Consider the following 141356-nt stretch of genomic DNA (forward strand, 5'->3'; position numbering starts at 1 on the left):
AGAAGCAGCCCCACATGTCAGTGTTCACACATGCTGCCATGAGTGTGCTGAGAAAGCCTATTCATCAGTCTAGTGTAGACTGACAGCACCTCCTCTCCTGCCTCCTCACTTGGAAAATGTCACTGAGCTCGCTTTGTGGGGAAAGCAGGAGCTGGGAATTTCCTAGGTCTGTGCCACTTTGTGCGGTGGAAGGGGGCCTGGCTCTTTTCTGATGATGAAAATAAGGACATGTTGCTGTCTTGGATTACCCACTTCTGGATCTTGTTACTATGGAAGAAAGGTTCTTTCTCAGCTGCAAGTGAGTAGCTCAAATGAGAAAGCCATGTCCAACAGAAGCCCACAAAGGAGGAAGGACAGGACACTTAGGACTTAATATGGAGGTGTCAAATGCGCTGTGGAAGACAGGTGATGAAATTGCTTCACATCAATTCTGGTTTCTGTTTTAAAACATTTGATTTGTTGCTATGAAAACAAATATATGGAAAGAATGCAGTTCGGTGACACAAAAGGCATTTCTTCTTCCTAACTTTAGATGCTGTTTCCCTCTACCCTTTGACAAGTCGCTGGCCAGCAGAGGAGACAGTTGTGGAAGGGCAGCAAATGCTCTTTCTGGAGAAGTGGCCTCAGCCCAAGCTCACAAGGTGTGTGGGGTGGGTCAGGTGCAATTTTAAACTAATTGATGAACTGCTGTGTGGAGTCTATTCATTAAGACACGCTCTTGGTACTGATGAAACCCTAAACTACAGGGACCAGGAGGAGGCTTAGAGACGCTGGCCAAGGGGACATCTTCATGGTTCTGTGTGACTCACCAGACTGTCTTCTGGGGACTGGGGACAGCCCAGTTTTGGTAGCAGGGAGACTCTCACTGTGACTGCCTGTCTATTTAAAGCTCATGAGGAAACCGAAAGAGGAAACAATTGTCCCATAGGATAGTCTTCTGTAATGTCACTGCTACAGACCCTTCTACATAGGACTCATTAAAGGTCTAGCTCTGAGGACCAAAATGGGGCAAGGGTGTCTGGGATGGAGGAGAAGTGCAGGAACAGTGTGGCCCCTCTAAGTCCCTCCCTTGGTAAAGAGAAGGTTTAACTTACATTGATGTATTAGGTCTATATTTTGCTGTGAGAAAAGATATACCATACAAATCAGAGACCTTTTAAAGCAGGTGGACTGTGGGTTAGACACTCCTAGGTTCCAAACTGGCCTCAGAGCACACAGCAGAGGGACAACTGCAGTCCCAGGTGAGCTCCCTAAGGGCCCTCTCCCCACCCTGAGGGAGGTGACTTCCTCATAGTCCCTGCCAGGATGGGAGCCCACCCCACCCAGGTACTCCTAGCAATGCCATCCTTTCTGAGACCAAATGTTTCTCTTTTCTCATACAAAACCCATAGACAGTCAATTGTTGTGCTTCCTCTACTGATCCCACCTCTCAGATAGGCAGGCCCACCTCACTATCAACTCTGGAGTAGGCGAGAGGGCAGAGGAGGCAGTGAGATGGGCTCGTGTGTGTGTGTGTGTGTGTGTATATGTGTATTAGTGTGTGTGTGAGAGAGAGAGACAGAGACACAGAGAGAGATAGAGACAGACAGAGAGAGAAAGAGGTAGACAGACAGACAGAGAGCTGAGAGTACTGAGCACCTATCTCAGTGTGTCTTTAGAAATTCTTGAGACTGATTCTCCCTCTGTTACTTACTGGCCAGTCTGTGTTGGAGACCAGCAGTTGGCATGGTGGGAAATAGGATGGGATGAGTGGGCCATTCTTTACTTCAGCCCAATCTTCTCTCTCCCCCTCCCTCCCTCCCTCCCTCCCTCCCTCCCTCCCTCCCTCCCTCTCCCTTCCATCCCTCCTCTCTCTCTCTCTCTCTCTCTCTCTCTCTCTCTCTCTCTCTCTCTCTCTCTCTCTCTCTCTCTCTCTCTCTCTCTCTCTCTCTCCTCTCTCTCTCTTCTTTCTCTTAACGCAGACCAGGTCTCTCTATAATGTAACTTTAGCTGTCCTAGAATTCTGTATGTAGATTCAGGCTGTAGATCAGGCTGTATCTTTGTGTGTTGGGATTAAAGGTATAATGCCACCGTGCCTGGCTTCTGCTTTTTTAAAAAGAGATTATTAATTTTATGTGTTAAGTATTGGTCTGCATGTATGTAGGTGTGCCACATGAGTGCAGTACCTCTGAAAGACAGAAGAGGGAGTCACTGGAGAAACTGACAGTTGTGAGATGCTGTGTGAGTGCTGGGAACCAAATGGGGTTGTCTGCAAGAGCAGCCAGTGCTCTGAGTCACTGAGCCATCTCTCCAGCCTGTTTTCTTTTTTTGTTTTAAATATTGTCTGTGACTGTTGAAGAGCTCTTAGTGACTGTCAGCAGCCCAGGACTTCTCAGAAGCAGTCACATTCCCCACGGGTCCCCACAGGTGTGCCTTCAGACAGTGGACCTCCTCCCAAGGTTACCCTTAAAGTCATGTTTGCTCTCCCAGCATTCCTGTTGCTCAGGAATGCAGTAGCTCAGTTGGCACAGAATCTGGGCTGGGGCCAGGGCAGCCTTCTCTCTGTGTGTTTTCAGGTGGCAGCTGGCAGGCCCTGTTTCTTGTGGGCTGTTGCTACCTGGGCCTCTCTATAGGGCACCTAACACTGGCAGGTAGCTTCCCTCCTAATAACGAGTGGGCAATAAGTTGATAGAGACCAACTCAGGGGCCTCTTTTATCACCAGACCTTAGATGTCACCTGTAGGTTGAAGTTGGAACCCTTGGGGACCCCTAAGGAGGTTGCCTCTCATCTCTCTCCTTTATTTCTATTATTTATTTGTTTGTTTGTTTGTTTATTTATTTATTTATTTATTTATTTATTTATTTATTTATTTATTTATTTGAGATAGGGTTTCTCTGGGTAGCCATGGCTGTATGGGAACTCACTCTGTCAACCAGGCTGGCCTCGAACTCAGAGATTCAGCTACTGCTGCTCCTGTTGAGATTAAAGCCATGCTCCACCACTACCTGGTGCCTTATTCTTATATACAGAAGCATGCCAAGATTTTTCATGTGGCTATTTAGATATATCTTAGTCTTGAGACTATATGTACCTATGTCTGTGTATCACACATTCTGCATACTGCATTCCATACCCCAAAATTGCTTGACTGCATCTCTCGCGATTGATATTCAGTACTTATGTCAAAGAATGCTCTAGTGAGCGTTTGCCAGTCATGTCTGTGTGGCTGAGGGAGAAAGCTCTGATGTCAATCTAGTCTCCTTCCTTTCTCCCTCTGACCTCTAACTGACTTGCACCCTGGCTCATCTCATAGCTTGTTAACAAGTACCAGCAAGGCCAAGGCAGTTGTTTCTCCTCCCCTCTCCTCTCCTCCTCTCCCCTCCCTTCTCCCTCCCCTCTCCCTCTCCTCCCCTCCGCTCTCCCTCTCCTCTCCTCCCCTCTCCCTCTCCTCACCTCCCCTCTCCCTCTCCTCCCCTCCCCTTTACTCCCCTCCCCTCCCTCCCCTCCCCTCTCCTCCCACTGATCATCTTTCTTCTATCTTATGCTTCTTGTTCTTCCCCAGGTGGCCCTGCTTGCAGCCTAAGCTCCATAACTCCCCTTACCAGCTTCAGGCAACCTGTATGAACATTCCAGGTCAGACTGGGCATCTCTCTTCCAGGTCCCACAGTGAGCTGAGCAGGGTTCCATTCAGAACTTGGAGGCTACCTCAGGACTATCTGCCATGTCTGTCTTTCTGGGCCTGGGAGATCTCCACTAGCAGGTATCAGCTGAAACTCCGAATGGAAGCCTTGTATAAACCTGGCCTTAGCTGCCATGCTCTGATACCTAGTGCAGGAATAATGGATCAACCACACCTTGACAATGAACACCATTGTTAACAGAGTTGCCTTTCAAGGCTGGAGACAAACATAGTGAACAGTCAGTTCTAAGTACTTGTGCAGTGTAATTGCATCTCTGGACTGTGGCTCTCTGACCTCCATTCCTTTTCCATGCAGCTCTGAGCACGTTAGAATTTTCTTCCTCCTTTGGTCCTCTGACATTGATTTCTGCTCAGCCCCAAGACCTGAAGGGGCCTTCATCTCCATGCTGAGTTACAGTGCCTAATGTTGGCCTTCCTCACTCCAAGGAAGTGACAAGCCATGCTCACAGTGGCTGCTGGTGGTAAGGAAAAGCATTTATCTCCCTGTAGGTAGTCTGTGCCCACTGGGGAGACACATTGGTGGCAACTTTTCTTCTACCCAAATTATAAGAATCAGCACAGTGAGGCTCAGTGGGCCAGGTATGGATGGAGTTCCATTGGAAGAGATTTGTGATTGATCCTCTGTGGTTGCATAATATTAGTTGTTAGTTTGACAGGATCTAGAGTAGCGATTCTCTTCTCAGCCTTCCTAACACTACGACCCCTTAATATAGTTCCTTGTGCTGTGGTGACTCCAAACCACAAAGTTATTTGTTGCTGCTTCAAACCTTTATGTTTTTATTGTTACAAATCAGATTGTAAATATCTGATATGTAACCCCACCCCAACCCCAAAGGGGTTGAGACCCACAAGTTGAGACCCACTGATCTAGAATCACCATAGAGCTATGCCTCAGGGTATGTCTTCAGGGGATTATCTGTTAGGTTAATTGAAATGGGAAGAGCAACCCACCTTAAATATGGACAGCAGTGTCCCCCCCGCCCCTCCGATAGATTTCCAGAGAGCATAAACAGGAGAAAGCCAGCTGAGTCTCAGTATTCATCTCTCTGTGCTCCCTGCTGCCATGATAGACTGCATCCTTTTAAACCATCTGCCATAGAAATCCTTTCTCCCATGAGTTGCTTTTGGAAGATATTTGGTCACAGACACCAGAGAAGAAATCAGCACACCCTGCCAGCTCTGGGTGCAGTACTCAGCTTCTCTAAGCTGAGGAACTATCTCTAAGAGATCTGCCCTAGGGAATGTCAGAAGGGGCTCAGTGAAGGACTGTTGGGAGCCATTAAGGCAACGCTATTGTCCTGATCTCTGAATTGGGCCTCTCCCCCCCCCAGAAGAGGGTCAAAAGCGGGCCACCGACACATGGATTCCGAGAACCATGGGAGGTTCCAGCCCTAGGTCATCACCGATGTCCTGACCACACCCTGATACCACCAAGTTCCTGCTTCCCCGTGTAGCTGCCAAAAGAAAGAATTTCTATTGCCCCCCTCCCACTGATAAATACTTCTCCTTTTGCTTGTATTGCCCTACCCCTCCCACTGATAAGTATCTGTACTTCCCCCTTTGCTTGTGCATTTAAACCTTAGACCTTTCTCAATACATTGGGGTCTTGATACAACTTCAGAACGTTTCCGTGTCGTTATTCGTACAAGACCCTCGTCTCTCTCTACCCCCCATTTGGTTATTAGGAGGAGGTCCCCTCGAGATCCTCGAATAACTGGACCTGCTGGACGGGTCAAAGGACTGAGTGTTTAATTGCTTGGAGTCTCCATTAGAGTGAGGGATCCACTCCCAAGCATCATTCCTCAAGACTTTGCTCTACCCCTTCAGAGACCACATCCCCACACACTATAGTTTTATATTACAGCTGACCTCCCAATGTCCATTTCCACAGTGGAGCCTGAACTCCTGACAAGAGCCAACATTGTAGCACGGCTATGGCCTCTGAGCACAGTGTCTGTTGAATGGACTGACTCTCTTCACTGCTGACCTCCTACCCAAGCTCCCTGCCACAGTTAACCCTCACTGTGCATCTCTTCCGTGCCAGCACCATTCCAGGCTTAACAAAAGCCATCCTAGTTAGTATCCAACTGGCCACAGTGAAGAAAGTGCTGCCCAGCCTCTCTTTACCCCCATAACCACTGATCTTTGCTAGTTATCTTGACTTCATCTGGCAGCAACTAAAATCCAAACTTGTTGGCTATATCTGTGCACCAGCAGATTATACAACTGCAAACACAGATGAGAGAGTTAGGGTGTTGTTGGTCCCTGCTTGCTCTTTCTGTCCTGCATCCCAGCCTGCACATCTGTGGGTTTGAGGTAGACTGCCCCACCCTGGCTTAAACAAACACCCTCCAAGATGGCCAGGACATCTGGGAAGACTAGGGGCGGGGCTGCGTCATCCATATGGCTATGGAGAAGAACTGGTCCCTGCAGGATAAAGGCTTTCTATGTGTAGCCTTTTGGGTGAGGAGCACCCACACTACTGCAAACACCTCCCACTTATGTTCTCTAAGGAAGCTCAATAAACTCATTGGCTTTACAGAATGAAGTTCAGCAAATCTTGTTTCCGTTTGACATGGAGACCTTACGGGGAACTGTAACATTTTGTCTCCCCAGAGGAAGGATTTTAGTACTGCATGAGTTTAGTTAGTTTCACTTCACAAAGGAAGGAGCAGAGATTTGGAAAGTTGTGTGACTTGTGGGCTCACACATAGGTCACACGTGTCCTAGTTGTGGGTGAGAAGAGCAGCTGAGGTACAAAATGTCCTTAAACTCCAAACTCCCCTATCACATGGCCACCTGCTCCCGTGGAAGCTTGCTCCAGGCCTCTTATCTGGTGCCTAAAGCCTGAGAGGTGCTGAGTGGACTTTTGGAGCCAGCCCTGGCTCTGGAACCAGAGGATCAGGTTTGGCTAGTTCGTTCTGACCAGATAAAACCTGGTCTCCCTAGAAATTGCTTGTCTTTCAGCCTGAAACTCTCCTTAAATTTTCATGTCTTTTGCTTCAGACACTTAGTTTATCTAAAATTTCCACAAAATAGGAGATCATTACCTACGGAGACAAACCCTGTATCCACCATAGGGCTACCCTCTAAGGCAGGTGCCCAGCCCACAGGGAGCTATGCCAGGTGATTTTGGTGCTGGGAAAGGCTTCTGGCCAGGGTGATGGGTCTGGACTTTGGGTCTATTCTCAGTGTCGATTGCTCAAAAAAACAATTGTCAAGAGCCTGAAGTCTTGCCAGATCTAAAGATGGAGAAACTAGCCCCAACCGGAGCAAGGCAGATTTATCAGTTCTCAACCTGAGGGTTATGACTTTTTGGAACCCCTATATCTCCAAAAATATTTATATTAGAATTCATAATAGCAGCAAAATTGCAGTGATGAAGTAGCAAGTTAAATAATAATTTTTTGGCTGGAGGTCATCACAACATGAGGAACTGTATTAAAGGGTCACAGCATTCGGAAGGTTGAGAATCATTGTTTTAAGTGGACATAGAAGGAGATGCTAAGGAGGACTCCAGTTTCTAGCATGGAGTATCCCTGAAATTCAGGACCAAGACAATGATAGGTTTCCTTCATGCCAAGCTAGTTGGAGAAAGCAATATGTAGAGTGGAAAGGGCCAGATATACAAACCTCAGCTGAGGTCAGAAGAATGGCTTGGTCACAGACTCATGGGCCTACAGATTTCTTTTCATTTTTGATTTTAATGTTTTTGCATGTGTATGCATATGCACTGTGCATGTGTATTTCCATATGTATGGGCACATGTGCATGTGTGGGCAGCTCAGGGTAGACATTGGGTGTCTCCCTACCCCACTCTCCACTGTATTTATTGAGGCCAGTTCTCCTGAACTGTAGCTTGCTGATTCCAGCTAAGCTAGCCAGGCAGCTGGCCCAGAGGATGTCCCCTCTGTCTTTCAGATGTTGGGATTACAGGTAACTGCCATACCTGCCCAGCTATTACATGGTTCTGGAGATCTACATTCCGGTCTTCATGCCTACACAGTGCATGTTTTAAGCACTAATCCATTGTCTCCCCACAGCCCTGTTTAAAAAAATAAAATAAAAGTTTTGATGTTTGAGTAATGACAGACCCAAGGGAAGCTGCAGCTGGGTCCATGCATCTGTCCTTCAGGTTCAGCCCCTGGTCCTGTCCTGCACAGCTACAGTGACATTGAAGTCAGGGATAGGGACACTGCTACCATCCACACAGCTTTGTTATTGTCATGATTGTGTGCACGAACAGGCACATGCATGCTGTGTGCATGGTATCTGATGCAGTTTCAGAGCAAGTGTAGATCTGTGTTGTCACTGTCACTGATGGCTCTTCCAATGGTTAGAAAATTGCAGAGAAAATTCTGTGGAGAGGTGACCCTATGGTCTCCTAATAATGAACCTTCCTGCCCCATCCTCGGCTCTGCACCCTTCCTTCCTGCCCCATCCTCCTCTCTGTACCCTTTGTCCTGCAGCTTTCTGCTCAGGCTCACTTCTGAGTACCCTCCCCCTGTGGTCCATCCTGTGGTAAATAACCAGCTTAGAAATCACAATGGACTAGTTTCTAAGCTGCATTTACCAGAAAAGTCTACATGTCTTGAAGGCTTTGCTGGGCCTTGTGTTAATTTTAGCTTGAATCAAAGAAAATGCACTTTCATGATTTGTCGATTACATTTAACAGCTGCAGCTGACGCTGGAGTGACCCTGAAGTCCGTGTCATGAGGTTAAAGCATAGCTCTGTACACAAGTGACACCATTGGTGGTGCTTCTGTTTTTTGGCTAAATTCTACACTTTGAGGGGTCTTTCCTTACTGAGACAGTCTCTGAGAAACCTAGTAAGTGAACTCCCACAGAAACAAGGGGGAGGGAAACACCCATTCTTTTTGTTATCAATTTTCTGCTCCACATATTTTTGGTCACTCAGTAGCATATAAATTCTTCCATCCATGAACTCTGATGTTGGAGGTCTGTAAACAGAAGCCCCAGACTCACCCAGTGGAAAAACAGTTCTGCAAACTGCAGAAGCAGCAATTGAGTAGTGCACCACTGCCATCTAGGGGTCACGTTTAGTGTTGCCACATATGATGGCTCTTGAGTATCTTGTTAGTCTGTTCCTGGGCCTACCAATGGGAACTATTCAGTCAACTTCAATGGCTCCCAGAAAAAAGAAGTCTAGTGTGGAGAAGCTGGGGTCAAGGGGACCCTGAGATGAAGCTGACAAAGCTTCCCACACTCTTTGGAAGGGGACAGAGGCAAGCAGTGGTGACAGTATCTAGGGGCTCTGGGTCAGGCAACACAGGGTTTGAGTCCTGAATCTGTCCCTTGTCAGTTACTGGACCTAGAACAAGCTACTTAGGCCTCTTCATTCATTCTATGAGACAGGGTGTACTTGGGGATGCAAACATGGCCGCAAATTTGAGATTCTTCTGCCTTAGCTCCTCTAGTGATGGGATTGGAAGGTTGAACCATCATGACCTGACCACTTAAACTTTTGGAGATTGGTGGTTTTAATACCTAGTGGGAAACAGGACTAGTGATTAGGCCAGCATGGCCATTAAAAATATGTGAACCACGAGGAACATAATAGAGCCTCCAAATGGAAGGCATATATAGTTCTTACTGACTGGTAGGTAATAAGACTAAGCAGGAGAGGTATGGGGGACAGGGAAGGCTACACAAATGAGACAAAAAGACAATGTTTCACAGGGTCAGTAGGAGTTCTCCATTCAAAGGGTAAAGGACAATCAAGAGGCAGGAACCGTGTGTAAAAAGGCATTTTAGTAAGAATGGTCCCACTGTGCTGAGTGCATTTCATTGAGTTTAGCCTGGTCTAAGCTTAAAGTGGATGAGGTGTGGCTGGAGAGAAGCTCACCCACAGCCACAGAAATGCAAAAGCACATTCTGTAAGGCTCACCAAGAATTTGTCCCTTTTGGGTGGTGCTTCCTTCAGGTGCTGAATGGCCCTGGCTTCCTGACAGGAAGTTCATCTTTAGATTTGAAAATGGACTGTGGGATTGTAATCTTAGGGGTGTGTTGGTAGTGTCCCTTAGGCTATGAAAGCTGATTAGCACCTTCACTTCCAACAAGACATCCTGTGGGTGTTCTGGGGTCCCATGGAGAAGGCTAGCTCAGGGTTTGGCCACAAGACAGCTTCTTCCTTGAATAAGTTCTTCCTTTTCTTTTTAAAGGTGAATCTAAATTTATTTCACAGGCATTGGTGTTTTGCTTGTATATATGTCTGTGTGAGGGTGCCAGATCACCTGGAACAGGAGGTACAGACAGTCTTGAGCTGATATGTGGGTGCTAGGGAATTGAACTCAGGGCCTCTGGAAGTGCCACCAGTGCTCTTAACCACCAAGTCCTAATAAGTCCTAATAAGTACTTCCTATGATAATTGTCAGATTTTGTTTTTGAGACGGGGTCTCACTATGGAACCCTGCCTGGCCTCAAACTCAGTATGTAGCTAGGAATGGCCTTGGACTCCTGATGTGATTGACAGGTCCCCAGACTGCTGGGAATGTAAGCACAGCTGGAGGCCAGAGGACAACTTATGGGAGTCGGTTCTTCCCTTTTACCACGTGTGTCTAGGAGATCAGACTTGTTCTCAGCTCTTGGATTTTTGAGCTGAGGTCTCGCTATGGAGTCCAGGTTGTCCTAGAACTCATGACTTTCCTGCCTCAGCCACCCCATTTCTGTGCTCTTATTTCTGCCCCTCACTGTACTCTCACATCTTGTGTGTCTTTGGGTTCTCCATTCTCCATTTGAGAAGACTACCAAGGCTGGAGAGATGGCTCAGTTTTTAAGAGCACTGACTGCTCTACCAAAGGTCCTGAGTTCAAATCCCAGCAACCACATAGTGGCAGGGAGGGAGAGAGAGAGGGAGAGAGGGAGGGAGAGAGAGAGAGAGAGAGAGAGAGAGAGAGAGAGAGAGAGAGAGAGAGAGAGAGAGAGAGAGAGAGAGAGAAAAGTCTTCATAACTGGACAGAAACATTCATCAATTCTCTTATTCCCCATTATTTGAATAAGTGATCCTGAACTTGCTGGATGACATTATCCTGAGGGACTGTTTCTGTCCAATATCTAAAACACCTTCTAGCCAACAGCACCTTTCTTCTTGAGGTGAGGTGGGAGCAAAGACAATGTCTGGCCAATCTCAGAGTCTCCAGTGCTCACCCAGGACAGGTGCTCAGTGGGTGCTTCCTGAACATCTTCAGACGGTCTGGGGCTAAGTCTACAGGTTCTGTGGCTTTAAGCAAGAGGGCTAATGGCCTTGTTGTGTGTGGATCCCACTGAGTGGTGAAAGGCTGGCATGGAATACTCTCTGACTAAATTCTCTGCTGTTCCATACATTCAAGTAATTTCCCCATGTCTACCACTTACCTGCTTCATCCCCACACTCACTGGAGAGTGAACCATGAGCAGGGTGCTTGGGGCAACACAGGAAACTCACAGACCTTGGTTTATTTGATCATTTTAATATGCCAGGTCAATGGAAAGGGAGGACAGAGCACACAGGCATACCTGTGTTTGCAGGAAGGAGGGCAGATGTCCACAGCCTTAGGCATGCATGTATCTCCTGTGTAATTAGACAAATGACTATATAAATACCACAGCACAGCCATACTTGGGGGTGGGGAGAATCACAGGCCACAGGGGACCATGCTTTAACAGCAGTCAGAGGCTTTAAATACAGGGGCTGAACCTTCTCACTTTATACAAAACTTATATATTGAAAGTAAGGATACCACAGTATATACATGCAAGCAGCTTTGGTCGGAGAAAATGAAGAAGGGAGGTGAAGCCATGCACAGGAAGTGCTTGCCTATCTACTGTCCATCTTCTTCATCCTCACAAAGTCACCTGGGATCATAGAATAAATCAGCTGGTCTCCTTAAGATACTGAAAAGTCCTGTCTGGTGTCCTTAAGGGCCTCCAGGCCCTCTGTGGGCAGGGAAGGAGCCCTACAGCTGAGAACACTTGAAACCTTGGAAGGAACCAGCCTGGACTGGATGGGGAGGGACATCTATTGGATCAGATAGAGGAGGGAGCTGCATTCAGCCAGACCAGGTGAATGTGTTATCCTGCCTGGACCCAGGTCCCTAGAGAGGAGGAGAATTCACGGAGAAATCCACTTTTGCAAGCAAAACTGAAGATGGCAGGTCAAGCCTGTGTTTCTCACAACTGTGTAAAAGCCCATTCCACTCAGAACTGGCTAGCACTGCTGGGATCACACTGCAGCAACCGGACAATGGATGAGTCGCTCTTGGCACCTTTGTTGAATTCTTTCAGGAACATTTTAGCTGAGGAATGGAAGAGGGAGACTTAGGATTAGCCAGTGCTCTGTTTAAAGTCTGGAACCCTCTGGAAAATGGACAATGTCCAGACTCTTCTCTCTCTCTCCCTGTCTCTCTACCTCCCTCCCTCTCTCCCTCCTTTCCTCCCTTTTGTTTTGTTTATTGAAACAGGGTTCCTCTATGTAACAGCCTGGCTGTTCTAGAACTCACTTTTTAGACCAGGTCAGCCTTGAACTCACAGAGTGCCTCCTGTCTCCTATGAGCCCCGATTAAAGACATGTGCCACCATGCCTGACCAGAGGGTATTTTCTTAACTAATGATTGATGGAGCAGAGCCCAGCCCAGTGTAGGTGGTACAACCCTGGGCTAGTGATCCTGAGTTCTATAAGAAAGCAGGCTGAGCAAGCCATGGGGAGCAAGCCAGGAAGTAGCAACCCTTTCATGGTCTCTGTATCAGCTCCTGCCTTCAGGTTGCTGCCCTGTTTGAGTCCTGCCCTCATTGCTTTTGATGATGAACTGTTATGTGGAAACTGTGAGTGAATAAACCCTTTTCTCCCCAAGTTGCTTGTGGCCATGGTGTGTCATCAGAGCAATGGAAACCCTAACTCAGACAACAGGGATGAAGCCTACAGCTCAGAGGGTCTACTGACAATGCCCATGGTTATAGAGCCCTAGGAAGGGTGCAGGATGCAGGCTAGGTGTACTGAATTCTAGTCTCCCTCCCTCAATCAGAGCTGAATCAATTGGGCTGGAAAGGGCAGGCCTGCATAGGGCAGAGGGTATATCCCAAACACCTCTGTGCCATCAACAGTTTCACAGGCTCATCTACTCCCCTCTCCCCACCCCCATCCCATCCCCCCCTAGTCCCCTCCTCCCTCCCCACCTGCTCAATCCTGCCATGTTTCCTACCATCTTTGTTTGTGTCCATCTGTCTGAAGATCTTGTCACATACACACACACGATATGACTAAGCTGTGTGGATCGTAGCAGTGTCCCTATCCCTGACTTTAATGTCACTGTAGCTGTGCAGGACAGGACCAGGGGCTGAACCTGAAGGACAGATGCATGGACCCAGCTGCAGCTTCCCTTGGGTCTGTCATTACTCAAACATCAAAACTTTTATTTTATTTTTTAAACAGGGCTGTGGGGAGACAATGGCTTAGTGCATAAAACATGCACGGTGCAGGCATGAAGACTGGAATGCAGATCTCTAGAAACATGTAATAGCTGGGCAGGTATGGCAGTTACCTGTAATCCCAGCATCTGAGAGACAGATGGGACATCCTCAGGGCCAGCTGCCTGGCTAGCTTAGCTGAAATCAGCAAGCTACAGTTCAGGAGACCTGGCCTCAAAAAATTCAGTGGAAAGTGGGGTAGGGAGACAACCAATGTCTACCTTAAGCTGCCCACACATGCACATGTGCCCATACATATGGAAACACACATGCACAGTGCATAGGCATACACATGCAAAAACATTAAAATCAGAAATGTAAAGAAATCTGTAGGCCCGGGTGTCTGTGACCAGTCCATTCTTTTGACCTCAAGCTGAGGTTTGTATATCCGGCCCTTTCCTCACTACATATCCCCCAGACTTCTCAAACTAGCTTGGCCTGAAGGAAACACATCACTGCCTTGGTCCTGAATTCCAGGGCCACTCCATGCTAGAAACTGGGTCCTCCTTAGCATCTCCTTCTACGTCCATTTAAAACAATGATTCTCAACTTTCCTAATGCTGTGACCCTTTAATTCAGTGAGGAGATGACGGCCCCTTCAGGTCTTGGGGATGAGCAGAAATCAATGCCAGAAGACCAAAGGAGGAAGAAAATTCGATCATGCTCAGGGCTGCATGGAAAAGGAATGGAGGTCAGAGAGCCACAGTCCAGAGATGCAATTACACTGCACAAGTACTTAGAACTGACTGTTCACTATGTTTGTCTCCAGCCTTGAAAGGCAACTCTGTTAACAATGGTGTTCATGTTCAAGGTGTGGTTAATCCATTATTCCTGCACTAGCTGTCAGAGCATGGAAACTAAGGCCAGGACTGTACAAGGCTTCCATTGGGAGTTTCAGCTGATACCTGCTAGTGGAGATCTCCCAGGCCCAGAAAGACAGACATGGCAGATAGTCCTGAGGTAGCCTCCAAGTTCTGAATGGAACCCTGCTCAGCTCACTGTGGGACCTGGAGGAGAGCTGCCCAGTCTGACCTGGAATGTTCATACAGGTTGCCTGAAGCTGATAAGGGGAGTTATGGAGCTTAGGCTGCAAGCAGGGCCACCTGGGGAAGAACAAGAAGCATAAGATAGAGGCAAGATGATCAGTGGCAAGGGAGGGGAGGGGAGGGGAGGGAAGGGGAAGGAGGGGGAGGGAGAAGGGAGGGGAAGAGAGACAACTGCCTGGGCGTTGCTGGTACTTGTTAAGAAGCTATGAGATGAGCCAGGGTACAGGTCAGTTAGAGGTCAGAGGGAGGAAGGAAGAAGACTAGACTGACATCAGAGCTTTCTCCCTCAGCCACACTCTGGCAAATGCTCACTAGAGCATTCTTTGTCCTAAGAACTGAACATCAGTCCTGAGAGATGCAGTCAAGCAATTTTGGGATATGGAATGCAGTATGCAGAATATGTGATACACAGGCATAGGTACATACATTCACAAGACTAAGTATATCTAAATAGGAACATGAAAAAGCTTGGCATGCTTCTGTATATAAGAATCAGGCACCAGGCAGTGGTGGAGCATGGCTTTAATCCCAACAGGAGCGGCAGTAGCTAAATCTCTGAGTTTGAGGCCAGCCTGGCTACAGAGTGAGTTCCCAAACAGCCAAGTCTATCCAGAGAAACCCTATCTCAAATTAAATAAATAAATAAATAAATAAATAAATAAATAAATAAATAAATAAATGAAACAAAGGAGAGAGATGATAAATAAATAAATAAATAAATAAACAAATAAACAAACAAATAATAGAAATAAAGGAGAGAGATGAGAGGCACCCTCCTCCCCAAGAGTTCCAACCTCAAGCTACAGGCAACTTCTAAGATCTGGTGATAAAACAGGCCCCTGAGTTGGTCTCTATCAACTTATTGCCCACTCATTATGAGGAGGGAGGCTACCTGCCAGTGTTAGGAGCCCTATATAGAGAGGCCCAGGTAGCAACAGCCCACAAGAAACAGGGCCTGCCAGCTGCCAGCTGAAAACACACACAGAGAAAGCTACCTTGGTCACAGCCCATATTCTGGGCCAGCTGAACTAATACGTTCCTGAGCGACAGGAATGCTGGGAGAGCAAACATGAGTTTAAGGGTAACCTTGGGAGGAGGTCCACTGTCTGAAGGCACACCTGTGGGGACCTGTGGGGAATGTGACTGCTTCCTGAGAAGTCCTGGGCTGCTGACAGTCACTAAAAGCTCTTCAACAGTCACAGACAACATTTAAAACAAAAAGAAAACAGGCTGGAGAGATGGCTCAGTGACTCAGAGCACTGGCTGCTCTTGCAGACAACCCCACTTGGTTCCCAGCACTCACACAGCATCTCACAACTGTCAGTTTCTCCAGTGATTCCCTCTTCTGTTTTTCAGAAGTACTGCATTCATGTCGCACACCTACATACATGGGTACCAATGCTTATACACATAAAATTAAACAACCCCTTTAAAAAAAAAAAGGAGAAGCCAGGCACGGTGGCATATACCTTTATTCCCAGCACAGAAAGATACAGCCTGATCGACAGCCTGTATCTACATAGTGAGTTCTAGGACAGCCAAAGTTACATAATAGAGAGACCTGGTCTGCTTTGAGACAGGGAGAGGGAGAGGGAGAGGGAGAGGGAGAGGGAGAGGGAGAGGGAGAGGGAGAGGGAGAGGGAGAGGGAGAGGGAGAGGGAGAGGGAGAGGGAGAGGGAGAGGGAGAGGGAGAGGGAGAGGGAGAGAGGCCAGTTTGGAACCTAGGAGAGTCTAACCCACAGTTCACCTGCTTTAAAATGTCTCTGATTTGTATGGGATATCTTTTCTTACAGCAAAATACAGACCTAATACATCAATGTAAGTTAAACCTTCTCTTTAACAAGGGAGGGACTTAGAAGGGCCACGCTGTTCCTGCACTTCTACTCCATCTCAGACCCCATTGCCCCATTTTGGTCCTCAGCACCAGACCTTTAATGAGTCCCATGTAGAAGGGTCTGTAGCAGTGACATTACAGAAGACTATCGTATGGGACAATTGTTTCCTCTTTGTGTTTCCTTATGAGCTTTAAATAGACGGCCAGTCACAGTGAGACTCTCCCTGCCACCAAGACAGTGTTGTCCCCCTGTCTCCAGAAGACAGGCTGGTGAGTCACACAGAACCATGAAGACTGTTCCCTTGTCCAGTGTCTCCATGACTCCTCCTGTCCCCTGTAGCCTAGGGTTTCATCAGTACAAAGAGTGTGTTTTAATGAGTAGACTCCCTACAGCAGTTCATTATTTGGTTTAAAATTGCACCTGACCCTCCACACACACACCTTGTGAGCTTGGGCTGAGGCCACTATTCCAGAAAGAGCATTCGCTGCCCTCCCAGGTCTGTCTCCTCTGCTGGCCATTGACTTGTCAAAGGGTAGAGGGAAACAGCATCTAAAGTTAGGAAGAAGAAATGCCTTTCGTGTCACTGAACTGCATTCTTTCCATATATTTGTTTTCATAGCAACAAACCAAATGTTTTAAAACAGAAACCAGAATTGATGTGAAGCAATTTCATCACCTGTCTTCCACAGCGCAATTGGTGCCTCCATATTAAGTCCTGAGTGTCCTTCCTTCCTCCTTTTGGGGCCTCTGTTGGACACGGTTTTATCTTTTGAGCTACTCACTTGCAGCTGAGAAAGAACCTTTCTTCCATAGTAACAACACTCAGAAGTGGGTAATCCAAGACAGCAACATGTCCTTATTGCGATCATCAGAAAAGATTCCGGACCCCTTCAACTGCACAAAGTGGCACAGACCTAGGAAATTTCCAGCTCCTGCTTTCCCCACAAAGCTAGCTCAGTGACATTTTCCAAGTGAGGAGGCAGGAGAGGAGGTGCTGTCAGTCTAGACTAAACTGATGAATAGGCTTTCTCAGCACACCCACGGCAGCATGTGTGGACACTGACATGTGGGGCTGCTTCTCGACTTTGCCCCAGAAGACACAAGCCCCACAGAGCCTCACCCAAGAGCCTGAGTACAACTAAGTATTAACTAAATCTCTTCCTTACTCACAGATACAGCTGAGTCATGGGCAGAACAGACACGCTCATGGGAATTCAGAAGGGAAAACTGTTAGCAGTGAGATGGGTTCTATCCTTCTTGAGGGAGCTGTTCACAATATTCAGGCAAGGCAACCTCTGAAGAACAAACATGGCATGCTTATGCAGCAGGCAGATACCTGGCCCTGATAGAATGAAAGAGGATGTTTTAAGTAAGAGAGGGACAGAGAAGATAATAAAGAGACCTGTAGATGGGTATGAACAGGAACACTAGCAGCAGATACATCTTCTAGCAACTGATACATCTTCCAGCAGCAGATAAATCTTCCAGCAACTGATACATCTTCCAGCTCAGATACATCTTCCAGCAACTGATACATCTTCCAGCAGTGGATACATCTTCCAGCAGCAGATACATCTTCCAGCAACTGATACATCTTCCAGCAGCAGATACATCTTCCAGCAACTGATACATCTTCCAGCAGCCAGGGATTTCAGAAAGAGGTGAGGGCAAAGAACAAGAACCTGTGCCTATGGTTCCTGAGGTACAGGCATCCTTGGGTCTTTTGAGGCTGACTCTCAGAAACCATGTGTCACCAACCCAGGTGGAGATGGAAGTTGTTGGGTAGAAATTTAGAAGTCCTCATTTGCAATAGTAGTTTCTGCCTTCTCACCATCCCTCAGCAGCCCAAGAAAGTACTTCAGGCTCCAGCTTAGCAAGGCTTAAGTAACTGCTACTAATATGAAGATGTTTATTTTTAAAGCAAAATCTCCCTTGTAGCTATTAAAATCAATCATATTTGGGCTGGCATGTAGCGAAGTTGGTCAAGGACTTGCCTAACTTTCATGACACTCTTGGTCGGGTACTCAGTGCTACATAAAACTAGGCATGGTTGCACACATCTATAGTCCCAGAACTCAGAGGTGGAGGCAGGAGGATCATAAATTTAAGGTCATCGTCATCTTCTGAACAGCAAGCATGAAGTTTGGGTCCACTTTGGGCTATATACACCCAATCCTGGAAACAAACAAACAAACAAATGACACTTGTAAAAATTCAAATAAGCCAGGCAGTAGTGGTGCACACCTTGAATCCCAGAACTTGGGAGGCAGAGGCAGGTGGAATTCTGAGTTGGAGGCCAGCCTGGTCTTCAGAGTGAGTTCCAGGATAGCCAGAGCTATACAGAGAATCCCTGTCTCAACCCCCCACTCCAAAAAATTTCTCCAGATGGTTCCAACCCCCTCAGCAGCCTCCCATTGCTTTTTAATAATCATATACCTTTCTCTCTCTCTCTCTCTCTCTCTCTCTCTCTCTCTCTCTCTCTCTCTCTCTCTCTCTCTCTCTCTCTCTCTCTCTCTCTCTCTCTCTCTCTCTTCCTGTCTTCCTTTTTGGGATATTTTTTTCACTCCATAGAATTCCCTAGGGACTCTTTATGGCTAAGCTGCATTCCACAGCACCAGTGCATGGCAGCTGAATTACCAAGTCACTATTGAAGGACATCTGGACAGCACTTATGGCCATTACACACAATCATTGTGAACATTTACAAAAAGGTGTATCTGTGAACACGAGTTTCCATGTCTCTGGGATAACTGCCTGGGAGCACGATGGTTGGACCTCACAGCAATTGTATGCTCAGCTCAATTGTTTGTTTTAAAATTTTATTCATTTACTTCTTTCATATGTGGAGTGTGTGAATGTGGAGGTAAGAAGACAAATTGAAGGAGTTACTTTTGCTACATTGATCCTGGGTTTTAGCCTTAGGTTATCAAGCACCATTACCCACTTAGCCATCTTACCAGCCTGTGTGCTGTTGGACATTGGGCTATACACAGACAGTCTGGTCTCCAGTCAAGCTGAGGTGTAACCCCGGGACCCAGTGGTGATAATTCAGCTACATGGAACGGAAGTTCTCTCATGTCTCCTGGAACTCTGGCTCCTTTCACAGTTACCGCCCCCACAGCCCCCACAAGAGAAGCATGGCTTTAGTCACATAGGCAATGCCCCAAGCTTCTGACCTTCAGGTTAAACTCCTCCCCAGTTACTTAGCAACAGTAAAGATAACAGCATACCATAAGAGGTGCTATTTGGCCCCTCCCCATTCTCTTGCTCTCTTGCTTACTTCCCTTATACTTACTCTCCACTCTCCTCTCTTCTCTCTCTCCTCTCCTCTCCTCTCCTCTCCTCTCCTCTCCTCTCCTCTCCTCTCCTCTCCTCTCCTCTCCTCTCCTCTCCTCTCCTCTCTCTCACCTCTTACTCACTCCCTCTTACTCTAGACTTTCTTCTCTCTCTTCTTTTCCCCATTCTCTCCTCTTGGCCATGGCTGGTCTCTCTCTCTTTCCACCTTTTCTAATTCTCTCTGAATTTTGATAATAAAGCTATAAAACCATAGAATGTCTCTGTTCATCTAGGCCTGCTGCGCTTACTCTGGACTGCGTGGGAACCTCTCTCCCTCAGCCCTCACTCCCATTACCCCAGTGCTACAGGGTGTAGTCCTGTGTCCCCAGGTCAGGGGCTTTCCCTTTTCCACCACCACCACCACTACCACCCCTTCGAGTGGGGTCAGTGGCTTAGATGCCCACCCGGTTCCGAGTGGAAAGCATCTGGCAGCCCTCCTGAGTCTGCCTGCCCAGAGCATAGGAGGAACTCTGGCCGGACGTGGGCTATCCTTCCTTCCCCCTCCTTCCCTTGCCCCCCTTTAGTACCCACAGTGTGCTATGTTTTGTTTCTTACAAAACAGCTGAACTGTTTTCTAGGAAGGTGAATTAGGAGACCTGAACAGATAGCGAACCTATACAGAGACATAAAAGGGGTATTCATTAGAGTGTTTTTCCAGGGTGTTGTCTAGTTAGTCCAACAATGGCTGTCTATTGGTCCAGGAATCCAATAGTTTTTCAGTTCATGAAGATGAGCATCTCGGCTGGTCTTCAGTAAACACTGGAATCCCGAAGACATAGAAAGCCAGTGAAGGAATGAGCTTGCCAGTGAAAGCAAGGGTAAGCAGGCAAAGAGCAAAGGCTTCCTTTTCCATGTTCTTCCTATAGGCTGCCATGGGAAGGCGTAGCCAGATTAAAGATAGACCTTCCCACCTCAAAGGATCTAGATTACAGGTTGGTCTTCCCACCTCAGAAACCCTGGATTATAAGTGGGACTTCCCACTTCAAAAGAAAAAAAGTTCTCATAGATGTTCCCAGCTTAAACTCAAGTCATCAGGCTTGGTGCCTAGTGCCTTTACCCAGGTAGTCATTTCAATGGCTCTGATACCTTTTTTTTTTTTAAACAGTCATTGAGGCTCTGATGAATTGGAAATGTGAGCTCCTGGAATGTGGCTTGGGAGTCAGGATGGTTTTGCAGTGACTAGTAGCATGACATGGGATCTATGGTTCAGATGGCAGGCTGAGGTTGCAGTAACACTCCCTCCCATAGATCTCACTGGGTAGATGGCTGTAGTCCCACTAAGAAGAGGAGGGTACCTCTCTCACTGTAGCCTTCTGCCTCCCTGGCTGGACTCAGGCTTCTGGTACCTTATAGCTGGCTTCTCCAGAGAGGTCCAAGGTAGCGCTGCAGGATAGGTCTGTGGACCTGAGGAGGCCTGTGGGATGGCAACACATTATCTCGCACTCCCGGTATCAGTGAGTAAAGTGATCATCAGATGCCATAGGATGCTAACTGCTGTAAATAGGATCCCTGTGTGGTGGTATCAGCTCCAGAGTCCTTGGTACTGCCCAGCGCTGTCCAAGAAATATGATAACATTCATATATAATATGAGATTTTTCTACAACCACATGGAAAGAGGAAAGAGAAATGGGGTGAACAATGTCCACAGCCGGTTAGATTTAACCCATTGTATTCCAAGCGGGCCCAATAACTGTGTATTTTAACCTAAGGTTTTACTTAGTTTGGACTAGTGGTTCTCAAACTTCTAATGCTGTGACCCTTTAATAAACTTCCTCATGTCATGGTCACCCTAACCAAAATATTAGTTTTTTGCTACTTCATAACTGTAAGTTCTGTTATCGTTACAAATCGTAATATAGATATGTGCTTTCTGATAGTTTTAGGCAACCCCTATGAAGAGTCCTGAAATCCCCAAGGAGTTGGGACCCACCCATTGAGAAGCTCTGGTTTAGACCTACTATGCTTTCTTGCCTAGTTTAGAAATTGAAAGGGGTGTGTACTGAGGGCTAGGGAATCTGCCAGCCTGCGCCCTCTAGTGTCCGTGCAGACTCAGTGCAGCTTGTGTGGCTCCAGGTGCATCTCCTATAGCTGATGGCCATTCTGCCTAGGGCTGCACTCAAGTGGAGGCTAAGGCTGTTTGAGTTTCACCTACAGCAGGATGGAGGAGGACGAGGGGGAGGACAAGGATGAGGAGGACGAGGAAAAATATTCTGCCGGTCACCATAACGAAGAGCACAGTTGAGGCTGATTTCCCCCTGCCACCTTCTGTTCCACCTGACATGGAACAGGCTCTTCACCATCCAAGTGCAGATGGTCTGATGAAGTTCAAATTCACAGAGGATGCACCCAGTCTCTCCTGAGTCCAGGACTTCCTAGAAATTTGGTACCCACGTCTCCCACCACCTTCCCTCCAGGGTCGATGTCTAGCAGTCCTTGAGGTTTGGCAGTCTGACTGATGAGATTGCTGCGTGGTGAGATGAACTGTACCATGCATGTTCCTAGCCAGCACTGAGCTGTGGTTAATGGGACATTGGAGCTCCCAAGGGCCTTTCCCAGTGACAGCACAACTGTGCTGTTAGCAAAGCTTTTTACTTGCAGTACCAAGCTCGGGTTAAATATTTCCACAGAGCTTCCCAGCTACTTGTTTGCTCTTTCCTTAATTTACAATTCAGTGTGTTAAGGACAATAAGAGCATAACAGACCCTGGGAGAAGGGGTAGGAGCTGTTAGCTCCCTCCCCCAATTCCCATTACTGTGAAATCACATGTCCTGATCTCCAAGGCTGTTGTCTGTCAGATCTAATCCCTGCTAGAATGTGAAGTGCTTTAAACAAGTGGGAGGTGGCTGTGTGATCCAGGGACCCTCATTACCCACCCCCTAAAAAGATGAAAGTAGGGCTGTCTGATCAATGAAGCCTGGGTTAGTTTCATGGCCAGGGCTGGGTAGGTATTTCTTCAGGGGAACACACAGTGACTTTTCTGTAACTGTATAAGCATTCCTTTTTTTGGTCAGGTTTTTTTTCCCCCAGACAGCTAAACATCACTAAGGCTGGCTCAGTTGCTTAATGAATGACAGAGGGGTAAGGAGCAGATCTTCAAGCCATTGGGAAGGGAATGGGAAATAAGGGAAACGAATCCTCGCCTCCAACACCTCCAAGGCTGTCTGCACTGCAGCCTCCTCCCGGCAGATATCTGCAGAGCAGGTACAAGGAGTTTGGCATTTTAGTAGCATCTGTTAGATGATAAATCACAGACACAGCAGTGATGTGTGTTCAGTGAGGTGAGTGGATGCTGCGTGCATGAGCTGGAAACCAAGGGTCTGTGGCAAGGCTGTGGGGAGCAGGGCTGTTGATCATGAAGAGGAGCCACAAGCACAGGGCTGGCTATGGTGGCAATGCAGCTGTTTCCACATGGCCCTCTCTGGGACTGTCGTACCAGCACAATCCCATAGCCAGGTATCCTGGAGTCAGGTCCTGGCTCACTTAGGAGAGGTTCTGCAGTTCTCTGACGGTCAGTTCTCTGGTTAGCAAGATGTGTCTGATGGTTGAAGTTTCTTAGAAGACCCCAGTCCAGACACACGTTATAAGTCTCCCTCTGTTAATGGTTCTTTGGTGAGACATTGTAGCTACATGGCTTCACCAGGTCTAGGTCTTCTCTCTCCAATATTATTATTTGATCAGGGGACCACACACACACCCCACAGCTTGGTCCAACCTGGCTTCTCTACCTTTCACCTCCTACCACCCCAAACTCTGCCCTGTTTTCTGGGGGCCCCCATCCACCTTGTCTCACACAGATGTATCTCCTGCCTGAAGGCCTCCCGAGGGCCTGCCACTGACAGAGACATCCAAGCAGCCACTTTCCTGGACTCAGCTCATTGTCCCTTCCTCTAGGTACACCTGTTCCCTTCTCCTTCCCCTGCCCTCCTTTCCCCTCTTCCTTCCTTCCTTCCTTCCTTCCTTCCTTCCTTCCTTCCTTCCTTCCTTCCTTCCTCCCTCCCTCCCTCCCTCCCTTCCTCTCTCCCTCCCTCCCCTTTCTCTTCTTCTTCCTTGCTTCCTTCCTTCCTTTCTCCCTCCCTTACTTCTTCTTCCTTCTTCATTGCTTCCTTCCTCCTTCCTTCCTTCCTTCCTCCCTTCCTTCCCCATCAATATTCCTGGATTGTCCTCAGACATCTCTTTTTGCATGCCTTGTCCTGCTTCACTAAGGGATTCTTTGGACCAACCATCACTAGGTGTACTACCCTCCCACTGTTGGTTGTCCTATTCTTACCTCCACTTCTGTGTTCCAGTGTGGCTTCAATTTTACGAGTGTCTTGTTAATTGAGTTTCCAAAATGAATTCCCTACAATAAAATTAGGGCATTTCTATCCCTTCCCAAAGATTCATGATATGCTCTTACTCTGTGTTGGGATGTGGATTAGAGCCCTGGGTAGTGGGCTCCATGGAGAGCAGCTAGCTCTTCATCTGTATGCTTATCCTAGGCCTGTGGTGACCCCTCAGCCACCAGCAGTCGCATTTGTCCTCTTAGGGCAGACTCTGTGGATGCAGAAGTTGGTATTGTGGGCTTCTGTTCAGAGCTGGATGTAGCTAGCTTCTTGTGGTACATCTGGCCAGCACTGGCCACCCTGTCAAGCTCAAAGTCCAGTGAGGCAGGGAGAGGTTGGCTGACTCGAGGCTGAAGCCCAGGCTGTAGGTGATAAGGAAAGAGGACAGTAAACCTTGGTAGAAGCAAGGCTGTGAGATAGGAAGTGAGTGTAACAAGAAAACAGAGGATCTGGCAGTCAGCCATCACCGGGGGATTTGAGAGGGCCTGTGCCCCTCTATGCAGGTCCTCCAGGACCTTAGTTCTGCCTTCTTTGAATTTTTTTTGTTTGTTTTCAAGACAGGCTTCTCTCTGTGTAGACCAGACTGGCATGGAGCTCAAAGTTATCTGGCTGCCTCTGACTGCTGAGATTGGAGCTGTGTGCCAGCGCCAAGGCTCTATCTCTATTTCTTGTTCCTGAAGCCCCTCCCAGACAGGGCTTAGCCTAAAGTGTTCTATCAACTCAGAGGTTCTTAGACATGCCACCAGTCAAGAGATAGAGGCTGGGCTACTGTGATTTGGCGATGCTTCTTCTTTGAGTGGAAAATAAAATCTAAGGAGAATGGGATCCTGCAGAGAGGGCTCTTGCTGTTCTTGCAGAGGATCCCAGTTCAGTCCTGTTCCCTACACCCACATGGTGGCTCACAACTTCTGTAACTCCAGTTCCAGGGATCTGACATACTATTCAGGCCTCAGCAGGTACCAGGCACACACGAAATGTATTATATAACAAGAAAAACATTTGTACCATACTATATAAGTACATATTATTAAAGCATTGAAGGAGAAAAAAGGAAATGAACACGTGGACACATTTCAACATCTTTTTTTGGGGGGGGCGGTTCAAGACAGGGTTTCTCTGTGTAGCCCTGGCTGTCCTGGAACTCATTTTGTAGATCAGGCTGGCCTTGAACTCAGAAATTCGCCTGCCTCTGCCTCCACATTTCAATATCTTAAAACTGCAAATGATCCAAGCCCGGTGGATGACAGCTGTGACTGCTAGACAGGGGAGGCAGGAAGGTAAGGGTACAGGTCATCCTCAGCTACATAGTAAGGTTGAAGCCAGCCTGAGCTACATGAGACCCTATCTCAGAAAACAAATAAACAAATAAAATTACAAAGGAAAACACAACAAAAGGGCCTCTAAGGTCTCTGACCATCCAGCCAATTCCCCTCTTCACTCAACTTTACCATTTTCTGTAAGTTCTTCCAGAGGAGGCCTCCACAGACAAAGCCATCTGACCTTTTCTCAAAGATGGCAGCTGCCATCACGTGCCCTTGTGCAAGATCTTCCATTGGTAGATCTCTCTCTCTCTCTCTCCCTTCTCCACCCCATGTGTGTGTGTGTTTGTGTGTGTGTGAGAGAGAGAGAGGGGAGGGGGTCTTTGTGTAGTCCTGACTATCTTAGAACTTGCTCTGTAGCCCAGGCTAGCCTTCCTTGAATTCCTATCTGTCTGCTTCTGTCAATGAGTGCTAGAGTTAAAGGCATGCACCACTACTTGCCTGCTTGTTCTCTTTCTTTTAATATAATTTTTTTGGAGACAGGGTCTAGTGTAGCCCAGGCTAGCCCTGAATTGCTATATAGTCTTAGATGACCTTGAAGTCCAAGATAATCCTGCCCCCACCCTCTGGTTCTGGAGTTACAGATGTGTGGCACCAGGCTAGCTCAGTTGATGGTTATTTCTGATCAAGATGCTGTGGACAATTGAGTTGGTTGTTTCTACAGGGGAGAACATGTTTAGATAAGTAAATGTGTGCTTTGAAAGGCAATATTAAGCTGCCATATGTCTGTGTTGGACAAGGAACTTTAAATATCTCCTAGTCCTGTAGATAAGTAATTAAAATATGTACATAGAACGTTAACAGCCTGGGAAAGAGGTGAAGAAGACAGGGGAGGTAGCAGGTAATACTGAGTGCATGTCTCATCTTCCTTAACAGGACCTAGCACCTAATGCTTAGAATTCATAAGCCTCTGAGCAGTTCAGAGTAGTTTCCTTTGGGACTTGGGTAGAGGAGACTCACCCACACTAGTTCTTCTACACATTTCAAAAATAACAGAGCTATTGCAGGTGTGATACTGTGAAAGAAAGAAACCAAAATTGAGGTAGGGAAGTGAACGAGCATTAATGTCCAGTGGCCAATCACTGCAGGATCTCACACTTGGGCCTTGTGGGAGACTGCAGTGGGGTGTGCTGGCCAATGAAGCACAGTCCTGAATTTCCAAGGGGGCTGTTTCAGCTGGTAACATTCACATCGACATTTACCGAAAATTGATGCAATTCTAGATCTCCCTGGCAGAACAATATCTCATAGGCATAATAGAGAGTGGGGACTCCCATAAGGTTCCCAGATGTCTCTTCTAGGGTTAAAACAGCATGGCATGTGCTGGTAACTTCTACCAGTATTGTATGGAGGGGGACAGGGAGGTCTTGGGGGATCTAGAAGCCCCCTGTCAACATGATTCAAAGCTTTAATACCTGGTTCCCCATGAAACCCTACTTACCCAGATTAACCCAGAAATCTGGGTAAGAATGGGGTTTTAAAATGTCATTCATAAAATTAGGGCTGCTGATAAATGAAATTGAACTTTGAAGGGCCAAAGCCATGTTCCTGTTCTCTGGTATCATCCCTGAGTCCACTCAAGATGGGTGTCAACCTAGTTCTAAATTTACCCTAGCTGTGTTAGCTAAGAATGTGAACCACGAGCATCCACCTACACAGGCAAGATTTATTTACTATGCAACATCAGCAAATGTATCTGTGACAAGGAAACAAACACACACACCGAGTCCCCCATGAGAAAAAGAACTAGCTGTTCAAAGCGAAGAGTCAGCATTGGGTCCATGAGACCCCTTTGCCCCAAGCTGAAGAGCTGAGGGGTTTGTCTCAATCCTGACTCTTGTTTAACCCTTACAGGACATTTGACAAAGCTTCATTCCACTGATTTTAGGTTGTCTCTCCCTGTCCCCTTATACCACAATTCTGCATGCATGCTCCAAGTAGACTGTATTTAGCCATAAAAAGATATTCTTTCTGTCTTTCCTAGAGTGTTCTGGGTTTTGCCATGTTATATAGAATCATTTTGTACCTCCTGAGGAGAGCCATCCTGGAAATGCTAAAAGTCAGAGCTTGCACTATCATGGTCTAGATTTCTTCTGTCCCAGAAGATCTCAACCTGTGTTATCATAACCCCTTTGAGATCGAATGACCCTTTCACAGGGAGTCACCTAAGACCCTCCTGCATATCACATATTTACATTATGATTCATAACCATAGCAAAATTAGAGTTATGAAGTAGCAATGAAAATGATTTTATAGCTGGAGGTTCACCATAACATGAGGAACTATATTAAGGGGCTACAGTTTTAGGAAGGCTGAGAACCACTGCTGTAATGGATGGCACTGGACATACAGAGGATATTGCTTAGCCAGGATGGTGGTAGGGTGTGATAGGAAGCCAGACTTGGGGTTTCAGGTACCCACAGCTCACCTGTGTCTTGGCCTTGCAGGTTTTTTTCTCCACTGCCAGATGCCATGGGCAAGCAGAACAGCAAGCTGTGTCCTGAGGTACTGCAGGACCTGCAGAAACACAGGGAGTTCACTGACCATGAGCTTCAGGAGTGATACATGGGCTTCCTCAATGACTGTCCCACTGGCCACCTGACTGTGGACAATTTCAAGATCTAGGCCAACTTTTTCCCCTACAGAGACGCCTCCAAGTTCGCTGAACATGTCTTCCACAACTTTGACACCAACAGCAACAGCACCATCGACTTCCGAGTGTTCATCAATGCTCTGAGCATGACCTCTTGGGACAAGCTGGAACAGAAGCTGAAGTGGGCCTTAGCATGTCCGACCTAGACAGCAATGGCTACATCAGCTGCAGTGAAATGCTGGAGATAGTGCAGGTACCTGCACTTGACAGGGCCTGGAGCATGGGGAGCGCAGGGATCCAGGGCCCCCATCCCCGGCCCCATACACCAGGCCATTCCTCTGCCCACTTGCTACCTGGTGTACTAAAGGACTGCCTGTCTTTGCAGAGAGTAACGATAAAAGCCAAGCAGCTATCGATTGCTTGCTGGACATCAGGCCCCAGCTGAGCTCAACCATCAGGTTTATTCACACAATTCTATAAAAGGGTCTTTTTTTTTAAAAACAAAACAAAACAAAACAACCTCTAATGAGATCTGAGGCTCAGATAGGTGATTAAGAATTGTCAAAGCAAGAACTGGGAAAATGGCTCAGTGGGGAAGAACACTTGATACCCAGCATGAGGCCCTGAGTTCTGATCCCAACATCCAGAGAAAAGTCAGAAGTGGCTGAGCATGCCCGAAACCCTAGAACTAGGGGACAAGTGAGTCCCAGAAGTTTGCTGAGCAGGCACCCTAGCTAAAATGGTAAGCCCCTGCTGGGTTCAGTGATAGAGAAAACTGTGAACACCGGTATTCTTGTTTGGCCTCTACCCAGGTGGGTGTTCATCTGCACACACATGTATAACATACACACACATTAGCTGTCTATAGGACTTCCTATAGAAATCAGAACGACACAGTAAAGAATGAGTCAACAGTAAGTTCTTCACAGGAGCGATGCTTATGTGCACCCTGCATCCTTCCTGCTCCATGCTCTAAACCATCTCTGTATTTGGTCCAGTGATCTGACTCTGTGGGTAATGTTGCTTGCTACCAAGTCTGGCAGCCTGGGTTCAATCTCTAAGACCCACATGGTAGGAAAAGAGAACCAGCTTCCACAAGCTGTCCTCTGAATTCCACGTGAGATCATCTCTCCCAAATAAATAATTACATACATCCATAAAGTAAGTAAAGTAGTTATATACAGTGCCTAATACAATATCTATAGATGTTAATAATAATTTGTATTATTTGGGAAATAACAAGAAACTGTGTACCTCCAGTTTCATTTTCTAGACTATTTCCCACCTGTAGTTGTTGGATCTGCAGATTCAGGACCCATGGGTGGGCAGGGATCAATGTATTTCCCCTTTGATCTTCCCTCCAGGATTTCCCAGCTCCCCACCAAAGAACCTCCTTTTAGACAGACGCTTTCCCCCACAACCTCCCCTCTAATCTGAACCAAGGAGCCCTCCATTCTTCCACGCCCCAGCTGTATCCTGTGCTCTTGAATGTCACTTAAACTTTCCTGGCTCCCTTTGCCCAGCACCTTGTCTGTGAGACTTGTTGTGATGAGAGAAGGGTCCTTACTGTGCCCTGTCCATGCTCCTTGGTTAGCAGAGCGAGGACCATAACCCACCCTCCATCCTCCAGAGCACACTCACAGATGCCCCTTTGCAGACCATCTACAAAATGGTGTCCTCCGTGATGAAGATGCCTGAGGACAAGTCCATGCCCGAGAAGCGAACAGACAAGATCTTCAGACAGATGGACACAAAGATGGTAGGAAACATGGCAGGATTGAGCAGGTGGGGAGGGAGGAGGGGACTGGGAGAGGGGATGGGATGGGGGTGGGGAGAGGGGAGTAGATGAGCCTGTGAAACTGTTGATGGCACAGAGGTGTTTGGGATATACCCTCTGCCCTATGCAGGCCTGCCCTTTTCCAGCCCAATTGATTCAGCTCTGATTGAGGGAGGGAGACTAGAATTCAGTACACCTAGCCTGCATCCTGCACCCTTCCTAGTGCTCTATAACCATGGGCATTGTCAGTAGACCCTCTGAGCTGTAGGCTTCATCCGCATTGTCTGAGTTAGGGTTTCCATTGCTCTGATGACACACCATGGCCACAAGCAACTTGGGGAGAAAAGGGTTTATTCACTCACAGTTTCCATATAACAGTTCATCATCAAAAGCAGTGAGGGCGGGACTCAAACAGGGCAGCAACCTGAAGGCAGGAGCTGATACAGAGACCATGAAAGGATTGCTACTTATTGGCTTGCTCCCCATGGCTTGCTCAGCCTTCTTTCTTATAGAACTCAGAATCACTAGACCAGGGCTGTACCACCTACACTGGGCTGCACTCTGCTCCATCAATCACTTGTTAAGAAATTACCCTCTGGTCAGGCATAGTGGCACATGTCTTTAATGGGAGCTCATAGGAGACAGGAGGCTCTCTGGGAGTTCAAGGCAACCTGGTCTAAAAAGTGAGTTCTAGAACAGCCAGGGCTGTTACACAGAGAAACCTTGTTTCAATAAACAAAAAAAGGGAGGAAATGAGGGAGAGAGGGAGGGAGGGAGGGAGGGAGACAGGGAGGGAGGGAGGGAGACAGGGAGAGAGAGAAGAGACTGGACATTGTCCATTTTCTAGAGGGTTCCAGACTTTAACCAGAGCACTGGCTAATCCTAAGTCTCCCTCTTCCATTCCTCAGGCAAAATGTCCCTGGAAGAATTCAACAAAGGTGCCAAGAGCGACCATCCATTGTCCGGTTTCTGCAGTGTGATCCCAGCAGTGCTAGCCAGTTCTGAGGGGAATGGGCTTTTACACAGTTGTGAGAAACACAGGCTTGACCTGCCATCTTCAGCTTTGCTTGCAAAAGTGGATTTCTCCTGCTCTCTCAGGACCTGGGTCCAGACAGCATATCACATTCACCTGGTCTGGCTGGATGCAGGTCCCTTCTCTGTCTGATCCAATAGATGTCCCTCCCCATCCAGTCCAGGCTGGTTCCTTCCAAGGTTTCAAGTGTTCTGGGCTGTAGGGCTACTTTCCTGCCCACAGAGGGCCTGGAGACCCTTAAGGACACCACACAGGACATTTCAGTATCTTACCGAGACCAGCTGATTTATTCTATGATCCCAGGTGACTTTGTGAGGATGAAGAAGATGGACAGTAGATAGGCAAGCACTTCCTGTGCATGGCTTCACCTCCCTTCTTCATTTTCTCCGACCAAAGCTGCTTGCATGTATATACTGTGGTATCCTTACTTTCAATATATAAGTTTTGTATAAAGTGAGAAGGTTCAGCCCCTGTATTTAAAGCCTCTGACTGCCCTTAAAGCATGGTCCCTGTGGCCTGTGATTCCCCCTACCCCCAAATCTGGCTGTGCTTTGGTATTTAAGTATTCATTTGCCTAATTACACAGGAGATACATGCATGCCCAAGGCTGTGGACATCTGCCCTCCGTCCTGCAAACACAGGTGTTCCTGTGTGCTCTGTCCTTCCTTTCTATTAACCTGGCATAGTAAAATGATCAAATAAACCAAGGTCTGTGAGTTTCCTGTGTTGCCCCAAGCACCCTGTTCATCGTTCACTCTCCAGTGAGTGTGGGAATGAAGCAGGTAAGTGGTAGACATTGGGAAAGTCCTTGAATGTATGGAACAGCCGAGAATTTAGTCAGATAGGAGTCCATGCCAGCCTTTCCCCACTCAGTGGGCTCCACACACAGCAAGGCCATTGGCCCTCCTATTCTGTTGGCTAGAAGTTGTTTTAGATATTGGACAGAAACAGTCCCTCAGGGCCAAACAGTGCATGTGCCTTGGCTAATGTCATCCAGCATGTTCAGGATCACTTATTCAAATAATGGGGAATAGGAGGATGGATGGATGTGTCTGCCCAGTTATGAAGACTTCTCTCCCTCTCTCTCTCTGTCTCTCTGTCTCTCTGTCTCTCTCTCTGTCTCTCTGTCTCTCTCTCTGCCACCATGTGGTTGCTCGGATTTGAACTCAGGACCTTTGGAAGAGCAGTCAGTGCTCTTAACCACTGAGCCATCTCTCCATCCTTGGTAGTCTTCTCAAATCGAGAACCCAAAGACACACAAGATGTGAGAGTACTGTGAGGAGCAAAAATAAGAGCACAGAAATGGGGCGGCTGAGGCAGGAAAGTCATGAGTTCTAGGACAACCCGGACTCCATAGTGAGACCTCAGCTCAAAAATCCAAGAGCAGAGACCAAGTCTGATCTCCCAGACCCACAAGGTGAAAGGGAAGAACCGACTCCCATAAGTTGTCCTCTGGCCTCCACCTGTGTTTACAACCCCAGCAGTCTGGGGACCTGACAATCGCATCAGGAGTCCAAGGCCATGCGTAGCTACATACTGAGTTTGACTCCCGCCAGGGTTCCATAGTGAGACCACACCTCAAAAACAATATCTGACAATTGTCATAGAAAGTACTTAATAGGACTTGGTGGTTAAGAGCACTGGTGGCACTTCCAGAGGCCCTGAGTTCAATTCCCTAGCACCCACATATCAGCTCAAGACTGTCTGTACCTCCTGTTCCAGGTGATCTGGCACCCTCACACAGACATACATTCAAGCAAAACACCAATGCCTGTGAAATAAATTAAGATACACCTTTAAAAAGAAAAGGAAGAACTTATTCAAGGAAGAAGCTGTCTTGTGACCAAACCCTGAGCTAGCCTTCTCCATGGGACCCCAGAACACCCACAGGATGTCTTGTTGGAAGTGAAGGTGCTAATCAGCTTTCATAGCCTTAGGAACACTACCAACACACCCCTAAGATTACAATCCCACAGTCCATTTTCAAATCTAAAGATGAACTTCCTGTCAGGAAGACAGGGCCATTCAAGCACTTGAATGAAGCACCACCCAAAATGGACAAAGTTTTGGTGAAACTTGCAGAATGTGGCTTTTGCACTTCTGTGGCTGTGGGTGAAGCTAACCCCAATCCACACCTTTCCCTATACCAAACCTTGTAGCTAGACAGTGTTGGAGACAGTGGTAGCAGGAAGCCCAGAGAGGGAATGTCAAGGTGGGGACATGAGAGGTTGGAGGAAGGTTGGAAGCAAGATGGACTGCTGAGCCCTCCTGGAAGCTCTAGCCAAACTCACCTGTTCTATTTCACTCAGTGGATTTTTAAGATGTATTTTATTACTTCAATTGTGGGCATGTGCGTGAGAGAGAGAGACTACATGCATTTGCATATATGCATGCAGGTGCCTGTGGAGGCCCAGAGCAAGATATTGGATGTCCTGAAGCTGGAGTTACTGGCAGTTGTAAGCCCTGGTACATGGATGCTGGGAACCAAACTCTGATCCCAGCAGAAGCGGTTAGTGCTCTAACCATTGAGCGACTCTCCAGCCACACCTCATCTGCTTTGAGCTTAGACCAAGCCAAACTTAATGAAAAGCACTCAGCACAGTGGGGCAATTCTTACTAAAATGCCTTTGTACACATGGTTCCTGCATCTGGACTGCCCTTCCCTCTTTGATTGGAAAACTCCTACTGACTCTGTGAAACCTTGTCTCTCTGTCTCATTTGTGTAGCCTTCCCTGACCCCCATAACTCCTTCTTAGTCTTACTAGCTACCGGTCAGTAAGAAGTATATACGCCTTCCATTTGGAGACTCTATTATGTTCCTCGTGGTTCACATATTTTTAATGTCCATGCTGGCCTAATTAGGGTCAGATCACTAGTCCTGTTTCCCACTAGGTATTAAAAACACGAGTCTCCAAAACTTTAAGTGGTCCAGTCATGATGGGTCACCCTTCTAATCCCAGCACTAGAGGAGCTCAGGCAGAAGAATCTCAAATTTGAGGCCATGTTTGCCTCCCCAGGAACGCCCTGTCTCATAGAATGAATGAAGAGGCCTAAGTAGCTTGTTCTAGGTCCAGTATCTGACAAGGGACAGACTCAGGACTCAAACCCTGTGCTGCCTGACCCAGAGCCCCTTGATACTGTCACCACTGCTTGGCTCTGTCCTCTTCCAAAGGGTGTGGGAAGCCTTGTCAGCTTCATCTCAGGGTCCCCTTGACCCCCAGCTTCTCTACACTAGACTTCCTTTTTCTGGGAGCCATTGAAGTTTACTGTATTGTTCCCATTGGAAGGCCCAGGAACAGACTAAGGCTGGATTCCAAAATACTCAAGAGCCACCATATGTGGCAACACTAAATGTGACCCCTAGATGGCAGTGGTGCACTACTCAATTGCTGCTTCTGCAGTTTGCAGAACTGTTTTTCCACTGGGTGAGTCTGGGGCTTTTGTTTACAGATGTCCAACATCAGAGTTCATGGATGGAAGGATTCATATGCTAGTGAGTGACCGAAAATATGTGGAGCAGAAAATTGATATAAAAAAGATAGGGTGTTTCCCTCCGAGGGAGGGAAACCATGGGATTTCACTTGCTAGGTTTCTCAGAGACTGTCTCAGTAAGGAAAGACTCCTCAAAGTGTAGAATTTAGCCAAAAAAACAGAAGCACCCCCAATGGTGTCACTGTGCACGGATCTATGCTTTACCCTCATAACACGGACTTCAGGGTCACTCCAGCGTCACCTGCAGCTGTTAAATGTAATAGACAAATCATGAAAGTGTATTTTCGGGGACGCACGCATAGAGGGGGGCGGAGCCGGAGTCCGGGATTGCTGCTCCCTGAGTGTGTGTGGAGCTGGGTGGTGTTTGGTGCGGTATGGCGGCCACCCAGTTGCAGCAGAGCATGTGCCATCCTGTGGAAGAACCATGAAGCACTACGAGGTGGAGATTCGGGATGCAAAGACGAGGGAGAAGCTGTGCTTCCTGGACAAGGTAGAGCCTCAGGCCACCATTTCTGAAATCAAGACCCTTTTCACCAAGACACAGGGGAAGTCCCTGAAAGATGAAGATGTCTTGCAGAAGCTTCCTGTGGGCACCACAGCCACACTTCTGACACCTGCAAGGGCCCACACAGGATTCCCCACGGGATCCTAATACCTCTGGTGAGTGGAACACAGCGCCTGCCCCAATCCAATCGCGCGGAACCTGAGACAGCAGGAAATAGGGAAGCAGGCTACCCGGGGCCTGACCTGGGGCACAAGCCCCTTCCGCTCCACTCGAGCCCGAGCGTACCTTGCCAGCGGACTCGCCCGACACCCGCACGGGCCCACACAGGATTCCCCACGGGATCCTAAGACCACTAGTGAGTGGAACACAACTTCTGCCAGGAGTCTGGTTCGAACACTAGATATCTGGGTACCCTCCCTGCAAGAAGAGAGCTTGCCTGCAGAGAATACTCTGCCCATTGAAACTAAGGAGAGAGCTACCCTCCCAGGTCTGCTTATAGAGGCTAACAGAGTCACCTGAAGAGCAAGCTCTTAACAGTGACAACTATAACAGGTAGCTTCAGAGATTACCAGATGGCGAAAGGCAAACGTAAGAATCCTACTAACAGAAATCAAGACCACTCACCATCGTCAGAACGCAGCACTCCCACCCCACCTAGTCCTGGGCACCCCAACACAACCGAAAATCTAGACCCAGATTTAAAAACATTTCTCATGATGATGATAGAGGACATCAAGAAGGACTTTCATAAGTCACTTAAAGAATTACAGGAGAGCACTGCTAAAGAGTTACAGGCCCTTAAAGAAAAGCAGGAAAACACAACCAAACAGGTAGAAGTCCTTAAAGAAAAACAGGAAAACACATCCAAACAGGTGATGGAAATGAACAAAACCATACTAGAACTAAAAGGGGAAATAGACACAATAAAGAAAACCCAAAGCGAGGCAACGCTGGAGATAGAAACCCTAGGAAAGAGATCTGGAACCATAGATGCGAGCATCAGCAACAGAATACAAGAAACGGAAGAGAGAATCTCAGGTGCAGAAGATTCCATAGAGAACATCGACACAACAGTCAAAGAAAATACAAAATGCAAAAGGATACTAACTCAAAACATCCAGGAAATCCAGGACACAATGAGAAGACCAAACCTACGGATAATAGAAATTGATGAGAATGAAGATTTTCAACTTAAAGGGCCAGCTAATATCTTCAACAAAATAATAGAAGAAAACTTCCCAAACATAAAGAAAGGCATGCCCATGATCATACAAGAAGCCTACAGAACTCCAAATAGACTGGACCAGAAAAGAAATTCCTCCCGACACATAATAATCAGAACAACAAATGCACTAAATAAAGACAGAATATTAAAAGCAGTAAGGGAGAAAGGTCAAGTAACATATAAAGGAAGGCCTATCAGAATTACACCAGACTTTTCACCAGAGACTATGAAAGCCAGAAGAGCCTGGACAGATGTTATACAGACACTAAGAGAACACAAATGCCAGCCCAGGCTACTATACCCGGCCAAACTCTCAATTACCATAGATGGAGAAACCAAAGTATTCCACGACAAAACCAAATTCACACAATATATTTCCACGAATCCAGCCCTTCAAAGGATAATAACAGAAAAGAAGCAATACAAGGACGGAAATCACGCCCTAGAACAAGCAAGAAAGTAATCCCTCAACAAACCAAAAAGAAGAGAGCCACAAGAACAGAATGCCAAACCTAACAACAAAAATAAAAAGAAGCAACAATTACTTTTCCTTAATATCTCTTAATATCAATGGACTCAATTCCCCAATAAAAAGACATAGACTAACAGACTGGCTACACAAACAGGACCCAACATTCTGCTGCTTACAGGAAACCCATCTCAGGGAAAAAGACAGACACTACCTCAGAGTGAAAGGCTGGAAAACAATTTTCCAAGCAAATGGTCTGAAGAAACAAGCTGGAGTACCATTCTAATATCGGATAAAATCGACTTCCAACCCAAAGTTATCAAAAAAGACAAGGAGGGAAACTTCATACTCATCAAAGGTAAAATCCTCCAAGAGGAACTCTCAATTCTGAATATCTATTCTCCAAATGCAAGGGCAGCCACATTCATTAAAGACACTTTAGTAAAGCTCAAAGCACACATTGCACCTCACACAATAATAGTGGGAGGCTTCAACACACCACTTTCATCAATGGACAGATCGTGGAAACAGAAACGAAACAGGGACACAGTGAAACTAACAGAAGTTATGAAACAAATGGACCTGACAGATATCTACAGAACATTTTATCCTAAAACAAAAGGATATACCTTCTTCCCAGCACCTCACAGGACCTTCTCCAAAATTGACCATATAATTGGTCACAAAACAGGCCTCAACAGATACAAAAATATTGAAATTGTCCCATGTATCCTATCAGACCACCATGGCCTAAGACTGATCTTCAATAACAACATAAATAATGGAAAGCCAACATTCACGTGGAAACTGAACAACACTCTTCTCAATGATACCTTGGTCAAGGAAGGAATAAAGAAAGAAATTAAAGACTTTTTAGAGTTTAATGAATATGAAGCCACAACGTACCCAAACCTTTGGGACACAATGAAAGCATTTCTAAGAGGGAAACTCATAGCTCTGAGTGCCTCCAAGAAGAAACGGGAGAGAGCACACACTAGCAGCTTGACAACACATCTAAAAGCTCTAGAAAAAAAGGAAGCAAATTCACCCAAGAGGAGTAGAAGGCAGGAAATAATCAAACTCAGGGGTGAAATCAACCAAGTGGAAACAAGAAGAACTATTCAAAGAATTAACCAAACGAGGAGTTGGTTCTTTGAGAAAATCAACAAGATAGATAAACCCTTAGCTAGACTCACTAGAGGGCACAGGGACAAAATCCTAATTAACAAAATCAGAAATGAAAAGGGAGACATAACAACAGATCCTGAAGAAATCCAAAACACCATCAGATCCTTCTACAAAAGGCTATACTCAGCAAAACTGGAAAACCTGGACGAAATGGACAAATTTCTGGACAGATACCAGGTACCAAAGTTGAATCAGGATCAAGTTGACCATCTAAACAGTCCCATATCCCCTAAAGAAATAGAAGCATTCGAGATCCTCGAATAACTGGACCTGCTGGACCGGTCAAGTGGCGCCCGACGTGGAGCACGAGGTACGACTGCCCTCCGGACAACGGATTAAGGATTAAAGAGGTACCGCGTAGACAGAGAAACAGTGGGACAGTCCACCGACACTTCACTCAAGTGTCGAGTACGGACTTCGGGAGGTAAGCCTAGGCATTCAGTTGTTGTCCCATTAACCATGGGGAATTTAGTCAAGAGATAAAAGGTTCTCTTAAGGAGAGAGGGATAAGAGTTTAAAAAAAGGGGAATTTAATAAAATATTTTTGTTTTGTGGAGGAGAGATGTCCATGGCTGGTATTGAATGGTTCTAAAATACACCCTTTAACTTACAATAAAGTAGGCAAAGATGTTAATGCTTTGATAAATCAAGGAGAAGATGTCCCTGAATCCTTTTTTAGTTATTGTGGAATCATCAGAGACCTCCTTGAGCAGGCAGAAAAGGGTGAAAAAGGTGCTTGCCTCCTAGCCCTTACTGAAGATTTTTTAGAAAACTCCCAATCGCCATCTCACAAAAGCAAAACTAAGCCTCCGGCGCACAGTATCTCTATTAGAAGGTTTAGCAGAAGGCTACTTGATACCCAATGAATGGAATAAAGTTATTCAGTCTGTCCTCACTAGAGCCAATATTTAACTTGAAAGTCAGAGTTTGTGGAAGACAGCCTCCTGGACTGCTGACAAAATCTGTGGTTAAGGCAATTTCGCTGCAGACATAAAACAATTAGGGCTCTCGCCTGTTGTCCTCGCCCAGACAGCACAAGCGGCCCTGAGAGCTTGACGCGCTGTCCCTGCAGCAAGGGCGCTAACTATGCCCCTAACCAAGATTATACAAGGGCCCCAAGAGTCCTATGCGCAGTTCGTTGCCAGATTGCAGGAAGCAGCTGAGAGAATTTTGGGACCTGAGGAAAGTGAGGGTCTGTTAGTCCTACAACTTGCTCTTGAAAACGCCAATTCAGCATGTAGGGCTGCCCTGAGAGGTAAAACCAAGAGTTTAGATATAAATGGTATGATCAAGCTTTGTAATGAGGTAGATGTGTTTTCTCAACAAGTTTCTAAGTCTATTAACCTGGCCATTGGGGCTGCTCTAACTCCAGCTCCAAGATTGGTGCCGAGCCCCATTGGCCCAAGTTAGAAGTAGACACCTGTGTCCTCACATTGGGTGCAGATGCCGCCTGGGGCACCCCTGATTATTATATGCCTCAATTAACAGCAGTTAACACAGGTAAATTTGAGCCCCCTCCCCAAATGACGTTTTTTCTCATCATCGGCCGAGTGTCCAGACTTTTGCAAGGCCTAATGGTGACTCCTACAGTGGTTAACACCGACTACCATGGGGAGATAAAAATCTTAGTCACCGCCATGCAGGGACCACTTACCCTTAGGGCTGGAGAGCGCATAGCCCAAGCCCTACCCCTCCCACTATTCGGCCATTTCCCTTATTTGAAAGAGGAGTGAGGACTATCCTCCCTGGGATCCTCAGAAGTCTACTGGGCACAGAAAATAACCGATTCACGGCCCATGCTGACTTTGTTTCTAGAGGACAAACAGTTTCAAGGGCTCCTGGATACCGGGGCAGATGCAACAGTAATTTCCTCAACACATTGGCCTGCAACCTGGCCCTTACAGCCCACTAAGGGATGGTGTAATCCACTGATCATAAAATTTACTGCTAAGGGGAGGAACTTAGAGGCTTGAGAAACTTCTCGCCCTCTTACCTGGGGCCTAAGATTGTATCAAGATAACTATGACAATGGCCTGACCTTTAAGGTTCAGCTTCCTAAAACCATCCCTAACAATTATAAAGGATCCATAGGATTTCCAGGTACCCGCCCCCCTCTTCCACTGATTTACTGTGGTCTATATTGAATGCTTCTGCTTTAGCCTTGTTGTATAAGACACAAAGAGATAATGCGTCAGAATCTGAAGATTATTGGATGTGCTTTTCTGCTTCCTCGCCCTTTTATGAGGGCATAGCCTTATTTAAATATTTTACCCTGCTTTCAGATGCTAGGCAGCTTCCCCTTGAGTCAGTTCAGCTTACCTTGACAGAACTCTCTGGGGTAAGAAGTTGTGTGTTGGGCCCAGGCATGCTTCGAGGCCCTTGCTAGAGATTTGCAATAACACGTTTAGACGTTTAGAGTAAATAAAAATGGGTTTTAAAGAGACTTCTTAAAGGTCAAAAAATTCATAAATTAGGTTTTATTGGAAGTTAAGAAATCATTTCCTAAAACATATATAATTCATTTTGTCAATGGTGTTTTTGTTGGTTGCAGAAAATAGAGAGCGTCTTTACAGATGGCTATAAAATATTTAACTAAGTGTGGACTGATAATGGCTTCAAAAAAGATTTAGCATGGTAAACTTTTAGGCTATTTGAGTTATTTAGTGTATAGAGATTGTGTGTTTTCTCAAAAATTTGCCCTCAGATTAAATAAATTAGAAGTTTTGGATGCTTGTCAGAAGCTGTTAGAAAATTTTGGATTTTAATCTTGGTTTGACAAGCTGCCTCTTACAAGCGGAAAAGGAAAGGAAAAAATAGAGAAATGGATTTTAGAATTCTCCCAGGGACAGAGGGAAATCGGGGGACTCCCTGTTTTACTCTCTCTGGCCCCTACAGGAGAAGCTCTCTACCCTCTTTCTATTGTCTATGGTTGGTGCACCAATCACGTGTCAATTCATGTATGTTTTTGTTTCGTTGTCTGAATGATTGTTTTGTTGTCTGAATGACTGTCTGTTTTATGTTTCATGTTAAAAAGAAAAGAAAAAAAATGGTTAAAAACTTTACCTGCTGAATCACTCTCAGTTTGCACAACGGAGGCTGAGAGAGGCCCCTCCCTTTAGCTAAAAATCAAGCACAGCAAGAGAGGTCCTGCTGAAAAACTTGTTTTTAAAGAAAAAGAATCTACAACCTCTTAGTTCTAAGGCAAATAAGCTGATAGTTGTTTTTTCCTAAAAAATTCTCTGCAATTTTGTGATTATTGTGCTTAGCAAATGACAAAGTGTGTTTTTATCTTATAAGTATAGCTATAAAAAGTAAAAGTCTTTAATTGATCTAAATTTATAAGATTCATGAAGCCACTTCATTTGGTTTTTGATTGATCTTAAAGGTATAAATATGATCTACATATCTTGGTCATAGAGAATTGGCTTATAAGTTATTTGGGTATGATTAAAAAGGTATAACACTAGTTACAAAGTTAGCTTAAGTAATAACTCAAGGCTAGAGTCATTTTCAAACAAAAGCACCTGGCATAAAACAGCCCAGAAAACTAGTCCTCTAAAGATACTCCTAAATTGAGATAAAATTTTGTGTAATTCTTATCCCAGAAAGTAGACTTATAGAGATAAGATTTTAAAACAATGTCTCTTTAATAGAACATTAAAATTTACACTGTCATGCATTCATGAATAAGCAGCCAAACTTTGTAACGTGATAGTGATGTTTCTAGTATTGATTTTAAAGAGAATAAATTGTTTAAAATTGGGTCTTGCTTTCCAAAAGTTATAGATACATTCTAATATTACAACGGAAACTTTAAAATTATGGTTAGAATTGCTAGTGTTCCATTGACTGCAGCTTGCAGTTTGATTACAAATTTAAGATCTTTAATTCACCTGTATATTGTAATTAAGATAATTATAAAAGTAATCATCCTTAAGAAAGAGTATCAAAAATTAGAGGCATAGACAGTTAAATTGTCCCTCTAAAACTGGTCCTTATTACAGGAGGGCCAAGATGCTTAGATTAAAAAATATTCTACGTTTAAGTTAATGTAGCCCAGAGAAGCTTGTAGCCTTCTTTTATTTTGCAAACAGTGCCTAAGAAAGTTTTTCCCTGTGTTCAAGAAAAGTTCTTTTTAGCTTTGTTACAGATCTATTCAAATGTTTAAAATAATGCTTAAATTCAAAGAGTTTTACTTTTAGTGAAATGGTGATCACTAGATAATTTTGCCTGTAGGTATGGCTAACATAGCTTTACAATATGTACAAAATTTTTATTGTCTGCTTCAATACAAGAAACAAAGTTTAAATCTTTCAGTGTATATTGTTTCCTAAGTGAAAAGTATTCTATTAGCTAATGCCTCCAAAGAGAAGTTTAAAGTTCTGAAAAGTAATTGTTGCTCCATAAGATTTAGAGGCAACATATTTTAATATCTAAGATTTTAGTTACAGAAGATCTAAAAAAGAAAAATTTATTTGCTTCAAAATTTTTATTTTCAAAACCTCCAAAAGATGTTTTGTCAACAATTTAATGTTACACATGTTACTGAGATATTTTATAATTCTCAAAGACAAGGTATTGTAAAACTTTAAAAACTATACCTTCCTTAAAAACAAAGAAGGGGGGGAGAGAAATTATATCCCCGTGCACATTATTTGGATCATATATTTGTTTTGGAAAAACTGGATAGAATAGAGTCTAGGGCAGATAAAAAGGATCCACTTATTGGCACTTGCCATGATCCTGTTCAGATACTTAATATGGGGAAAAGGGGGAATGTTTCTGTTTTTTCCACAGAATGCTACAAGAGCATGCTAGCTTCCAATGTGACAGGCTGACCTGTGACCTGTGAGTGCCCTGACAGTGGTGACCAAAAAGCTGTGCTGAGTACACAAAAGAGGAGCAATTGGAGAGCATCCACTTACAAACAGATAAAGAAACTTCGTATCTCCACCATGGGCTGCAGCAAGGAGTACCAACCTGGTGCCAACTTAAAATACAAACAACTAAAAAAACTGACTCGTGAGGCAAAAAGACTGGTACAGAGAATGTACAAGATGCTTTCGTCAGAGACACTGTTTTTGAGCATTCAGGCCAGCTCCTTATAGCTATGAAAGTTTGTGTACCTTACCTATATGATTATTGTTAGATAATTTTAAGAGTTAAGATCGCCAATCTTGGCAAGTCTTTTTATATTCATTGTAATTCTTGTCAATTAACCAATTTTGTAGATCCTAATTTAGATAAGGAATCTACTGTTATGTTTTTGTTAGAGACCTGCTTATGTTTTGCTGCCTATTAGAGTTAGGAAACGATCCTTGGTTTAAAAATCTGAAAATGCAAACTTTAAAAGGTATCTAGCACAGCTTTAGATCAGCAGCTACATACTGTCCATTTTGTTAATGATAAGCATAGGAATATTTCCATAGCTTTGTCAGAGCAACATATTATATGGATAAAAATTTAGAGGCAAAAGACGTCTTAGAAGTCTTAGCATAGGACAGGAGATAGCATCCTAGAAAGTCCTTGAGCAGACCATGGGCTTAGAATTCAGGAAGAGTGTTGCCTATTCATTGACATTCAGAATTGCCCCTGGCATTACACTATCACTTTGAATAAAAGCTAGGTCACTGCCTTACACAGGAATTTAGCATCAACTAGGAAAAAGGAAGTGTAAGACCTAAAAAGGAACCAGAGTAGATACTTAGAACTGTAGATAGCTGAGTTACACCCATACACAAGTATTTACAATGGCCTAGAGGGAAGGTAGACTACCAAAACTGGTTTTTCAACCTCCCCCTGGCTTTCGACCTTGTTGTCCTCCCTTTTGGGGCCCCTATTGGGACTCCTATTATTGATTTCCTTCGGTCCTTGGGCATTTCAGAAATTGTCCTGATTTGTTAAATCTCAGATTGATTCATTTCTTTCAAGTGCATTTGTTTCAGTTCCTTACCATTGTCTGGACGTTGGCGATAACAAGCAGGTTACTGGAGAAGAGGCAGACGCGGATGCCGCTTCATCACCCTCTTCTCGGGGAGAGAGACTCAATTTCCATAAAATGCTTAAGTAAGACCATTCCCCTCCCCCTAAATTCGGCCATCAGTCTCATGCCACAAATCATTTATAGATTGCCGTAGTCTGTGCTTCCGACATGGTAATATACATTCTTGCCACATTGGAAACTAAACAGTCATCCCGGGCTAGACACATCGAAAAATTAGAACTTGAAGCCGTCGCCCACGAGAGTTGTAAGATTAAGTACTGCACAGAGATTAGTCTAGAAGCTGTTGGACAGTCTCTGAGAGGCATGTCTGATTGCATGAAGGTTGAGTGCCCTAGGGTCCTTTCCCCCAGGAAAAACGGCACGGGAGCAGGTCAGGGTTACTCTGGGTAAAAATCTGTGGGCCTGAGAGTCAATCCTGTACATGGCCCCTAACATTGCACACTGGGGATCAGACCTCTACCTCTACCCACGGAGCTTGCTTCGTTCCTAAATCCCTTGGCTGGCCCAGGTTATATCCAAAAGACTGAGACCATTAATTCAAGCCTCATAGATGACTTGTCCTTGTGTCCTTCGTGGTTTTAGAGAATCACCCGGTGAGCAAACAGACGTTTAGGCAGTCGTTAAAAATGTGGCTACAAATTTATTATACAATATGCTTTTATAAAAATATTAAAAAGAGCCGGGCGTGGTGGCTCACGCCTTTAATCCCAGCACTTGGGAGGCAGAGGCAGGTGGATTTCTGAGTTCGAGGCCAGCCTGGTCTACAGAGTGAGTTCCAGAACAGCCAGGGCTATACAGAGAAACCCTGTCTCGAAAACTAAAAAAAAAAAAAAAAAAAAAAAAAAAAAATTAAAACGGGGGAGATGTTGGGAGCTATTTAGGCAACGCTATTGTCCTGATCTGTGAATTGGGCCTCTCCCCCCAAGAAGAAAAGAGGGTCAAAAGCGGGCCACCGACACATGGATTCCGAGAACTACGGGATGTTCCAGCCCTGGGACATCACCGCTCTCCTGACCACACCCTGACACCACCAAGTTCCTGCTTCCCCGTGTAGCTGTCAAAAGAAAGAATTTCTATTGCCCCCCTTCCCATAAGTACTTCTCCTTTTGCTTGTATTGCCCCATCCCTCCCGCTGATAAGTATCTGTACTTCCCCGTTTCCTTGTGTAATTCTACTGCCCCATCCTTCCTGCTGAAAGGCACTTCCCCTTTTGCTTGTGTATTTAAACCTTGGGCCTGGCTAATATATTTGGGGGTCTTGATACAACTTCAGAATGGTTTCCGTGTCGTTACTCGTACAAGACCCTCGTCTCTCTCTGCCCCCCATTTGGTTATTAGGAGGAGTTTCCCCTCGAGATCCTCGAATAACTGGACCTGCTGGACGGGTCAGGGAGGGAGGGAACAGGGCATTATCTACAACCGCAGAGCTGTCACTCAGTACAAGTTGAGCTCTGAACTGCAGCTGTGATTCATTGCACCCCCATCAGCCTGACCCATCTTCCCATCCTCTTTGGCCACGAATATCTCCACTGCTTCTGTCTCCATCCCTATGGCTGCCACTGGGCCTTTGCTCCCACACCTTCTTCAGGCTCTCTCCATGCTCACATCTCTTAGCCTTGCTGGAATACTTGGTTGAAAAGTGAAGCCTCTAAACACAACCTTCTAAGCCTAACCTCTTTCCAGCTTTACTTTTCCCAATATTATAATGAATTCAATGCCCAGGCTTTAATTTGCTTTCCTTTGCCATTAGAAGCCAGAGCCCTCTAGCTCACTGGGGATAGAGTATATTCTTAATACATGCTGAGCACAGCCATACTGCCTGCCAAGGTACACAGCTGGCAGCAAGGCTGTGCCCCAGACTTGTACATGCTTTCAACCACAGGCAGGTGGGTGGGAATGGAGGAGGTCCCATCTTCAGAGGGATCTTTCTACTGATCATCCTCTGACTTCTGACACCATAGCAAAGTTGTGACATAAGATTAAGAACTATCTGACCCAGACTCTCCTCATTCAGTGCTGCGGTGTGTTTGGCTATAGAGGAGTCACTGGGTATACACCAAAGCATCCAAGGGCCTCAGGATGAAAAGAGACACTATAGGCTAGAACTTGTACTCCTCTGACCTCTTTCTCTGCTCCAGCTTCCAGACATCAATTTCCAGACTTGACTGGACCCTACCATGCACTTGTGCACTTATAGCATCTGGAGTCGAGGACCCTGGGGCCTGGAAGCATGTATGCAGGTGACATTCAGTCATATAGACTCAGGAACTGCTCTCTTTATCCCCAGCAGTGCACACCATATTCCGTTGTGTCTATTTTCGATTGAGGGGACCCAAAGACTCTCTTTGCAAAGACAAGGGCCTCTTTCTAGGTATCTCCTTCAGACTCACTGACAACCTGAACAGAGTGTCTATGTAATGTGGGGGAGTGAAGAAAAAGGCAGCAGGAAATATCCTCTTCCTCCAGAAGATGAAGGCCGGAAAAGGAACTCCACCCACAGGAAGTCCTGAGGACACCCTGTGCTATGAAAATCCCTCGATGAATGCTGTAGGAGCTAGGGTGTCTGGGGGCTGGGGATAGGTGTGAGGGAGACCCAGCCACCCCCAGGTCTGCTGGGAACTGCTGGTCTAATCTCTGGGGAACTAGCTGCATTTATCAGAGCCAGGGACAGAAGTACTGCTTGACATTTGCCTCTTCATGTTGCAGACCTCTTGAGGTAGCAGCCATTGGGATTAGAAAGAACCATGACACATGCACAAACTCTGAAACAATGGTGGTGATGCTGGCCTCATGGTTAAGTATGCCTGGCTCATCCTTGTACTTACAGGGTTCTTCTTACCTCTCAGCCTCAGTTTCCTGACCTGTCCTCTGAGATCACTGAAGAGACTGTCCCCACAGTCTCTGCAAATGGCACCCCTTTCATAAATAGCTCTAATGCTCTGCAGGCCCTTTGGCCTCAGGTTGACTTTTCTAGGACCAAGTGGAGGCCAAGGCAAAGCAGGGATCAGAACCACTGGGGGATGATGCACAGGCTTGACAAGCTGCTAGACCATGCCTGTGGAAAAGAAGACCACAGGTCACATAGGGCACTAGCACCTGGATGAGCTCACAACATCCCTTCACTTACCCCAAGTACCCAAGTAAAGCTGATTGTGTGTGTGTTTACGTGAGTATGCACGTGTGTACCATTTGTGCATTTGTGTATCCATGTTCTCTCTCTCTCTCTCTCTCTCTCTCTCTCTCTCTCTCTCTCTCTCTCTCTCTGTGTGTGTGTGTGTGTGTGTGTGTGTGCGCATATAATTCCTATGATCCCCCATTAACAGAAGCCTGGTGAGATACTGGTCAACCTCAGCTGGAATAACATTGTCACAAAGCAAGTGTGGGTGATGGTCATAGCCATGGCTCTCTGGACTCAGAATATTAATTATAACTCAACTGGTGACTGGGCTATCCAGATGCAGCTGTGTGTGGCTCCTGGACCTATTTCCCTTCTGGTCATTAGGATGCTTGATAGAGCATCCTGGCTAGGCTTGGGAAGGCTCAAAGGAGCACCCAAGGTCCTGCTCTGGACCTTATTGGGGCTGACCCCAGCTAGGCCTTTCCCTCAAAGCCCATATTGTCCAGACATGCTTCCCTGGTTCAGAAAATGGAACATAGAAGATGTACACATGGAGTAAAAATATATCCCAACTCAGACAGCACACAAGCCCTCACCAATCTGGTCAAAGATACACACAGTCAGCATCATGAATAAACCTTAGGTCCCCTGTAGAGCCAGGTCTGAAGACCATCTCTTTCCTCCCTGTCTGCTCCACACATGGGTACTGGAAGCCTATTCCCAGTGAACAGTATTATGGGACTGTTAAATAGTCTTGTACCCCACTCAAAGCTGTCATTGTCCCCTGAGATCCTCAGGACAGACCAATGAGGGAGGCCCAGTGTTACCTCCATTTCCTTGAGAGGGAAAATGGGGCTCACAGGGAGGCTAGTAATTGACTCAAGAACTAAGTGGCAGTCAGTATGGGACAGGAAAGTCCTGTCACCCGAGCACAACTTCTCTTCCTAGGCTACAGCACTGTCTCAGTTTCCCCTTATGGTGCAGAGTCTCTCTATTCACAGCAATGATCATACTTGCATGTTCTTACTGAACCAAGCACTGGTTTGTCCCAGAGTCTGTTCTAAAGAGCGGAGGACCTAGGACTTCCCTTGATCTGCACACTGGGAGGAGATGTGGGGCCTGTGTGTCTGCTCTCCTCCCACACAGCTAGGTTGACTGGGCACCATGAAGTCAAGAGGGCATCACTTCATTCATTACCTTGCATAAGTGCCTAGCCAGGAGCTATAAACAAAGCAGGCACTCAATACTCAGTGCTTTACAAAGGACTACCCCTGAATTTGGACTCAGACCAAAAATCCAAGATCTGGACTAGAAAAGCCATGCACTTCCCTAACAGATATTTGCAGATTAGGTTGGGAATATGCACGTTAGTGCAGGTGCCCATGGAGGCCAGAAGAGGGCACCCGATCCCCCAGAGCTGGAGTTACCAGTGATTGTGAGCCTCTCAAATTGGGACGAAATGAACTAGGGTCTGCTCAAAGAACAGTAAGAACTCTTAAGCATGGAGCCACCCCACCAGTCTCCATATGTATTTTTATTAGATATTTTCATTATTTACATTTCAAATATTATCCCCTTTCCTGTTTCCCCTTTGAAAATCACCTTTCACTACCCACCCCTTATGCTCCTCAATGCACACACTCCTGCTTCCTGGCCCAGGCATTCCCCTATACTAGGGCTTATCACTATCAAATGACCAAGGGTCTCTCCTCCAATTGATGACTGAGTAGGCTATCCTCTGCTACATATGCAGCTGGAGCCATGGGTTTCTTTTTGGTTGGTGGTTTAGTCCCAGGGAGCTTTGGGGGTACTTGTTGGTTTATATTGTTGTTTCTCCTATGGGGCTGCAAACCCCTTCAGCTCCTCGGGTCCCATATGTATTTTTAACTGACTTTATTTTAGGGCAGTTTTAGATTCGTAGAAAAATTGAGGGACAGGCATAGAGACATTCCCTGGGTCCATCTGGTCAACACCCTCCACCAGAATGGGGCATCTGTAGCATGGACAATCATTGCCCTCATTCGGTCTACAGCCTTCACAGCATTCATGCTTTGAGCTGCATGTTCTGGGTTTACAGATGCATGTGTTCTACAATGTATACAGACCAGCTTCACTGACATTGGATATCCCGTGCTCCACCTTGTCCATATTTTCTCAAAGTCCTTCTGTGAGGAGCTGCCCTTGCAATCGCCATTACAAGATGGCACTGATATCCGGTGTTCTAACTGGTAAACAAGTACTCTGCACATGTGCTAGGGTATTTTTCCATTCCTTGTGCCCTGCCTGTCCCATGGCGTCATCTGGGCTCATAGTGAGCAACCAGTCAGGGTGAAAAACGTCTCCAACCGCTCTTGTGGTCTATTTAAGGACCGAGTTTCCTGTGTTCTGGGCCTCCTCCCCGAGAAGCTGAACATCTTTCTCTCGAGATGGATTAAAGCTATGCTGCAGAAGGACCCGTGTGTGTCCTGTGTGTGTGTGTGTGTCCTTGCCGGCGAAACTCCTTATCACACAGGGACATATGGTTCCAAAACCCGGGAATTCTACATCACCGGCATTGAGGAGGACCCCAGAAATGGGGTGGGTTCAGAACTGCAGTGGAAAAGATAAGATTCGGAGAGGTATGTCTGACCTTGAGCCTGTTGTTCCCTTTGAGAGGAGGTTCAGGACAGCATGTCAGAAACTGAACGGAGCAAGAGATAAGGAGCTCATAAAAAGAAAAAAAAGACATGTCTAAGGAAAAAGGACCTCCACGGAAGTTGGAAGTGGGGAGTGAAAAAAGGGGAAGGTGAAAACGTGCCCCCTACAGATAAACTTAGTAATATTTATCCCACCTGAGAGCTAAAAGCCCTAGAACTTGATAGCTCAGATCCTAATGATTTAGACCCTAGTAAAAAGGCAGCCTTCATTTAAGGCTTAGAGATAGCTCTCAGGGTCACTGTGCCTCTTCTCTCTTCTCTGGCAGTATTCCCAGAAGAAGGAGATAAGGAAGTAGAGTCTGAACATGAGAGAGAGAAAATAAGTTTTTAAAAAGGCAGTTATTCCCTGTTTGGGATCTTTTAGCAAAAAAAGAGAAAAAAATGAAAATAAGCTATTTCAGAGCTCTTAGCTCTGGTTAAGATATCTGTGTCCCTTTGAGACACCAAGTTCTATTCCATGTCTTTCTATTGTCTGCTTTTGCTGCACCAAAACGAATTGTCCATGTGTCTGTCAATTCATATATGTCTTTTGTTTCTTTGTCTGAATGATTGTTTCGTTGTCTGAATGACTGACTGTTTTATGTTTCATGTTGAATCTGCTGGCTGTCTCAATTTACACAGCAAAAAGCGCTGTGGCTGGGAGCCAAGTACAGCTGAAAAAGCCTTGCTGAGGACCGATTACAAACGGAGCTCTTAAAGGGGCAGGCAGCCTTTTGCTTGTAACAGAATGTTAGCTTAAAATTGGGAACTCAAGGTTAGAGTCTTTCTAAACAACATGAACAAACACAAGAAAACAGGTCTTTAAGGATACTTCAACATAGGGATAATCTTTAAGCCAAGACTCTGGCAGAGTGTTCAGATTGAGAAAAGTTTGCATTTGGGTTAAGGCTGAGCTTGGAGGGGAGCAGCCTCAGCTCGGCTTGTGTGGCACTTCTTAGAGCCTTATTACAGACCTAGCCAGATGTTGTTCTAAAAAAATTTAAATTCAAAGTTCATAAAAGGTCAATTAGGCTGTGAAATTTATCAATACATTGCGATTTGACTTACCTACTTTATATAAAGTTATAGTGTACAGAGTTTGCTTACATGTATAAGTGTCTGTTCCTTGTTCCAAACAGCCATTAATTTGGTTATTGCAGAATATTGATGTTTGATCTATTGCATCATATGAAGTAAAATTGATCATCATTATCCTAAGATAAGTTAAAATTTTATTTTCATGCATGTTCCCATATTTCCTATAAATTTATGCATGCATGCATCCCATTTACTGTGCTTAAAAAATAGCCTTTATATGAGAGAAAAGTATATGTGAACTAAATCACATGAATATTCTTTTGAGTTTCCTCCTGTTTCACCACAGATAATTAAAGATGCTGAAGATGGTGTTTAAAAATGTTGAAAAATCAAACTTTAAGTTGTATATTAATAGTCAATATTATATCTCAGAGCTTGCAATTGCTTATGCAACTTATAAGAAAAATACTGTTCCTTTAAGAAAATTGTTTTTGGGCAGTTAAGAACTTGTCCTGGGTTGCCTGGAAATGACCCCCAGGATTTGCTTTTGTGTTGTAGAGGTTTACATAAAGCTTTAACTGATAAAGATTACAGATAGCTCCGGAAAAGATACAAACTCAGGATTCTTATATTTATTTGGGTTGTAGAAGATAGTTATTTGCAGAGACAACTTAAAGATTTTCTCTAATTTCTGATTAATAAATAAATATATTATACACAAGTGACTATAATGACTTTTCAAGCATTCTAGTTACAATCTCTCATCAAGAGAAACAATTGAAAGTGTAATTAGTCACTGTTCATGTTATATTAAAACTAACAGTTCAGTATCTAAAATTTTGATGAAAATACAAGATTGTATTTTGATGCGTGAGCACCCCTTTTTATATCCAACATATTAGAGCACATACATCATTACCTGGCTCCTATTCAAGGGAGAAATTCCTAAGCTGAAGTTAGCCACTGGCAAAAAAGACTAAACAGATAAGTCCTAGCAGTTTATTTTGTAAATCTAAATAGTATATATGACTGGGCTGAAAAGCCACCCTAGAAACAAATGTTCTGTTCTTGTTAGTCAGAAACATCATGATCTACACCTAGCATCAAGGCAACTGACTCCCACAGGCTATGTCCTGGGGAGGACACGAAATGTATATAAAGGCCTCTAACTCAAACTGGTCATTAGGTAACTAGGAGAATTAAAACTTCTTTAAAAAACAAAAACAAAAAGGGGGGATAGAGGCTATGACGCCAAAGATGGCTCTATCCCTTATAATATTTACTCTTAATTTTTTAAAATTGGATGATGCTGGGAGATCACCAGCTGAAAGGCACGGACTATGGCCTCAATCGCTCAGTGAAATGGTCAAATGGAAGAATGTCCTTGATAATAAATGGTATGGCCCAGATCCTATCTTATTCAGATCCCGGGAAGCTATTTGTGTTTTTTCCACAGGGTGAAGATAATCCACTTTGGGTTCCGACGCGACTGACAAGGACCATAAAAGAGCAAGATGAATCTCAAGATGATCCTGTTATTCTTACTCCTGATGATTGAGACAGGGATAAGTATAGCTTTGTGGGCCATAGTAAGATCATGGCCGGTACCTTTACCAGTACATTCCAATTCTTCTACCTTGCTTTTGTTTTTGGCAACTGAATATTTTTAAAGAAAAAGATTATCTCTAATTGGGCAGATTTCATTAGCAAAAATAAAGTGAGATCTGGAGTGTTATTTAATGCTTTAACGCAAGTTGCTCAAGGAGCACAGTCAGGCTCAAGTGATGTTGGAAATAATGTAACTTCACCTATAAACATCACCACGATTATGATAAAGGGAAATGCGACTATTCCAAAAAGATCACGATGGCCTGTTGACAATGCTACTGCTATACACAGCATGCCTTGGTGTCATCCGGACCTTGCATTTCCTATAGTTTTTTCACCTTGTCAATCAAATATTTTTTCCTCGAAAAGAAATAACAAAGGGTTTTGTTTTGTCACCTCCATTGGATTTTTGCTGTAATGAATGATAAAGGAGATGCTACAGAAAAAGAAAATATTTGGCCAAATTACCAATGGGTTCTAAGAAATGAGACAGGTGCTAGTGCCCAGTTGAAAGGAGGGCTGATGATTTTGAATCAGCGCCTTGATCTGGTTGAGGAACAGATAGGTGTCCTATACCAGTTGGCCCAGTTGGACTGTGAAAGAAAATTGGGTGCTCTGTGCATTACCAGTGTTCAATATGAAAACTTTACTCATGCAGCTAATCTATCTAGGCAGCTTTCTTTGTATCTTGCAGGAAATTGGTCTGAAGGATTCGATGAGACCCTTGAGGCCTTGAGGGCAGCCGTTCTAAGGATCAACTCGAGGCAAGTGGACCTGTCATTGACAGAGGGCCTCTTCTCCTGGATTTCATCTGCATTTTCTTATTTTAAGGAGTAGGTGGCGGTAGGCTTGTTTGCCGTGATCCTATGCGGTAGAGCATTGCTTTTGCTCTGGATGGTCTGTAAAGTTAAAGCCCAAACAAAAAGGGACAAGATAGTGATAACCCAAGTACTTGCAGCATTAGAACACAGTGCCTCCCCTGATATATGATTATCTATACTTAAGCAATAGGTCGCTGACCACTCAGCTCTTGCACCCCACGAGGCTAGTCTCATTGCACGGGATAGAGTGAGTGTGCTTCAGCAGCCCGAGAGGGTTGCACGGCTAAGCACTGCAGTAGAAAGGCTCTGTGGCATAAAATGAGCCTATTCTAAGGAGACATGTCATCTTGTATAAAGGTTGAGTGTCCAAGTGTCCTTCCCCCAGGAAAAAACGACACGGGAGCAGACCAAGACCCCTCCGGGTGGTGAGCCTGGGAGAAGGTTTTGTGTAATGCCCGTATTTTTGCACACTGGGGATTTGACCTCCATCTCCACTCTCAGTACTGGGTGGCCTGTTGCCTTTTAAATAAAAGGGGGAGATGTGAGGAGGCGCCCTTGCAATCACCATTACAAGATGGCGCTGATATATGGTGTTCTAACTGGTAAACAAGTAGTCTGCACATATGCTAGGGTATTTTTCCATTCCTTGTGCCCTGCCTGTCCCGTGGCGTCATCTGGGCTCATAGTGAGCAACCAGTCAGGGTGAAAAACGTCTCCAACCGCTCTTGTGGTCTATTTAAGGACCGAGTTTCCTGTGTTCTGGGCCTCCTCCCCCAGAAGCTGATCATCTCTCTCTTGAGATGGATTAAAGTTATGCTGCAGAAGGACCCATGTGTGTCCTGTGTGTGTGTGTCCTCGCCGGCGAGACTCCTTATCACACAGGACATCTTCAAAGCCCCCAGATTCAATAGGTTAGAGGAGTTCTCATTTAACACTCATGGGGTCAAAGTGCAGGCAGATGGTGGAGCCTGTGGAAGGTCATCAGACAAACAACCTGGTGGTTGCAGCAGAAATCACCAGGCAAGTAGGTACACAAACAATGTCAGCTACTGATTTCCTCATCCTGCCTTCCCCACAACCTTGGCCAAGAGCCATGGTCCAAGGGGCTCACTGGGGGAGAAGAGACTCTGGGACATTCCATGTCACTCTTGGCTAAGTGGAACACCCAAAATGCAAATTCCTCAGCCCAGGCCCTGCTTTATGCGTTTACCCTTGTTAACCAAATTGACTACAGAGTACACATGACATGACTTCATGCAATCAGGAAGAAAAGTGAAATCATGATACTTGCACAGAAACAGAAGGAACTAGAAATCATTGTTAAGCAAAATGAAGCAGAATCAAAAAAGGGAGGTATGTGTGGTGTGTTTGTATGTATGTGTGTGAATGAATGTATATGGTGTGTGTGTGCATGTGTTGTGTGGTGTATGTGTGTGAAAGTAAGTATGTGGTGTGTGTGCATGTGTATGTGTGGTGTATGTGTATATGTGTGAATGTATGTATGTGACTGTGTGGGGTTATGTGTGGTGTATGTGTGTTACTGTACATGGTGTGTGTGCATGTGTATGTGTGGTGTATGTGTGTGTGAATGTAAGTATGTGGTATATGTGCGTGTGCGTGCTTTTGTGGGGGCATGATTATGTGTGTGTTTGGTGTATGTGTGGTGCATGTATTCAGTATGTTTGTGGTGTGTGTGTATATGTGTTAATGTATGTATGTAGCATGTGTGTGTGCATGTTTGTGTGGGGGTATGTGTGTGTGTATGTATGTGTGTGACTTTATTATCAGAGACCCCAGAGGAGTTTCTTCCTGTATCCCAAGAAGATAACTGTTGGCCATGTTTCTGTTTTGTCTGTTGGGTTCTAAGGTTACAAGTGTGTAAAACCACATCTTACTTTCAATTGCATTTCACTCATTGGGCACAAGCTGTTTTTACAGCCAACTTGTTGTGGTAAATATTACTTGTGGATTTCTTACCACCACATAAATTATAGAGGTATGAAATAATAATAATAATAATGATGATGATAATGAGAAGAAGAGAGGAAATGATAATAAATTAATAACAAGAAATAATATGATATAAAAAGAAATTATATGAAATAATAAAATAATAAGAAATAATTATATGAAATAATAAGAAATATTAAATGTGATATAATAATATAGTAAATGATAATGTGAAATAATATGAAATAATAAAATAATTAATAATTATTATTATAAGCATTAAAGCACCAACATGTGGCAGATACCATTCCTCTATGCTAATTTCTCTACTTCTTTACTAAGAACAGTGAGATATCACTTCCCATATTCTTTTTTTTTTTTTCCGAGACAGGGTTTCTCTGTATAGCCCTGGCTGTCCTGGAACTCACTTTGTAGACCAGGCTGACCTCGAACTCAGAAATCCGCCTGCCTCTGCCTCCCAAGTGTTGGAATTAAAGGCGAGTGCCACCACGCCCGGCGCACTTGCCATATTCTGCCTAGGCTGCTCATACTCTCAGGCTCACCCACCTGGCCATGCTCTCCCAATCTATCCACCCATGGGACCCTTTTCCTGCTTCTTCTTCCCTCTCCTTCATGGTCTCTTCCAAAGACACCAAGGCTGGGAACTGAAGTGCCATCAACCTTTCTTCTTGCCAGCTGCAGGCATTAGATGTGTTTACTGATTGATTACAGGAGGTAGGACTGATGTAATCACAATCTCCAAAATTATCTAAAATATGGGTCCAGAGTCGAGGATCTGGTATCAGATCAAATGTTACTCATACTGTTTCCTCTCAGACTGAACGTCTGAAACCTAGAAAATAACAGACCTTTTAGACAGGGGTAAATCAAGCTAAACATATGGACAGACTTATAGATGGATGGATGGATGGATAGATAGATAGATAGATAGATAGATAGACAGATTGATTTATATATATAGATTTTTATATATAGATTTATAGATATATAGATTTATAGATACTATATAGATATATAGATGATATATATTTATTGATAGCTATATAGATGTATAGATATATACATATAGATTTGTAGATATATAGATTAATAGGTGATATATAGATGTAAGGATGTATAGATTGAAGATATATAGATGAATAGATAGATAGATATAGAAACATGTAGATCAATATACCGATATATTGTTGTAGGTTGAAATGTTACATAAGGGCAGGTCACTGTACTGACTTAAGGGGGTGAAGAAGATGGCAACCCGATAAGAAGAACAAAACTGTGAGCTAACCTGGACACTTCAGACCTCCCAGCCAAAAACCAAGCAGCATCCAGGGGCTGGCTCATTGCCCCAGGCACATATGTAGCAGAGGACTGCCTTGTCTCTCTGTCCACAATGGGACACAAACAGGATGTACATAAATAAATGAAAAAAAAATAATTAAAAAAAATGAAATATAATTGAATATAAATATATACATATATATAGGGAGAGAGAGAGAGAGAGAGAGAGAGAGTGCTTATCTGGCAGAAAAAAAATGGCATTAATACATTACTCTTTGACCTGGCTCCTGTGTGCAATATCAGTTGCTGTGATCTGTAACATGACACACAACTACAGCCAATGGCTTGTGTCACAATCATCTGAGCTGACCAAACCCTGAAAGTGCATTGGACATATCTCCAAAGTAAAAAATTCAATATTGCTTGAACCAAGCTAAAGTCCCCAATTTACATATCTATCAATCTGGTCTGTCTTCATTCACAAGACATGAATAAATACATGCTGGAAAATTACAAAGTCAGTCACCCTGTCACCATCAGTTTTTTGTTTTTTTTTTTAAATGGTGACTCCAAGGTTAGTGATAAAAACAGGTGTCTCACAAAAAGTAACTCTATCAAAAAGTGCCTCACTTGGCTACCAGTCCAGTGTAAGGAGAAAGAACAACCTTGGGATAAATCACACATCGAGTTAAATCTAAGCTGAGTGCTTAGCTTAGATAGCACCATTCCATTCCATGATGTTGGTACTTGATAATGTAATAAGGACCAGCATTTATCACTCTCTGGCTAATGACTCTGAGCTCATTTATATTGTCAAAGAAGGTCTTAAATATTCCAACAAAGCTAAATTACAAGAAAAACACTATAACCCCAAATGGATGGAGAGGACAGAGTTCCTTAAAGAGGAAATGACAAAATCACTTAGAGAAATCCAGGAAAACAGAAAAAAAATTAGAAAAAATCAATAAATTCCACAAAGAAGGCCAGGAAAACACAAACCCAAAATAGAGGAAGCCAAAATTCCTAAAAATAATGCCAAGAAACAACAAACCAATGGGTGAAGTAAACAAAACTATTCAATACATAAAAGTGGAAATAGAAGCAAAAAAGAAAACTAAAACTTAGGAAATAGTGGAAATAAAAATTTAGGACTGCAAAAAGGAACTACAGAGGCAAGGTTCACCCACAAAACAGACATGGAAGAAAAATCTCAATCATTGAATAAGCTAAAGAAGGAATGGGTAAACCAGACAATGAAAATGTTAAGTCTAAATCTTCCTGATATAAAGTATCATGGAAATCCAGGACATTGTAAAAGGACTAAACATAAGAATACTTAGGAAGAGAGGAAAAAGAATCCTCGCTCAAAGTCTCAGAAAGTATTGACAACCAAATCTTAGAAGAAAAACTTCCTAACATAAAGAAAACACAAGAATCATCAAAACACCAAACAGAAGGGACTATAAAATAAAGTCTCTTCCCTGTGTAATAATCAAAACATACAGTTCAAGGAAAGAATACTAAAAGCTGCAAAGGTACAAAGCAAGGAAAAACATAAAGGAAGATCTATTAAGATCACAGATGTCTTCTTGGAGTCTGTAGATGCCAGAAGGGTTTGTACACATGTGCCGCAGAAACAACACATGCCTGGATTTTAATATGTAAAAAAATGACTACACCGTTAATGGAACAAATTAAGATAGTCCACGATAAACTCAAACTTAAACAACCTCTCACAAAATATACAGACCAACACAAAGAGATAGAGGTAGAATCTAACCCGCGGAAGTTAAGGATATACATGAAAACACAGGTAGTAAATAATCTCTTACTGTCTACAAAAGAAGGGAAAGCACACACCCAGCCCAACACCAACACCACCCGCAGCTGCAACAACAACAACCAAATACAAAGAGTTAGCAATCAACATTTATTGACTCATTCAATAAAAATAAGTTTTGATTTGGGAGAAAATGTAGCTGTAAATTGGCCTAGGACTTTGAGGCTTTTGTGTTTGAAAATTATACAACTTTCTGTCTCAGGTTGGGTGTGGGCGGTGGGGTTTTGAAGATAAACTTCTGAGTATGTTTCCAATAATTTTTTTTTCTGAGACAGGGTTTCTCTGTGGAGCCCTGGCTGTCCTGGAACGCACTCTAGACTAGTTGGGACTCGAACTCAGAAATCTGCCTGCATCCACCTCCAGAGTGCTAGGATTAAAGGAGTGCACCAACACCACCCAGCCCAATAAATTCTTATCATTTGCATTGTCCTGGAGTGTGAGTTGTGTTGAACCTGACTGGACCCAACAACTTAAAAGCTTTACCACATTGCTGATATTCATAGCATCTGTCTCCAGTATGAATATTCTCATAAAAAGAAAAATATACATAAAAAGAAGTTCAATGAAAAAGCTTCACCATACTAAATATATTCACAATGTTTCTACCCAGTTCAATTTCTTCCATGATGAAAATGACTACAAAATTGTGCAAAGGCTTTACCATACTAAATATACTCAGAGGGTTTCTCCCTCAGCCTTTCAATGGCTAGGAACAGATCTCATGACCAAACCAACTCTCAGAAAAGCAAACATTTAAATTGGACTTTCTCTGCAGTGTGATTTGTCTTGTGTATGCCTAAAGAACTCTGACATGCAAAGGTTCTACTACGTTCATAACATTCACATGGGTTCTCACTTGTATGTGATCTTTTATGTCATCATAGATGACCGTGACATCAAATGCTTTACAACACCGATTACCTTCCAAAGGTTTCTGTCTTCTATGTGTTCTTTAAAAATAATGGAGACTATAGAGTTGCAAAAAGGCTTTACCACATTGATTACATTCATGAGGTTTCTTTCCAGTGTGGAATCTTTAACATTTTGAAGAGGAGTGGGATATGCACAGGCTTTAGCACATTGACTACATTCATAAGGTTTCTATCGAATATGGGTTCTTTTATGATTATAGAGACAATAACTTTGTGAAAAGGCTTTTATAACATTGATTATATTTCTAAGGTTTCTCTCCATTATGGATTCTTTTATGATATTGGAGATGATTGTGACCTGCAAAAGCTTTACCACATTGATTACATTCATAGGGTTTCTCTCCAGTATGTGTACTTTTATAACATTGGAGACTACTGAATTGTGAAAAGGCTTTACCACATTGATTACATTCATATATTTCTCTCCAGTATGTTTTTTTTATATTTCAATTTTTATTAGATATTTTCTTCATTTACATTTAAAAAGCTATTCAGACAGTTCCCCTATACACTCCCCCCCCCGCACTGCTCCCCTACCCACCCACTCCCACTTCTGGGCCTTGGAGTTCCCCTGTATTGGGGCTTATAAAGTTTGCAAGGCCAAGGGGCCTCTCTTCCCAATGATGGCAGACTAGGCCATCTTCTACTAGATTTACAGCTAGAGACATGAGCTCTGGGGGTTACTGGTTAGTTTATATTGTTGTTCCACCTATAAGGTTGTAGACCCCTTCAGCTCCTTGGGTACTTTCTCAGGCTCCTCCATTGAGAGCCCTGTGTTCCATCTAACAGATGACTGTGAGCATCCACTTATGTATTTGCTCAGCACTGGAATAGCCTCACAGGAGACAGCAATATCGGGAAAGTATGTGTTCTTTTATGACATTGGAGATGACTGTGTTGTGAAAAGACTTTACCACATTGATTACATTCATAGGGTTTCTCTCCAGTATGTGTTCTTTTATGACATTGGAGATAACTGTGACGTGCAAAGGCTTTACCACACTGATTACATTCATAGGGTTTCTCTCCAGTATGTGTTCTTTTATGACGTTGGAAACTACTGAGTTGTGCAAAGGCTTTCCCACATTGATTACATTCATAGGGTTTCTCTCCAGTATGTGTTCTTTTATGATGTTGGAGATTACTGTGACGTGCAAAGGCTTTACCACATTGATTACATTCATAGGGTTTCTCTCCAGTATGTGTTCTTTTATGACATTGGAGACCATTGTGACTTGTAAAGGCTTTACCACATTGATTACATTCATAGGGTTTCTCTCCAGTATGTGTTCTTTTATGATGTTGGAGATGACTGGGTCTTGCAAAGGCTTTACCACATTGAATACATTCATAGGGTTTCTCTCCAGTATGTGTTCTTTTATGAAACTGGAGAAGACTGGGTCTTGCAAAGGCCTTACCACAATGAATACATTCATAGGGTTTCTCTCCAGTATGTATTCTTTTATGACATTGGAAACTAAAGAGTAGTGCAAAGGCTTTACCACATTGATTACATTCATAGGGTTTCTCTCCAGTATGTGTTCTGTTATGAAATTGGAGAAGACTGGGTCTTGCAAAGGCTTTACCACATTGAATACATTCATAGGGTTTCTCTCCAGTATGTGTTCTTTTATGATATTGGAGATTAGTGAGTTGTGCAAAGGCTTTACCACATTGATTACATTCATAGGGTTTCTCTCCAGTATGTGTTCTTTTATGATACTGGAGAATACTGTGATCTGCAAAGGCTTTCCCACATTGATTACATTGATAGGGTTTCTCTCCAGTATGTGATCTTTTATGATATTGAAGACCACTGTGACTTGTAAAAGCTTTACCACATTGATTACATTCATAGGGTTTCTCTCCAGTATGTGTTCTTTTATGACGTTGGAGATAACTGTGACGTGCAAAGGCTTTACCACGTTGATTACATTCATAGGGTTTCTCTCCAGTATGTGTTCTTTTATGAAATTGGAAGCTACTGAGTAGTACAAAGGCTTTCCCACATTGATTACATTCATAGGGTTTCTCTCCAGTATGTGTTCTTTTATGACATAGGAGATTATTGAGTTGTGCAAAGGCTTTACCACATTGATTACATTCATAGGGTTTCTCTCCAGTATGTGTTCTTTTATGACATTGAAGATAACTGTGACATGCAAAAGCTTTACCACACTGATTACATTCATAGGGTTTCTCTCCAGTATGTGTTCTTTTATGATATTGGAAACCACTGTGACTTGTAAAAGCTTTACCACATTGATTACATTCATAGGGTTTTACTCCAGTATGTGCTCTCTTATGATATTGAAGATGACTGGGTCTTCCAAAGGCTTTACCACGTTGATTACATTCATAGGGTTTCTCTCCAGTATGTGTTCTTTTATGACGTTGGAGATGACTGCATTTTTTAAAGGCTTGACCACATTGATGACATTCATAAGGTTTCTCTCCAGTATGGGTTCTTTTATGATATTGAAGATGACTGGGTGTTGGAAAGGCTTTACCACATTGGTTATGTTCATGTGTTTTCTCTCCAATTTGTCTTTTTTTATGACATTGCAGATGACTGGGACATGAAAAGGCTTTAGAACGTTCATTACATTCATAGAGTTTCTCTCCACTATGATTGCTTACATACCTGCAATGAAAATTGGCACATGTGATATGTTTACTACATTAATTTCCTTGTTCACTCATTTCATCAAGATGAATAAAGTTTACAAATTGGTCTACTGATAAAGGTGGACCAGATCATCTGGTTTTATCACTTCATATGTTCATGGGGTTCTCCCTCATTATGGGTTGTTTTGCGTCTTTCGAGATATCTGTGATGGTTATTACATGGCTGACATTTATAATACCCTTTTTATATGGGATTTTTATATGATGTATTTCATCTATATGAGGAAAATAGAACAACGCATAGCTTTATAACAGTAATTGCTTTCGTAATTTTTCCTGTAGTGTGAATTGTACCACATTTGACTGTGAACCAGGACAAACAAAAGAATTTCCAAATTCCTAGTACCCATAAAGATTTTCTACAGTGTGAGCTTTGGGAAGTTCCCAGTAAAATTAGAAAACCAATTGATTGCAACTTTTCTCATATTCAGAATGTCTACCAAAGGCAGAATCTGACAATTAGCTCCCAGTTCTGGGATAGAAAGAAGTACATTGCTTCTTTCAATATCCCTATGCTCACATGGCTTTTATCTATTGTGACACATGATATATATATTAAAAGAAGAATAACAGATGAAAGGTTTCCACATTGCATTCACACTGTTTGACTTTTTGTTCCTCATAGACCTGTAATATATGAATTAAGGTTTCTCCTATGACAACAATCTTGACTCTCATAAACTGTACCCTAAACAAATGATCAATTTCACTATAAGACTATGAGTATCACCAACTTTCCCATGGATTATTTGCTTATTGGAAGGTTTTGGATATATATTTATCACTATTCGATGTGCAATATCTGAGTCTTGTAAGTCTATACACATTGTCAGATCAGTATAGCTCTAATAGAGCTACAAATTGAATAAAGGTATCTCTTAAGGCAATGTTTCCTCATCTTTTTTTAAAAAAGAGGAATGCTTTGATAGATAAATCAGATAACTACATGGAGGCAGTATATATTTTTTTTAAGAATAGTGTAATTAGGGCTGGCGAGATGGCTCAGTGGTTAAGAGCACAGACTGCTCTTCCGAAGGTCCTGAGTTCAAATCCCAGCAACCACATGGTGGCTCACATTCATCCATAACGAAATATGATGTCCTCTTCTGGAGTATCTGAGGACAGCGACAGTATATTTACATATAATAAATAAATAAATCTTAAAAAAATATTGTAATTATAGTTACACTTCAAGTATTGACATTTTACACTCCTGCTTTTCTTTAGAGCTTCCGTATCATAGTAAAATTTCCTTAGAGGCATAATTGCATCAGCTTTCACATGAAAATTACCTTTCATTTCTTCTTGAACTTTGACAATGTCTTTCAATATGATGGTTTTCCCAAGTGTAGCCTAAAAGACAGTATGAGAAAAATGAATGATCCAGTATTGGGAATAGGCAAAATTCAAGGTACTGTGAATTTTCACATCACTGGACACTATTTATTCAGCTCAGTCTTCCTTGTTCTCAGTTGTAATAACAGAGCACCATCACTAAACAAGAGACATGTTTTCCTACTATTTTGAAAAGCAAAGAAAATTTACAGTCATACCTATAACAGTGAGGTTCCAGTAGGTCTCCAGCATCACATCTTTGTAGAGACTCTTCTGGGAAGGATCCAGCAAATTCCACTCTTCCCCAGTGAAGTTCACGTGCACATCATCATAAGTCACTGCATCCTAAAATATCCCATACATGTGTACATCACAAAACATGGTACTGACATCACTCTAAAGTAAACATATGCTTCCTTGACCATATATTCATGTAATTCTGGTGCTTCCTCCACTGACTTCTTGACACAGAAGTTATAATCTAAGTACCATAACATTTTAAAGGAAATTGAGTTGAAGGTTCACCTGTGTTGCTTATGAACATTTTAAATAAATAGGGTAAAGTCTTTCGAGAGGAATTACAATTGAGAGGGAGATGTAGGGTGAAACAGATCAACAGTACTGAGCACATATCCCATAATTTGTAAGAAGAATCACTAATGAGAAAAATCATGGACAAGCACGGTGTATTCGTTCATGTCTTTAATCCCAGAGTCACGGGCAGGTATATATCATTGAGCTGGATCCTAGTCTGTTCTATGTAACAAATTCCAGGACTGCAAAGGTTACATATTAAGATCCTTACTCCACTGCAAAAATCAACCACGGAGACAAAAATGATAGAAAGAACTCAGTTGTTTACTACAGTTCCTTCAAAGAAGTATACATTCCCTGCACTTCTGTACTCATCTAGCAGAAACAGGAAGTGTACCGCTTTAAACTGCAACATTAGTAAACTTTACTGGCAATCAAGGCACATTTAATGGACCAATGGACAGATGAAAATATTAGTAATATAAGTGTTGAACATAAAAAGCAACATAAGGCAGGAGAGAATGATAAATCAGCCATGGACAGCTCTTGCAGGTCTTCCAGATAACAGTGGTCAATACTAGCATTCACGTGACCCATGGCTTTATGAACAAGAGTTCTGAGTCCACCTTCAAACAACACTAACGATGAGGCACACATGATATTCATATTCACGCATACAAGCAAAACACCCCTATTTATTTAAAAATTTCAAAACAAACACAAGAGTTTGGGGAAACATCAATACCCAGAATCCAATGACTCTGAAGCCTCAGGCAGTATTGATGTCATGAGCATATGCCATCCTAAAAAATAGACTATAACCTATGTGCCCACGGGGTACATAGGGGGCCACAACCCCACTCAAAAAAGAAACAGAGGAGATTGGGAGGAGGGAGTCTGTGAGGGCAGGGACCTAGAGTAGGGACAGTGATCAGGGTGATAATGAATATCTAAATTATAGGATAAACAAAAAAAAAAAGGAAAGAAAGAAAAAGGAAATTTTTTGAGTGTATATACACTTTCACCTTCCCCAAGATGAATCTAGAAAGGCTCTCGCACTGTTCAAATATCTACAGTCTCTGCTGACACTCAAGACAGTATCTTGACAGCCACATCAGAAAGCAAAGTTGCAAAATCAAACAGCAAGTTATATCTTTCCAACATAAACTGGCACTGAATACCTCTTTCCATTCCAATCGATAGGAATGTGCACGTAGGGAGAGAAGATTGGTCAAACGTAAGAAAAACAGCAGGGCAAACACCAAATCCTATAGCTTTGTCTCAAACACATTGGACTTCAATTGCTTAAGGCATAGATGGTGCTCTTCCTGTAACTTCTCATACATCTCTCAGTTTGGGTACTTCATCTCCCTGTAAGCATCTCTCCATGGCAGATTTCTCAATGCGTTAGTTTTCTCCACAACCTGTGGTCACAAAATGCAACTCAAGCATCAACCTGAACCACTTAAAGGCAAGGAACTCTCACAGAGTCTTCCCTGGGATCCTGACTCTGTCAAAAGATGGCTGGAGTGGTGCTAAACTGAAACCATAGAGAAAGAATATATGACTATGCTATTTTCATCTTTCAGTTTCTAGAAGCAGCACAATATGGATGATCCTGTGAAGTTTGGCTTCTAAATTAATGGACCCTGCCTCCCTTGGACCAATTTGCAGCAGGTTTTGTTTAAGGTTCCATCCTGGGATGAGGAAACACGTTGAATACTCCTTCCATTAATTAAAAACATAGCAAGCAGGAGGAAGTACTACACTCAGGGTACATTCATAGGCGTATAACCACAAGGGCATTTGCTCCACTAAGTTCATAGCCACTTTATTTGTAACAGTTAGAAACAGGAAAGAATGCAGATGTTCCTCAACTGAAATGTGGACACAAAAACCATGTTTCATTTACAAAATGGAGTGCTACTCAGGTATGAAAAACAAGGACATCATGAATTTTGCAGAGAAATGGGTACAATTAGAAACTAATATCTGGAATGAGGTAAGTCAGGCCCAAAAGGACATGCATGTATGTACTCACTTACAAGTGAATAATAACCATAAGTACAGGATATCCACAGTTCATTTCATAGACCGAAAGACACTAAACAAGACAAGGCACAAATGAGCATGGTTGAATCTCACTCAGAACGGGGTTGAAAGAGACAGAAGAGGCAGATGGAAGGGAGAAAACTGGATGGGACTGTAGTTAAGAAAGAAGAAGGGGAGTTTTAGGGATGGGTGAGAGACAAGGGAAGGCCTGAGAGCCAGGAAAATGAAATGAAATTAGCAGATGCTGAGAGGGAGCGGGGTTAGTGTGGGGGGGAATCTATAGAATGTGCCTGAGACTATGAATGGGAGGGCACAAATGCAGCTAGGGAAGTGATCTTAGCTGAGATAGATAGCATTGAGTTATGGACCATGAAGAGGTGACATCTTGCAGTCAGGCAGAACTACCAGTGAAGTGTTCAGTACACCAAAAAAACCAAAAACCTTTTCTCCCAAAATTTGTTCTGTCTGCAAGTAAGGCAGGCACAAATTTGAAACAGAGACTGAGGGAATGGCCAAACTATACCCTGCCCAACTGGTAACCCATCCCATGGGCAAGAACCAAGGCTGGCATTACTGAGGATAATTTGTTATACTTGCAGATAGTAGCTTAGCATCATTGTCCTCTGAGCGTCTCCATTCAGCATCTGACTGAAACATATGCAGAGACCCACAGCCTAACATTGGACAGGGCTCAGGGAGTATTTTTAAAGAGTTGGGGAAAGAATTGACGGTCTCTGAAGGAATAGGAAGTCTATGAGAAGACCCTCAGAGTCAACTAACCCAGAACCTAGGAGACTCTCAGAGATGGAGCCACCAACCAACGAGCACACACAGGCTGGGATGAAGGCCCCCACCATATATGTAGTGGATATGATGCTCAGTCTTCATGGGGTCCCCAACATTGAGAGTGAGGCATGTCCCTTAAGCTGTTCCTGTCTGTGCAAACTGTTTCCATAACTGGGCTGCCTTGTCTGACCTCAGTGGGAAAGGATGTGTCTAACCCTGCAGAGACTTGACATGCCATAGTTGGGAGATACTCAAGTGGTTCCCACCCTCCCTGGGGAAATAAAAGGGAGTCAGTGATGAGGGACTATGGAAGGTGGAATGGGATGGGTGTAACAATTAGAATGTAAATTGAATAAAGAAATAGGGGAAGTCGGGTCGTGGTGGAGCACGACTTTAATCCAAGCACTCAGGAGGCAGAGCCAGGGGGATTTCTGAGTTCGAGGACAGCCTGATCTACAAAGTAAGTTCCTGGACAGCCAGGGAGACACAGAGAAACTCTGTCTCAGAGGGAAAAAAAAAAGAAATAGAAAGATTGAACAAATACTTATCAATCGCGTAAAAATATACAAATCAGGCAATATTTTTGTTTGTTTGTTTGTTTGACCTACTCAATATCTCAGGGCATAAGCCAAGTACAAAAGTTTTCTGGTTTTTTTTTTTTTTTTGGCCAAAATATCACAGAAATGACCTCTTCCTAAAGTTTTTCAGTCTATTTTCTACTGAAATAGTATGACCTCAACTTCGTGTGGCTGCATTGCTGTCAACACTCCAATCTTCCAGACCCTATGGGAAGAACCAATTAAGCTCCATGTACAGCTTTCTACGATTTTGCCATCTCAATTTCTGATATTTTCTATATTCCTTCAAAAGAGACCAGAGATTCTGTCCAGCAGCAAAATCAGCTTTTGAAACAATTGTTGTTGTTGCTGTTGTTGTTGTTGTTCTTGTTGTTGTTGTTGTTGTTGTTGTTCTACCTTGCAACTCTGCTGCTGTGATGGTTTCCTCTGAGCAGAAGCATCTCAGGTAATAAATGTTTGTTTTACACGGTTCTGTCAGATCACAGCCGATCATCCTTCTGCGAGCTCAGACTAGAAACTGAAGCTAGAAAATGAAGGCAAAAACATTTGACAAACACTACTTCCTGCCTTGCTTTCTTGCTTGGTCACTCTCTCATGCTCTGTAGCCTCCCTCAGCCTTGGAGCAGGCTGATCCAGACTTTGACCTTGCTGCCACTAAGAAGGAGATTACCTAGTGTCTTAGTCAGGGTTTCTATTCCTGCACAAACAGCATGACCAAGAAGCAAGTTGGGGAAGAAAGGGTTTATTCAGCTTACACTTCAATACTGGTTCATCACCAAGGAAGTCAGGACTGGAACTCAAGCAGGTCAGAAAGCAGGAGCTGATGCAGAGGCCATGAAGGGATGTTCACTACTGGCTTGCCTCCCCTGGCTTGCTCAGCCTGCTCTCTTATAGAACCAAGACTACCAGCCCAGAGATGGTCCCACCCACAAGGGGCCTTTCCCCCTTGATCACTAATGGAGAAAATGCCTTACAGTTGGATCTCATGGAGGCATTTCCTCAACTGAAGCTCCTTTCTCTGTGATAACTCCAGCTGTGTCAAGTAGACACATAAAACAAGCCAGTACACCTAGAATAGAGCCTTTGACCTTGATGGCTCTATTTGATCTTCTCCAATACTCTGCTTCCTGCTGAAAGGTTCTGGAGACTATCTGGAGACAAGCCCTGTAGATCGCCTATGGGCTGGCTCCAGGCACAAAGAATGGGCTGGCAGATGGGCTTACCCTCTTTATAAGCAGGGACTCTCAGTAAACTTCAGAGGCTTTGAACAGAAAGGTTTGTCTTGGCCTCATTCTTTTGTTGCCCTCTGATCTCTTTCAGCCCCGGGCTGCCTTTCAGGGGAACCCAGTTCACATGGCCACAGGCAGCTACAATGCTTACCTAGCTCTCTCATCCAACCCAAGTCCACTTGCTTCCCTATATTGCCACCCTTCATGGAAGAGTCTTCCTATATCAATTATCAACACTATCTCTCAGAGACAGAAACCAGCCATTCTGATGAGGGCACACCTGCAACTGAGGCTCCTTCAGATGACTGTAGTCTGAAATGTTGAGTTAAAACAACTATGACACAGAGACAATAATAATGAGAAATAATAATAATAATGAGAAAGTTGTAAAACTCCAAAACCAATGATCTAACCATATCAATTACAGGACCCCTGCCACCACATCAGAGAGTTGGAGTAGTGTCTGAGCCAGGATAAAATGGGAAGGGCTCCTGGCTCAGAGCATGGAAGGATACAGTGGAATGGGGAGAAGGGAGGCTGCACTGCCCTGTGGTGAGGTGTCCTTAACCCTGGATTCCCAGGCCAGGGAGACAAAAGAGGTGGCCAAACAGCTGGAAGGTGAATGGAGGAGCAGATTGTCCCACAGACCTGGAAATAAGACTCTGGTCTAAGGAAGATATGCTAACTTTGCTGGAAGGGATGAAAAACAACCTACCATATACTGACAGCTCCAAGTTCAAACCTACAGAGTCACATATAGACTGAGAACAGGGTTGTTTAGAAGGGGGAAAAATGAGGTCTTTGTCCTTTCCACCATGTTTTGCAGAGTCTGATTTTGCCCTGAATGCGGTCATAAAGAGTTCTCTGTCAGGGGCAATTTAATGGGTACAGGTCCTCTTGATAAGAGGGATTTAACCCAAGCTGGAAGATGAGTAACTATATAAATTGGGATGGAAACAGTCTCACTTCCTCTCTCAGTAAGAGAATACTAAAGTGGCACAAACATAATAGAGGGCCACAAGGTGTCGGTGAAGGCTAAGCAGCAGATCCCACCACTTGTACAGAGTAGAAAATGAAGACAGGATGGCAGCTGTGAGACATGGAGCAGGGTTCCAAGACTGCTGTAACTTCCCAGAAATTAGGACCAGGGGCACACGACCCCTGTTCCAGGGTCTGGAACATCTTCCTAGCCCTTTGTAGCTATGACTCTCCAGCATTTCCACTTCACTGGAGTTCCACATTCACTATGTTCATCTCCCTCCACGAGTACTCAAGAAAATTAAAAAAACCAAGGTACAGAGACACATTTCTGACAGACAGGTCACTGATACAAAGAACAGCAATGACACATCCTAACAGCAGTCTTTCAACCCTTCAGATGGGAGTCCTGAGGGTCTTGGGGTTCCAGTCAAGCATCAGGTTTTATGCCTAAGTCACAGAAACTGCAATGACCTGCACAGAGCCGATTGCAAAGCAAACACACAGAGGTCTTTTTTATGAGCTCAGTAACAAGGACTCTCAGCAGTCAAACTCCCATTAGGTACAAACTGAGAGATCAAGTCTAGAGGTTTTGAGTATTTATTGTAGTTACAACAAGATTGGGGAATTTGCATCGAAATCAGCATTGTAACATTTTAAAAAGTGTATGTCTGGCATAATGTGCAGGAACCAGGCAAGGGTGGCAAAAAAATTCTGACAACCATGATGGGTAAGCTGTTTTTGTTTTTGTTTTCTATAGGAGGTCTTAGGTATCTCTATGTAGCTGACCCTGCTGATGTACCTTAACTGGCTGTTCATAAGGGGATTTTGTCATGGGATTTTTGCTGGAATGTACAAATGTACATTCTCAAAAAGCAAACTGTTTGGGATTTACAAACTCATCTCTGTTCCTAACCCCCTGATTATAGACAGAAACTCCTGGTTAACCACAACCATGCCTGTCTGTAGACTAGACTTTGTCCAAAGACCTACCTCACTATCTGTTACTGCAGACCCTAATATCAGCTGCCCTTAACACTGGAACAGAATACCAGTGGAAATTTCCTCTCCTCCTGTGCAAGCCTCCTATAACACCATAGACAATTCCCTCCTGGCCATCCATTCCTGGCTCATCCCTGTGTCTCAGCCCGGACTTGGGCAGATACTCCCTGTTCAACCACATTCCATGCCTGAAAGGACACAAGGTAAGCTTCCATAGATCAACTTCATGATTGATTGATTTACCCCAGATTCAATTTTCCCAGTTGTTCCAACATTGTATTAAACACCATGGGTTGCTTGACCTCTCTCCTATGTCTCCTTGTGGATTACTAAGATCTTCTGTTCCTGCCTATTTCTTCTCCCAGCTTTTAAAATCACAAAGCATCCACTGTTGCCCATACCCACCAAATAGGTCAGTAAAATAGGAAACTGTCAGTGAACACTCTCTTCAAATCCATGCATCAAACAGTAACCCAGGAACAAAACTCCCACCCAAAAAGACAAACCCAGAGGCCAGTACCTAGGTCAATAATCACCCAAACAGAGATGGCTACACACCAGCATAGCAACATAGAGAGTAACAGCCAGGAACAATTGCAACCAAGAAATCCAAGCTATGCCATCACAGCAGGTCTGAGAAATTAAAGCATGCAACAGATAAAGTGCAAAAGAGGTTGTTTGGGGGAAGGGAGAGGAGTGAGAACCTGGGGAAGGGATAGAAGTACACAAGAGGACCTGCAGACAGACACACAGACAGGGAGGAGAAAGAGAGCCATGAGGGGAGAGATGACAGAGAGTGTGCATGTGCAGAGAACAGAGACAGGGAACAAAAATAGAGAGCTGCTATAGCTGGTGGTCCATGTATATAAAGCACGCCTGACAACAGACACAGGGGATGGAGGCAGGAAATGACATAAGCAGTTGCTAAGTCCCTAAGAGCAGGACATGAGATTACCTGTACACTGACAACTACAGAGGCAAGGGTCACCCGTAGAACAGGAAAGGAAGACAGAATCTCAGGGATTCAAAACTAAGAGAAAAAATTGATATCTCAGTCAAAAAATGTGGATTCTAAAAGTTTCATGGCAATAAACAACTGGGATTTCTGAAAAATATGTGAAGGCGAAAATTAGAAACGATTGGAATAGAAGAATATCAGCTCAGAGCTCTATCATTTTTCAATAAAACCACAAAAAAATCTTAAATTATTAAAGTCCCTTTGCCAAATGATAATCAACTCACTAAACATATGATGCAAAAAACATGAAAAAACTGCAACAGAAAAAAAAATTAACAAAACCTAAACAAAACAAAAACAAGTATAATGTATGAAATCAAACCTATTAGATTTTTACCTGTCTTCTTAATGTATACTAAAAGTCAAAGGGGTTTGGACATGTGTGCTACAGACTCAAAGAAACCACCCTTCTTTTCACAAGCCAGCCTAACTAGGTCCAAATGATTTGGGCAATGATAGGGAAGTTATCAGAGGTCACCCCATGATGGAGCAAGTGAGGAGCAACACGAGAGACCTCACAGATGCTCACATATGGCCTATACTTCCCATCCAGCCCCAGAGAGGAATCACCACCCCAGCTTCCACTACTCAGCACCCTGCCCCTACCCTCTGTGGGCAGTAACCCTGTGCTCACCATGTCTCGAATTCAGAGCTTCCCTGAGGTCCTCTCACAGCACCCAACAGCAGAGCTCAGAGCAGGACACAGAACCATTCAAGCCTGCACAGGCACAGTGAACTTGGGGAAAGGCACCCGTAAGATCCCGCCTCCTTGTCAGACTGGCAGGTCTGCCTGTGGAGACCTTGATTGGCCAGTGGGTCTCACCCATCCTCAAGGTTAAAGTGTGCTTCATGTCTAGGGCCACACCTTTTCCAGATCTCAGGTGTGGTTTGCACTACATTAGCATTTGAGTCAGTCCCCCAAGATGACTCTCAACTCTCCCAGCTCTGGGGGAGAACTCACCATTCATGTGGGGCATTTGACTATGCAGACAGGTTGGTCTCCAGTTGAGCTGAGGTCTGAGTGGAAAGCTCAGGAATTTGAAACTACAAATTCTGGGCAGCAGAGCCAATTAGAAGCCAGACATAGTGAGATCCTATTTCTAGAAAACAAAACAAACAAACAAAAAATCCCTCTTCCTTCAGCGTGTGGATGCATTCATAGGTTTCTCTCCCTCTCCTTTAGATGGGGCAGGCATTTCTCAAGTGTTTTCCTATTGTCTATGAAATAAAAGTGAAGCTCTTGATTCTACTCTAGCCCTTCCCCCAACCCTTCTCACAGCTACCCTCTAACCTCTAAGGACCTCCAAACCCTGCCTACCTTTGTAGGGGCCTTCCACTAAGAATAACTTTGACAGTTTCTGTGGGACTCAGCCATGAATGACTGGGAAACTTTTTTTATTATGCATTTCATAACATGCGCATAGTATATAATATGCTGCATAGCCTTCTAACAGGAACAGATGACCATAGCTGAGTGATTTTTCTCATCAGCCAGGAAAACATTTTCTTAGTCAATGTTCTCCAGACCCTTGGGACTGAACTTGAGCAGCTGTTTCCTTGCCCCTGTTGGTGAAATTGTGGATGTATGCAGTGGACACCCCAGAGATGATCAAGCACACCCCCATAATGGCAAGACCAGGGAGAATCTAGAACCACAACTCCACACCATTACTCAAACTCCAACCCCCCGTCACTGGCTCCTCAGAGTTGACCCGCCTTTACCTCTCTTCCCCTGAGAAAGTTTCTTGACCACAGCATTCATTCACCTGTAGAGCGTTGAGAAGTTGCAGCACTCACCCAAGAGCCCCACACTAAAGCATCTGCAGTACACTAGACCTGCTCAGCAGAGAGTGTCAGCCACATCCTTGAGACTTCAAGCTGCCCTTCCCCACAGCTCACAGTGCCCCTCTGTGTTTCCCCCACTGAGAGCAGCTCTGCTCCTCATTGGCTTCCTGTAGGACAGGCTAGCTAGCTTCTGACCCTGGAACATTGTTGGGAGCTTCCTCATCTTCACACACCTTCATACCCTCACACCAAATCCTTGGCCTGGAACAATTTCTTTTTCTTGACTGCTTGGGAAGTGTCTTGGTCATCTTTCAGAATCAACCCCAAACCTGAGCCTGAGGGTCCAGTTTCTCAGACTGTCTGTGCAAAATTCGTGGTCTTGGCTACTCTCCTTCCTTCAAGCATTAGACAGAGAATCTGTAAGGCAGCAGAAAGAAACAGAGCAGAGCACAGCACTAAGTTCTTGATACATGGGGGCAGCGGGGAGGGACATCCTCTTGGAGACTGGGAAGAGGAAAGGGATGAGAAACAGTCAGAGGTTAGAACAGGAGGGGGATAATGACTGGACTGTAGAAAAAAGAACTATTATTAAAAAGAATAATACTAATAGATCTTGGTGCACAGTGAGACGCTGTCTTAGTCAGGGTTTCTATTCCTGCACAAACATCATGACCAAGAAGCAAGTTGGGGAGGAAAGGGTTTATTTGGCTTACACTTCCATGCTGCTGTTCATCACCAAAGGAAGTCAGGACTGGAACTCAAGCAGGTCCGGGAGCAGGAGCTAATGCAGAGCCCATGGAGGGATGTTCTTTACTGGCTTGCCTCACCTGGCTTGCTCAGCCTGCTTTCTTATAGAACCAAGACTACCAGCCCTGAGATGGTCCCACCCACAAGGGGCCTTTCCCCCTTGATCACTAATTGAGAAAATGCCTTACAATTGCATCTCATGGAGGCATTTCCTCAACTGAAGCTCCTTTCTCTGTGATAACTCCAGCTGTGTCAAGTTGACACAAAACTAGCCAGTACAGACGCCTACCACCCATTTCTCTGCCTGTCTCCATCCTCACTGAAATGTGAAGTGATTGGTTTTTGGACAATTACTGAGTCTGACAAGGTGAGAGCACTCATTTCACTGAACGTACAATACATCTCAACCCCAATCTGTTCTAGAAGCTTCCATTATACAACAATTTGCACTTATCGCCAAAGCATCTGCTTCTTAATATTTATTTATTTATTTATTTATTTATTTATTTATTTATTTATTTATTTATTTATTATATGTAAGTACACTGTAGTTATCTTCAGACACTCCAGAAGAGAGCATCAGATTTTGTTACCGATGGTTGTGAGCCACCATGTGGTTGCTGGGATTTGAACTCAGGACCTTTGGAAGAGCAGTCGGCACTCTTAACCACTGAGCCAGCTCACCAGCTCCAGACTCTGCTGCTTGATGCTCACCTCTTGCACTCAGCTTCTGGGAAGCTCTAAATTGGGGCAGACACAGAGTAGGACCTCCATAAATTTCATTTTGTCTTTTTGAGACTGGGTCTTTCTATGGACTCCATAAACATTACTAGAAAACTAATTGCATGGCACCACTTAGCTTTTGGAAGGCAGAATGAGAGGCGACATGAAATCCTTACTGAGAAAGCCATTGGTCTGCCATCTGCCAAGACAGAATGGGGTCTTCACCCATGATAGGTTAGGCAAGCTGCTCAAGTAGTCTGGGAAACTTATTTATAGAGGAATGAACATGCTAGTTGGGAGGGTGGTGATTGGACCACCTTGCACTTCCCCACACTGCCCCCAATCAGACACAGTAACTTTCAAGATTCCTCCTCCTCGATGTTGGAAGCCTAAGGCTCAAGATGACAGTCATGAACACAGTTCCATATGAACAAAGGAACTCCTGCCTCAATCTGTGATGTGCCAACTGTGGTCTGGAGAGCAGCAGCTGCCTGGGAGCCTGGTAGAAATGCAGAACTCACTCCTACCAAGACTTAGGGAGACCTCGAGCTAACTCGTTTGCACTTAACCTTTGAGAGATGTTTTTCTAGCTTACACAGGTATACACCAAAAACAAGGACTTTGTTTTCTCATCTTGTCAGAAGGCTACAATTTCAAAGTGTGCAAACTCTATTGTACTATTGGGATTTAATCTAAGAAAACAGAGGTTTGGGTCTCTATCATATGAATGTGTCATTTTGAAGTTGTGTGTATGTGTGTGTTTAGGCTCATGTGTCTCCCAGGTTTTCCTCTAAATTGATACGTTGCTAAGGATAACCTTGAACTCCTGAGCCTCCTGCCTCTACCTCTCATATGTGGGAATACACTCTATGCACAGTTTATTTTGTTCTGGGGTCAGGGCGGGGGCGGGGATGGGCGGAGTTACAACTCAGAGTTTTGTGCATGCTGGAGAAGGACTCTATCACTGAGCTACATCTACAGTCCTCCTGTGAGTCCTATTGAGAGAAACAAAATGAGGTGATGTAATAATAACTGGGGCAGGGGCAGGACATCAACAGTGGCAGTCAGAAAAGGCTTCCTAGAGGAAGCAACTTTAGAGCTAAGTCTGAGATGAAGAGAAGAAACAGCTGAGCCTAAGGGGCTGGGGAGAGTCCTCCAAAGGAATGTAGAGAGCCAAGGCCCTGAGGTGGGAACTTGTTAGCTGTGAGAAAGATGGCCTCACATGGGTTAGAGTCCTGCCCGCAAAGGAAAAGAAAGCCTATCCCATCCTGCCATATTCAGTCATTCCTGGTTGCGAGGGGGACCACACCCTAGAAGGAGATGAGAGGAAGGGAAAGAAAGCAGGAGACCAAGCAAATTTGTCCAGGTCTCGTTTATTAGGCTGAGGTGCCTTCTTTTTAAAGCATACATCTCGGGAATTAGGGGAGGGGTCGAGGGGGAATTTTACAAAGAACAAAGAAGCGGGCATCTGCTGACATGGGGAGAGAAGTCAGGCACCAGGCAGCGGGCACTCTGCATCTAATCTTTGGAACATAGATCCTCCTTGACAGCCTTGGGTGTCAGGCTGGGCTCAGGCGTAACTCCTGTCTTTGGATGGCATGGGAGTTCAGGAAGAGATAGGGAAGAGGGGACTATAATTCAGCTTTTACAGCCTCAGGTGCCAGGAAGGGAATAGGGAGGAGGGGATGACAACCAGCTCCTAGCAAAGGCCATTTCGCCTAGGGAGATTGTGAAGGGCTTGCTTTCTCACGGGATGGTCTCTGACAAAAGCTGGAGCTGCAGACATTGGCAGGCACTGACGGCGCAGGGACCTAGAACCTTCTAGAGTGTTGTTTTTCATGTCTGCAACTAACACAACTTTCCTTTCACTTTAAAAACAAAGAAGACTTGACTCTGGGGAGATGGCTCAGCAGGTAAAGTGGTCACTGCTTCAGCATGGGGACCCCTAACACTCAGGAACAAACTGGGTGTGGCAGCTTTTCATCCAGGTGTTGATAGACAAGAGGCAGGAGAATCCCAGGGACACACTGCTCAGCACTGTAGCCAATTGGTGAGCATCAGGTTGAGCAAGAGACCCTGTCTAAGCTTAACAAGACAAGAGGGCAGGGGAGCAATAAAAGGGGATAGCCAACAATCCAATGTTAACAATACTCCAGAAACTCACACACATGCATACACCACACACTACACTCACTCACACACACACACACACACACACACACACACACACACACACACACACACACACTAATATTCCTTTGGCTGCTTATAGAGAAATGATTTCATGGGTTAAGGGTGGAGCCAACACAGATGGTAAAGCACTTATTAGTGATAGAAAGTCAGATTACATCCACCTGTTAAATTAATTACCTTATGTTATTTGTACAAAATGACAGGGTTCATTATCAAATTATACATGGGTGTTCTTTGGCAGGACACATCAAGGAAGTAAAGGTAGGAGCCACAGTGGGCTCCAGATAAAGGGGGCTCCAGGCAGTGCTGACCTTGCTGCCTGCTGCTAAGCAAGAAAGCGATGGAGGTGGGCATTGTGATGAGCTACAGGCCGCAGAATGCAAAAATTTGAAGCTTTTGTTGGATGCTGGGTTTTAAGAGCCTATCGGAGCTCTGGAATAGTCCCTCCTGACCAAGCACTAACTTTTCATTGGACTCTTAATTCTCATCATGTGTCTCCTCCAAGACCAAGATGGGACTTCCTAAAAGCTTTGCTGAAAAATAGCTGGCATAATCAACTGCATGTTAATCACTGACTAATTAATTATTCACTAATTAAAAAAATGCCCTACAAACTTGCCTACGGGTTATATAATGTATATGATTTGGATAGCTAGAGAATACAAATCTGGAGATATACATATACACAGATATGAATATGTGTGTATATCCATATAGAAATATTATCACAATCAAAATTATAAATCAAATGGGTTGGGGTATAGCCTAAAAAAATTTAGAAATGACTGAAAATTCAAATTAAAGCTCAGTGGAAACAGTAGGCTATTTAGCATGCAACAAACCCTGTGTCTTAGTTAGGGTTCCTGTTGCTGAGACAAAACACCATGACCAAAGCCGGTGATGGTACACACCTTTCATCCAGCACATGGGAGGCAGAGGCAGGCAGATTTCTGAGTTTGAGGTCAGCTTTGTTTACAGAGGGAGTTCTGGGGCTGCTGGGCCTACATGGAGAAACTGGTCTCTGTGTTGAAAAACAAACAAAACAACCCCGAACAAACCAAAGAACAAAAGCAAATTGGGAAGGAAAGGAAAGGGTTAATTCCATCTTTTGCTTACACATCACTGTTCCTTATTAAAGGAAGTAGGTGCAGAAACTCAGAGCAGGTATTGAAGCAGAGTCCAGTGAGAAGGGCTACTTACTGGCTTGTTCCTCGTGTATTGCTCGGCCTGCTTATACATTCCAGGACCACCTGCCCAGAGGTGCCCAAATGGGTAGAGCCAACCCTAATAGTCACTAATTAAGAAAATTCCCTACAGTCTTGCCTACAGGTCAGTTTTGTGGAGGCATTTCTTAAAAATTATGGTTCACTCTTCCAGCTTGCGTCAAGTTCATATAAGAAAAGAGATAGATGAATAACTGATACATTTACCCAGGAAACCCTGGCTTCATCCCCAATACCAAAAAATAGTAAAGTAGATAATGGTTGACAAATATGGATTACAGATGATAGTGATGAATAATAGAAGACAGATGACCAGATAAATAGATTGATATATGAATTATAGATAGATAGATAGATAGATAGATAGATAGATAGATAGATAGATAGATAGATAGATAGATAAGATGATAGAAAATAATGGTATAGGTGATAGGTAAAAGACAATAGAAGAGAGATGGATGACAGATACGATACTATCTATAGATGATAGGGAATAATAAGGTACATGACCGGTAGATGAAGAGGTAAGAAAAGAGAAGACAGAGCTAGGAAGATAACAAAGACAATAGATAAATAAAGTAGCCGAGCATGGTACCCTGATTCTTTAACCACAGTACTCAGGGGCCAGATTCAATAGAATGCTTGTGAGTTCAAAGTCAGCCTGATCTAAATACTGAGTGCTAGGATAGGCAGGGCTATTCAGAGAAAGCTTGTCTTGAAAAACTAAAACTAAAACAAAACCAAAATGCAGATGAAATAGATGACAGGTCTAGATCATAGAAGAAGATATCACAGAGATTGATTGTCATACAGGAGATCTGTAGTTAATAGAGACAGATACTAGAAGATAAGATTAGCTGGATAAGTAGATGAAGATAGAAAGAATTTCAGGGAAGGTCTGGTAAGGGAGCATGGGAATTGTTAGACCACAGAATGAGAGGACAGCCTAGTTGGAACTGGGCAAGCATTCCACATTTCTCCTTTCATAAGGACAGCAGTCATATTAGTTACTTCCTATTGCTGAGAAAAAAGGATCTCCATGACCAGCAATTGAGAGCTCATGTCTATCTTTTTTCATCATTTTTCCACAATAGTTTTCTTTTTTTAAAAAAAATATTCGTTTTCATTCTAGTGCACTGGTATTTCACCTGCATGAATGTCTGTGTTAGGATGTCCAATCTCCTTGAGCTAGAGTTACAGACAGTTGTGAACTGCCATGTGGGTGCTCACCTCAGGATTCATTCCATCAACAGCAGCCCCACGTTATTTCAGAAGTATTATCCAAGGATGGGCTATGAACTCCAACACACAGAATACTCCAGCAAAACCTCCCCTCTCCACCTGTTCAGAATGCTGTGTCTTTTCTCATGGCCAGCCTAGGCATCTCCACTCCTGGGTTGCCATAGGTACAGTCCTCAGCATCTTTTCTCACCTACTGGGGCTATGGTTGCAATGACCACGGTCCAAGCCATTATCATATTTTGGATGTGATCCCGTGCCAGAGCTGCCATGCTGCTGAATTAAAATTCCTCTACACATGTGTGCTAGGCTTTGAACTCAAGTCATGCTTGCCCAATAAGTACACTTGCCCTGACCTCATTTTCCAAATCTAGATTCTGGGAAGCCTTATTTAGACCTTTAAAATTAGTCTTCAGTAGAGGAGATCAGGTAGCTTGTATGCTTAATAGGATTTACAGGATTTTCCATCAAACAAAATTTGGAAGCTTTATGTGGCAGTTAGGTGGAGAAGCTCAAAGCCAGAGTGTTGGGAATTTCTTTATGAGTGTAAGCAGGCATGGGGTCATTCTTGGAGGTAAGTGAGCAGTGAGCCCATTCCAGAGCCCACAGTCCAGCAAACCTCTGAGGATCCGTCTACAAAATAATGACTGGAGAATAAATATGGCCAAAAAGTAGGGAAAAACACTTGCCACAAAGCCTAGTGACCTAAGTTCAGTTCTCAGAACCAACATGGTAGAAGAGAGAACCAAGTCCTGCAGAGTGCCCTCTGATTTCCACATTAGTGCATGCGCACACAAAGATAATGAGAAATACTTTTAAGACCAAAAGCGTTCCCAGTGGAGCTGAAAGTGTCTAATATCCATGCTTGGATCACTCTTTTGCTCTCCTGGTATGTGTTTGAGGCAGAGGGATTTGCTTGTAGGATTCTGAGCTACCTGTAAGTGGAAGCAATGCCCAAATCACAGAGGCGACCTAGTCCCTACAGACTGTTTTCTCAGTGCAGTGGAATTCCTAGTGTCTGATGCCCTGTGGGGGGCTTTCTTTGTGAAAAGCTTACACATTGTTTTCCTGAGGCTTTTTGATTTGCTTGGAAAACCAACTCTAGCAGCCTGAGGGTTGGGCATATTCCCCTCAGACAGCAGTGGGGAGCCAGGCACTTTGCCCCCAAACTTTCCCTTTTCTGTTAGTGCTTAAAAAACAGGGTTACATTCTGGTTCTGTTTGTTCCAGTACTCCTCTCCTCTCTCTCCTGACCTCTCCCACTCAGCTTGGGCTTCACAGCCAATGCTGATCTCACTGGCTGACTCTGCATTGCATTTTGGTGAGTCCCACTTACTAGTGCCAAGAAGTAAACGCAGAAGCAGCTAGCTCCTGTCCTGGTCAAAGTTTCCTAGGGGCTACCAGCCTCCCCAGGGCCATGCCCTGAACCCTCCCCTGGGTAGAACCCCTGAGTGTTGCAAAGAAGGCCCCTGCATGGGCCAGACCTGTAGAAATGTCTGGTTAGGCAGGCTCTCTGGGTCCCTCTGAGTAATTAGCTGGAGATGGGAGCCCAGCAAGGCCAACACCAAGGGATTTGACAGCAGAGTTGCCAGCTGTTCAATGTGGTCCTTGTCCCTTGTTCAAAAAAGATGACACAGTGATCTAGCCTGGAGCTTTTAGGAACAAGCAGCATCCCTGGAAGATGCTGCTCACTACTGTGAACCAGGAAGAGCACTGATGGCAAGCCAGGAGTAACCTCCATCCTTCATGTCTCAGGGGACTCGTAGCCCATATAAGCAGGCAGCTCACTTGTCTGAAGTCTGAGCTCAACAGAACAAAAGACCCTACAGATCCTGTCCTGGCTACTTTTATGTCAACTTAACACAAGCTAGAGTCATCTGAGTGGAGAAATCTAGATTTAGAAAATGCTTCCATAAGATCCAGCTGTAAGGCATTTTCTTAATGAAGAAATTAAGATACAATTTGCTAAACGCATGAAACTCAAGAAGAATGAAGACCAAAGTGTGGACACTTTGCCCCTTCTTAGAATTGGGAACAAAACACCCATCGAAGGAGTTACAGAGACAAAGTTTAGAGCTGAGACGAAAAGATGGACCGTCTTTAAACTGCCATATCCAGGGATCCATCCCATAATCAGCTTCCAAACGCTGACACCATTGCATACACTAGCAAGATTTTGCTAAAAGGACCCAAATATGGCTGTCTCTTGTAAGACTATGCTGGGGCCTGGCAAACACAGAAGTGGATGCTCACAGTAAGTTATTGGATCACAGGGCCCCCAACGCAGGAGCTAGGGAAAGTACGCAAACAGCAGAAGGGATCTGCAATCCTATAGCTGGAACAACAATATGAACTAACCAATACCCCCACTGGAGCTCGTGTCTCTAGCTGCATATGAATCATAATATGGCCTAGTCGGCCATCAGTGGAAAGAAAGGCCCATTGGCCGTGCAAACTTTATATGCCTCAGTACAGGGGAACGCCAGGGCCAAGAAGTGGGACTGGGTGGGTGGGTGGGGGAAACATTTGGGATAGCATTGGAAATGTGATTGAAATAAACACCCAATAAAAATATAGATAAAAAAAAGAAATTAAGGCAATTTCATAATTAGGTGGGGGAGGGCCCAGCCAATTGTGGGTGCTGTCATCTCTGGGCTGGCGGTCCTGGGTTCTATAAGAAAGCAGGCTGAGCAAGCCAGGAGGAGCAAACCAATAACTAGCACTCTCTCCTTCATGACCTCTGCATCAGCTCCTCACTCCAGGTTTCTCCCTGCTCAAGCTCCTGTTCTGACTTCCTTTGATGATGAACTGTGAGGTGGAAGCCTAAGCCAAATAAGCCCTTTTCTTCCCCAAGTTGCTTTGGTCATGCTGTTTCAGCACAGTAATGGTACCCCTGACTTCAACAGGTCCCTCGTCAGATGAACTACTTGGGGCAGTAAAACATGCTCACTTTCACGGAGGTCCCAGTGGTTGTAAACCCACAGGGAGTGGACGCTTCTCTTGCCCACTGTTCACTGTCTTTGTTCTTCTCCCTCTAGTTATCTAAGCAGAAGCTTCAGCACCACTTCCTGGGCTCTTCCTCTTCAACTAATGACAATCAGTTGGCAACGAATCCACGTGTCGTTGGATTGGATATTTCAGTTTATTATCCACGGGCACTGTGGTCCTGAGCCCTCATTTCCCACTCTGCCCTTATCCATTTAGGTCTCTCCTCATCTGCAAGTGTTATTTTATAATAAATCTTCCCATCTCTGGGTTAATGAACTTTCCAATCACCGTGTTTACTGGGTGCCAGACTCTTTCCCATAGTGATCCTTCTAAAAAGCAAATGTAGTTTTAAGTGGCTCAAAATCTTCCAGGGTCTCCCTACAGTCTACTAATGAACCCTAAATTCTTCAATATGCTCTAAGAGATCCTTCATGGCCCAGAATGCCTGACTGTGCTGCCTCACTTCTCCTCCAACCTTGCTTGTACCCAGAGATTGAACCATAGTCTATTGACTCAGGCATTTCCTCATTCAGTTCCTGCTTTATTTTTTTTTTTAAGGTGTATCTATTGTATGCATAGGAGTACACTGTAGCTGTCTTCAGACACACTAGGTGAGGGCATCAGACCCCATTACAGATGGTTGTGAGCCACCATGTGGTTGCTGGAAATTGAACTCAGGATCCATGGAAGAGCAGTCTGTGCTCTTAACCACTGAACCATCTCTCCTGCCCCAATTCCTGCTTTATTTATCATTACACAATTAGTGTTGGGAGCGGGGGCTGGAGCATACATATAAGGGAGTGTGCATTTGCCCTAACATGAGGTTAGAGGGCAACTTGCAGGAATTGGTTGCTCTATCTACCCATGATTTAGGTCACAGGATCAAACTCCTGTTGTCTGCTCATGGAAAGTCACCAAACCACTTCAAGAAAGTTTGCATTTTCAAAGTATCTCCCTGATTGGGAATGAAAGAACATTTTGAAATCCAGGCATAGTGGTACATGCCTTGAATCCCAGCATTTAAAGAGGCAGAGGCAGGTAGATCTCTGTGAATTTGAGGCCAGCCTGATCTCCATAATGAGTTCCAAGTCAGCCAGGACTACATAGTGAGACTCTGTCTCGAGAAAACAAAATCCAAAACGAATGCCTTGAACCCAGATTACCACATGGTCTTCTGCACTTAACAGAAGCCAACCAACCTTTTATCCACTAGGGTTGACTTCCACTTCAGTCTACCTGATGAATTCATTCCCACAGTCAAAACTCAGCTTGCAAGCTTTAAAATTCAAGAGCACACCTTCCCTTCTTCTCGTGCCAAGTTGAGCATATCTTCAACACTTCCCAAGGCACCTTGTTCTGTTATAGCATGTGGTAGTTTAGATGTGAAATGTCTGCCAAAGACCCAAGTTTTGAAGAATTGCTCCTTTAGTTGTGGCCTGAGGAAGAAAGTTAGGTCATTGGGAGCATGCCTTTGAGGCACTGTTGGGACCTTGCTCCCCTTCCCCTCCCTGCTTCTCTGCCATGGTAAACCTGCTACAAGCTGCACTAAGTTGCTAGATGCCCAAAGCTACAGGGCTAAGAAATCATGGACAGAAACCATGAGCCAAAAACTAACTCTTTCCTCCTAAATTGATTCTTTCATTTTGTGACAGTGATGTAAAAGTAAGTGACACACAGCACTCTCCACTCACAGGTCTGTCTTTGTCACTAGATGAGTTTGCAGCAGATCAGGCATATAATCCTTTCAGCTTTATGTCCCCAAAACCCAGCACTTGATTTAATTGTATCCTTTGAATGGATACATTTATACTGGTGTTTGTGTGTGTGTGTGTGTGTGTGTGTGTGTGTGTGTGTGGTGAGAGTACAGAAAGGTCCTCCTTTGAATCATAGAAAATGCCTTTATTCACAGTCTTTCTCTACTGGAGGACCCTGTCCATCTAAGTCCCAAAAATCTTGTAAGGGATAGGTGGGCCCTGTGTGTTGTTCAATATTCCACAAACAGCCTTCTAGAGGAAAGGGGAAGAGGGTTTATTTTTATTGAGTTGGTTAGGTTTGGCTGTTGCTGTTGATGTCCTGGGGAGTCAAACCCAGGATCTTAAGCTTGCCAGACAAACACTCTGCCATTGAGCTGTTCCTTAGCCCAAGGAGGGGGGTTTTGAGCATTCTCCCAATATTGCATGATTTGGAATAGAAGTCTCTTGAACACAGACCTACATGGGAGGTGTAAACTCACAGTAGGCTTCAGTGAAGCAGGGCAGAAGGCCATGCAGACGGTGTGACATGGAACTATGGGGAGGAAGGGTCCCCTTGTCCTTGACAATTGGCAAGATCGACCTGCAGAATTCCTGGTCTCCATGGCCTATGGGTGACATTGGAAATAAGAGAAATAGGTAACTTCCCCATGATGAAAACAGCTCCCCACAGACTAGACATAGTAAAGCTTGTGAGATTTGAAAACCAGAAGGGGTGTTTGGGTGAGAAGCTTGACTGAATTTGTGACTAAATCCTGTCAGTCTTTAGTTGAGATTAATCAGTTTAGGAAGAAGCAGGTTGGGACTCGAACTCGGAATGCACCTAACAAATTTGCTGAAATGGTAAGCGCATTTCTATATACGAATCCTTAAAAACTGAGATTCACTCATTCTTTCATTCATTTCTTCATTCATCCAGTCAACATGTTCATGAAGGACCGCGTTTCTAATAGTTTTATTTTATTTAATACCTTAAAAATTATTATTTTATCACTTTTATCATTATTGTTTTATCACACACGTACCACACTATGCATGCAAAAGTCAGGGGACCATTTTCTTTTCTTTTTTCAAAAATTTTTTTTATTTTTAAAGTTTTATCTATTTATTATTTATGTGTACACTGTTGCTGTCTTCAGACACACCAGAAGGGTGCATCAGATCCCATTACAGATGGTTGTGAGCCACCATGTGGTTGCTAGGAAGTGATCTCAGGACCTCTGGAAGAGTATTCTCTGCTCTTAACCACTGAGCCATCTCTCCAGCCCCATCTGAGGACCATTTTCAAGAGTAAGTTTTCTCCTTCTATTCTGGGTTCCAGGGATTGAACTCAAGATGTCAGAATTGCATGTGGGCACTGTTACCTACTGAGCCATGTTACTGGTCCAAGCATCACTTTTGTGCCTAGCAATGACTCTGCACAGTTTATTCTAACAAAGCCTTTTTAGTGCATCTATTATAATCGCCACCGTGCTACTTACAAAGCTAAATAAGTGTGCTTAATTTAGGACATAATGTAGGGTTTCAGTGTGGGTCCTCTCCCTTTAAGAACTGAGGCATGTCAGGAAATACCAATGACCTGCAATAGAAGGTCCTATCCTGGACCTCACTATATAGACTAGGGTGGCCTCGAACTCACAGAACTCTGCCTACTTCTGCCTCCCAAAGTGTTGGAATTAAATTTTATACCACTATGCACTTTGATTTTTTAAAAAATTTTCTATTATGTGTGTGCGTGCATGTGTGTGTGTGTGTGTGTGTGTGTGTGTGTGTGTGTGTGTGTGTGCTCACCCGCAGGTACTTTCATGAGTGCGCTTTCCCATAGAAGCCAGAAGCCAGAGCTTGGTTGTGATCCCCAGTTGGGAATGCTGGGAAATGAACCCAGATGTTCTGAAGGGGCAGTAGATCTTAATTGCTGAGTCATCTCTCATTGATCATTGATTTATCTCCCTGGCTCCAGGAAGAACCTTCCAGACTGGCAACCTGTGAGGCAGCTTCTTGGCACTGACAGAATTTGGAGATGCAGAGAAGAGGATGAGATCACAGAGCAAGTGATTGCATGCAGCTCTGGTTCTCAAGCTCTATCATCCTGGAAGGATGCAAACATTAGGAGGTGTTGAAAACAGAAGGGTGGAAGAACTGAGTTATGCAACCCCACCCCCCCCCCTTGGCACTAACCTTTGAAAAGTCATAGCCTCTGCTCCAGTGATCTAAAATTTAAGAGGCTAAGAAGAGGCCCTATGCCATCCAAGCACACATCAGGTAGGAGGGCTTCAAATTAGCAGAACAACCTCCAGATCAGACTCAGTGTTCTATTTTATCTTCCTAGGCAATAAAACGTGAAGCACATTCTTTGGCAGCGAGGAGAAAGGCAGACTGTGGGCTTTTCCTAATTCTTTGGAGTTTTATAGCATGTCAGTTATTATAGCTCTACTTACCACAGAGCCTGTGTCTCTGGAGCTGGAGTTGTGGATGTAAAAGGAAGTGTGGTCAGAACAGTAAAGCTCATGGTGGAGGGAGCGCTTGGTATCCAGGCTCTTAACTCTTTCAAGATCTGTTCAGCGAATAAATGCATGTCTGACTGACTGGGGTTAGAGCTCACTCAGTCCTGGCTTCAAGTCCCAGCACTGCACAATGTGGGTGTGGGGATGATACAGGCCTGTTATGACAGCCCTTGGAGGGTGGAGGCAAGATCAAAGTTCAAGGCCATTTCCCTCCTTGCAGCAAGTTGGAGGTCAGCCATAGTTGTATTGAGATCCTATTATTATAAACAAACAAATATAGAATACAGTTTGTATCTACATTACATACCAGGACTCCCCTGGGAAACACTCCCTAGTCATTAGGGATCTATTTTACATGAAACCTGTTACCCTAGGCTCTCTACTGTTATGGATGCTTTAGTGTGGTCTATGGTGTTCATGTCTATGGGGTTTGCTACCATTCAAATTTATTATGCTTTCAAAAGTACTTGGTAGATGGGATTGCTTTCAATCTTATAATTTCATAGCTATCTTTTGAATAGAGTTTAGCATATATAAAATAATTATACTATGCAGCCTGATGATTATTCCTTCATGATAAGCATCTGCTTACAAGGATCAGTTCTTTTATAGAGTAATGCTAAGTTTTCCATGTCTGAAACACTAGTTCTCAGAAAGAAAAAAAGATGGGATTACTGGATGAGAAAATTTTTTGGTGCTAAAACACTGGTGTCCAAACCTCTGTCTTCAGGCTTACTAAAGTGCTGGACTCAAGATGAAGAACAGTTGGCATGAGAAGTAGAAAGGAGCCTTCAGAAGATAGACCTGGGTCCTTCAGTCCTACACCTGTTGCTGCTACTGTGATTGGAGCTGATGTCTGACCCTAACCCAGAGGGCTGGATCCCAAGGACTGAGCTGAATGGTAGGAATCATGGTACTGGAATGCTGGCCAGAGGGCCTTTAGCAGGTGAACATTGTTGTAAAACACAGCCCTTTGACCAAAACAGACATCATCTTTATCATGCATTCTCCCTCATCAACCATGCATTCTCTCAAGAGACCATCAGAAGCAACCTGTGGAATGCTGACCTTCCTCAGAAAAGGAGTCCCCGGATCCTTAGGTGAGACTCCAGCTTCTTCTTGCAGCCATTTTCAATTCGGCCCAATTGTACTTAGTCTGGGGCTTAGGGATTATTAAACCACAATGGCTGGGGAGGGGATGTAGTTAGATGGGATGTATCAGATGTGCTGTGTAAAGAGTTTCCAGTGTGCCTTCTTAGGGTTCACCCGTGTACCTGCTTGTAACTCTTCACCCCCACACTGTAAGGAAATAGTTTGCTTAGTTTGTTTTCTATTGGTGGGATAGACTGCCATTAAAGGAAGTGACTTGGGATGGAAAGGGTTTATTTCATCTTACAGCTTGTAGTCCATCATGACAGAAAGTTGGGGCAGGAGCTAAAAGCATGGACCTGGAAGCAGGAACTGAAAAAGAAGCCATGGAAGTATGCCACTTACTGGCTTGCTCCCATGGATTGCTCAACCTCTTTTCTTATGCAGTTCAAAAGCATGTGCTTAGGGGAACACCATCCATGGTGGGCTGAGTCGTCCTCTCTCAATTATCAGTCAAGAAAACCCTGCAGATTGCGTATAGTAAATCTGATGGAGGCATTTTCTCAATTGTGGTTCTTTTTGTTGACTCCAGCTTGTGTCAAGTTGAGAAAAAAACTAACCAGGACATAACCTCAGTAAATTCATTGGTTCTGCTGGATGATCCTCAGTAGAAACATATGTTGGTTTGTCACTGGGGCCTTAGGAGGAGGGAGTAGATGCTGCTTATGTTTCTCCAGAGAGAAACCAAGGCCTATCATTGCATATCTAGCCATAGAGTAAGAAGGAGGAATTTCCAGGATAATAAGACTAAGCTGGCATGCTAAGCCTCATAGAAGCAAAAATCTATGTTCTGTGTGTTTTCCCCATCAATTCCTTAGAAAGCAGATCCTTTGGGATGATAGAAAGGGAAAGTGGGTTCATTGCTTTTCTGTTGCTATAACAAAACCCCTCACCAAAAACAACTCAAGGAAGACAGGGTTCGTTTTAGCTCATAGCTACAGTAGGATACAAGTCTCATGGCGGGAAGGCACAACAGCAAGTGACAGGCACAAACAGAGGAAGAGGAGGTTGAAAGATCAGATCTTCAACTCCATTCAGAAAGAGGAGAAGAGCAAAAGTGGAAGTGGGGAGCATTTATAAACTCTGAAAGCCCACCCCTATGCTACGCTTGCTCCAGCAAAGCTATACCTCCTGAACTTCCTCTGACAGCACCACCAACTGGAGATTTGCTGTTTAAATCCCTGAGCCTATAGGGCAGTGATTCTCAACCTGTGGGTGGCGACCACTTGTGGGGAGTCATATGACCTTGTCATATGGGTCATATATAAGATATTTACATTATGATTCACTACAGTAGCAAAATTACAGTTATGAATTAGCAGTGAAATACTTTTATGGTTGGGGGTCCCCACAACATGAGGAACTGTATTAAAGGGTCACAGCATCAGGATGGTTGAGAAGCACTGCTCTAGGGGATATTTCTATTTCAAACCACTACAGAAAGGAGGTGTGGCCTGTGTTCTGTCATACTTCACCATGTTAACTATCTGTGAGGTAGGCTCTCCATGCACACATTACACACAAGAGTCAGCTGGCTCTGTGAGCTAACATCACTTCAAAGTGGTGCTCGCCCATCTGTAAGCACAGGAGCCCCTTGTTCAGACCCAAAGATTGGGTCAAAGGCTTAGATGCCCACCTGGGGCTGAGCAGAGAGTGTATGGCAGCTCTCCCACATCTCTGTCCAGAGCATAGGTGGAACTCTGGCAGGGTGTTAGCCTTCTCCCCTTTCCTGTCTTACCCAGGGCCCCCTTTTAGTTCCCAACACATTCCAGCTCAGGCTAGTCAGCTGCCTGCTCCTGTTCTCTGTGAGCAATGATCCTGCATTACCAGGACCTGACTTCAGACCTTGCCTGAGCTGGCCTCACATCACTTCCCTTCTTCTTCCTGAAATCCAGGGGAAGAACATGCATAGCCCATTACCCAAGGTGCAGTGGGGTTATCAACCTGAGTGGGAGGGTGCCCAGGCAATGAACATTAAAGAGGGATTTTAGGAAACAAGAGTTTTGTTTGTGGCTCAGTGCTGGGCTCAGGGAGACTGCAGCTCCCTTTCCCAGATGATAGGTACCAACCAACCCTGGGAGGAAAGCCAGGAACGTAAGGGAAACACTGTTGAGCCCTCTTGTTAGCCAGCACATCGCCATCAGTGGCAAAGTAGAGAAAAGCCACAGTTGTATTAGGACAGGTTCTCTAGATAAACATATCTCAAATCAGAATGAATTTCTCCGTGGATACAGAAAGGAAATTTAATAGAATGTCTCTCTAATGTCTAATATAGAAAGGTTCTTGGCCAAGGGAACTTAGAAAAATCAAGGACGGGTTATCTCATGTTGCATGATATTACAGCTGATATTTAGCATGTACCAGAATTCTGAAGAAATAAGTATTTTCCAATGCCAATTTTAAAACTCAAACACGCAAATCGCCTTTTCTAAAATACAAAAATAGGGCAAGTATAAAAAAATGAAAGAACAACCCTGTTCATTGTCTTTTATGTATGTAGGATGCCAAAAGAATCTATTGCCTAGATTGGAGGTGGATCTGATGATCCAAAAGATCAAGATTAAGAAATGGTTTCTCACTTCAAAAGGTATACTGAAGACATTTCCCTCATAGTAAGCAGGGTTAGACTTAGGGTTAGGCTATTAGAGGGTTAGGGTTAGGATTAGGGTTCTTAGTGTTAGGGTTGTTAGAGGCAAGGCAATAGTCAGGAAGCAGGGGTGAGCTGAACTGGAAGGTTTACTACTTATTTGTTAGTAATTTATTCTTTGACAATTTCATATGTGCACACAGTATATCTTGATTGTTTCTATCTCACATTCCTACCTCTACCTACATCCTCTTTGACACTTGCACCTTCATGTCTCCATTGTGTCTTTTTTTTCCTCCTAGTTCCCCCATTTCTCCTCCCTCTCCATCCCCTCCTCCTCCTCTTATTCTCTTCTTCCTCCTCTTCTTCCTCCTCCTCTTTCTTCATCACCATCATCATCATTACTAAGGTCACTTAGTGCTGCCTGATGGAATATTACTCAATATCTGTTAGGCTGGATCTTGTGCATATAAATGGAATGGCACTGCCCAGGGTGCAATGGTCGCATTATATCCAGAAAACAAGTGTTTTTCGCATTATATCCAGAAAACAAGTGTTTGACCAAATGTATCCTCTGATGCTCTTTTTAGCCACTCTTCTGCCATGTTCCTGTGGGTATTAGTTTTGGAGACTTTTTCTTTGATCTGAGAAGAATGGATCCTGATGATTAGGACAGCCCTAGATGGAAGGTCTGTTCCTAACAGTTACCTTAATTGGCATGGTTTAGCTTGTGCCCCTCTAAGAAGCAGCAGCCACCACACACAGATCTCCTGGCCTAGAAGACCCAGCCTGAGTCCATTCACTATGAGGCCTTTATGTACACAACCCAGATGGTTTTCTGGAACCCACAGCCCTAAGGGACCAGGTGTATTATTAGACAACTCACTCTGTAGCAGTGAAGGACTCTCAGTAAACGCCTCTAGAGGCTACAGAGGCAGCTCAGTTGGTAGAATGTTTGCCTGGCATTCAAGACGCCTAGGGTTTGATCCCTGGCACCACATAAAACAAATATGATAACACATGCTGTAATTGCAGCCTTCGAAGGTGGAGGCAGAGGCAGGAGGATCTGAAATCCAGTTATATTTGGTACATAGAGTTCAAGGCAACCCTGAAGCCCTGACTAAAAAGTAAAACAAGAAAAGAAAAGCCTCTAAAAAAGGGCCTCTAATGCCTCCCCAGGGGTTAGCACTTGATATCTCTGGAGTTGTCAGTCTTGGCTCCTCTAAGTTGACAACAATGGAAGCTGGCCTGCAGAGACTCACTGGACACCAGCTTGCACTAAGGAAACCCACCTCTGTACAGTGAAAGGACATTGAAGAACCAACCAGAGTGGTCAAAACTCCTGTTTTGTCAACTGCTGAAACCCAGAGTCACATGACTCCATGGTGCCAATATAACTTCTCTCAAAAAGAAATAATCTTAAATGAGCCCATTTAATGCTTTCTTACTTTACAATTACTTTTCTTTATTTTTTGAAATTGTAATATAATCTCATCATTTCTATTCTCCAAACCAACCCACATATCCTCGCTTCCTCTTTTTCAAATTCATAACCTCTCTTTTCCTTTGTTATTTTATACATATATGTATATTCCCTAAACATGTAAACACAGCCTGCACAATCTGTATAATATTATTTGTATGTCTGGCTTCGGTGCTGACCATTTGGTATTAGGCAACCAACTGGCAAAATCACATTTTCTTTTTTTTTTTCTTTTTTTTTTTTTTTTTTTTTTTTTTGTGACCCACTTCCCTTCCCAGTGGCTATTTCTTGGCAACTTTAAATGCACTTGCTTTATGGTCCATCCTACTATTTGCTTATTTTTCCCTCTCTGGTAACCATGACGGTCTGTCCCTCCAGCTTGTATTTTGATGTTTCTCCCACCTTTTCTTACTACATAGGACTATTTTATACTCACAAAGAACCATTTTAGACTTAGCTGGAAACATTCTTATCAAATGCCATTCCTATGTATCCGTCCGTATACATGGCTAAAAACAAAACAAGTTGCCTAAGCATTGCAAAAATTTATCATATACAGAATTATTTTTGACTCACTTATCCAGAATTTTCCAAGTAACATAACCTGAAAAGCACATTTTCTTAACATAGCATTAAAGTTCATAAAAATGCTAGTTATAGCCAGGTGTGGTGGTGCACGTCTTTAATACCAGCACTCAGGAGGCAGAGGCAGGTGGATTCCTGGGTTCGAGGTCAGACTGGTCTACTAAGTGAGTTCCAGGACACCCAGGGCTATACAGAGAAACCCCGGTCTCAAAAAAAACCCACCCCACAAGAAAAAAAAAAAAAAAACAAAACAAAAACAAACAAACAAACAAAAGACAAAAACAAAAAAAGACTGCTTTCAATACAAGGCCTCCAGCCAGCCGATCTTCACAGAAGACCTTGTCTCTACCACTAAGGCATGCTGGACAGTGTCACTTTTACCTTGGGGATGATAGGAGACCCATCCTTCAAGTATCAGGGAATGACACCCAGCTCAAAGGACACTTCTGCACTGCCACCACCGCAGCATCCAAATGAACCCCTACTCCTTTGCTGGTCTCCCCACTTTCCTCCAAGGCCTAGGAACAAGCACTGAAATGTCTTTAAACTGTGAAGCAGTGGCTGGAGAAATGGTTTATTGTAAGAGAACTTCCTGCTCTTCTGGAGGTACCAAGTTTCATTCCCAGCACCCACAACCAAGTAATTCACAGCTGCCTACAACTCCGGCTGCATAAACTCTAAGGAAATCTGCATTCTGAGTGTCACACACAGATACAAATCAATAAAAAGTAAATCCTAAGGAGGAAATCAGACCATGGGAGTCTGAGCCCCAAACCCTCTAACAGCTTCGCCCCACGCCACAGCCAAAGTGCAAACTCTCTCCCCAAGGTAAAGCCCAGTGCTATCTGGACCTAAGCCACCCCTCCACACAGGCCCCTCTGCTCTCCCTCACCTCTGATCACAGGCCTTCTGTCTGCCCTGATACTCACATCTCAGCCCTTTTCCAGGACTCATATATGCCTAGGTCTTTGCAAGCAGGCAGCTTCTACATTCCAGACTGCTCAAAGGTCACCTCTGCAGAGATGCCTGTCTTGACTTCAGTTTCCTCCCCTCCAAAACCACATCCTATCCCCAAGTTATGCATAACCTTGATTCATCACTACCTGGCACACAACATGGCATAATCACCTGTCTATCAGTGATGATCAACTAGGGAGGAGCCTTTTACAAATATAAAAGCTCCAGGCCTCACCCAAATCTTATGAAATCAGAATTCAGGAGAGCAGAACCAGGTTCTTCCAGTCCACAGACACCCCCTCCCCCACCAGGCAACTCTGAACACAGCCAGGACTCAGGGCAGCCTACAACAGTACTTTCAAACCCTGGTGCACACACTGCTCCTGAGAGTGCTGTTAAAATGCACACTCTATTTCCACAGCTCTGCCATGGAACCTGAGGCTCTGCAAGTTCCACACCACACTGAGTGGTGCTGTCAGGTGAAGCATTTTACAGTTGCAAGGGCCTAAAACTGTGCTCATCAACAGGACTTCCTACAAGTATGGAGAACAAAGTCCTGAATCTACATCATGCAACAGAGTGGCCACCAACCAATGTGGCCACCAAGCATCTGAGACAGAGTAATGTTAACAAAGAGCTGACTTCATTCTTGGGCTACAATGCTGACCAAAAGCGAGAAGTGCAGTTCCCCACCATGAAAGGCCTCTGTAAATTCTTGGCCTAAGGAGCCTTCTGCAGTCTGGATGGATAGGAAAATTCCACCAAAGGCCTAGTTGATCACCAGCCCAAGAGTAGATAAATATTTCCCTAAGGTAGGGACATGGATATGGAAGACTGGATTGAACCACCTTGGAGCCTCTTACACCAGGCTTCCATTCAAGGCCTTTCATCCACATCCCTGATCACATGTAAGCAGTCCAGTCTTCCTGTTCTCTACATCATCACCATAGATGCTCTGATCACATGTAAGTGGTCCCAGTCTTCCTGTTCTCTACATCATCACCATAGATGCTCTGATCACATGTAAGTGGTCCAGTCTTCCTGTTCTCTACATCATCACCATAGATGCTCTGATCACATGTAAGCGGTCCCAGTCTTCCTGTTCTCTATATCATCACCATAGATGCTCTGATCACATGTAAGTGGTCCCAGTCTTCCTGTTCTCTATATCATCACCATAGATGCTCTGATCACATGTAAGTGGTCCAGTCTTCCTGTTCTCTACATCATCACCATAGATGCTCTGATCACATGTAAGTGGTCCAGTCTTCCTGTTCTCTACATCATCACCATAGATGCTCTGATCACATGTAAGCGGTCCCAGTCTTCCTGTTCTCTATATCATCACCATAGATGCTCTGATCACATGTAAGTGGTCCCAGTCTTCCTGTTCTCTACATCATCACCATAGATGCTCTGGCAGACATGACCTCACGTCACTGATCTGCCTGGAGAATCGGTTTCTCACCACGGAACCACAGATTCTTTCAAAGAGAAGAGATGTCTAATCCCTTCACCTAACACACAGCAGCAGGTCCCAAATGAACCACAGCAAGAGCTGGGATGCACAAGGAGTGGTATCATAGTAACTGCACTACTAATCATAAAAGAGAAATTGAATTCAGCTGGAGGGAAACCAATTCCACCCTAACTGATTCAAGACGTTCCAGAGACACCAATTCAGATTTCAGAGCAGCATAAAATGATCACCTGTTAACCTACTCCCTTCCAAGGATACACTGAGAAAAAGGGGGCATCCTTCTGACCATAGATTCAAAATCTGTTAGCCTGGGATTCTTAAGGAGCTGGTTTACAAACAAGTCACAAAGGACTACAATTCAGAATCAAATGCAAGGCCAGTTCCCACTGTAAATGCTGGGCAGAGCCTGGCCCCATGAACAGCATCCCCCTGAGAGTCTGTACAGTCCAGAAGGTCATTTTCCTTTTGCGGTTAGAACAGCAAAGTGATTTCCAAGGTAACCAAGGACAACAGAATAAGAGACTCATGGCATGGAAGGAAAAAGTTAAATTTTAATACTTAAGAGTCAATATCAAATTTATTTTTAAATCAATGCCAAATAAGCAAGGTAGGAATGAATGGAGCTATGAAGAAGTCCTAACAAACAACAGGAGTGTCCCAAGAATGCACACAATGTTTCTCTATTTCCAGAGTATTTTGAAGTAACCAGAGGCTTAAAAAAACTAAGATACAAAAATCAAAGCTGGGAAGAGGGTGGGGGGTGGCCCAGCACAGTTTTCAGATTTATGCCACAACTATTTATTTTCTCCCTTATTTCCAAAGCACAAAGCTGACACCAGTTGCGCTCTGCACTTTGTAAACTGTGCAAAGTAAGTCACCCAGAGAAAGTCATCAGGAAGTGAAAAGTTTCAAACCAGCTACACTCTCACCTGTTACCAAGACAATAAGCTCCTTAGAGAGAATGCATGGGGGCTGGGAAGGCAGCTTAGGGGGTCAGGTGCTTGCTGCACAAGCTTGTGAACCTGCATGGGGATCCCCAGGATTAAGGGGAAGCAGAGACAGGTCCTGGGGAACTGATTCAGGAAAGCTTTGCAAGATCAGCCTCTGTGCTCGGTCAGCACAGGAGCCATCACACACACACACACACACACACACACACACACACAAACACACACACACACACCCATCCACACACAGGCACACCTAGGCGGAGGGACAACAATTTCCATTTATATGCACACCTTCATCCATTCATCCATTTTCTCCTCCCCTGCTCCATTCTCATTCCAGGGTCTATACAGTAACTACAGTGAAATCTGGTAAAGCAGCTACCATTTATTAAGTCTACTGGGTACTGTACCAGAACCTTCAGAAATAGACATGATTATCTAGACTGTGAACTGGACTGAAAACGGTAAAGGTATATATGAGCAGGGAGGGTCTCATCCCAATTCATACAACTGGAAAGTGATGGAGCCTGACTTGGAGGTGGCTGATCTAGCCTTGGGCAGTTTTGAGAAAGCACCATAACTAAGCATTAGATAACACCCTGCAGTTTGAGAAAGCAGCATCCAGCCAAGTTTAAACTCCACTTGCTGTGTTTATAACCTCAACTAATGTCCTAGCCTCAAATTCCTTATCTGCACAGCAGGGATAGAGATTAAACAACAGTTTGATATCTGTAACACAGGTCAGGGACTGGCTAACTACTGACATTCTAGCTACAGGTGTGCAAGTCAAGAAAGCCTATTTCAGTCAGAAAATGACAACAGCTAGACATATTCTCCATTGGGAGCAATCAGTTTTGCCAAAGTTAATCAGATAAGTTTACTAATTCCATAACTCATTTAAGTAGAAGGCCAGGGACTTATTTTTTTAGTTGTATTTCTATGAAATGCGTAACTTTTTGTATGTCACAAAACCTACCCTAATATCTCATCTGACCATAAAAAGACATTTGCTTAAAGTCTAAGTATTGTAAACATGGTGTGTTATTACACTAGACAGAGAACAACTTTTTGTTTTGGAAGTAAACATTAAATAATGTAGGAGGAGAAAGACAGCATTATTTTAAGTAATCCACACTGAGTCCTTTCACCCTTCAAATCAGTTCATACACACTATTATCTTAGAGTGGATGCTGGCCTCACTTAAAATGAGATAAGCCTGCAAAGAGTTCAGGTTTTCCCTGTTTCCAACTCAAATCCATTTTCTGCTTTGGAGGCTGAGTGAAGCCAGCCTGCAATTTGACAGAATGACCAAATCCAGTCTCTTTAATCTACTCAGTAACTGAGCTCTTGGGTAATCTCCTACACTGCATGCAAAGGCAGCTTTGGGTTCATCCACTATAAACTAAAATTAATGAGAGAGAGGCCATGCCAACTTTAATTGCAACTCCTATTTGCCAGGCTTTCCAACATCTGCCAGTATTACTGACACCTAACTGATTCAATACAATGAGAGAAGCGTCCTAACTTTATAAACATGGGATGTCTTTTAAGGACATCACACACAAGTGTCCTTTCCACAGAGGGAATCCCACCTTTTTGGATGTAATCATTTTCATAAGCATTAATGATGTATTTTCAAAACACTGTGACTATCTTCCTAGTGCTTTTCAAGGGCCCTCATGGGGGAGGGGCTCTCATCCCCCTCATCCCCCACCTGCCTCATTAAAGGCATCAGTGGCACCTAAAGGCCAGGCTGAGAAAAGTGGACTAAAGCAATCTGCTCTCACTGAATTTGCTACAAAAAATTTACAAGCAGATCTTTGGGAAGACAGGAGAGAGAAAAGAAAGGGGACTAGGGTGAAGGAGAAGAACGGATACCCTAGCTCACTTCCAAGAGCAGGATGCTGAACCGAGTATTTTTCATTGAGTCTAGTCCTGACTGTGTAGACATTTTACACGTAAGAATAATAGTCTAGTCCCCCACCCCACCCCACCCCCCACCCCCGCCCAGGCAAAGCCTAATAGCGAATGCTTTGTTCAAGCAAGGGGAAAGGATATAATGACATAGCTTAATTTAAAAGCTCTCCGAACACCAATCTCTGGCACAAGTATTTTAAAATGTCTACCTTGATCTTAAAATTCTGAGCAAAAGAAATATAGTCATCGGTTCACTACTGCTACACATGTGTGTCTCGTTCTCCAGCTACCTTTTGTGAGTCTAGCTGGACGCACAAAGCCTACAGAGCTGAAAACACGAAACTCTAAATTCTGTTGGGGAGGTAAAGAAAATGATGTAAGTGAGGCTTTCCCAAGCTGTGGACAGCCGTGGTCTCTGGACTCACACAGCCTCTTCCAAGCCTGCTTTATTTTCAACCCAAACTGCTTCCTTCTCGCAGTCCCTCTTCCCCAGGGTCTGGAGAGCTCACTGCTTAGCCACTCAATACAATGACTATGCAGTTATCCAGGTGGATAACTTACCCAGGTTAAGGGCAAAGGAGCTGATCATACTGTCAACAGGCACCACACAGGTAGCCCAGAAGTGGCCACCAAAGACCTTTTGTACCTCAAAGAGACCATTCTCCACATCCCTCTACAGCGCTGCTCTGTGGCACATTGTGGGAACTGCCAGGCCTCCCAAGATGGGATGGGCACCCGTGCCTAAGCAGCTTGGGGTCCCTGGATCTGCTCTACATGTTGGCTCAGAAGCCACAGCTGCCCCCGCCGGGCTAAGTCCGGAACAAGTTGGAGAGGTCCGCGCAGGGAGACCCATCAACCCGGGGCCGCAGAGCTCGCAGGGTTCCCCGGCTCGAAGCCGCCACAGACTCTGCAGCTGAAGTTGACCTCTCCGAGGATGGGAGCAAAGAACCTGAAACCCTGCGCTGGAAATGGGAATAGAGGAGCGTTCCCAAAAAAAGGCCCAAGGTGGCCAAGCAGCCTCTCCCTAGAGCAGGGAACAAAGGGCTTCTGTGTCGGGCACTGCTGGTCCGGCTGCGTCCGGCTTTGGGGGACCAGAAACTTTTCCCGGGTGAGGGCGCAGGCGGAGGACACTGGGTATCGGGCACCAGGCGCGGAAGCCTAGCGGGTGGCCAGGGCGCAGCCCGATCCCCGCGACCCTAGCCTCCCTCAGGGCGCGGGCTATGCTACCGCTCACCTCATCGATGGCCGCCACGGTGTCCCGGCACTGGGCCGTGCCCGTGGTGAAGCAAGAGGCCGTGGGCGCCTTATAATCTTCAAGGGTCTCGGCCACGAATTCCGACACGGAGATCTGGTCCAGCATCGCCAGGGCGCCGGGGCGCGGACTGCGGCCGCCTCAGTCGCCCAGGGCGCGGGCTCCGACCCCGCCGCCGCTCCGGGACTTGAACAAAGGGGAGCGCGGGCGCGGAAGTCGCCGCGGGGCGCGGGAGCCACCGCGGGACGCCCGGTGGCAGCAGGGGCGCGCGCAGCCCGCAGCTCTGCCCGCTGTGCTCCGGGAGCTGCAGCTACCGAGTCCTCTGCAAAGGAGCCCAGATGCGGGGACGCACAGTCAGGGGGAACTACGCGCCACCAAGCCGCTGTCCGGGACGCCTCCCGCGGAAAGGGGAGGGCCCGGCTGGAGAGGGCGCGGAGGCCCGCCCGGCGGGGCGGGGCGGGGCGGGCCGGGGCGCAGGCCTGGCCGCCAATCGGGTCGCCCGCCGCTACCGCGCCACCAGGAAGCGGAGGCCTCAGCAAGGAGGGCTACCTGCGCTCAGGGCCTGTCAGTGGCTGTGGGCTGCTGCATTACCTCTGCCTTCCGGACCTGCTTGGGTTCGAGGGCGCGCCCTCTCGTAAGCTGCGATGCCCGGCTCCCACCCCGCACCCGCCATGACCTCTAGCAACATTGCCCAAAGGGCGTGGAGTGGAACTGGGGATACTGGCTTCCCTGCTGGAAGGGAGCCCACCCTTTTGCTCCCCAATCCCACTGTTAGCCTCAGAACCCCCTGAGTCCCCCACCAGCACCTCAGGAAAGGGCCAGTGAGATAGTGTGGGTAGCTCGCCCTCTACAAGACAGTGAAATCCTCCAGGGCACTTTAGAGGGACAAGATGTAGGGACAGTTAGTTGGGGATGCAATGATAGGGACCATGTTCTGTCTGTGCTCCTTCTCACAGCCTTAAGAAGCCAGGGATAAGGGGTAAAGGCACGTGTTTTGCATAGGGAGTTGACCATGGTACAAGCCGAATGGAAATTCAAACCCATGACCTTCGAATTGGAAGAATACTCCAACCCCTATTAAGCATCCTGTCCCCTAAGCTTGTACAATTAGGGACACTCCCAGTTACCTGAAGACAGTTTTAGGGTGCTAGGCCAGGCTTCACCCTGAGAAAAATCATAGAATGCAGTGATGTGCTGTGGGAAGTGGGGGATACCCAAGAGAACCAGAGGTACAGATGGTTCTCAGAGAGTACTCCAACCCACAGCTGACTGATCACAGACAAAATTGGGCCAATAAATCATCTGAATTAGGACATTTTCATCTATATATCATTCAGAAATTCTCAGCTGTATTTTAAAAACCCAGAGGTTCTGAAGACACTAGTCAAAAATCACACCCTCTAACTCCCTAGGCAAGAGGCATGGTTACTGCTGCTGCCAACAATACAGCCTAGAGAAACTTTACAAAAACCTTTTGTGGGTCTGAAAAAAAGGGAATGTGAGGGACATTATAAGCCCAACATGGGAAATAAAAGTGGTCTCCTGCTGCCATAGGACAGTAGACCAGTCCATCTTTTTAAGGCTCCTATGTACAAATATGCTGTATGAGGTAGCAGCTGAGGTCAGACATTATGTATGGCTTCTGGTATTTTACCAGCACTGCCTGTGAATAAGTTCAGCCTTCAAAAATAGCTGTGCCAGTGAGTAGCTTTTATTCATGCACAAGGCAATAAACTGCAATCCCAAAACTCTGCAACTCTCTGCCACTTTCCACTGTTGTGAACATCCTTCCATTTAGTGTCTCAGGGACACACCTATCTCAGCATGTATAACTCGAGGATATTGTGTTATAGTATAGGCTCTCCTTCACAAGGCAATTTTCTGATCCCTCTGCCTCTCTTCCCACCTATAAGTCCTTTTGTTCTTCTCTGAAATTGAAGAATATTCCCTGTAACTTTTCAAGGTTTTATTTTTGGAAACCTGGTCTCTGTGATGCTTTGGGAAGTTGAAAGTTGTGTTTTTCCTTAGCATAATATAGTACCAGTCAAACGAATCAATGTGTCTAAAACACACCCACAGACACACATACACAGACACAGACAGACACACAGACACACACACAGACACACTAACACACACAGACAAACATACACACACAGAGACATACACACAGACACACACAGACATATACACAAACATACAGACACACACACACTCAGGCATATAATACACAGACACATACACACACAGACACACACACAGACACACACACAGGCACACACAGGCACATACACACACACAGAGAAACACACACACACTCAGGCACATAATACACAGACACACACACACACAAACACACACACAGACACACACACACAGACACACACAAAGGGACACACACACAAACACAGACACAGACACACACACACACACAGACATGAACATAATTTAAAGTTTAAATGTTGAACAGGAATCAAGAGAACACTACCCACTCCTTTGTATGTGGTACTGAGGATTGAATCCAAGGCCTTGAACCTATAGGCAAGTGCTCGAACACAGAGTTACTACCCCAGCCCTCATTTACATATTTTTAATGCATCGAGAAAAGAAAATGCTGATATTACCATTAGAGACATGGACACCACTAACTTTATTTTTAAAAATATCTGAAATATCTATTTTTAAAAATCATTCTTGTTGGGCAAGGTGTCACATCCCTTTAACCCCAGCACTCAGGAGTCAGAGACAGGTGGATCTCTATGAGTTTAAGGACAGCCAAGTCTACAAAGTGAGTTCCAGGATAGCCAGGGCTCTATACAGACAAACCCTGAGTCAAAAAATATATATAATAATTCTCAAGGATAAAATTGTCCTAAAACTGAATTGTGGCAATATACAATTTCACTTATCCCATACCATACAAACATTTATGTTTTGCTGTAAAATATAAATGCCTTTGATCATACAGTATTCTTGTAGACCTCACTAGGGGCTGGTTCAAAATACATACCATGTAAAACTATGTTACTTTTAAAGTCTGAGAAATTATGAATCCATAGATATTTGAGCCTATATTTTTCATATAAAAGACTATAGTCCTATTTTTTTTTTATCTTGGGTGTACTGGTCTGGTTTTGTTGCTCTAATATACCTGAGGTTGAAATTTTTTTTTAAAGATTTTTTATTTAACTACACTGTAGCTATCTTCAGATGCACCAGAAGAGGGCATCAGATCCCATTACAGATGGTTGTGAGCCACCATGTGGTTGCTGGGATTTGAACTCAGGACCTTCGGGAAGCAGTCAGTGCTCTTAACTGCTGAGCCATCTCTCCAGCCCGAGGTTGAAATATTTGAAGAAGAGGTTGGCTAGGATGTTGCCCAAATGGTACATTGTTAGTGCTTGTCTGGAGTATATAGAGCCTGTGGGTTCATCTCTACACCGGGAGATAATAAGAACAGCAAGGGGAGGGGAGAGGGGAGGAAGTTAGCTAGTGGTTTTGGAAGCTGCCCTGGTTAGTTTTGTCAACTGGACACAAACCTAGATATAACTGGAAGGTGAATCTCAGTCAAGGAATTGTTTCCATCAGATTGGGATTCAGACATGTCTGTATGACATTTTCATGATTATTAATTGATGTAGATGGCCCAGTCCACTGTGGGTGGCACAATTCCTAGGCAGGTGAGCCTGGCCTGTGTAAGAAAGAGGCTAAGTAGATCAAGGAAGGCAAGCCAGTAAGCACCATTTCTCTCCGGTCTCTGCTTCTGCCTCCAGTTCCTGCCTTGGCTTTCCTGAATGATGGTCTATAACCTGTAGCCCAGTTAAACCCTTTCCTTCCTCGAGTTCCTTTTAATCAGTGTTTTATCACAGCACAGAAAACAAACTAGGACAGAGGTGTACAGTCTAAGATCAAGCAGCCCCTTCCATGTAGCTTCACGTAGGTGGTAGCATAATGTTGACATTATTTACTTGTAAAATTAATCACAGGCTGGAAGCCAGAAAAACAGACATCAACTCCCTACTTTAGAACTCACTTTAATGAGAACTAATGGAGGTTCCCAAGAAAACTCCCTTAATTGCTTCCAAGGATAGTACCCTCAGTGCCCTAACTCCTCCTAGTCCCCACCTGAGCCCCACCATGACACCAAAGCCAAGGCTCCAATACGAGGACCATTAGGGGACAAACCACATAAGAGCAGTAGCAGAGAGAGAAAGGGTTTGTTATCCCAGAAGTTGGGATAAGCAAGAACTATGCATAAATTCATACAAGTTCATTTCAGATCAGTTTTATTTTGTTTTGTTTTTGTTTTTGTTTTTTCTATGACACAGGGTTTCTCTGTGTAGCCCTGGCTGTCCAGAAACTCACTTTGTAGACCAGGCTGGCCTCAAATTCAGAAATCTGCCTGCCCCTGCCTCTCGAGTGCTGGGATTAAAGGCATGTGCCACCACGTCCAGCACTTCAGATCAGTTTTACCACTGAGAGTTATTTTTAAAAACTAGACCTTTGCCAGGTGTGGTGGCCATACCTTTAATCCCAGCACTCTGAAGAAAGAAACAGGCAGATCTCTCTTAGGCTGTGGCTAACCTGGGCTGCAGAGTGAGACCCTCTCTCAGACAAGTGGATTCTTTTTGAGACTTTGAAGAGCTAAAAAGGTCTGGATAAAGACTTGTAGACCTCTGATGACATCATCAGCATCCTCTCAACAGTGCTTCTGGGAGGTAATGGAAGCTAGCAGACAGGCCTTTGTTGGGGAAGTGTTACTAGATCCTTTCAGGGAAGAAAATACTGGAAGTCTGGCTTCTCTCCTCTCTCTGATTCCCTTCTGTCATGCTGTGAGCATCTCCCCTCCCCTGCATTCTTCCACCACAATGTCTTGCCTCACCTAAAGTCCCCTAACCAGCAAGACCAAAAGACAGAAATCTCTAATCCTGTGAGCCAACATAAGCTTCATCCTTTACTCAATCCAGCTAAGGAAACCAAAGGAAGAAGGATAGAAAAGCCCATGCCTGGTGCACAGTAAGATTGGCTAACAGCCCATTTTCCAGAGGAATGTTCTGCCTCTAGTAATTCCCAAGAACCTGAGATTTCTCACTGTCCAGCCAAGAGAAAAGGTAATGTTCTCAGCTCCAGAATTTTCTGAAGGCTTGACTGGTTTAACACAGACATTTCCAGTTTGCTTGAAGATAACTTGTAAATGATTACTCTTGGAATGAAAGGTCTGGGTCTTAAAGGAACTTTGTGGTAAACAATGCAATAAAATAGGGACACCCACAAGGACCCGTGATGTGAACAGGGAAATGTCACTGGGACTTTCACCTCCACCTCATAGAGTACTTGCCCCCAGATAATGTTGTGAAAGCAACACATTTACACCCCAAGGTGAGAGACAGCCACATGTATGTGTCACTCACCTCACGGTTTGTGCTTTGGGGACAGAGGCAGGGAAGGATTTGGCAGCACACAATTATAACACAGATGGAAACTTAGACTGGGGGTCAATTTTTTGCTGGTGTGCCCAAAGACCAGAGAGGGTGTCAGATCCCCTTGAACTGGAGTTACAGATAGTTGTTTTGGGTTTTTGGTTTTGGTTTTGGTTTTGATTTTTTTTTTCAAGACAGGGTTTCTCTGTATAGCCCTGGCTGTCCTGGAATTCACTCTATAGAACAGACTGGCCTCTAACTCAGAAATGCACCTCCCTCTGCCTCCCAATTGTTTGGATTAAAGGAATGTGCCACCACTGCCTGGCCAGATAGTTGTAAGCCACCATGTGAGTGCTAGGAACTAAACCCCATTCCTCTGGAGGAGCAACAAGTGCTTTTAACTGCCAAGTCATCATTTCTCCACCCTACCACTATCTTTAAAACACACTCACACGCATGCACACACATGTACAAGTGCACACATACACATGCACACACACATGCACAAGTGCACACATATACATGCACACATACACACACATTTTAAAGTTTTTGTCATTATTGTATGTGGTTGTTTGCTTTTATGTATGTCTGTGCACCACATGCATACAGTGCTCTCAGAGACCAGAGAGGGCATCACATCCCCTGGAACTGGAATGACAGATGATTGTAAACTTCTGTGCTGGGCGTTGAACCTGCTCTCAACCTCTGAATCATCCCCCCTTTAAAAGGTGTTCTTCCACTGAGCTATGCCCTAGATGTTCTCATGTCTACACCACGAGTCTTTGCTCTAGTGTTCATGATCCCATTATCCATGTTTTGTGTTTGTTTCTGCAAAGAAAGAAAATACCTTAGGAAGCTCATCCTTGGGCCCAGACACTTGTGTTTGTTCTTATTTTTTGAGACAGGGTCAACTTTGTAGCCTGGATAGCCTGGAATTTTCCTGTAGACCAGGCTGGCCTCAAATTCACAGAGATTTGCCTGCCTATACATTCCTGAGTTCTGGGATTAAAAGTAAGTGCCACCATGCCCAGTTTAGGCCTCAACATTTGAAAATGTGTGTTTTCTGGATCACCTTATGGCTGACTTTAGAAAACGAATGACAAGCACATCTATCCTCAGCTTATTTAACAGAACAGCACACAAAGACTGTTTATTTTGTCATTTTAATAAAGTCTGTAGACTCTCTGTGCTGAAATAAGGTAGTCAGTCCTAGATAAAGGAGCCTTAAACTAGGGTCTGTGGCAGCTAGTCAGGTGAGCTCTGCTACCCAGTCAGGAAAGCTGGGTTTGGGAACTTGTGTGTGTGGTAGAAATACTACATGGTGGTATGTCACTGTGCATCTCTTCCCAGTTCCATAGTCTGGCAGCTTGAAATTGCTTCGTAGGTGTATTTACACCAGAAAAATGGGCAGCCGCTGACCATGACTGGACTTCTTGCTTAAGTGATTGTCTGAGCCAAACAAGGCAGAGGAATGTTGTGACTTTGTTGAGGATTATATTCACAGGCAGGCACATCTGAGCCACTGCATTGTGAGTAGCAAAGATGTTTGTGGAAAAACGCTGCCAATCCTCTCTGTTATAGCAAGGAGCCACAGGTGTCATAGGCAGATGAAGTTACACCAGACATCTTTACCAGCCTTGCTTGCTCATTAACATAAACAAATGCCAACTGACAATGATGTCGGAAAGAGACTCATCTGTCAATGACAGCAGCTACTTCTTTGCTGACTGAGCTGGATAATAAGCATTTCTTCTACGTCTTATTTTGTCCAGGCATGGTTAAACTGCAGACTGGGTATTGATGCAAGCACTTGGCAAAAATCAATGGAAGCATCTATGAGAATCAATCAGCTACATCGGCTTCGCTATAGAGTAGCAGTTATCTCTGAATCCTTTGCAGGCTGGGTGCTGTCCAGTCTGTAAGTCAGAAAACATAAAATAAGTGTATTTATGGATATACACACACATCTATTTTCAGAGACTAGGCTTTCAGTATTTACCAGCCCACTTTGAATACAATTCTACCTTTCCTGCCAACAGGCAGAGCAGTGGCCCTCCCAACTCTGATTCATGCTCCTGGAATTAAATACGTATAGGAATAAAGCCCTGATATGCTGAAATGCAAGCAAAGACAACTAGTGTTATAAATATTTGTCTTTCAGCAATTAAGGGAATGCCATTTGTTGTTTTCAAGCACTTAGAATAATACAAACAAGTGCCAGCGAAGGGCGGGGTTTGTTTTCATGGGAAAGCAAAACAAAAAATGAATAAATAAGAGTTTAATTAGCACTCCATATGCAGATAGCTCTTGCTAAAGCTTTTAAAGAGTGCTTGCATACTTTATTTTTTTCTTAGATCACAGCACTCTCTTCATAGCTGAGTAAGGTGGTGCATGCCTGTGATCCCAGCACTGGTGAGGCTGAGTGGGAAGCTTAGGAATTTGAAGCTACAAATTCTGGGCAGAAGAGCCGATTAGAAGCCAGACATAGTGAGATCCTATTTCTAGAAAACAAAACAAACAAACAAAAAATCCCTCTTCCTTCAGCATGTGGATGTATTCATAGGTTTCTCTCCCTCTCCTTTAGATGGGGCAGGCATTTCTCCAATGTTTTCCTATTGTCTATGAAATAAAACTGAAGCTCTTGATTCTACTCTAGCCCTTCCCCCAACCCTTCTCCCAGCTACCCTCTGACCTCTAAGCACCTCCAAACCTTGCCTGCCTGTGTAGGGGCCTTCCACTAAGAATAACTTTGACAGATTCTGTGGAAATCAGCCATGAATGACTGGGAAACTTTTTTTATTATGCATTTCATAACATGGGCATAGTATATAATATGCTGCATAGCCTTCTAACAGGAACAGATGACCATAGCTGAGTGATTTTTCTCATCAGCCTGGGAAAACACTTCCTTAGTCAATGTTCTCCAGGCCCTTGGGACTGAACTTGAGCAGCTGTTTCCTTGCCCCTGTTGGTGAAATTGTGGATGTATGCAGTGGACGCCCCAAGGATGATCAAGCACACCCCCATAATGGCGAGGCCAGGGAGAATCTAGAACCACAACTCCACACCATTACTCACACACCAACCCATCACTGAATCCTCAGAGGTGACCCAGCTTTACCTCTCTTCCACTGAGAAACTTACTTTCTTTCTTTCTTTCTTTCTTTCTTTCTTTCTTTCTTTCTTTCTTTCTTTCTTTCTTTCTTTCTTTCTTTCTTTCTTTCTTTCTTCCTTCCTTCCTTCCTTCCTTCCTTCCTTCCTTTCTTCCTTTCTTCCTTTCTTCCTTTCTTCCTTTCTTTTGTTTTTGTTTTTTGAGACAGTGTTTCTCTGTATAGCCCTGGCTGTCCTGGAACTCACTTTGTAGACCAGGCTGGCCTCAAACACAGAAATCTGCCTGCCTCTGCCACTCGAGTGCTGGTATTAAAGGCATGTGCCACCATGCCCGGTTTGAGAAACTTTCTTGACCACACCATTCATTCACCTGTAGAGAGTTGAGAAGTTGCAACACTCACCCAAGAGCCCCACACTAAAGCATCTGCAGTACACTAGACCTGCTCAGCAGAGAGTGTCAGCCACATCCTTGAGATTTCAAGCTGCGCTTCCCAGCAGCTCACAGTGCCCCTGTGTGTTTCCCCACTGAGAGCAACTCTGCTCCTCATTGGCTTCCTGTAGGACAGGCTAGCTATCTTTTGACCCTGGAACATTGTTGGGAGCTTCCTCATCTTCACACACCTTCATACCCTTGCACCAAATCCTTGGCCTGGAACACTTTCTTTTTCTTGACTGCTTGGGAAGTGTCTTGGTCATCTTTCAGAATCAACCCCAAACCTGAGCCTGAGGGTCCAGCTCTTTTCAATTCTTTCTCAGCCTGTCTGGGCAAAATTTGTGGTCTTGGCTACTCTCCTTCCTTGAAGCATTAGACAGAGAATCTGTAAGGCAGCAGAAAAGAAACAGAGCAGAGCACAGCACTAAGATCTTGGCGCATGGGGGCAGCAGGGAGGGACATCGTCTTGGAGACTGGGAAGAGGAAAGGGATGAGCAACTGTCGGAGGTTAGACAAGGAGGAGGATAATGACTGGAATTGTAGAAAAAAGAATTATTATTAATATGAATAATACTAATAGATCTTGGTGCACAGTGAGATGCCTACCACCCTTTTCTCTGCCTGTCTCCATCCTCACTGGCATGTGAAGTGATTGGTTTTTGGCCAAATATTGAGTCAGACAAGGTGAGAGCACTCATTTCACTGAACTTACAATACATCTCAACCCCAATCTGTTCTAGAAGCTTCCATTATAGAACAATTTGCACTTATCGGTAAAGCATCTGCTTCTTAATATTTATTTATTTATTTATTTATTTATTTATTTATTTATTTATTTATTTATTTATTTATTTATTATATGTAAGTACACTGTAGTTGTCTTCAGACACGCCAGAAGAGAGCATCTATTGTACTATGGGGATTTAATCTAAGAAAAATCAGAGGTTTGGGTCTCTATCATATGAATGTGTCATTTTGAAGTTGTGTGTGTGTGTGTGTTTAGGCTCATGTGACCCCCAGATTATCCTCTAAATTGATACATAGCTAAGGATAACCTTGAACTCCTGAGCCTCCTGCCTCTACCTCTCATATGTGGGAATACACTCTATGCACAGTTTATTTTGTTCTGGGGTCAGGGCGGGGGCGGGGGTGGGTGGAGTTACAACTCAGAGTTTTGTGCATGCTGGAGAAGGAATCTATCACTGAGCTACATCTACAGTCCTCCTGTGAGTCCTATTGAGAGAAACAAAATGAGGTGACATAATAATAACTGGGGCAGGGGCAGGACATCAACAGTGGCAGTCAGAAAAGGCTTCCTAGTGGAAGCAACTTTCTAGCTAAATCTGAGATGAAGAGAAGAAACAGCTGAGCCTAAGGGACTGGGGAGAGTCCTCCAAAGGAATGTAGAGAGGCAAGGCCCTGAGGTGGGAACTTGTTAGCTGTGAGAAAGAATGCCTTACAAGGGTTAGAGTCCTGCCCACAAAGGAAAACAAAGCCTATCCCGTCCCACGGGATTCAGTTATTTGTGGGTGCGAGGGGGACCACAAACCTGGAAGGGGATTAGAGGAAGGGAAAGAAAGCAGGAGACCAAGCAAATTTGTCCAGGTCTTGTTTATTAGGCTGAGGTGCCTTCTTTTTAAAGCATACATCTCGGGAATTAGGGGAGGGGTCGAGGGGGAATTTTACAAAGAACAAAGAAGTGGGCATCTGCTGACATTAGGGGGCGAAGGCAGGCACCAGGCAGCGGGAACTCTGCATCTTATCTTCGGAACATATATCCTCCTTGACAGCCTTGGGTGTCAGGCTGAGCTCAGGCGTAACTCCTGTCCTTGGATGCCATGGGAGTTCAGGAAGAGATAGGGAAGAGGGGACTATAATTCAGCTTTTACAGCCTCAGGTGCCAGGAAGGGAATAGGGAGGAGGGGGTGATAACCAGCTCCTAGCAAAGGCCATTTCGCCTAGGGAGATTGTGAAGGACTTGCTTTCTCAAGGGATGGTATCTGACAAAAGCCAGTGCTGCAGACATTGGCAGGCACTGACTGCACAGGGACCTAGAACCTTCTGGAGTGTGGCTTTTCATGTCTGCAACTAACACAACTGTCCTTTCACTTTAAAAACAAAGAAGACTTGACTCTGGTTAGATGGCTCAGCAGGTAAAGTGGTCACTGCTCCAGCATGGGGATCCCTAACACTCGGGTACAAACTAGGTGTGGCAGCTTTTCATCCCGTTGTTGATAGACAGAGGCAGGAGAATCCCAGGGACACACTGCCCAGCACTGTAGCCAATTGGTGAGCATCAGGTTGAGCAAGAGACCCTGTCTAAGCTTAACAAGACAAGAGGGAAGGGAAGCAATGAAAGGGGATATCCAACAATCAAATGTTAACAGTACTCCAGAAACTCACACACATGCATACACCACATACTACACACACACACACACACACACACACACACACACACACACACACACATACACACATTAATATTCCTTTGGCTTCTTGTAGAGAAATGGTTTCATGGGTTAAGGGTGGAGCCAAAACAGATGGTAAAGCACTTATTAGTAATAGAAAGTCAGATTACATCCACCTGTTAAATTAATTACCTTATGTTATTTGTACAAAATGACAGGGTTCATTATCAAATTATACATGGGTGTGCTTTGGCAGCACGCATCAAGGAAGTAAAGGTAGAAGCCACAGTGGGCGCCAGATAAACGGGGCTCCAGGCAGTGCTGGTCCTACTACCTGCTGCTAAGCAAGCAAGCGATGGAGGTGAGCATGGTGATGAGCTACAGGCCACAGAATGCAAGAATTAGAAGCTTTTGTTGGATGCTGGGTTTTAAGAGCCTATCAGAGATCTGGAAGTGTCCCTCCTGACCAAGCACTAACTTTTCATTGGATTCTTAATTCTCATAATGTGTCTCCTCCAAGACCAATCTGGTACTTCCTAAAAGCTTGGCTGAAAAATAGCTGGCACAGTCAACTGCATGTTAATCACGGACTAATTAATTAATCACTAATTAATTACTACTAATTAAGAAAATGCCCTACAAACTTGCCTATGGGTTATATAAAGTATATGATTTGGATAGCTAGAGAATACATATCTGGAGATATACATATACACAGATATGAATATGTGTGTATAGCCATCTACAAATATCACAATCAAAATCGTAAATCAAATGGGTATAGCCTAAAAAAATTTAGGAATGACTGAAAATTCAAATTAAAGTTCAGTGGAAACAGTAGACCATTTAGCATGCAACAAACCCTGTGTCTTAGTTATGGTTCCTGTTGCTGAGACAAAACACCATGACCAAAGCTGGTGATGCTACACACCTTTCATCCAGCACATGGGAGGCAGAGGTAGGCAGAGTTCTGAGTTTGAGGTCAGCTTTGTTTACAGAGGGAGTTATGAGGCTGCTGGGCCTACATGGAGAAACTGGCCTCTGTCTCCAAAAACAAACAAAACAACCCTGAACAAACCAAAGAACAAAAGCAAATTGGGAAGGAGAGTAAAGGGTTAATTCCATCTTTTGCTTCCACATCACTGTTCCTTATTAAAGGAAGTAGGGACAGGAACTCAGGGCAGGTACTGAAGCAGAGGCCAGTGAGAAGGGCTACTTACTGGCTTGTTCCTCATGAGTTGCTCGGCCTGCTTATACATTCCAGGACCACCTGCCCAGAGGTGCCCAAATGGGTAGGGCCTGACCCTAATAGTTACTAATTAAGAAAATGCCCTACAGTCTTACCTACAGGTCAGTTTTGTGGAGGTATTTCTTAAAAAATATGGTTCACTCTTCCAGCTTGCGTCAAGTTCATATACGAAAAGAGATAGATGAATAAATAAATACATTTACCCAGGAAACCCTGGTTTCATCCCCAATACCACAAAATAGGAAAGTAGAAGATGGTTGACAAATATAGATTATAGATGATAGTGGTGAATAATAGAAGACAGATGACCAGATAGATAGATTGATAGATAAATTATGGATAGATAGATAGATAGATAGATAGATAGATAGATAGATAGATAGATAGATAGATAGAGAAGATGATAGAAAATAACGATATAGGTGATAGGTAAAGACAATAGAAGAGAGATGGATGACAGATACAATACTATCTATAGATGATAGGGAATAATAAGGTATATGACCAGCAGATGAAGAGGTAAGAAAAGAGAAGACGGAGCTAGGTAGATAACAAAGACAATAGATAAATAAAGTAGCCAAGCATGGTAGCCTGATTCTTTAACCACGGTACTCAGGGGCCAGAGTCAATAGGATGTTTGTGAGTTCAAAGCCAGCCTGATCTAAATACTGAGTGCTACGATAAGTAGGGCTATTCAGAGAAAGCTTGTCTTGAAAAACTAAAAATAAAACAAAACCAAAATGCAGATGAAATAGATGGCAGGTCTAGATCATAGAAGAAGATATCACAGAGATTGATTGTCATACAGGAGATCTGTAGTTAATAGAGACAGATACTAGAAGATAAGATTAGCTGGATAAGTAGATGAAGATAGAACAAATATAAGGGAAACTCTGGTAAGGGAGCATGGGAATTGTTAGACCACGGAATGAGAGGACAGCCTAGTTGGAACTGGGCAAGCATTCCACATTTCTCCTTTCATAAGGACAGCAGTCATATTAGTTACTTCCTATTGGTGAGAAAAAAAACCCATCATGACCAGCAGTCCAGAGCTCATGTCTATCTTTTTTCTTCATTTTTCCACAATAGTTTTCTTTTTTTAAAAAAGAAAATATTCGTTTTCATTCTAGTGCAATGGTATTTCACCTGCATGAATGTCTGTGTTAGGGTGTCCGATCTCCTCGATCTAGAGTTACATAGAGTTGTGAACTGCCATGTGTGTGCTCACCTCGGGATTCATTCCATCAACAGCAGCTACACCTTATTTCAGAAGTATTATCCAAGGATGGGCTATAAACTCCAACACACAGAATAGTCCAGCAAAACCTCCCCTCTCCACCTGTTCAGAATGCTGTGTCTTTTCTCATGGCCAGCGTAGGCCTCTCCACTCCTGGGTTGCCATAGGTACAGTCCTCAGCATCTTTTCTCACCTACTGGGGCTATGGTTGCAATGACCATGGTCCAAGCCATGATCATCTCTTTGGATGTGATCCCGTGCCAGAGCTGCCATGCTGCTGAATTAAAATTCCTCTCCACATGTGTGCTAGGCTTTGAACTCAAGTCATGTTTGCCCAATAAGTACACTTGCCCTGACCCCATTTTCCAAATCTAGATTCTGGGAGGCCTTATTTAGACCTTTAAAATTAGTCTTAAGGAGAGGAGCTCAGGTAGCTTGTATGCTTAATAGGATTTCCAGGATTTTCCATCAAACAAAATTCAGAAGCTTTATGTGGCAGTTAGGTGGAGAAGCTCAAAGCCAGAGTGTTGGGAATTTCTTTATGAATGTAGACAGGCAGGGGGTCATTCTTGGAGGTAAGTGAGCATTGAGCCCATTCCAAAGTCCACAATCCAGCAAACTTCTGAGGATCTGTCTACAAAATAATGACTCGAGAATAAACATGGCCAAAAAGTAGGGAAAAACCCTTGCCACAAAGCCTGGTGACCTAAGTTCAGTTCACAGAACCAACATGGTAGAAGAGAGAACCAAGTCCTGCAGAGTGCCCTCTGATTTCCACATTAGTGTATGCTCACACAAATATAATGAGAAATATTTTTAAGACCAAAAGTGTTCCCAGTGGAGCTGAAAGTGTCTAATATCCATGCTTGGATCACTCCTTTGCCCTCCTGGTATGTGTTTGAGGCAGAGGGATTTGCTTGTAGGATTCTGAGCTACCTGTAAGTGGAAGCAATGCCCAAATCACAGAGGCAACCTAGTCCCTACAGACTGTTTTCTCAGTGTAGTTGAATTCCTAGTGTCTGATGCCCTGTGGGGGGCTTTCTTTGCAAAAAGCTTATAGATAGTTTTCCTGAGGCTTTTTGATTTGCTTGGAAAACTAACTCTAGCAGCCTGAGGGTTGGGCATAATCCGTCTAGACAGCAGTGGGGAGCCAGGCTCTTTGCTCCCAAACTTTCCCTTTTCTGTTAGTGCTTAAAAAACAGGGTTACATTCTGGTTCTCTTTGTTCCAGTACTCCTCTCCTCTCTCTCCTGACCTCTCCCACTCAGCTTGGGCTTCACAGCCAATGCTGATCTCACTGACTGTCTCTGCATTGCATTTTGGTGAGTCCTACTTACTAGTGCCAAGAAGTGAACACAGAAGCAGCTAGCTCCTGTCCTGGTCAAAGTTTCCTAGGGGCTACCAGCATCCCCAGGGTCATGCCCTGAACCCTCCCCTGGGTAGAACCCCTGAGTGTTGCAAAGAAGGCCCCTGCATGGGCCAGACCTGTAGAAATGTCTTGTTAGGCAGGCTCTCTGGGTCCCTCTGAGTAATTAGCTGGAGATGGGAGTCCAGCAAGGCCAAGACCAAGGGATTTGACAGCAGGTTTGCCAGCTGATTAATGTGGTCCTTGTCCCTTGTTCCAAAAAAGATGACACAGTGATCCAGCCTGAAAATTTTAGGAATAAGCAGTATCCCTGGAAGGTGCTGCTCACTACTGTGAACCAGGAAGAGCACTGATGGCAAGCCAGGAGTAACCTCCATCGTTCATGTTCCAGGGGACTCATAGCCCATATAAGCAGGCTGCTCACTTGTCTGAAGTCTGATCTCAACAGACCAAAGACCCTATAGATCCTGTCCTGGCTAGTTTTATGTCAACTTAACACAAGCTAGAGTCACCTAAGAGGAGAAATCTAGATTTAGAAAATGCTTCCATAAGATCCAGCTGTAAGGCATTTTCTTAATGAAGAAATTAAGGCAATTTCATAATTAGATATGGAAGGGCCCAGCTAATTGAGGGTGCTGTCATCTCTGGGCTGGCGGTCCTGGGTTCTATAAGAAAGCAGGCTGAGCAAGCCCGGAGGAGCAAACCAATAACTAGCACTCTCTCCTTCATGACCTCTGCATCAGCTCCTGTCTCCAGGTTTCTGCCCTGCTCAAGCTCTTGTTCTGACTTCCTTTGATGAGGAACTGTGAGGTAGAAGCCTAAGCCAAATAAGCACTTTTCTTCCCCATGTTGCTTTGGTCATGCTGTTTCAGCACAGTAATGGTACCCCTGACTTTAACAGGACCCTTGTCAGTTTAACTACTTGGGGCAGTAAAACATGCTCACTTTCACGGAGGTCCCAGTGGTTGTAAACCCACAGGGAGTGGACGCTTCTCTTGCCCACTGTTCACTATCTATGGAGAGCCGCAATAACATTTACCATCATAAGATGGCGCTGTCTCTGCAGTGCCTTATGCCACCTAAACAAAGAGCAAGCTATGTGTGCATGTGCTAGGAGCAAAAGGCTGTCAAAGTCACTAGCCTACCCTGGGACTTGGGAGATAGTGGGAGAAGCTACCAGTCGTATTTAGACATGTCACACCAGAGGGTAAATGATCTTTTCTCATACCAATCTTTTGTGGGGAAACACATCTGAAGCAATAGTGGCTCCCAAAAAATCACTAACATTAGACTGTTGTACCTTTTTTCGTGCAATAATCAAGTCATTATTTTTTAAAGTTTCATTAAGCAAGCCATAACCTTGCTAAATATTTTCTTCTTTAGGTCCACAAATTACAATATCATCTATATAATGACAAATTTTTAATGAGGGGAAACCATCTTTAACTGGTTGTAAAGCTTTTCCTACATCTAACTGACACATGGTAGGGCTATTTGCCATTTCTTGGGGCAATACTCGCCTTTGATACCTTTTATCAGGCTCTATATGATTAATAGAAGGCAAGGTAAATGCAAATCTAGGTTTATCTTTCTTATTTAATGGAATGGAAAAGAAACAATCCTTAATATCCACCACTATAATTCTCTAATCTTTAGGTAGACCGGAGAGTAGGGGGAGTCCTCTTTGTACAGGACCCATAACTTGCATTTGTGAATTAATGGCTCTTAGGTCATGTAACAATCTCCATTTATCTGATTTTTTTTTCAACAAAAATAGGGGTATTTCAGGGTGATTATGTGGGTTTTACATGCCCCAGGTCTAATTGTTTTTGTACTAATTTTTTAGCTGCTTTTAACTTTTCAGAGGGTAAGGGTCACTGAGGCACGTTACAGAATGGGCAAAGGCTCCTTAGTGGCCTCTAGAAAAAACTCAGCCCTTTCCTATCTCCTTTTTTGTGGCTTTAACTGGAGAAACTCTACCTTGTAAAATTTTTTAAGACCTAGTCCAGGTATATATCCCATTCCTTTCATCATTTCCTTGCTTTTTTGAGAGTAATCATTAGTCAGTATAAAGTTCATGGTTGACAACACATCTCTTCCCCATAGATTCACAGGTAAATGGAGTACATAAGGTTGTAAAAGCCTTGTCCTTACTTCTTTATCTTTCCATTGTAAGGATTTTGCACTTATAGTTGGGGTAGCCTCATATCCTAATCCTTGTAAGCTATGTGATGATTGATTAACAGGCCAAGAAGCAGGCCACCAGTTACTGGATACAATGTTTTTATCAGATCTTGAATCCATTATACCTTGAAAGGTTTTTCCTTCTATCTGTAATTGTAAAGTGGGACGATTATCTAAATCTAAAGATATGTAGGCCACATTAGTTCCTGTAGAACCAAGTCCCTTATTCCCTCTGGGATTTTGGCTACTAGAGAACATGTTATGCAAACTAGGAAGAATCAACAATTGAGCAGTGCGATCTCTAGGAGAAATGGCCACAATACCTCAGGGTGTAGAACATATAATATTAACTTGTCCCTCATAATCTGAGTCTATAATTCTAGGATGTATTACCAATCCTTTCAAAGCAGATGAGGACCTTCCCAACAGTAGCCCCGCTGTATCCTTCGGTAAGGGACATTTAAAATTTTAGGGAATAGGTTGACACCCCATTTGTGGTGTAAGAATTACTCTGGAGGTGGCACAGATGTCCAATCTTGCTGAACCCGGAGTGGCTCTCTTTGGTCTTTTGGGTGGCCTCATGGACACTGTGGTCTGAAGTGCCCCATACATTTGAGGGCCCTGGGGACGGGGGCCCCTCACTCTGTTTTTTGAATGTTGCACTTTAAACTGAGGTATTGGCCCTTTTGTTGCATCTTTGGTTGATCTGCATTCATTTACTCAATGTCTTTTTTTCCCACATTTTGAGCAAATGCCTGGTAATTTTTTTTTTAAAAAAACCTATTCTTTCCATCCTTTGTACACTGCTTTTGCACATGACCTGTTTTCTTGTGTTTGTTCATGTTGTTTAGAATTAATCTAACCCCGAGTTCCCAATTTTAAGCTAACTTTCTGTTACAAGCAAAAGGTTGTCTGCCCCTTTAAGAGCTCCATTTGTAATCAGCCCTCAGCAGGGCTTTTTTAACTGTACTTGACTCCCAGCCACAATGTTTATTACTTTTTGTTGTGCAAATTGAGACTGCTTTTTTTTTTTTTAAAGATTTATTTATTTATTATATGTAAGTACACTGTAGCTGTCTTCAGACACTCCAGAAGAGGGAGCCAGATCTCATTACGGGTGGTTGTGAGCCACCATGTGGTTGCTGGGATTTGAACTCCGGACCTTCGGAAGAGCAGTCGGGTGCTTTTACCCGCTGAGCCATCTCACCAGCCCCCGAGACTGCTTTTTAAACAAGTTAAAGGATGGACGGCCAGCAGATAAAGTTTTAACCAATTATATTTTTCAACATGAAACACAGAACAACAATCATTCAAACAACAAAACAAAAACAAACATGAATTGACAGACATATGGACAATTTGGTGCACCAAAACCAGATTATAGACAGACAGGGAATAGAACTTGGTGTCTCAAAGGGACCCAGATATCCTAACCAGAGCTAAGAATATCTCCATAGGAGCCAGAGAGGAAACAGGACATCTCTCATTTTCCTTCTGTCCCTAGGAGAGCTCTGAAATAGCTTATTTTTATTTTTTCTCTTCTTATATTTCTTATTTTACTTATATTTTTGTGCATGCCTTCTTTTTTATTTCTCTCTGTTTCTGATATGCTTCCCTGGTGTTCTTGTAAAAGTTGCTACCTTTCCTTAACAGCTGGCTCACATTTCTTATCCTGGATAGACTGGCCTTAATCAGCTTCTATAATGGCCTTGCTCTTGTTTTCACTTTTTCTTTTGCCTCCTCTCTCGCTATATCTCTCCCTAACTTTTCCCAACTAAGTAGCATCAGCGAACCAGTGGGGGAAAACCAAGGAGCAAGTCTGTGTATTTCTTTTAAGAACCCTCTCACTGTACTTTCAGAAATCTTTAAACCTCGTTCTTTGAGCAAGGCTTGTACCGGCCCCACTAACGGTGTAGACTGGCCAGTACCTATCTTCGTCCTGGACTAAAGCATCTTTGAGATACTCACTTATCTACGTGAGGTTCTTAGCCCCAAGGTCGATCCACGAGTTTATGTACACTCAAGTTACGATCTTACGTGTCTGTCGAGCTACTCCCAGCAGATACACTCGTGTCCAGGGAGATGAAAATTAAGGCAATAGAATAATATCAAGGCAAGAAAGCAAGCAAGCAACACAACCCCAGCGACAATTATCGGACCTACTGCGTGGGAAAGCATACCTCTCAGAGACTTACATTAATTTCATTTTACTTACCGGTACCACTGTTCCCCAGCTGAAGAGTTTTGAATCTACACAGTTGAATCTTTCTTAACAGACTGCTTTATGGGAACACTTCATTAACTGCTCAATCCCCGTGATGTAGTTCTGAATCCTCCTGTAACAGGGGGTCTTCGCTCATGACTGAAAATGTTACTTCCCGGGTTTCGGCACCATTTGTAGACTCCCACTCTCCAGCAAGTAAGACACCACAACAGGATCCTTCTGCAACACGTTTATTGGGAGAGCATGGACTGTGTAGGCAAAAAACCCTGAACCCCAGAAATGGCACTGCTTATATAGGCCTAGGAGTGACGTGTCCAAACCTGACTGGTTATGCTACCATTACCTCATTAATATGCCTCAGGCCAGGCAGTGACTCAGCAAAAAAGTCTTATGCACATGTGCACATTGGTTGTTTACCCATGTTCATGGGCGGTGGCCACTTGTACACAGTGCCATCTTGTAATGGCGTTTGCAGCTTCCCACAGGGAAGACCCAGGGTGTAACCACAGTCTGAACAAAGCAAAGCTAAACTCCAACCATGCAAATAACTCAGTCCCCAGGGCCTGGCACTCATGATCTTCTGGGCTCCAGAAATCCTATGCAACACTGCTTCACAGGTTCTGACATTTAAAACACACAAATTCAACTCAACTCACAGACTCAGGCCAGCTCTACTCTACAGCTTCTGCTCTCACAGGCAGTGGCCTCACCATCCTGACATCTGCATCTGCTGGGGGCTCCAAAAGCTGCACCTTCACATAGCCTCCTGATCTCTCTTTAGGGACCCTGACCCTGACATATGGTGTAAATCCCCAGTCTCCCTCCATGGCTCCTTCAGTCTTTGGGTTCCCACCACAGCTGAGGCTGCACTTTCACTGATTACCTCTGCTGGCCTCTCAGAGTGCCAAGCTTCAGCTGTTCTCCATGACCCTACTGTGTCTTCAAAACCAGTTAGATGTGAGATACTCTGACATTACTGAGTTTGTCTACCAGCATGGCCTATGGGCTTGGCTCCCTCTGAACAACAGCTTTAGTGTGCTTACTCTCAGGAAACACTCCCAAACCTCACCTCACTGATGATGGTCTCTTCTTAATCACCACTAATTTCTCAGTTCCAGCTACTTTTGATCAGTTCTCTATTTTCCCAGTAAAGCAAAGGTTTCAGTTTAGTTTCTTATTCATCACACCAGATTTTTCAACTCCAATTGACAAGACACACAAATTCATGAATCACGTATATCATACAAACTACCCTGATAGAATCTTCAAGGGATTATCAAATATCCCTCTGAAAGCCCACAAGCCAGGCCTCCATTGTCTGCATTGCTCTCAATATTCCCTTACAAACTCCCACAGGGCAGCTCAGTAAGTCCCTACTACTTGATGGCTCTATAAAAATACATTTTTATACATGTATTATTATTGCAAGATGTGTGACAGAATCCCTGTCTGCTGTGTTTGTTTGTTTGTTTGTTCGTTTTTTGTCTACTTGGCACAAGCTAGAGCCATCTGAGAAGAGGGAACTTCAACTGAAATAATGCCTGTATCAGAATGCCTATAAGCAAGACTTTCCAACATATTCTTGATTTCAATTGATGTGATGCTGTGGGATATAAAAAAAAAAAAGCAAACTGAGCAACCCAGGGGGAGCAAGCCAGGAAGCAGTCCACAAACTCCCAGGTTCCTGCTTTGGGGTTTGCCTGACTTCCCTCCCAGATGGCCCATAAACTGTAAGCTGAAATAAACACTCTGTCCTCACATTGTTTTTGGTCAGTGTTTTATCACACTAACAGAAAAGTAACAAAGACAGAAACTGAAATTGGTACCAGAGTAGGGTATTATTAAGAGCTGGCCCCGTGTTTTGGGAAGGATTGTGGAAGGAGTTTGAAACACTGGGATAGAAAATCTACTGGGTACATAATGGGACTACCTGCGCTGTTATTTGGGACCTGTTATGTGAGGTAGAGAATGGTCCTGGGCTGGGACCATTCACTGAATGAGCTGGGTAATATGTACTGCTGCTTCTCATGGCTGTCACACCAGAACTCTGAGGTTGAGTCTCCTCTCCCTGCTTAATGTTTCTATGTTTTGCCTTAAGAAAATAAATGGCCCTGTAAAGCCTGTGAGAATGCCCAGAGATAAAGATACTTGCTGCACAAACTTGACACCCAGAGTTCCATCTCAGAACTCACATGGTAGAAGGAGGGAACCTACTCCTGAAAGTTGTCCTCTTACTTCAATGTACCATAGTACATGCATACACACATGTGCATTTGCATGCACAAAGAAAACAAACACACACACAAATAGTAATAAAACAAATTTTTAAATGGCCTTGAAAACTCAGAGGTACGGAAAGGATGCTCATTTGATTTTTTTTTTTAGGAGACAAGTTTCTCTTCCCAAGACAGGCTTCTCTGTGTAGCCCTGGCTGTCCTGGAGCTCACTGTGAAGTCCAGGTTGGCTTCGAACTCACAAATCTGTCTGCCCCTGCCTCCCAAGTGCTGTTATTAAAGGCATGTGCCACCAGTGCCTGGCTCATTTGATAATAATATAAACATTCACATGTTTTAAATTCAATTCTTGGGCCATGTATTGTGGCACGTGCTTTTAATCCCAGCACTTGAGAAGCAGAGACAGGTACTCTGTGAGTTTCAGGCCAGCCTGGCCAACATAGTAAGTTCCAGGCTAGTCAAGGTTATATAGAGAGAACCTGTCTCAGAAAGAAATAAAATCAATTATTGAAAGGGAGTCAGGATGTAGCTCAATGGAGTGAATGCAAAGCATACCTGAGGTCCTGACCTCTACCCTCAGCACTGCATCTACAGGGTATAGTGGCCAGACTGAGTTACATAGACCCTGTCTCACAATAGATAGATAGATAGATAGATAGATAGATAGATAGATAGATAGATAGATAGATAGATAGATAGACAGATAGTTGGATAGAGAGACAGACAGATAGATAGATAGATAGATAGATAGATAGATAGATAGATAGATAGATAGATAGATAGATAGATAGATAGATAAACAGACAGTCAGAGAGAAAGGAAGAAAGAAAGAGAGAAAGAAAGAGAGATAGAAAGAAACAAAGAGAGAAAGAAAGAGAGAAAGAAAGGAGGGAAGAAAGGAAGAAAGGAAGAATGGAAGAAAGGAAGAAAGGAAGAAAGGAAGAAAGGAAGAAAGAAAGAAAGAAAGAAAGAAAGAAAGAAAGAAAGGAAGGAAGGAAGGAAGGAAGGAAGGAAGGAAGGAAGGAAGGAAGGAAGGAAGGAAGGAAGGAAGGAAGGAAGGAAGGAAGAAAGGAAGGAAGGAAGAAAGAAAGTAAGTTACCAAGTACTTCTTATACATCCTTGGCCCAGTGAAGAGATATCACACAAATTAGGGATGGCAAACCCTTGCCATCTTATGCCTTGCGACCTGTGCCTACTGCCCCAACTCTAGGAAACCTTCAACTCAGAAGACAGTGACCAACAACCAGTGAGTGCAGGTCCCGGTTGCCCTTGTCAGCAGCTTGTTCACACAGTACAGAGCTGAAACTTAGAATCTAGGCTTGTCACTGTAATCACGGGCTCCCCACATGCACTCTGTGCTTACACCCTGTAGTGGCTATTCCTGGTTGTCAACTTGACTATATGTGGAATGAACTACAATCCAGAATTGGAAGGCTTACCAGTGAGCCTTATCTGGAGGCTTGGAGATAGAAGTTTCTGATCTGGATCTTGGTATGGAGACCTTGAGCCATAGTGGCTATGGATTCCAGAAGATTAAATCTCCGAGTTTAAGGAACACACCTTTAATCTGGGCTACACCTTTCATCTGGGATTAAAGGTGTGGTGGAACACACCTTTAATCTGGGCTACAGCTTCTGCTGGAGACAATATAAGGACATTGGAAGAAGGGAGTTTTGCTCTTGCTCCTTCGCCTGCTTGCTGTGTGAGACTGAGTAACTGCTAGATCCTTGGACTTCCATTCACAGGTGTTACTGAACCATTGTTGGGAATTGGGCTGCCAACTCTAAGTCATCAATAAATTCTTTTACTATATAGAGATTATCCATAAATTCTGTGACTCTAGAGAACCCTGACTAATACACACCCGGAAATCATTTAACATCTGTATTCCCCAGAAAAGAGCTTTGAAGAAGTTGGCCCTAGTGACTCAGTGTATGGCCTTATTTAGAAATGAGACTTTGGCTGAAGTGAGCACAGTGTGTCTGTCCTAATAGCATCTGTGTCTTTCTGAGAAGAAAAATTTGCCTTTCTTCTTTTTCATTTTCATTGTGGTTTAAAAGCCATTACTATCAAGGACTTCTAAAAATTACTGTTTTAATGTATGAGGCAGGGGTTATATCACTGAAGTTGGTGCTAGGCAGGTGGCCAGTGCTCCAGGTGATCCTCCTGTCTCCACCCACCACAGTGCTGGGTTTACAGGGCCACTCCTGGCTTGTTATGCTGGTCCTGGGAAAAGGATCCCAGACCTCAAGCTCACACAGCAAGCACTCTGTCCACTTTGTCATCACTTCAGCCTACAAGGACTTTTGCTCCATTTGTTTCACAGGAAAGGCAATTTTGACACTGAAGCAAATACGGATAGAAGAAGGAAGACACAGGAAGATGGCTAAACACAAGTCAAAGAGAGACGTGGGCAAAATTCAGCCTCCAGGCTTGTCTTAGGGTTTCTATTCCTGCACAAAACATTATGACCAAGAAGCAAGCTGGGGAGGAAAGGGTTTATTCAACTTATACTTCCACATTGCTGTTCATCACCAAGGAAGTCAGGACTGGAACTCAAGCAGGTCAGGAAGCAGGAGTTGATGCAGAGGCCATGGAGAGGTGGTACTTACTGGCTTGCTTCTATGGCTTGCTCAGCTTCCTTTCTTATACAACTCAAGACCACCAGACCAGGGATGGCACCACCTAAAATAGGCCCTCGCCACTTGATCACCAACTGAGAAAATGCCCCACAGCATGATTCATGGAGGCACTTTTCCAACTGAAGCTCCTTTCTCTGTGATAACCCTAGCTAAGTTGACAAAACAAAACAGGCCAGTACATGGCCTCATATGGAATCAACCCCTTCAGCACATTGATCTAGGCCCTTAGTGTCTAGAATGCTAAGATAATACATTACCATGTGATTCACCCTAACTGTTAACCTTTTTTTTTTAACAGTACCCCAGGAAGTGAAGAAGACACTGATTAATAGTACAGTCATCTTAAACTAACTACTGTCATGGGAGACGCTGGGGTTTTTTGTTTGTTTGTTGTCTTTTGAGACAGAGTCTTATGCATCCCAGGCTGGCCTGATATAAAGATAATCTTGAGCTGGGTAGTGATGGTGCAGGACTTTAATCCCAACACTCAGGAGGCAGAATCAGCTGAATATCTGATTTGGAGGACAGTCTGGTCTACAGAGTGAGTTCCAGGATAGCCAGTGCTACACAGAGAAACCTTGTCTTGAAAAACAAACAATAACAAACTGTTTGCAAGTACTAGCATCACAGGCATGTTCACCCAAACCCATTTTATATGGTGCTGGAACCCAGGGCTAAGTAAGAAGGACAGCAGTCTAGCTGTTTCCCACAAGTGTGACTACCAGAAAGGCCATTGCCAGAACAAGGTCCCTTGATGCCACATCCAGTGCTCCCACTAACGAGGATCACTACCTACTCACTGATGGCTCTGTGACTGTGGATAATGATTGTCAACTTGATGGAATCTAGAATTACCTAGACGATAAACCTGTGGACACATCTGCAGGAGAATTTCTAGGTAGCACTATATAAAAGAAAAGACTCACCCTAAGTGTTGGTAGCACCCTTCTGTAGGTTGGGATCCTGGGCTGATTAAAATTGAGAAAGCAGGCTGAGCACCAGGATCCATCTCTCTCTACTCCTGACTACAGATATGTTTAGGTTTGGCCGTCATGGTCAAGATTCAGCCAGTGGTCGACCCAACCTTGTCTCTCCTCTGCACACAACCCTTCCCCATATCTGTCCTGCAGGCTGGCAGCACCAGAGACAGACTCCTGTTCTGGCTAGTGTCACGGTCCCAGCACTTTCCCTATGTCAGCTTGAAATTCCTGGTGAAAATTCCAGTTCCTTGGGGTCCATTGTCACAGTCCTCAGAAAGCTGAAGGGAGGGCACAAGTGTGTCTTTAGAACAACCCTGGTCTTGCCACGACAGTCACAGTTTCTTCCTGCTTTCCAATCTGATAACTCCAACAGAGTTTGCATCTCCAACCTGCCCTATCTATACAATGAACTCTGTGCATTTCTAGTGAGGTGCAATCTAGGGTGATTGCTGTGGACTCCCTTTTCTCAGAACAATGCTCCTATCTTGTAGTATCCTATGGTCTTCACTCCCACTCACAAGAATCAACTGCTCTTGAATAAACCACTTGGCTCCCCAACTTCAGTTTTCTCATTGGAAAATGAAGGTTTTTATGTTGGGAGACTTCAGTCTCTTTTCATTAGGAGAGCCCTGCCTTCTCAAGGCATGCTCCAGGCTTGCATTGAAGGCTAAGACCAAGGCTCTCAAGCTTCAGCTCCCAAAGGAATTGCCTTAGGAGAGGTATAGGAATCAAGGTGCCACACTCCAATACTGTGATGCTCTGGCCTGGGGCCAGGCACAAGGAGCTGCATCCCAGGAGACCGAACCTCAGGTACATTGCTGCCTCTCTGACTACTGAAGACTGACAAGCCTACAGGCCAGGAGATGGCTTGAAGAACTCCCAGAACCCTCCCTAGATCTGAGCATGCTCTTCAGACTGGCTGGTCCCATGAAGGACAAGTGTTTTGTTTTGCTTTTTTTTTTCTCCTTCCTCTGACTTCACAGCCAACAGGCTCTTTGTTCCAAGGAAGGAGCATCCTAATTTGGCTAATGGAAGTAGTAGGGAGTTTTTTTTGTGAGATATGGGTGATTCCCAGATCTCCAGAGGGTTCCAGACTAGGTCAGGCACTACACAGCCAGAACCACGTGTCAACTGTGTACAGTGGTCTTTGTCCTCTCAGGACCCTGCTGCCCAGCCATGGCTTCTGAACATTCTCTGATGGTAGAGGGGGGTAGTTAGAACTTTCTTCTGATTTCTGCCACCCCAGTTAAGATTCTTGCCTCCTTTTCACAATAAAATCCCAGTTCAAGACCAGGACCTAGGCACTGTACAATGTATCTGGGACTGTAGTTCTGGAATTTCAGTTTCTAAAAACAGAAGGGTTTTTGCTTAATGGAAGGATCAGTGGCAGACAGATACAGGTACAGAAACTTCTGCTTTATAGGGCAGAAGAAAGTTTGTCACTAGCACTGCTGCCTATCTTGACAGAAGATTCTACCTTCAAGAGTCCAGGTCCCCATGCTCAGGGGGAAGTCATGAGCACACGATCCAAGAACAGACTTAGGGTCTCTAGGAAACCAGGGAGGAGTGTTGTTCAGTGCCTGTGGTTCCTCCTAGCTCTCCCAGCTCTCTCAGCATCCATCAGTACCTATGGTTCCTCCCACTCTCCCAGAATCCCTCAGTACCTATGGTTCCTCCCACTCTCCCAGTATCCCTCATTACTTATGGCTCCTCCCAGCTCTCCCAGCATCCTTCAGTACCTATGGCTCCTCCTAGCACTTCTCACCCCATCCCCTACCCTAAGCTTCTCCTTCCTGGGAGCTAGACTTTAGATTCCCTTCCTCAAGCCTGATCCCTGTATAAATCAGCCATTTGGGTGATGCTGTTCTCTTGGCCCTGGCCACCTCTCTTTGTCAGTGATTCATATTCTCTCTCTCTCTATATATATATATATATATATATATATATATATATATATATATATACATACATATATATATATATATCTTCCTACCTCTCTTCTCGAATGGTTTAGTCTGCCAGCAAGTTCAGTCAGGCCTCTTTCCTCTGTCTGCTTTCTTCCTTATAGCTACAATAAAAACCTTCCCCATGCTTTAGGAGTAGTTATGCTCACTGTAATATTTAATTTTACATTCAGATTCTGAAGTTGATTTTCATCCTTGAAGCCATACTAGAATCACCCAGATGATTTAAACATTCCCAGCATACGGGGATTGGACCAGAACCTTGGGAGCTGGAACCTGCCCACGGTTGTTTTTTTTTTTTTAACATTTTGTTTATGTATTTGTATACATGGGTGGTGTGCATGGTCAGAGGACAACTTGCTAGAATCCGTTCTCTCCTTCCACCACATTTTTCCACAGGATCAATTAAGCTTGGTAATAAGCTCCTTTGCCCACTAAAGCCATCTTGCCAGACCTCATGAATATTCTTCAACATTCTACTTAACTGATCTTAGCTCATATCAGGGCTGGGAGTCGTGTGTCTTAGTGTGAAAATCTATGTTGACTGTGTTTACTTAGGAAGGAGGATTAGAGAAGTAATGGACTGGGGAGCAGTGTTGCTTACTTAGAAGGAAGAAAACAGCCAGGTAGGGCACCTGAGAAGGGACATGGGGGTGGGCCTGTCTTTGCATTCCTGTGCCTGAGCCCCAGGTCCAAACAGGAGCCAGGGAGAGCTATTTAGTTTCCCACTAGGTGGATCTGACTCAGCTTACAGAGTTTATTACATCCTCAGGCACAGGGAACAGTCAAAGGTTTTTCCTTGTTTGACAGAGACAGATTCAGTCTGGATACTCAAATCAGTGATCAGAGAGAGTCCTTGTAGCCTGGAAGAAATTTGTGATTTGGACATTAGAAAGGGTGGCCAGATAGACTGGACAGAGAGAAGATGTCAGCCGTACCACAGACACATATTATGGGATTCTGACATCCATCGATATTTAGTCTGTAGTGAGTTGCAACACCCTATAGGGGTTCCAGCTTGTTCACCTGTAAAACAAGATTGATTCTCTTAGCTGTTCAATAGGGAGCATGCTGGTTAGTGGTTTAGTCAGCTTAAATGAGTTAGAGTCATATGAGAAGTGAGAACTTGAATTGAGAAAATGCCTCTATCAGATGCCCTTTAGGCAAGTCTGTTAGACATTGTATTGATTAATGGTTGGTGTGTGTGAAGGCCCAGCCTCTGTGATTAGTGGGCCTTGCTTGTATAAAAAAATGCTATCTGAGGATATGGAGAGATGGCTCAGTGGTTAACACTGGCTGCTCCTCTAGAGGACCTGGTTTCAACTTCCAGAATCAACATGGTGCCTCAAGACCATTGGTTGTTCCAGTTTCAGGGGATCTGGAGCCTTCTGGTGCCCGTTTTGGACATAGCATGTACATGTTTTCCAGGCAAGAAAAGATAGTTAGATAGATAGATAGATAGCATCGATATGCTTAAAAGAAAGGTCTCTTAAATAAAAAAAAAAAAGAAGAAAGAAAGAAAACGCACACATTGTGAGGAGCAAGACCATAAGCAGCCCTCCTCCATGCTTTCTGCTTCAGTTCCTGACTCTTGGTCCCTGCCCTGTTTGAGTTTCTGCCTTCTTTTCCTTCATAATAGACTGTGAGCTGCCAAATGAAACGAAATTATTCCTCCCCAAGTTGCTTCTGATTACAGTGTTTAACGCAACAATAGGAAGCAAAGTAGTTCAGTGAGTTGGATGTTGCATTTATTGGCATTTGGGGACCATGAAGAACCATGTTCAGTTAATACTAGAGCAGAGGTTATTCTCCATAGATCCACTCATGACCATGTGGATGTCTGAGGGTGCCACCTCAAGGCAACTAGATGCCTCCCTCACATCTTAAAGCAAAAACTGTCATCAGGGAGATCAGCAATAATTTGAGGAGGTAGGGAGCAGATGAACAGAGATGGTTTAGTTTTACCACAAATCAAATGAGAAATGTATTGAATTGGCAGGGCTTTACCCCCTGAACCTCAGGGGACTGGGCCCTAAATATAGAAAGTTAAGTCTAACCTGAACATGAAAAAAAAAAAAAAAAAAAAACTAAAGAAAACTAAATGAACTAAGAAAACTAAAGAAAGCACCTGAGCATGCAGATAAAAGACAAGCTTTTTCAGCCAGGCTGTGGTGATGGTGGTGGCTGCCCTCTCACCTTTAATCCCAGTACTTGGAGTGTGGGGAAGAGGAAGACAGATCTCTGAGTTCAAGGCCAGCATGGTCTACAGAGTGAGTTTTAAGACAACCAGGGTTACACAGAGAAACGGTGTCTTGAAAAACAGAAACCCAACCAACTAACCAAACACACAGCCAAAAAACAAACACAAAAACTCCAACAAAAAAATCCAGACAAACATACAAAAACCAACAAGCTTGCCAGGCGGTGGTGGCACTCGCCTTTAATCCCAGCACTTGGGAGGCAGAGGCAGAGGCAGGCAGATTTCTGAGATCAAGGCCAGCCTGGTCTACAAAGTGAGTTCTAGGACAGTCAGGGCAACACAGAGAAACCTTGTCTCGAAAAAACAAAACAAAACAAAAAACCATCCAACCAAACAAACAAAAAACAAAAAAAAACAAAAAAAAGAAAGAAAGAAAGAAAAAAGAAAAGAAAAGAAAAGAAAAAAAAGAAAAGAAAAGAAAAGAAAAGAAAAGAAAAGAAAAGAAAAGAAAAGAAAAAACCAACAAGCTCTCCAGGACAAGAGAGATGTATCAATGAAAGTCTTTGTTTTTCTTGCAGAGGACCTATGTTTGATTCCCTGCACCTGCTCACAACCATGGAAACTCCAGTTCCAGATGAGGGGGGGTGAGGTTTATGCTCTCTTCTGTCCTCCACAGGCAGCAGACACACATGCACTGTACACCACTAGCATGAATGAATAAAACCTGTTTCCGGACATTTTACATCGGTGAATGTTTCATTTAAATTTTCCTCAATATTTAATTATGTCGAGATTTGTGTTGTTGTTGTTGTTGTTGTTGTTGTTGGTGGTGGTGGTGGTGGTGTGTGTGTGTGTGCACGCAATGGAGTGCAGTGCCCATGGAAGGTAAAGAGGCAGTTGGTTTCCTGGAGCTGGCCTTACACTTGGTTGGGAGCTGCCTGATGGACTTGCTGGGATCTGAACTCCTGTCCTCCGGAAGAGCATCAAATGCTGTTAACCACTGAGCCATCTCTTTCACCTCTTCTCTTTGTTTTTAAATCAAATAAACTCCACAGTGAACTATCATTGCTTATCTGTCAAAATGGTTAAAATAAAAACAGTGACACACCAAACACTGGCAAAGGTTCACAGTGACTGAATTTCTCATAAATTGTGGGTGTGGATGTACAATGTCCCAGCCACCTGTAATGGCAACTTTTGGATGTCAGCTTGACTTCATCTGGAATGAAGTAAAACCCAAGCTGCTGGGAACACCTGTGAGAACTTTTTTTCTTTGAAGTGGAAAGTCCCACTTTTAACCCAGGTGTTTTGAGGTGGGAAGACCAACCTGTAATCTAGATACTTTGAGGTGGGAAAGTCCACCTTTAATCTGGCTATGCCTTCCTGTGGCAGCCTATAGAAAGAACATGGAAAAGGGAAGCTTTTGCTCTTTGCCACTCATACCCAGGTAGGCATCTAAGCCATTGACCCCACTCGAAGGGGGGGGGGGTTGGTGGTGGTGGTGGTGGAAAAGGGAAAACCACTGACCTGGGGCCCCAGGACAACACCATGTAGCACTGGGGTTATGGGAGTGAGGGCTGAGGGAGCCAGGTTCCCATGCAGGTGAGAGTAAATGCAGTGGGCCTAGATGAACAGAGACAGTCTATGCTTTTAGAGCTTTATTATCGAAAGGCAGGGAGAATGAGAAGAGGTGGAAAGAGAGAAGACCAACCATGGTCAAGAGGAGAGAAGGGAGAAAAGAAGAGAGAAAAGAAAGTCTAGAGTAAGAGGGAGTGAGTAAGAGGTTAGAGAGAGAGAGGAGAGGAGAGGAGAGGAGAGGAGAGGAGAGGAGAGGAGAGGAGAGGAGAGGAGAGGAGAGGAGAGGAGAGGAGAGGAGAGGAGAGGAGAGGAGAGGAGAGGACAAACAGAGAGAGAAGAAGAGAGAGGAGAGTAAGTGTAAGGGGAGTAAGAGCAAGAGAATGGGGAGGAGCCAAACAGCCCCTCTTATAGTATGCTGTTATCTCACAAACCTTAAGCACATGTCCATGTTCTTTGCCCTTACCTCTCTCTGAAATCCTTTGTTGCTGGAAGATGTATCTGCTACTGGAAGATGTATCTGCTGCTGGAAGATGTATCAGTTCCTTACAGATATATCTGCTGCTGGTGTTCCTGTTCATATCCACCTACAGGTCTCTTTATTATCTTCTCTGTCCCTCTCCTACTCTAAACATCCTCTTTGGCTCTATCAGGGCCAGGTTTCTCCTTGCTGCATAAGCATGTCATGTTTGTTCTTTAGAGGTTGCCTTGCCTGAATATTGTAACCAGCTCCCCCAGGAAGGATAGGACCCATCTCACTGCTAACAGTTTTCCCTTCTGAATTCCCATGAGCATGTCTGTTCTGCCCATGACTGAGCTGTATCTGTGAGTAAGGAAGAGAGTTAGTTAATATTCAGTTGAACTCAGGCTCTTGGGTGAGGCTCTGTGGGGATTGTGTCTTCTGGGGCAAAGTCAAGAAGCAGCCCCACATGTCAGTGTTCACACATGCTGCTGTGAGAAAGCCTATTCATCAGTCTAGTCTAGACTGACAGCACCTCCTCTCCTGCCTCCTCACTTGGAAAATGTCACTGAGCTTGCTTTGTGGGGAAAGTGGGAGCTGGGAATTTCCTAGGTCTGTGCCACTTTGTTCGTTGGAAGGGGGCCTGGCTCTTTTCTGATGATGGCAATAAGGACATGTTGTTGTCTTGGATTACCCACTTCTGGGTCTTGTTACTATGGAAGAAAGGTTCTTTCTCAGCTGCAAGTGAGTAGCTCAAAAGAGAAAACCATTTCCAACAGAAGCCCCCAAAGGAGGAAGGACAGGACACTCAGAACTTAATATGGAGGCGCCAATTGCGCTGTATAAGACAGGTGATGAAATTGCTTCACATCAATTCTGGTTTCTGTTTTAAAACATTTGGTTTGTTGCTATGAAAATAAAATATGGAAAGAATGCAGGTCGGTTACACAAAAAGCATTTCTTCTTCCTAACTTTAGATGCTGTTTCCCTCTACCCTTTGACAAGTCGCTGGCCAGCAGAGGACACAGACGTAGGAGGGCAGCCAATGCTCTTTCTGGAGAAGTGGCCTCAGCCCAAGCTCACAAGGTGTGTGGGGGTGGGTCAAGTGCAATTTTAAACTAATTGATGAACTGCTGTAGGGAGTCTATTCATTAAAACACACTCTTGGTACTAATAAAACCCTAAGCTACAGGGACCAGGAGGAGGCTTAGAGACGCTGGCCAAGGGGACAGTCTTCATGGTTCTGTGTGACTCACCATATTGTCTTCTGGAGACAGGAGACAGCACAGTCTTGGTGGCAGGGAGAGTCTCACTGTGACTGCCCGTCTATTAAAAGCTCATGAGGGAACACAAAGAGGAAACAATTGTCCCATAGGATAGTCTTCTGTAATGTCACTGCTACAGACCCTTATACATGGGACTCTTTAAAGGTCTGGCTCTGAGGACCAAAATGGGGCAAGGGTGTCTTGGTTGGAGTAGAAGTGCAGGAACAGTGTGGCTCTTCTAAGTCCCTCCCTTGGAAAAGGGAAAGTTTAACTCACATTGATGTATTAGGTCTATATTTTGCTGTGAAAAAAGATATCCCATACAAATCAGAGACCTTTTAAAGCAGGTGAACTGTGGGTTAGACTCTCCTGGGTTTCAAACTGGCCTCAGAGCACACAGCAGAGGGACAACTGCAGTCCCAGGTGAGCTCCCTAAGGGCCCTCTCCCCACTCCGAGGGAGGTGACTTCCTTGTAGTCTCTGCCAGGATGGGAACCCACCCCACCCCGGTACTCCTAGCAATGCCATCCTTTCTGAGACCAAAAGTTTCTCTTTTCTCATACAAAACCATAGAAAGTCTATTGCTGTGCTTCCTCTACTGATTCCAGCTCTCAGATGGGCAGGCCCACCTCACTATCAACTCTGGAGTAGGCGAGTGGGCAGAGGAAGCAGTGAGATGGGCTCATGTGTGTGTGTGTGTGTGTATGTGGGTGTGTTGGTGTGTGTATTAGTGTGAGAGATACAGAGACACACAGAGAGAGATAGAGACAGACAGAGAGAGACAGAGACAGACAGACAGACAGACAGAGAGCTGAGAGCACTGAGCACCTAAGTCACTGTGTCTTGAGAAACTTTTGGGACTAATTCTCCCTCTGTTACTTACTGGTCAGTCTGTGTTGGAGACGAGAAGTTGGCATGGTGGAAAACGGATGGGATGAGTGGACCATTTCTTTACTTCAGCCCAATCTTCTCTCTCTCTCTCTCTCTCTCTCTCTCTCTCTCTCTCTCTCTCTCTCTCTCTCTCTCCCTCTCTCTCTCTCTCTCTCTCTCTCTCTCTTTCTCTCTTTCTCTCTCTCTTTCTCTCTCTCTCTTAAAGCAGACCAGGTCTCTCTATAATGTAACTTTGGCTGTCCTAGAACTCGTTATGTAGATACGGGCTGTCGATCAGGCTGTATCTTTGTGTGCTGGGATTAAAGGCATATGCCACCGTGCCTGGCTTCTGCTTTTTTTTTTAAGGGGTTATTAATTTTACGTGTATAAGCATTGGACCACATGTATGTAGGTGTGCCACATGAATGCAGTACCTCTGAAAACCAGAAGAGGGAGTCACTGGAGGAACTGAGAGTTGTGAGATGCTGTGTGAGTGCTGGGAACCAAATGGGGTTGTCTGCAAGAGCAGCCAGTGCTCTGAGTCACTGAGCCATCTCTCCAGCCTGTTTAATTTTTGTTTTAAATGTTGTCTGTGACTGTTGAAAAGATCTTAGTGACTGTCAGCAGTCCAGGACTTTTCAGGAAGCAGTCACATACCTGACGGGTCCCCACGGGTGTGCCTTCAGACAGTGGACCTCTTCCCAAGGTTACCCTTAAACTCTTAGTGTTTGCTGTCCCTCAGGAATGCAGTAGCTCAGCTGGTCCAGAATCTGGGTTGTGGCCAGGGCATCTTTCTCTTTGTGTTTTCAGGTGGTAGCTGGCAGGCTCTTGTTCCTGTGGGATGTTGCTACCTGGGCCTCCCTTTAGGGCTACTACATTGGCAGGTAGCCTCCCTCCTCATAATGAGTGGGCAATAGGTTGTTAGAGACCAAGTCAGGGGCCTGTTTTATCACAAGATGTCACCAGAAGTCACCCGTTGCTTCAGGTTGGAACACTTGGGGACCCCTAAGGAGGTTGCCTCTCATCCCTCTCCTTTATTTTTATTATTTATTTATTTGTTAATTTATTCATTTGAGGTAGGATTTCTCTGGGTAACCTTGGCTGTGTGGGAACTTACTCTGTAGACCAGGCTGGCCTTGAACTCAGAGATTCAGCTACTGATGCTCCTGTGAAGATTAAAGCCATGCCCCACCACTGCCTGGTGCCTTATTCTTATATACAGAAGCATGCCAAGCTTTTTCATGTGGCTATTTAGATATATCTTAGTCTTGTGACTATATGTACCTATGTCTGTGTATCACACATTCTGCATCCTGCATTCCATACCCCAAAATTGCTTCACTGCATCTCTCAGGATTGATGTTCAGTTCTTAGGACAAAGAATGCTCTAGTGAGCGTTTGCTAGTCCTGTCTGTGTGGCTGAAGGAGAAAGCTCTGATGTCAGTCTAGTCTCCTTCCTTCCTCCCTCTGACCTCTAACTGACCTGCACCCTGGCTCGTCTCATAGCTTCTTAACAAGCACCAGCAAGGCCCAGGCAGTTGTCTTTCCTCCCCTCTCCTCTCATCCCCTCCCCTCCCCTGCCCTCCTCTCCCCTTCCCTCCCCTCCCATTCCTTCAATTGATCATCTTGCCTCTATCAGTCGTGAACTGATATGTGGGTGCTAGGGAATTAAACTCAGGGCCTCTGGAAGTACCACAGTGCTCTTAACCACCAAGTCCTAATTAGTACTTTCTATAACAATTACCACGTTTTGTTTTTGAGACGGGGTCTCACTATGGAACCCTGGCTGGCCTCAAACTCAGAATGTAGCTAGGAATGGCCTTGGACTCCTGATGTGATTGTCAGGTCCCCAGACTGCTGGGGTTGTAAACACAGGTGGAGGCCAGAGGACAACTTATGAGAGTCGGTTCTTCCCTTTCACCATATGGGTCTGGGAGATCAGACTTGGTCTCTGATCTTGGATTTTTGAGCTGAGGTCTCACTATGGAGTCCAGGTTGTCCTAGAACTCATGACTTTCCTGCCTCAGCCGCCCCATTTTTGTGCTCTTATTTCTGCCCCTCACTGTACTCTCATATCTTGTGTGTCTTTGGGTTCTTCATTTGAGAAGGCTCCCAAGGCTGGGGAGATGGCTCAGTGGTTAAGAGCACTGACTGCCCTACCAAAGGTCCTGAGTTCCAATCCCAGCAACCACATGGTGGTGAGGAGAGAGAGAGAGAGAGAGAGAGAGAGAGAGAGAGAGAGAGAGAGAGAGGGAGGGAGAGAGAGAGAGAGAGAGAGAGAGAGAGAGAGAGAGAGAGAGAGAGAGAGAGAGAGAGAGAGAGGTCTTCATAACTGGGCAGACAAATTCATCTATCCTCTTATCCCCCCCCCCTTATTTGAATAAGTGATCCTGAACTTGCTGTGTAACCTTCCCTCAGCCTGAAGCTGGCTGAGCCAGACCTTGACCTTGCTGCCACTAAGGAGATTACCTAGGGTGGAGCCTTCCTCCCTAGATCACTCAATTGTTCCGTCACTGTCACTGTTCCTCTTCAAGATACTGCTACCTGCTGAAAGGCCCGGGAGCTATTCCAGAGACTACGCCCTATCCTGCACGTCATCACCTGCACCTGGTTCCAGGCTCCATGGATGAATTGGTGGGAATGGGCCTAATCTCCGCCCTTTATAAGTGCATTTGCCATTAAACATTGGAACCTTGATTAGAACATTGTGTTGGCTTCATTTCTCTCTCTCATCCACCTAGTTTTCCTTTCTTTCAGCACCGGGCTGCCACTCAGGTGTACCCTGTCCATGTGAGTCGCTGGATGGCTCACAACAATCTGGTGCCCCGACTGGGACCTGAAGAAGTTCAGGAAGACACTGAAGGAATGCTGTTTCATGTGGAGCTCCATGGGAAGAAAAAGAAAAGGATCATATCGGACTGAAGAACTAGTTTAAAACTTCATTTTTTATGGCGTTTCTAGAGGTGTGGAAAGATATGGAATAAGTTTGGATTCAGTGCTAACCGAGCACTAGAAACTGATCAGGTGGTCATCTGCAGCTTTTAAAAGCTGCCTCAGGCGAGAGGAAAAGGGTTTAAAAAAAGAAATGAGTCAGGCAATTGTCTTCGGTTTTCAAGAGTTGCTTTGAGCAAGAGAAGTAGGGATCGAAGTACAGTTGTTAGAAAATCTTTTAGATAGGATAGATTCTTGTTGCCCATGGTTCAAGGAAGAAGAAAGTTTAGATATTAGAACATGAGTGAAAATTGGAAAAGACTTGAAAATCACTCAGGCAGATAATTTCACCCCTGCCTCTGGGCGCTCATAAAAGATGCTATTGAAAAGGTGATCTCGCAGAGGTTAGATAGTACCCTGGCAGAGCTTGATGGAAGAGCGCCTTTCAGAGAGGGTCTTCTCAGAAAAGGGTCCTATCAACTCTAAATTTGATAGATATAGAGACTCTGATGATGAGCTAATTTTAGGCAAAGAAGATCACTCAGAAAGAGGAGCTACCAAATATTTTGAAGAAGATTGGTCTCCTTGCAAGTCTCCCTCTCCACCTATAACCTCCACCATGGGAGATGCTACTCATAGGGACATGCAACTAAGCAATTAGAGTTTGAAGTTAGGCTGCAGAAATTGACTAATGAGCTTCGGGAGCTAAAAAGGATGTCAGATACAGGAAGGAGTAACTCTTCTGAAATGTACCAAGTGCCGCTAGGAAGAGCTGTGAGTCAGGCTCATGGGAGAGGACAGAAATACATCTGATCTGCTAGCCTTTCCTGTCATCGAAGTAATTGCCCAGCAAGATACTAGAGTTAGACATTACCAGACTTTGGATTTCAAGTTAATAAAGGAGTTAAAACAGCTGTTGTGCAATACAGTCCTTCAGCCCCTTTCACACAAGCATTACTGGATATGGTCGTGGAGTCACACTTAACCCCCCTAGATTGGAAGACTATGTAAGGCTACCCTGTCAGGAGGAGATTTCTTACTTTGGGATTCTGAATGGCGAGACGCCAGTAAGAAAGCTGCCAATTTAAATGCTCAGACCAGTAATCCATACTGGTATAATAACATGCTTCTTGGAGATGGTCCATATGAGGGCCAGACTAATCAGATTGGTTTTCCCGTTGGAGTGTACACACAGATCGTGGCGGCTGCCCGCCGTGCCTTGGGACAGTTACTGTTAGAGGGGATGTTGGTGGGAGTTTAGCCAGCATTCGGCAGAGTCCTGATGAGCCTTACCAGAACTTTGTGGATAGGTTATTAATAGCAGCTAGTAGAATCCTTGGAAAATCTGACACGGGAAGCCTTTCGTTATGCAATTGGGTTATGAGAATGCTAACACAATGTGTTGCGCTGCTATCCAGCTGCACAAAGGACAAACAGATTTAGCGGGACATGTCCATCTTTGTGCAGAGATCAGGACAGCATATAATCATGGTTTGGCTTTCGGCTCTGTTTTTGCAAGGGACTGCCATACAAGCAATGTTCTCATGGAAATGAGGGAATAATGCATGTTTTAAGTGTGGAACTTTGGGTCATTTTAAAAGTGGTAGTGCTAAGAACAAAGGTGCCAAGAGTGGGCAAGCAGGCCGTGCACTAGGAATTTGTCCCCGATGCAGGAAGGGCAACCATTTGGCTAAGGTGTGCAAATCCAAGCCAGGCATTCTGGGCCTTCCGTTGCCGGGAAACGAGAGGAGGGGCCAGCCCCAGGCCCCGACTTACTCACAGAAAACAGCTTATGGGCCCATGAACCTGCTGCCCAGCCAAAGAGATCAGTTTTTGAAATTGTCAGGGCAAAACCAGGAGGTGCAGGATTGGACCTCTGTTCCACCACCCATGCAGTATTAGCCCAAGAAATGGGAGTCCAAACTCTGCCACCAGAGTCTTTGGACCTCTACCTGTAGAAACTTGTGGATTTCTTTTAGGACAAAGCAGTTCTATGGTAAAAGGCCGACAGATTTATCCAGGTTTTATAAATAATGATTATGAGGGAGAAATTAAAATCATAGCTGCTTCTCCTCGTTGTATTATAACTGTACCCGCTAATCAAAGAATTGATCAACTTGTTTTAATTCCTCTACATCCAACACTGTCCAGATTTGTTTAGAATGAGAGAGGACAAGGTATTTTTGACTCCTCTGGTGTGAATTGGGTTCAATCCATTACTAATCAGAGATCTAACCTTAAATTGACATTTAATGGAAAAAGTTTTGAAGGATTGATAGATACTAGAGCTGATGTAACAATTATTAGAGGACAGGATTGGCCCTCAACTTGGCCTTTGACTGATATGCTTACTCACCTTCAAGGAATTGGTTATGCTAGTAACCCAAAACTAAGCTCCAAATTGCTAACCTGGAGAGATGGGGGAGGATAATCAGGACAAATTCAGCCGTATGTTATGTCAAATTTCCCTGTAACTATGGGGAAGAGATCTCTTGTCACAGATGAGTGTTATAATGTACAGTTCTAATGAGATGGTGACTAAGCAGACACTCAGACAGGGACTTTTGCCTGGTCATGGACTAAAAAACAAGGGACAAGGAATTAAGACTTTTGAAGATCCTAAACCTCACTCTAACACAAGAGGTTTGGAGTATTTTCAGTAATGGCCACTATCTTGCCTGCATTCCATGCTGATAAATTTCAATGGCTTAATGATATTCTGGTGTGGGTGGATCAGTGGTCTTTACCTAAAGAAAAATAAAAGCTGCTTCTTTGCTAGTTCAGGAGCAACTAGAGGCAGGACATTTAGTAGAATCCCAGTCCCCTGGGAATACACCAATTTTCATTATCAAGAAAAAATCTGGTAAATGGAGATTGTTACAAGATTTAAGAAAAGTTAATGAGACCATGGTATCTATGGGACCTTTACAACCTGGGCTTCTGTCCACAGTAGATCTATTCCTAAAGGATATTACAAAACTGTGGTAGATCTGAAGGATTGTTTCTTTACTATTCCTTTGCATCCAAAGGATTGTGAAAGATATGCTTTTAGTGTTCCTTCTATAAATTTTAAGGAACCTATGAAGAGATATCAATGGACAGTTCTCCCACAGGGCATGGATAATAGTCCTACCTATGCCAAAAGTTTGTGGCACAAGCCATTCATCCTGTGAGACAACAATGGCCTATGATTTACATCATTCATTTCACAGATGATGTTTTGATGGTGGGAAAAGACCCCCAGGATTTGCTTTTGTGTTATAGAGATTTACAAAATCCTTTAGCTGAGAAAGGATCACAAATAGTTCCTGGGAGATACAAACTCAGGATCCTTATACTTATTTGGGCTTTAGACTTACTAATCAAGCTGCTTTTCCCCAGAAGATAGTTATTTGCAGGCAGAACTTAAGGACTTTGAATGATTTTCAAAAATTCGCCCCTATTTAAAGCTTACTATAGGGGAGTTGAAACCTTTATTTGATATTCTTAAAGGGAGTTCTGATCCTACCTACGCTAAATCTCTAACCTCAGAAGGACTGCTGGCCTTACAACAAGTGGAAAAAGCTATTGAAGAGCAACTTGTCACTTATATAGATTACTCTTTGCCATTACATCTGTTCATTTTTAATACAATCCATGTGCCTACAGGATTGTTACAGCAAAAGTCTCCTCTAATGTGGATACATTCGAGGATTTCTCCTAAACATAATATCTTGTCATATTATGAAGCTCTAGCTCAGATGATTATCCTTGGAAGGAAGAATGCACTAACATATTTTTGGCAAAGATCCAGATATTATTGTTCAGCCTTACAATGTAAGTCAATACACTTGGCTGAAACTGCACAGTACAGATTAGTTGCTTGCTCAGATAGGGTTTAAAGGAACTATAGAGAGCCACTACCCTCAAAATAGGTTGATACAAATTTTGAGTGTACATGAGTTGATATTTCCTAATATGACCTCTTTATAACCCTTACACAATGCTTTTGTGGTGTTTACTGATGGCTCATCTAAAGGGTGAGCTGGATTTCTCATAAATAAACAACAGGTAATCATAAAGACTCCTGGCCTCTCAGCTCAACTAGCAGAATTAACAGCAGTACTGAATGTCTTTCAGTCTGTGAATGAGGCTTTTAATATTTTTACTGATAGTTTATATGTTGCACAATCGGTACCCTTATTGGAGAGCTGTGGCACCTTTAACTTTAATATGCCAGCAGGATCCCTGTTTTCACAATTGCAAAACATCATTGTTGCCTGAAAACACCCGATCTATATTGGCCACATATGATCTCCTTCTGGTCTTCCTGGACCTTTACCTGAAGGCAATGATTGCATCCACAGAGCTCTAATGGGAGAAGCCTTAACTTCAGATCCTGTTGCTTTGGCCAAGTGTGATCATGAAAAACTTCATCTCTCTAGTCATACCATAAGGGTCCAACATAAGATCACTAAAGAGCAGGCAAGAATGATTGTAAAACAATGTCCTAAATGTATTACATTATCTCCATTGCCACATTTAGGAGTTAATCCATGAAGTCTTATGCCTAATCATATTTGGCAAATGTATGAAAATCATTATGCATAATTTGGAAAATTAAAAATATATACATGTTTGTATTGACACTTGTTCAGGATTTCTTTTTGCTTCTCTGCATACTGGAGAAGCCTACAAAAATGTAATTGATCATTGCCTACAAGCCTTTAATGCCATGGGATTGCCTAAACTTATTAAGACAGATAACGGGCCATCCTATTCTAGCAAAACTTTTACTTCAGTTTGTAAAGAATTTGGCATCAAACATAAAACTGGAATTCCTCATAACCCCATGGGAAAAGGCATAGTTGAACGTGCTCATCACATTTTTAAAAATTGGCTTTTAAAGACAAAACAGGGGCAGTTATATCCCCCAAGAATACAAAAGGCACATCTTGCTTTTGCTTTATATGTTCTAAATTTTTTTGCAAACTGATGTTAAAGGTCAATCTTCAGTGCATTGCCACTGGCATCCAGTTACTTCTAGTTCTTATGCCATGGTAAAGTGGCGGGACCCATTAACTAAGGACCAGGTCCTAATCTGGGGAAGGGGTTTGGCCTGTGTGTTTTTTTTTTTTTTCTCAAAAAGAAGATGGAGCGCTATGGCTACCTGGCAGATTAGTTTGTCAACTGGACACAGATCCTGATTCTTCTAGTAAGTATGACTCTAACCTTGATGATGACTAAAAATCCTCTTTAGCTGAAAAGTTAATTTGGAGCACAGCTTCCACCCCCAGAGAAGCTGCATCCTTTCTACAATTCTCAAAGCCACTTCCCCCATACCAGGAGCTCTAAGTCTAAGCTTGATTGTTGCTAATTTGCAACTGAGTGGAGTACCTGGACTTCTCCGAAGAAGCTTTTATACTGTTGCTTTTCAATGTCCCACCCTTGTTTCTCAAGCAGGTCAGCCTGACTACAGCAGGTATACAGCCTCGCCTCCAACAGTGCAAGTGGCAGTTATTAATCTTCTTCAAGAAACATTCTAAGTAAACATTGTGGCTTTGGTCTGAATTGGGAATAAGGTGTGCTAATGAGGGCCGGACAGTCAATGACGAGCACCCAGATATTGGAACCATCCCAATCTAAGACAGGGGTACATGCCAAAAGGCCATGGCTATTGATAACACACCACAGAGCCATGTTTGTGTGAGATATAACAAAAACTAGCTGCATGTAGTCTCCAAGACAGAATTGGATGGTTCGGGAAGATCTACAATTTCCTAAGACAGGTGCGGCTGCCACCCAGCATAATTCCCAGGCAGGAATATGGAGCATAAATTAATTTTATGCCTCAGTCCAGTTTTTTTTTAAATATTAATAACAGGGAGGAAATTGTAACCTTCCCTCAGCCTGAAGCTGGCTGAGCCAGACCTGGACCTTGCTGTCACTAAGGAGATTACCTAGGGTGGAGCCTTCCTCCCTAGATCACTCAATTGTTCAGACACTGTCTCTGTTTCTCTTCAAGATACTGCTACCTGCTGAGAGGCCCCAGAGCTATTCTGGAGACTACGCCCTATCCTGCAGGTCATCACCTGCAGTTGGTTCTAGTCTCCAAGGATGAAGTGGTGGGAATGATCCTCCCCGCCCCCTTATAAGTGCAGTAGCCATTGAATATTTGAGCCTTGATCAGAACTTTGTCTTGGCTCCATTTCTCTTTCATATGCCTAGTTTCCCTTTCTTTAAGTGCCGGCCTACCACTCAGGTGTACCCAGGCCATGTGAGCCGATGGACTGCTTTCAAGAGTGCTGGGTGACATTAGCCAAGGCACATGCCCTGTTTG

The 141356-nt window shown here is 44.2% G+C and overlaps 2 protein-coding genes across 3 annotated transcripts; both read right to left on the minus strand.

Annotated features, from left to right (window-relative positions):
- Positions 1-15642: 15642 nt before the first annotated feature.
- Gm40864 (predicted gene, 40864) lies at positions 15643-98731 on the minus strand. Of its 2 annotated transcripts, XM_030247056.1 has the most exons (7): positions 72787-73111; positions 71730-71868; positions 62810-62936; positions 62549-62609; positions 27431-27519; positions 20706-20773; positions 15643-18198 (listed from the first exon to the last, which is right to left on the minus strand). In XM_030247056.1, exons 2-7 carry the CDS (start codon positions 71730-71732, stop codon positions 18064-18066), a joined length of 483 nt encoding a protein of 160 aa, XP_030102916.1. In that variant the 5' UTR covers positions 71733-71868; positions 72787-73111; the 3' UTR covers positions 15643-18063. The 2 variants fall into 2 exon arrangements, with proteins under 2 accessions (XP_030102916.1, XP_011242256.1); XM_011243954.3 differs by lacking the exons at positions 71730-71868; positions 72787-73111 and adding an exon at positions 98263-98731.
- On the minus strand, positions 57708-61034 carry LOC115488023 (zinc finger protein 431-like; the record flags this gene model as incomplete). Its single annotated transcript, XM_030247055.1, has 3 exons — positions 57708-58917; positions 59435-59908; positions 60164-61034. Coding segments are annotated over 3 exons (1449 nt in total), but the record flags the coding sequence as incomplete, so codon positions are not given.
- Positions 98732-141356: the final 42625 nt, after the last annotated feature.

This window comes from Mus musculus, chromosome 12 (assembly GCF_000001635.26).
Source record: "Mus musculus strain C57BL/6J chromosome 12, GRCm38.p6 C57BL/6J".
Taxonomy (NCBI): Eukaryota; Metazoa; Chordata; class Mammalia; order Rodentia; family Muridae; genus Mus; species Mus musculus.

Coding starts and splice junctions, on each gene's coding strand:
- Gm40864 (XM_011243954.3), bottom strand. CDS start 98,388: ATGCTGGACCAGATCTCCGTGTCGGAATTCGTGGCCGAGACCCTTGAA. Junction 62,610..62,809: donor CTGGAACCTCACTGTTATAG/GTATGACTGTAA, acceptor ACTGTCTTTTAG/GCTACACTTGGGAAAACCAT. Junction 27,520..62,548: donor AGTTCAAGAAGAAATGAAAG/GTAATTTTCATG, acceptor GTGTTTCTGCAG/GTCCTGCAGTACCTCAGGAC.